This window comes from Aethalodelphis obliquidens, unplaced genomic scaffold (genome assembly GCF_003676395.1).
Source record: "Aethalodelphis obliquidens isolate GAN/ISIS:26980383/991018 unplaced genomic scaffold, ASM367639v1 scaffold30, whole genome shotgun sequence".
Lineage (NCBI taxonomy): Eukaryota > Metazoa > Chordata > Mammalia > Artiodactyla > Delphinidae > Aethalodelphis > Aethalodelphis obliquidens.
In genome coordinates this window covers 21256453-21380819 of record NW_020837974.1, presented here as the reverse complement: position 1 = coordinate 21380819, position 124367 = coordinate 21256453, and the positions used below count along the sequence as shown (strand labels likewise).

The window sequence follows — 124367 nt, the reverse complement described above, 5'->3', positions numbered from 1 at the left end:
TTTTTTGCTGTACGCGGGCCTCTCACTGTTGTGGCCTCTCCCGTTGCAGAGCACAGGCTCCGGACGCACAGGCTCAGCGGCCATGGCTCACGGGCCCAGCTGCTCCGCGATATGTGGGATCTTCCCGGACCGGGGCACGAACCCGTGTGCCCTGTATCGGCAGGCGGACTCTCAACCACTGCGCCACCAGGGAAGCCCTTATTTTTAGTTTTTTAAGGAACCTCCGTACTGTTCTCCATAGTGGCTGTACCAATTTACATTCCCACCAACAGTGCAGGAGGGTTCCCTTTTCTCCACACCCTCTCCAGCATTCATTGTAGATTTTTTGATGATGGCCATTCTGACTGGTGTGAGGTGATAGCTCACTGTAGTTTTGATTTGCATTTCTCTAATAATGAGTGATGTTAAGCATCTTTTCATGTGCTTTTTGGCCATCTGTATGTCTTCTTTGGAGAAATGTCTATTTAGATCTTCTGCCCATTTTTTGATTGGGTTGTTTGTTTTTTTGATATTGAGCTGCGTGAGCTGTTTTTATATTTTGGAAATTAATCCCTTGTCAGTTGTTTCATTTGCAACTATTTTCTCCCATTCTGTAGGTTGTCTTTTCGTCTTGTTTATGGTTTCCTTTGCTGTGCAAAGGCTTCTAAGTTTAATTAGTTCCCATTTGTTTATTTTTATTTTCATTACTCTAGGAGGTGGATTAAAAAAGATCTTGCTGCAATTTATGTCAGAGAGTGTTCTGCCTATGTTTTCCTCTAAGGGTTTTATAGTATGCGGCCTTACATTTAGGTCTTTAATCTGTTTTGAGTTTATTTTTGTGTATAGTGTTAGGGAATGTTCTAATTTTGAGACAGCAAGTAGGAAGCGGTCCTAGCTTTCTTGGAGACACTAAGCAGAAGCATTATAAACGCAGAAAACAGAGTCATTACTGTGGGCAGCTCAAAGTGAAATAGCCAATCAGGATGGACCATTAAGGCGAATTCATAAACTTTCCATTATGGGTGATGGAGCTATTCCCCTTTGTAGACCCAATGCCAGGCGTCTAAAACATCATCTGATCTCTCTCATCTTAAAAATGTTTCTCTTGGGCTTCCCTGGTGGCGCAGTGGTTGAGAGTCCGCCTGCCGATGCAGGAGACACGGGTTTGTGACCCGGTCCGGGAAGATTCCACGTGCCGCAGAGCGGCTGGGCCCGTGAGCCATGGCCGCTGAGCCTGCGCGTCCGGAGCCTGTGCTCCGCAACGGGAGAGGCCACAACAGTGAGAGGCCCGCGTATCGCCAAAAAAAAAAAAAAATTTCTCTTGACTCCCCATTCCCCCTCCAGCTACTGCTACCATCACTCATCAAATTTCATGATGAGATGTCCACACTTATGTTTCCATTTCTTCTCTTCAACTCACACCAAAATGGCTTTAATTAAGGTCATCAATGACCTTGTCCATAAATCATAAAACCAAAGAATATTTTTCAGTCTTTATTCTGCCAAGTCTCTTCTGCATAGTTGGCTACTCCCTCCTTCTTGCCATAATCTTCTTGACAACAATCTATATGACAACACACCTGTCTTCCACTTGTGTCTCCAGTCCTTCTTTATCTCCTTCACTGGCTTCTTTTCCATTGCATTCCCTTTAGGATGATGGTCCTCAGGACTCCATATTGGTCCCTCTACTTCCTCTGCATGCTCTTCCTGGGCAAGTTCATCCATTCCCATGACCTCAGTCTCCAATGCCTCCCAAATCTGTATCAGTTACTCAGAGTGTTCTCTTGGCCTCCAGACTTCTATGTCCAATCTACTCAACCCCATGTCCTAAATCTCAGACTCAGTGTGGATCAGAGTGAAATCATCTTTTCCACAAACGTCCTCTTCATCCTGTGTTCCCTCCTAGGGAGACGAGAGGCACTGCCAGCCATCCAGTGGCTCAAGCCCAAAACCTGGTCATCGCTTTCGATGTGTTCTTCTTTTTCATGTCTTCGTCATTGAGTTCTGTCAGATCCACCTCCAAAATGTCTCCCTGTGCAACACACTGTCACGACCATGGTACAAGCCACTCTCCTTTGTCCTAGACAACTACAGTAGGCTTTGAATGGAACCTCCTATTCCTACTGCCAGAGGCAACATCCAAAATTGGAACATGCCACCCTCCGGCTTAAAACTTTTCCATGGTTTCGCATGCCCTCAGGGCCAAGTTCAAAGCCTTAACTTGGCATTCATGGCCCTGCTTGCCTAACACTTCAGTCTCATCTCTAGCCATGTCCAGCTGCTCTCTGTCCAGCTGCCCTGAATTACCTTCCCAGCATCTCAGACTCACCAGGCTCTCCTTTGTCTCTAGGATATTCCACATGCTGTTCCCTCTTCCTGGAACTCCCCTCTCCCACATTCACTAGCTAATCTCTCAATTTCAAGTCCAAGCTAAAAGTCACTTGTTCCGTTGTCCCTGGGTCGGCCTCCGCATTCTGCATGACACTCCTCACAGGTCTAATTAAAGAAATTACAGTGGCTGTGAACTCTGTGAGGCCCAAAACATGTCTCCTGTTTTGCTCTGTAGCCTCAGGTTGATCTTGATTTCTGGCACATAGTAGGCCCTTCATAAATGGTTGTTGAATGAGTAAATAAACAAGCAGGAAGTGGATCAATGAAGCTGGGACCTCAAGGCTGATACACCTGGTGGGGGGCAGGGCTCCTGATACCCCAGACCCTCCATAAAGTCACCTGACACAGTTTCTACCAACAGTGATTTATGGAGTCAGCCTGAGCTCTCTGCTGACACAGAGCGGGCCAGAAAGGGACCCTTCCTAACTGACGTCTTGATTAAAATCACCTCCACCTAATCTTTGTCCTTGGGAGGTAAAGGGGCCCACTCCCAGTGGCCTCAGGCCTTGAAGCATTAAATTAAAGGCAGAGACAGACTGTTGAGAGCTTTTCAAGGTATCTCAGGATGCTTTCCCATGGAAATAGGGAGACGTTTTTTTTCCGTTTTTTAAGGTAGCGGGATTGGTGGGTTTGTGTAGTAGGCTAGGGAGTGAGGTAGATTGTCCTGCAGTTTCCTTCTTTTCCCCTCCCTTCCCCATTCCATTAAAAAAAAAAAGGCTGAACTGGAAGAAATAACTTTTACAGGTTGAAATTCCTGTGTAAGGAGAAAGTGAATGAAATGAAGGATCCCTCTGAGGATTTTCTGCTGTGGGGGGAAGAAAAAAAACGTCAGAAGGCAGAAAAAGTGAAGAGTAATTGGGAGAGGATATGGAAGTTAAAGGATGGAAAAGTGAGACCCCTTAAGGTGTGGCAGCGGTGGGATTCGAACCCACGCCATCGAAATGACTGGAGCCTAAATCCAGCGCCTTAGACCACTCGGCCACGCTACCGCCTAGTCGCAGTCTTTTCCGTTCATACTATATTAGTCTAGTGACGCGGCGCCTCATGTTCTCTAAGCCCCACCCTCATCGGTTTACGCATGCCCGATATCAGCCTGACGCTTCACGCGCCAGTTACAGCGTATTAAACCCCGGCTTCCTCCTGGGCTTTGGAGTCAAAGTGCTCTTGTAATCGTTAGTAGTAAGTTCAGTTGGGACGCAGCATTAAAAAGGAAAACGAAGTTCCCAATTGTTAATATTAATATTCACTCGTCATGTATGTTTGCATTTGATTTTCCACGAGCGTGGCATACTGCCTACGGCCACGTGGGGGCAGTGTCTCGCTGCCGCTTGCTCCTGGCTGGGCTGCGGGTCCCGCCGGGTTTGCGCAGAGACGGCCGAGTCCCCATCTTGTTTGGACTCTCTAGCCCTACTTCAGGGAACCCCTGCAGCCTCGGGTGGCCCCATGGCCGGCCCCTGCCACCGCGATGTAAAAATCATGGGTCCAGGAAGGAAAATCATTGAACGTTTTTACAGATCCTTGCCTTATGTAGGCTCCCTCAATCATCACTCGTATCTACTTTTTACAGAGGGGGAAACTGAGGCTCAGACTGGCAAAGTAACTTGTGTTAGCTACCCCCAGGCAGAGCCAGGATTCCCTAGCCTCCCAAAACCCAGTGTTCTTCTATGTAGACTATTTCAGTGTGTTTTAAAATGCAGTAACCCTTTCTGCCTTCGCTGTCTCCGTGGCGCCCGTGAAAAAGTTTGTGGCGAAGGGGAGCAAAATAAAAGCAGGTCCCGAATTTTACCCTTGACTGTACCCACCCTATAGAAGATGGAATCATAGATGCTGCCAATTTTGAACAGTTTCTTCAGGAGAGAATCAAAATGAATGGAAAAGCTGGGAATCTTGGTGGAGTGTTGTAACAACCGAAAGAAGCAAAAACAAGATTACTGTAACCTCTGAGGTGCCTTTTTCCAAAAGGTATTCGAAATACCTCACCAAAAAAATTTGAAGAATAATCTACATGATTGGTTACGCGTAGTTGCTAACAGCAAAGAGAGTTACGAATTGCGTTACTTCCAGATTAATCAAGATGAAGAAGAGGATGAAGATGATTAAAACTCAATTATCTGGAATATGTTGTGTGAGTTCTTGAATAAAACTTGGGAACCAAAATGGTGGTTTTCCTTGTAAAAAAAATAAAATAAAAACAAAATGCAGTAAATTCAGAGCAAATACATATCAATAAATACATAACAAACTTCCATTTTCTGCCACCGAGAATTAATTGTATTCAGCTCTTCTGAGATATCACCCCCTGCGGCCACAAGAAGGAAGCAGAGATCTCTTTGAGTCATCCCCCCACAAATGACTCAAAGCATTCTCCAGTAGTTTGCATCATTTGTTAACAGCAACTATAACAGAGAAGAACAAACCTGACTCCATGCTGAATCTATTCCTTTAGCTCTAACCTTTGTGCTCTGTTGCCTGCGCTTAGTCATGCTGGCTCTGCACCTTTTGTGAAAGATTGTTGCCTGTAGTCTGAAACATACAGGATACCCCCTTCTCAAGGCTCTGACCTTTAAACTTAACACTTTTCCGTTCTTATAGAGAGAAAAAGTTGCAGAACAGAAAAGAACATTTGTCTTGTTGGAGGTTTACAGGAACATGGTGACCTGACCTATGTGGACAGCTGCGAGAACAGAGGATTGCAGCACCAAGAAGTTTACAACAACTAACCACACCCCCTCCCCTTTTAATATAAAAGCCTGAGTTCTAACATGGGGAAGATGGTTCTTTGGGACACCAGTCTACCACCTTCTCACTCTGCTGGCTTTCCAAATAAAGTTGCTATTCCTTGCCCCAATACCTCGTCTCTCAATTTATTGGCCTGTCGTGTGACGAGCAGTACGAGCTTGAACTCTAATGTGACCCTTCCCCTCCCAACTCTCTCTGTTTCTAATAATTTAATTCAAGTAAACATTTATCCAACACCTACTAGGCCAGATCAGGCAAAAATCAGGTCTTTCGGGAGAAGCAGAGCTGCTCAGAACTTGCATGACAAAGGTGCTTCACCAGAACAAAAATCCAGTGGAAGTAAGGCCATGAGCTCGTCTGCTCCAGTGAGCAGGCCTGTCTCCCTGCAGACTTCTGCAGTAGTGCTGACTCGGCTTTCCTGGTGATTTATGCCTTAAGGGTGAGGCTGGGAGGGCAGTTCCTATGCAAAACCTAGGCCCAGGCAGGCAAGGGTGGGGAGGCTACAGAAACCAGGGCAACTAGGCTCTGTTTAGTTTTTGTTCTTTTCTTTTTCTTTTTAAGTAACAGTTAAAAATAACTTTTGCTAAAATAATAAATACATGTTCCTTGTTGAAACTCCAAGCTAAGAAAGAAAAGCACAAATAAGAGAATAAAATCACCTTTAATTTCTCCACCCAGTTAAGCTCTGTCAACACTTTGGTAAAGGAAGGTGCTTCTTTGTCTTTTTAGATTTGAAATATAATGTAATGCCTGCTCATTGTAAATTTTTTTTTCAAATGTCAAACCTTCTGTATAAAGTTAAAGGGAAATTCTCTTCCTCACCACCTTCCTCCTTCACAGCTGAATCCCACAACTCATTATAATGAGTAACAGTTTAGCTGTATCCTTCCAGATCTTTCCCTATGCAGACATAGGGGCAACTAGAGGCCCACACATACCCCACCCTAATCCTGGGGTTTGCCTTGTGCAAGAGAAGGAAGAAAGACACTATCCAAAAGACAGAAGAGTGGTCATTTCATTGCTTCTGTGAGTCTTTCTGTAGCTACAGGTGGGTCATTGAATGGCCCTGTGATGACTTTGTGCCCAGTAGGCCCTGGACCTCCTGAGCCAAGGAGGACTTTCAAGGACTTTTTTTTTTTTTTTTAAACATCTTTATTGCAGTATAATTGCTTTACAATAGTGTGTTAGTTTCTGCTCTATAAAAAAGTGAATCAGCTATACACATACACACGTTCCCATACAAGGACTTCTTTTAAAGCTTCTGCTTAAAAACATCCCACTGTGGTTCCCAGGGATCGAGGGGGATGCAGCGGATGAATAGGTGAAACACAGGATTTTTAGGGTAGTGGGACTGCTGTGTATGTTACTGTAACAGTTGATGTATATTATTATAAGGTCAAACCCACAGAATGTACACCACCAAGAGTGAACTTTTTTTTTTTTTTTTTTGCTGTACACGGGCCTCTCACTGTTGTGGCCTCTCCCGTTGTGGAGCACAGGCTCTGGACGTGCAGGCTCAGCGGTCATGGCTCACGGGCCTAGCCGCTCCGCGGCATGTGGGATCCTCCTGGACCGGGGCACGAACCCGTGTCCACTGTATCGGCAGGCAGACTCTCAACCACTGCGCCACCAGGGAAGCCCAAGAGTGAACTTTAATATAAACTGTGGACTCTAGGTGATTATGATGTGTCAGTGTAGGTTTGTTAATTGTAACACACGCACTACTCTGGTGGGAGATGTTGGTCATGGGGGAGGCTGTTCTTGTGTGGAGGCAGGAAGGATATGGGAAATCGCCAAACCTTCCACTCAACTCTGCTGTGAACCTAAAACTGCCTTAAACTCCCATGGACACGGCTTCCTGTGGACAGGGAATCTGAGCAGGTAGCACTTGAGAAGCATTTCACTCCCATGGCATATGTGTCTGGAGCAGTTCTCCAACCCTCTCTGAGCCCGCGGAAGGATTGCACCCATCCCTTGAAGCTGGGAGCAGCCACATACCTAGACTGGGCTAGAGCACCATTCCTGGCGACCTCTCTTCTGCTGCCACACCCCGAAGCACCGTGAGGATACCAGGAGCCCTCTTCTGAGGGTAACAGCTTTATCGTGATTTAATTCACATACCATACAAGACACCCCTTTAAAGTGTATAGTTCATTGTTTTTTAGTATCTTCACAGAATTGTGCAGCCCTCCTCACAATCAATTTTAGAATATCTTCATCCCCCCAAAAAGGAATACCATACCTTTAGCAGCCACTCTCCATTACCCCCAGACTCCCTTCCTAGCTGTGGGCCACCACTAATCTACTTTCTGTCTCTAAGGATTTCCCTATTCTGGACATTTCATATAAATGAAATCATATAATCTGTTGCCTTTTGTGTCTGGCTCCTTTCACTTAACATACTGTTTTTAAGGTTTATCCATGTTTTAGCATTTATCAGTGCCTCATTCCTTTTTATTGCTGAGTAATATTCCATTGTATGGGTATAACACATTTTAATTATCCATTTATCAGTTGATGGATATTTGGTTTTTTTTCACCTTTTGCCTATTATGAATAATGCTGCTATGAACATTTGTGCATATGTTTTTGTGCAGACATGTTTTCATTTCTCTTGGATATATACCTGGGAGTGGGATTGCTAGGTTGTATGGTAACCCCATGTTTAAGTTTTTGAGAAACCACCAAACTGTTTTCCATTTTCCATTCCTGCTTGCAGTGTATGAGTGTTCCAATTTCTCCACACTCTTGCCAATACTTGTTATTATCTGACTTTTGATCATAGCCATCCTAGTAGTTTTGATTTGCATTTTTCTAATGACTAATAATGTTGAGTATCTTTTCATGTGCTTATTGGCCATTTATATATCTTCTTTGGAGAACTGTCTGTTCAAATCCTTAGCCCATTTTGAAATTGAGTTATCTTTTTATTATTTGAGTTATAAGAGCTCTCTATATTTTGTAAATATTAAAATGGAAAATAATGTGAGAAAGAATATATATATATATCTTTGCTGCACACCCGAAACTAACACAACTGTAACAGAAAGTGCACACAAAGTGATTCAGTTATACATATACATATATATTATTTTTCTGATTCTTTTCCATTATAGGTTATTACAAGGTGCTGAATATAGTTCTGTGTGCTATACAGTAGGTCCTTGCTGTTTATCTATTTTATATATAGTAGTGTGTATCTTTTAATCCCAAATTCCTAATTTTTCCCTTCCCCCCCTTTCCCCTTTGGTAACCTTAAGTTTGTTTTCTATGTCTGTGAGTATATTTCTGTTTTGTAAATAAGTTCATTTCTATCATTTTTTTTTACATTCCATATATAAGTGATATCATATGATGTTTGTCTTTGTCTGACTTCCTTCACTTAGTATTATAATCTCTAGGTCCATCCATATTACTGCAAATGGTGTTATTTCATTATTTTTTATGGCTGAGTAATATTCCATTATATATATATATACACACACACACACACACACACACACACACACACACACATATATGTATACCACATCTTCTTTATCCATTCATCTGCTGATAGACATTTAGGTTGCTTCCAAGAGATTCTCTTTTTAAATGGTTTCTATAAAAGAACCAGATTAGTATCTCATTGGCTTGGCTTTGGTTACATACTCATCCCAGCACCAATGAATGGGGCAAAAGGGATGGAATATGCTGATTGGCCAGGTCTAATCATATGTCCAATCTTAGAGCAGGAAGAGTGTGGAGGGCAGTTTTCATGAACTGAGAATAGGGTGGACTGGCTCCTTGAAGACAAATCAAGATGCTTATGCACGGAAGAGATTAAAGAGGAAAAGAGAAGCTAAATAACTTGCGCAGGGTCACAGAGCTATAAGTAGAACAGTCTTTTTTTTTTTTTTTTTTTGTCTGGCTTTGGGCTTGGACAGACTAGCTCAGACTCTTTGTCCTTGCCCAACTTTCCCACGGTCAAAATTTCAGGTGCAATTTTGTTTTTTGCCAAAAGCCAGAGGAGTTTTCTCAAGGTGACTAAAGGAGCCAATACTTCAAACCAAAATGATTATATCTTCTAGATCTTGTATTGATATTTTCTGAAACTTGTAGTACAGAGGCCAAAAAGTTAAAACACTCAATGATGGGTTTCAGGACTATTTCTTTTTTTCATTCCCCTCACCACCTTATGAGATGCTGCCTGAATGTCACCCACTCCCCAAGTCTCATAAACTTGAACCTTCTCCCTGCAGGGGCCGTTGCAGCTGGTAAGCTGAAGGACTTCACTCTCCCAACGGGATCTGAATTTTTAGGGGCCACAAAAACTGAAGAGGCAAGGCTTATAGACAGGACATTAAAGGGGTCAGTATATACCTAGACCTGGGTCAAATTCTGCAACTTACTACGTAAACTTGGGAGAGTCACTTAACCGGCCTCCTTCTTTCTGTGTATGAAGTGAGGAGAGTAAGAGGGTTGGGATGAGAATTAAAAGAGATAATGTCTGTAAAGCAGTTACCACAGTACCTGACACAAAATAAATGCCCCGTAAATATCAGCTTTTACCACAACCCCAAAAAGGCTCATCAAAGAAGGCATTACAAGTGACAGGTCGCCCTTGACCACAGGGGTGGTCAACATGTTTACAACCTAGTGTTGAGTAGAAAGGAGAAATAGATGAGTCCACTCTTGTTAGGAAAAATGTATGTATTCCCATATGCATACCCAGATAACCGTGTCTGTCTCTGGCCTGCCTGCACACACCTGTTTCTCTGTGTTTGCCTGGGGCTCACCTGGACACTCAGCCCTCCCTCCAGTTCCATGGGAGAACTTGGTCACATACACCATTCCAGTCCAAGGAGGCTTTGACTGAAGAACTCTTTGGGGCAGAGGTAAGTGGTTAGGTCACAAACCCCACCACGAACTATTTAAACAGCCCCCACTAGACATCGCCCTACTGGAAGCCTTTCCTTTCCTCATCCTTCCCACAGGCCCTGGCAGCCCCTGCCTGGCTCCTGCAGTCCTCTCACCTGCGGGGGTCCTTCAAATTCCTCTCCCCTTTTTTACTACACAGAGTGACTCAGCAGACCCCAAACCAGCAGGAGCCCTGTAATATGGATAGATGCCCTTTGCCAAGAGGAAGAAGCCACCTTGTAAATCTTCTGGGCAAGCGTATCTCTATAAGCCTCAGTTTTATGATCTGCGAAGTAGCGGTACTAGCGTTGGTATGAAGATGGAATGCGATAAATAGCTTGATAAATATTACTGTTATTACTTATATCTTTTATTTATTTATTTTTTGGCCACACTGCACTGACTGCCAGGTAAGTCCCTTACTTTTATTTCTAAAATAAGAGTTGTGAAATTTTTAAAATTTCACTAGAAAAAATATCTGGAAGAATATACTATGAACATGTTCACAGTAGTTATCATTAGTTTTATTTCCTTTTCTTCTTTATACCTTCCATATTTAGTCATTCATTTTACAGGTATTTATTAAAGCACTTACTATGTGCCAGGCTGTGCGCTGAGTTAGGAATACAGCAACGTATTACACAAATAAGAATTGCCACAGTCATAAGTGCCTGTTTTCACAAAGCAGAAATCCGGAGGGAAAAAAAAAAGCAATTTCTGATAAAAATATTGCAAGGTTATGCATAGAGACATACAATGAGATCCGATCACTACTGATTTTGGAAAGGACTCGAATACAGGAACTAGGCGGGCATCGGAGGGAGAATGGGAAGGTGCGGTGAGCGAGGGACGGGTTAGCTGCCCCCTTTTAAATTACCCGCTGGGAGGGCTCCCCCTTCGCTGGTAGGTGCCAGGCCGGCCCCACGCGTTAGATCCGGACGCTGTGTATTCAGCCGGCTGGGGAGTCGCAGACGCAGCGCCGGGAGATCCAAGCGGCGGCTGCAGGAGCGGTGATAGTCATTGCCCGCGGCCACGTGAGCGCCGCGCCGGGCTTACGCCCGCCCGCGGCTCCGCCCCTGCCCGCAGTCTCCTGCCCCAGCCACAGCCCCAGCTCGGCGAGTGTCCGGATACGCCGTCCGAACGCCGCGCGCTGCAGCTGCCCCAGGCCAGCCGACGATCGCCGGCGCCCTTGCCCTTGGAACGCGCCCCCAGCGCCCCGGAATCGTTCTAGCGGCTCCGTGCGCCCCTCGCGCCCCGGGATCGTTCCGGCGGCCGCCCCTGCCTCCCCGGAGCGCCAGCCCGCGCTCCCCGCTCGCCGCTCCCCGGCACTCTCGGGGGGCCCGCCCGCCCTGCACCCTGGAGCACCGGGCCTCGAGCCTCTGCCAGCTCCTCTGGATCCTCGCGGCCGTGGGCAGCGGCTGCCGTGCCTCTCCGCCCGAGACAGGTAGGTAGGGCGGCGGTTGGCCTGGGGGGCCGGGATCCGGCGCTGCAAGCCTGTGCTCCCCGGTGCAGCCGGCGCCCGAAGCGCGGAGAGTCTGGGGCTTAAAAGTGGGGCCGCAGGCGGAAGGAGAGCGTGGGGGTTAAGCTCCTCGGGTTTCAGTGTTTGCTTCTGTAAAATGGGGGAGTCGTGGCGAATATCGGCAGTGTCTATTGGTAAAATACTTGGCACGTGACGGTCGGGGAGAGGCAGCTTGGGGCCTCCGCCCGCGGCTCCCGGAGGCCCGCAGAGGGTGGGGGCAGCGCTGCCTTTCTTCCCCTGCAGGGCCGGCATCCCCCACCCCGGCCCCTGAACGAGAGGCCCAAGTTCCGGGAACCTCGAGGACCGTGTAGACGCGCCCTTGCTGCATTGTTGACTGCAGGAGTTCGGGTGTTGGCAGGCTCCGTGGACCTGTGCGCCAAGGGGCCGGGCGTTAATATGCGTGTGGCGGGGCTGGGGCCTACCGGGTGAGTCCCGGCCTAGATTCGCCGCACCCGCCTGGGGGATTGCGGGAAAGCGGCCCAGCTGCGCCCCGCGTGAGACAGATGGGCTGCTGGCAGGGGGGCGCTGCTCCGTCTGCCTTGTGGGGACGCTCTATGGGAGCCTGACTTCTGGGTCCTCGGCCCTGGAAGCTGCCTGCCTTAGGGCAGCTCAGTCAGGAAATTGTCTACCCCTCTGATTTTACAGAGGAGGAGACAGATCCAGAGTGGTCTACCGGCAGATACTAATAAGCAAGATGGACTAAGTTTGGGACTACGGAGCAAGCAGGTGGAGCTGATAATGCCCACTCGGGGGTGGGGGGGGGGGGGGGACGGAGGGTTATTGGAGAAGGCTTCCTGGAGGAGGTGATGGAAAGGATGCCAGTGGTAGGAGGTAGGGTTTAGGAGATAGAGTTTGGCAGGCGTCATCCTTCTCTGTGGCCTCCACAGCGCCTTACGGTCATTGTTTGGTCGATGCATTTATTCAGCAAATACAATAAAGCTGCTTGATGATGGGAAATTAGATGTAACATGGTGGAGATTGCCATCCTCCCTCTCCTGTTCTTAAAGAGGGTGTGTCGGCTGGGATCCCAAGTTCTTATCTTTTGCAGGGGGCGGGGAAGCAGGAAGTCAGGGCCTGACCATCCCTTGAAATAGTTTCAGTTTACATATGATCACTTGTGTATGTTCTGTGATTTGCGGTGGGTGGGTATTGTGTGTGTGTGTGTGTGTGTGTGTGTGCTTTTGGTGACAGAACAGTACTTTCTGGCCGACTACTAAGGATATATCACTGATATGATTTTAAAACATTTTTAATGAATTATGTGGCAGAGATGGCTGTTGGTCACCCATGTCCTCTTCTTCTTGGGGTATCACCTGGATATATTTCCTGGGCTCCCTTACAGTTTGGTGGGCCACATGACTGAGTTTTGGCTGATGGAATGTGAGCAGAGAGAGTGTGTGCCCCCGTCAAGCTTGGACCCTAAAAACCTCCCCACTTTCCTCATTTACCAGCAGAGTTGAGAGGACTCTGAGGGCCTGGAGAAGGGCAGAGCCACAAGCTGGAAGGAGCCTGGGCCTCTGAATGACTGTGGAGCAGAGCCTCTCCTTTCCCCCTCTCTGGTGGTCTGTGGCTGTCCACTGAAGAGTATGGGGCTCCAGGAAGCTCTTCGGAAGGTCTTTGGGTATGAAGGAGGCTGGCTGGCTGTGGCCTTCCCCTCAGGGTGATCTAACTGGGCTGTTCCACAGGCGAAGGGTATCTTTAGGCCTTTTTTCTCACACTGGTCAGATTCCCCAAAGAAGTCTTGTCCAGTCTTTGGCAGGATTGGCATCCAGTTGCCAGGACACTGAGAGCAGCGTGGAAGAAAGCTGAGGGTCACCAGCAGAAACTTGGATTTGTTCAAGCTCATTCTCTAGGATTTACTCTTTCTGGCCCTGTTCCTAAAGCTGATACAGGAAAAGTTGATGATCGGGACTGCATTCAAAGTAATAGTGGCTGGCTGGACTGATTAAAAAATAAACATTTCTGTGTTGGGGAGATCAGTTTTGCTGACCAAGAAACTGCAGACTTAATCCCCGTGAACTGAGAATGTTCTAGAAGAAAGTGGTTATAGTGACCACCACAGGATAAAAGTAGCTTGGATTAAACTCTTGCAGGCAAGGCTGATGGGCACAAGAAGAAGGCTTCAAATGAAGGAAGGAGTGAGTCACTAACAGGCTGATGATGAAGTAGAAGATGACATTCTCTGGGTCCCCAAAGTCCCAGGGCTGTGGAACACCCAGAGAAACATTTCAGAGGGCTGGAAAGTCAGAGGGCGGCCATTGTTCCGTTCTCCAGCTGTGATGCTTTCTGGACCTGGCAAGGACCCCACAGGCTGTGGCTGAAAGGCAGGAGGCTCAGCTGGAGAACGTTCTCTCCGCCATTGGTTCTTGAACTTTAGTGAACATTGGTACCACCTGGAGGGCTTGTTTAACCATGGCTTGCTGGGCCCACCCCCAGAGTTTTCTTTAGCAGGACTGGAGTGAGGCCCCAGAATTTGCACCTGTGACAAGTTTTCAGGTGAGGCTGCTCCTGCTGCTAGTGGTCCAAGGATCACACTTTAAAAGTGGTTTAGCAGGGCTTCCCTGGTGGCGCAGTGGTTGAGAGTCCGCCTGCCGATGCAGGGGACACGGGTTCGTGCCCCGGTCTGGGAGGATCCCACATGTTGCGGAGCGCCTGGGCCCGTGAGCCATGGTTGCTGAGCCTGCGCGTCCGGAGCCTGTGCTCCGCAATGGGAGAGGCCACGGCAGTGAGAGGCCCGCGTACTGCAAAAAAAAAAAAAACCCCAAAAAAAGTGGTTTAGCAAGTGATGGCTGAGTGAAGCCGAGTGAAGCCCTGGATAGACCTGCACTGGCTTCAGACCCACCTCCCCCACCTTCTAGCCATGTGATTTGGGGCAAGTCACTTAACTTCTCTGTTCCTCAGTTTCCTCATCTGTAGGATGGAGCCAGTGGTGTGTACCTCCTGGGGTTCAGGGGAGGCTTCCTGGAGGAGGTGACATCTATCTAACCTGAGACCTGAGGGATGAGCAGAGTTGGCCAGGGGACAGGTAGGGAGAGCAGGCTAGAGCATGTGCCAAGCAGATGGCACAGTGTGGGCGAGCCAAGGGAGGAGGCAACGCTTGTCCTCCAAGGAGCTGAGAGGAGTGATGGAGCAAGAGCTTTATAAGTGGTGCTGAAATGCCATGAATCTGTTCTGGGCTACATGTCTCAGGGCCGGATTGCAGTGGAGGGGAGGCTGACCAGGTCATGGAAAATGGGCCTTGGGGATGGGAGGGCCTGAAAGCAGTGCAGGTTACTTCTGTCCACATCCCATTGGCTCAAATGTAGTCGCATGGCCCCACCTAGATGCAAAAGGATTTGGGCAGGGGAGAACAGATCCATAGTGGACAGTTGGCTTCTGTGCCACAGACCAGTTCTCTCACCTCTTCTTCGCCTTGCTCACTCTGCCCCACTTTGGTGGATGAGTGAATTTTATAGATGAGGAAACTGAGGTTCAGAGAGGTTAGGTAATTTGCCCAACATCACTCAGCTAGTGGCAGAGCCGGGACTTGAACACAGATCTGTTCATCCCAAAAGACTTGTTGGGCCCGATCCTGGTCTTGGCTGCTTTTTGAGGGCCTCCCCATGACCCAGGCTTTCCCACTCGGGATCTCAGCTGCGTCTCTGGGCTAAGTAACCCCCAGATGCCTTGTAATTCTAACCCGATAGTCCCTCCATTCCTCCATGCCTACAATGCTCATTATACCCGCAGAAATTGCCCACTTTTGTTCAGTTATTCATTCACGCAGCCTGCGTTTACAGGGAACCTAGTGTGTGCCAGGCATTGTGCTCTGGGCTGGTAGCTAGAAGGACTAAGACACGGCCCCTTTTGTTCTAGACGCTCACGTGGTCTGGCCACCAAGAGGCTGTATAAACACAGAGTTGCCCTGAGAAGTGAACCACACTGTCTCTCTGATCTGACCCACCAGGAGGACAGAGTATCCTGGGAACATGAGAAGAGTGCAAACGATTAAAACTTAAAATTCAAGCCCTCTTGTGCATTTTGTCAGTTGAAGCTGTAATTATATTATTGTGCTTTGTATTCTAAGATGTATTTTTCTGATTTTTAAAACAGTAAAGTAGCCTTTGCACCTTAACAGCTTTATATGAATGAAGGACAGTGAATGGCAACGATGAGCTTTAGCAGTCAATGTTGACTTGTCTCTCTGGGTCCAGCTGCGGGTTGCTGTTCTCATCAGCGAGTAAGCTAATTCCTCTGTCTCTGGTATGCGTGGGGATGTGTTTTTAAAGAGGAGATGAGGGAGGGTGGATTGGGGGAAGTCTCCTTGGAATCCACCAGAGTCATTCTAGAACAGGGTTTCTCAGCACTATTGACAGTTTGGCTGGACAGTTCTTTGTCGTGGGGTGCTGTGCTGTGCATTGTAGGATGCTGGCAGCATCCCTGGCCTCTACCCACTAGATGCTGGTTGCACTCGCAGAGGTGTGACAACGAACGGTGTCTCCAGACATTGCCAAGTGTCCCCTGAGGGGGCAAAATTACCCCACTGTTCTGGACTCTATTTGTTTCCTACTGCCACTGTAACAAATTACCACAGACTTAGTGGCTTAAAACAACACAAATTTCTTTTCTTATGGTACTGGAGATGAGAAGTTCAAAAGCCAAGGTGTCAGCAGGGCCATGTTCTTTCTGAAGGCTGTAGGGAAAATCTGTTGCCATGCTTTTCCAGTTTCTGTAGGCCACCTGCATTCCTTAGCTCGTGGCCCCTTCCTCCGTCTTCCAGGCCAGCTGCATAGCATCTTCAAAATTTCTCTATGACCCCTGCTTCCATTGTCACATCTCTTCCTCTGACTCTGACCCTCCTGCCTCCTTTTCATAAGGACTCACTGGATAATCCAGGATACTGTCCCATTTCAAGATCCTTAATCACACCTGCAAAGTCGCTTTTGCCACATAAGGGAACATGTTCACAGGCTTTGGGAATTACGATGTGGGCATCTATGGAGCGGCATTATTCTGCCCGTGACATAGACTGTTGGGTCTCTGGGTATGATGGAAATGCTTACGGAGGGCCTGGGAGGAGGGAAGTGACTTAGGAATTGGGGAGTGGGGTATGGTCAGAGCGTAATAGCAGCTGGTGCTTTTGAGGACAGTTCCCTGTCAGGCCTCATGGGTCTGATCTCACTACCAATTCCAGGGGTTAGCTGTCCCCTGTTTTACAGACTGGAAACCACCCAGAGAAGGCTTTCCGGAGGGGGTAAAAATTTGAGCTGGATTTTGAAGGGAACAGAGGGGTTTGGCAGCAGGTGGGAGAGGCATGCCAGAAAGAGTGTCCTTAGGGTGCAGGGGCAGGGAAGTGAGAACTTGGTTGTGAATGGGGACTGGTTCTTGGGTGGGGACATCTGTAAATCGGTCGTTTTTCTCTGACATGAACTGTACTATTTCTTGAAATAGTTTTAATAAATGTTTATTCATGAGCACCCCCACATCCTGGGGGTATATATGTTAATAAGTCACTGACCTGAACTCTTAGCTGGAGGCTTGACTTAGTAACTCCTGATGTCACACCTTGTTACCCTCCCCACCGGCAGCAAATTAATGAAACTCAGCCTGGAAAGGTATCTGATTAGCACTTTATGAGCCCTGCTCAGTGCCAGGCGCCGTGCAGGTAGAGACTCAAGGAAGTCCCAGCCTGCCACATGGAGTCTGTTGTTTCAGGCTCCTAGCTGGGTAGCCAGGATTCAAACTGTCTCAGGCACTACACTGAGCTTTGGTTTTTGTTTCTTTTATTTTCACCAACTTTTTTTTTAATTGATGTGTAACTGATTTACAATATTATAGTAGGTTCAGGTGTACAGCATAGTGATTCAGTGTTTTTACAGATTATACTCTATTAAAAGTTATTACAAATAATGGCTGTAATTCCCTGTTCTATAAATATATCCTTGTTGCTTATTTATTTTATACATAGTAGCGCATATATCTTGACTTGCCCCTCCCTTTATCCCTGTCCACACTACTTTTGGTTTCTGTATCTATGAGTCCCAGGCATGTTTGGATTCAGAATCTCAAATGACGTCATCACTGTTCATTTTTTCTCTTCATCTCTTGTTCTGCTCTTCACCAAAAGTCAGCTTTGTTCTCTGGTGGCCTCAGCCTCTGTCTCAGATTAACAGCCTGCAGGAAAGGACTGACCTTCTCTTCCAGTTGCTCACGCTAAAGCCCCAGGCTTACCTGAGATTAGGCCATAGTGGTTTGACTTGAGTCACATGCCCATCTCTGAGCCAATCACTATGGCCAGGTGCCCAGTGCTGTGATTGGCTTAGTGGGGTCATGTGACACACCCCATTACCTGGGGGTGGATCCCCAACCCCAACCCCAACCCCATGACTGGAGAGTGGGGGAGAAGCAGATCCCCAAACAGAAACAGGTGCGTGACGCGAGGTGGTCCATAAGTCACCCGGTCCATTGTGGTTGCAGTTGAAGACCATTGAGTTCTGCCGTGCTGGCCATATTACTAGTGTGTGTACTGGTGGCCCAGCACAGCCCGTGTTGGCTCTGGGGTGCTGGCTCCCAGGAGTGGTGGGTGGGAGATTCCAGATCATTTCTGCATCAGGAAGGCAGCTCCTGGGGGTGAGAGGAGCCCCAAGGAGGGCCGGTGGTCACTGTGGCTTGGCCCACAGGCCTTGACCTAGGCACTGCAATCATTGTTTCCTGCCCCAGTGGCTGCCAGAGAAGCCCTTTACAGCAAGACGCAGTGAGAGCAGGGGTTCAGTGGCCAGAGCCGAAGACAGCCTGTTCCCTGAGGACCCCTGAAGAAGCTTGGCGTGGCTACTAACCAGGCGTCCAGGTCACCAACCTGGCTGGGACCCAGGATTCAGCCCCCTTTATTGATGGTACTAAAAATGATGATGATAATTATAGTCTTAGTGCTTGTTCTGTGCCAGCACTGTCAGGTTAGTGGGGTGGGTACAACTCTGCATCCCAGGTTATAATGCGGAACCCGAGGCCAAGAGGTAAAGTCACACACCCAGTAAGTGGCAGAGTTGGGGCTTGAACTTGGGTCTGACTCAGAACTCTGCTCAGCTGCCTCTCCATAGAAATATCTTCCCAGGATGTGTCAGGGCCTGGGAGGGGAAGATGCAGATGCCTGAGTGAGGGCAGAGGAGAGCTTCTCGAGAATCCTGATGTCTTGGGAACTGGGGTTCTGCTCCTGGTCTCAGTCTCTCTGCTCACAGAGAGGCCCTCTGTGGGCCGGGCAAAGCCCAGGTTAGATGGAGATTCCTAAGAGGCTGGTATTGGAACAGGCATCATGGGGCTGAGTTATGGGCCAGTGAGGGCTCCTTGCCTGTCTAGGGGAATCCACCATCCTCCAGGTGTCCGGTCTTTATGGGCAGATGTGGAAGCAGCTACAAGTTAGGTCTCTGGATTGAGACCACAGTTTTCCTAGGCTGACGTGCCCAGGCATCAACTTGTCATAAGAGATATGATGTGACTTTTTATGACATGGGAGAGAAGGGGTACTGGACCAGATAGAATTAGCAAGTAGTAGGAAAAAAAGAAAATTATAGTCTATTATGTAAGTTTAGATACCAAACTCTGAAGATTGTGAGTCCAGGATAATTATGGTGCCCCATGATGTAAGATAAGCTGCCCCAGGCTCTCTCTGTTTCATGGCTCTGCCATCCTCAGCACATGGCTTCCTTCTCATGAATAAATTTAGCTGCTTGAGCTCCAGCCATCACACCAGCATTCCAGCCAGCAGGAAGGAGAGAGAGCAGAAGGGTACACTCCCTCTTTTTAAAAACCATTCCCTAGATAAACAAGGTCCTACCGTATAGCACAGGGAACTATATTCAATATCCTGTGATAAGCCATAATGGAAAAGAATATGAAAAAGAATGTATGTATAACTGAATCACTTTGCTGTACAGCAGAAATTAACACAACATTGTAAATCAACTACACTTGAATAAAATAAATTGAAAAAAAAAAAAACCTTCCTAAAGTTGCATAGAACCCTTCTGCTCATATCCCCTTGGCCAGAACTTGGTCACATGGTCACGCCTAATTGCAAAGTAATCTGGGAAACGTAGACCTTATTATGAGTGGCCGCATGCTTAGCTAAAAAGCAGTGGTTCTGTTATTAATAAGGAGAGAATAGCTGTCGGGGGACAGTTAACAGGCGTTGCCACAGCTGCCTTTTCAAAGCAAATGTATGACAACTGAAAAGCCATGAAACAGATCCCCCTCACTCAGTTCTGGAAAACGTATCAAGTGCCTGCCGGGTACAAGGCACTGTGCCAACTAGGGTCACAGCTGCTTGTCTGCAGCTCATTTTGTTTCCCAGGGCCCAGGAAAATGTCAGGTCTGTGGTGGGATGTGGCCAAGGGCTGGGATTCTGGTCCTAATTCCCCTGTGAACTCCTGTGGAGCCTCAGTCAGGCCACTTTCCCGCTCAGCTCCCCTCACAAATGGGGAAGTTGGCGAGATGAACTAATTTAGTCAAGGTCACCAGTAGCACAGCTAGGATTTGCACCCTTTGGCAGCCTGGCTCCTGAGCCCGGGCTCTTAACTGCTGGGCAACACTGCCTGGAGCTCCGTAGCTGAGGCTGTGGCTCCGGCCCCTCTCCTGGCACCAGCGCAGCCCCAGAGGCCAGTAACCTGGCTGGGCTGCTGGCAGCTCCAGGCAACCGTGTCTCTTGGTCAGCAGGGACTCTGGCCAGGGGCTGACCAGGGCAGAGTAGGCATTGGGGCTGGGAGCGGCCGAGAGTGGGGAGAAGTGGGCACAGGGCCCGGGGATGATTTTGGTAACAAGCAAGATCAGGTGGCTTTGGCATCGGATCCAGGCGATGACTGTATTGCCCAGAGGGTCAGAAGCAAACTCGGAGGTTGACACCCAGAGCAGCAATTTTCACACTGAGTTGAATAATCAGTGTGGGTGGTGCATTAAAGATAAAGAGTAAAAAAGAAAGAAAAACAAGTGGAATCAAAAATAGCAGAGGGCATTGTACAAAGTAAGGCTAAGTACAGTTTCCTGAAATTTTCACTTACATTTTGTAGGTGGGTACTGGGTTAGGATATAAATATATTTCTTGCTCTGATGACTGTCAAGAAAGTGCTGAAGCCTCAGGTCTAGAAAACTGCCTCCCGATGGAAACAGCTGTTAAGAATAATTGGAATTAGTTGATTTAAAAATTTTTAAAGTTTTTTCACTTTTAAATTTTTTTTTATATTGAAAGCAACCAGCTTTGTAAAAACTTAAAACAGGGCTTCCCTGGTGGCACAGTGGTTGAGAGTCCGCCTGCCAATGCGGGGGATACGGGTTCGAGCCCTGGTCTGGGAAGATACCGCATGCCGCGGAGCAACTAAGCCCGTGCGCCACAAGTACTGAAGCCCGCGTGCCTAGAGCCTGTGCTCTGCAACAAGAGAGGCCACCGCCATGGGAGGCCCGCGCACCGCAGCGAAGAGTAGCCCCCGCTCGCTGCAACCAGAGAGGGCCAGTGCGCAGCAATGGAGACCCAATGCAGCCAAAAATAAATGAATAAATTAAAAAAAAAACACTTAAAACAGTACAGAAGTGTACAAAATGTTAAAAACTTCCCTCCACCCGCCAGCTCCCAGTCGCACTGCCCATCGCAGTGCTGGCAGCGCTCTTGTGGGCCCTTCAGGGACGTACCTTTTCTTTTAGCACAGATAGGATCACCATAATGTAACTGCTCTTGTGCAACTTGCTTTTTATTTATTTATTTTTTAATTATTATTTTTAATTATTATTATTATTTTTTTTGCTGTACGGGGGCCTCTCACTATTGTGGCCTATCCCACTGCGGAGCACAGGCTCCGGATGCGCAGGCCCAGCGGCCATGGCTCATGGACCCAGCTGCTCCGCAGCATGTGGGATCTTCCCGGACCGGGGCACGAACCCGTGTCCCCTGCATTGGCAGGCGGACTCTCAACCACTGCGCCACCAGGGAAGCCCGAACTTGCTTTTTAAATGTAACGGTTTTTCCTTTTCTTTTCTTTCTTTCTTTTTTTAATTATTATTTTTAATCTTTTTAAAAAACATTTATTTATTTTATTTTTGACTGCATGGGGTCTCTGTTGCTGCCTTCAGGCTTTCTCTAGTTGCAGCGAGCCGGGGCTACTCTTCATTGTGGTGCACGGGCTTCTCATTGTGGTGGCTTCTCTTGTTGCGGAGCACGGGCTCTAGGTGTGCGGGCTTCAGTAGCTGTGGCAGGTGGGCTCAGTAGTTGTGGCTTGTGGGCTCTAGAGCGCAGGTTCAGTAGTTGTGGCACATGGGCTTAGTTGCTCCACCACAGGTGGGATCTTCCCAGACCAGTGATCGAACCCGTGTCCCTTGCATTGTCAGGTGGATTCTTAACCACTGTGCCACCAGGGAAGTCCCATGTCTTTTATTTTTTTAAACATTAGATTATTGAAGTATATTCACAAACCTACCAAACTTATTTAAAGTGGATTTAATATAGTCAGTGGTTTTTTAATGTATTAACAGAGTCATGCAACCAACACAGTCGGTTTTAGAACATTTTCATCTATTCAGAAGAAACCCTTTAGTGATTGTTCCCCATTTCCCCCCGACTCTCCCCTCCCCCATCCCTAGGCAACCACTCACGTACTTTCTTATAGAGTTGCCTTCTCTGGACTTTTCATATAAATGGAATCGTTCAATATATGGTCTTTTTTGAACTGTCTTCTTTCACTTAGCATCAGTACTTCATTCCTTTTTGTGGCTGAAGAGCATTCCGTTGTATATATAGACCACATTTTGCTTATCCATTCATCAGTTAACGGGTGTTTGGATGTTTCCCCTTTTGGCTATTGCGTGTAATACTACTATGAACCATATGTCACAAGTTTTTGTTGTGGACATGTTTGGGTATATACCTAAGAGTATAGTTGCTGGATCATATAGTAATTCTGTGTTTAACTTTTTGAGAAACTGCCAGGCTGTTTTCCAAAGTGACTGCACCATTTTACATTTCCATTAATAGTGTATGAGGGGGCTTCCCTGGTGGCGCAGTGGTGGAGAGTCCGCCTGCTGATGCAGGGGACGCGGGTTCGTGCCCCGGTCCAGGAAGATCCCACATGCCGCAGAGTGGCTGGGCCCGTGAGCCATGGCCGCTGAGCCTGCGAGTCTGGAGCCTGTGCTCCTCAACGTGAGAGGCCACAACAGTGAGAGGCCCGCGTATCGCGCAAAAAAAAAAAAAAAAAAAAAAAAGTGTATGAGGGTTTCCAGTGTCTCCCCATCCTCACCAACACTTGTCATTTTCCACTTTTAAAATTCTATCCTAGTGGGTGTGGCTTTGGTTTGTATTTCCCTAATGTCTAATGATGTTGAGTATCTTTTCATGTGTTTACTGGCCATGTGTATCTTCTTTAGAGAAACGTCTGTCCAAATCCTTTGCCTTTTTTTTTTTTGGCTGTGCTGCATGGCATGTGGGGTGTTAGATCCCTGACCAGGGATGAAACCCGTGCCCCTGCAGTGGAAGCGTGGTGTCTTAACCACTGGACTGCCAGGGAAGTCCCCCTTTGCCCATTTTTTATTTGGGTTATTTGTCTTTTTATTGTTAAGTAGTATGAGTCCGTTACATAGTCCCTTATCAGACATGATTTGCAAAAATTTTCTCCCATTCTGTGAGCTATCTCTCCACTCTCATGGTGGTGTCCTTTGAAGCACAAAAGTTTTTAATTTTGATGATGTCCAGTGTATCTATTCTTTTGTTGCTTGTGTTTTTGGTGTCCTATCTAAGGCTTTGCCTAATTCAGTGTCACAAAGATTTTCTCTTATATTTTCTTCTGAGAGTGTTAGAGTTTTACTCTTATATTTAAACCTTTGATCCATTTTGAGTTAGTTTTTTTGGTCACACTGCGCAGCTTAGTTCCCCAACCAGGGATCAAACCCGTGACCCCTGCAGTGGAAGCTCGGATTCTTAACCACCAGACCTCCAGGGAAGTCCCCATTTTGAGTTAATCTTTGTATATAATGTAGGAAGGTGTTCAGCTTCATCCTTTTGCGTGTGTATATTCACTTGTCCTGGCACCATTTATTGAAAAGAGTATTCTTTCCGCATTGAATTGTCTTGGTACCCCTTTCAGAAGTCAATTGGCTGTAAATGTGAGGGTTCATTTTTGGACTCTCAGTTCTGTGTCTATCCTCATGCCACTATCACCTGTCTTAATTACTTTAGCTTTGTAGTAAGTTTTGAATTCAGGAAGTGTGATTCTTGTAACTTTTACGAGATTCTTTCGGCTATGCTGGGTCCCTTGAATTTCCATGTGAACTTTAGGACCAGTTTGTTAATTTATTCAGTGAAGCCACTGGGATTCTGGTAGTGATTGGGTTGACTCTGTAGATCAGTTTTGGGAGTATTGCCACCTTAGCTATGTTAAATTTTCTGATCTATGAACACGGGATATCTTTACACTTATTTCGGTCTTCTTTCACTTCTTCTGACACGTTTTGTTTCTCGCTGTACAAGTCAAGCACTTCTTTTGTTAGCCAAGATATTTTATTTTATTTTTTTTGGCCGCATGATTTGTGGGATCTTAGTTCTCCGATCAGGGATTGAACCCGTGTCCCCTGCCATGGAGGCGTGGAGTCCTAACCACTGGACCTCCATGGAATTCCCTAGCCAAGTTTTTTTTTTTTTTTTTTTTTTGCGGTACACGGGCCTCTCACCGCTGTGGCCTCTCCCGCTGCAGAGCACAGGCTCTGGACGCGCAGGCCCAGCGGCCATGGCTCACGGACCCAGCCGCTCCGCGACATGTGGGATCCTCCCCGACCGGGGCACGAACCCGTGTCCCCTGCATTGGCAGGCGGACTCTCCACCACTGCGCCACCAGGGAAGCCCCCTAGCCAAGTTTTTTATTCTTTTTGATGCTATTATAGATAAAATTGTTTTCTTAATTTCATTTTTGGATTTTTTTTCATTGATAGTATATGGAAATACTATTGATTTTTGTATCCTACAATGTTGCTGAACTCTTTCTTGACTATCTTTGCATGTCTTTGTGTATCTAGAGCTTCCTTTTTCTTTGTAAGAGTCACACAGTATTTCATGGTGTAGAAAAACTGTAGTTTATATAACAGGCCTCCACTGATGGTCATTGTGGGCTCTTCCCTCTTTTTACTGTTACTGATTGTGCTACAGAGAACGCTCTTCAGGCCACTCATCCATTCCGGGGACGTGTGTTGAGTGCCTGCTCTATGCCAGGCATTCTTAAGGCAACAGGGCTACAGATGATAAAGAAGTTAAATGAGATGATTTTGGCTTGCTTGGGAAAATCTCTTTGAAGAAAATAAAACAGGGTGATGTGCTAGGGAGTGACTGGGTGTGTGTTTGAGAGGGGTTCTTTGAATTGAATCAGAGAAGATTTCTCTGGAGAGGTGACTTTTGAGCTGGGATCCAAATGATGAGAAGGACCCACTGTTGGGAGATTGGGAAGGTTGTTCCAGGCACAGGGAACACAACAAGTACAAAGGCCCCGAGGTGGAAAATGGGCCCCCAGTGTTCACGGAACACAAAGAAAGCCCATGGGCCTGGAGAGCTGCCAAGGCCGGAGGAGAGGGACAGGGGCCAGACTAACACAGGCCTGGTAGCCTTAAAAGGCGTTTGGATTTTGTTAAGAATGTGAAGAGAAGCTGCTGGAGAGTGTCAAGCAGAGAAATGATTTGATCTAATTTATGTTCTAAAAACATCAGCCTTGTGGCTTAAGAAGCATTTATTTTCTGTTTCAAGTGCTGAGTTCTTCAAAGTGGAATTACCGGGTGGAGGGGTTTGTACATTTAAAATGTTCCTAGACACTGCCTGCCAGTGTCTCCCCTAAAGGTGGAAGTAGTTTTCACTCTGAGGGTACCCGCTCCTTCCGTGCCAGGGGCATTCGGGGTGAGGTGCCCTGCAAGCTCTCAGCCCCTGGACCCCAGCACCCATTCTCTTTCTTCCTTGCAGGACCCTCACTGCTGCATTTGCCCAGTAACTCTGGCTGTGCCGCCCAGCCCTTGGGTAAGACGGGCGTCCCGGGAACATGGCAGAGGAAGACCTCATCTTCCGCCTGGAAGGCGTGGATGGCGGCCCGACCTCCCGGGCTGGTGATTCAGATGCAGACAGCGATGGTGAGGAGGGTTACTTCATCTGCCCCATCACTGATGATCCGGGGGCACACCAGAATGTTAATTCCAAGGTTAATAACTACTACAGCAACCTAGCCAAAAGCGAGCGCTACGGCTCCAGCGGGTCCCCGGCCATCTCCTTCCATTTCAAGGTGAGTGGTCCCCCCCTCCCCCCACTCCCCCTGCCCAGCTCACCTGCCATAGGGATGGGAGGTTGGGGTCGCTGGTTGAGGTTGTTTCCAAACTCTTGCCAGTGCGTAAATCCTGGATCTGAGGCTATGCCTATTAACCTGGGAAGATTTGGTTGTTTTAATATAAGTTTCATTACTTTAGAGCAGTGTTTTACGAATAGCTGCTCTGTACCCACTAGTGGGTTGTGGAAACCTTGGCCAGTTTTTTAAGACCCAGAACAGAACTGAATAGATTAGAAAATATTGGAGAGGGAGGTGGGAGGGGGAAAAAATATCAGAGAGCACTGACAGTCGTAAAGATATTTTAGGGACACGTACACACACGTTTACACACTCACATGCAGTGACCAAATTGGTTGTTGGTGACCAGGTTCTCCGACAGAGCGGTTGTGAAGTATTTTTATTTCATCCCTGCATTTATGTGTATGAGGGTCTAGAGAAAGGATGTAAAATGTAGTTTTTCATGTTGGTTGTGGCCAAAAGAGCCACTGCTTAGAGTTGGGCACCCTTCTTCTGGATTGAGGAAGAGGGGACTTATTTTGTTAGGAATTTGTGTTCATACCATGGCAAAGCTGGTATAGAGAAGAGGGAGAAAGGAGAACGTTATTGGACTTTTGTATAATAACTGGTGGTGAAAAAAAGTTTTTAATGCAGTAATGTTATCCTTATTTAAGTTAATCCTCACAAACAGTAAGTATCAGTTTGTACTGTAACGAAAATGCCTATTACCACTTTGGGATTTGAAATTGAAGTCATTCTTCTCTAACTGCAGAATTAATCTGTTTTTAGAAAATTAATAATTCTAGTTCTCAGACAGTTGTATATTTTTCCTTTCAAGTCAGAGTTCTAGCTTAGCTCTCTCGGGCAGGCAGCTCCCAAAATAGGCCTGTGGGTCCCCTCTGAGGTTGGGGGGCCCCTGAAGGGTCAGGTTGTGGCTTGCCCTGCTTTCCTGTCCTAAGGTGGCTTCTGAAACACACACTCTGCCCCTCAGAGGGCAGCGTGGGAAGACAGGGGAGCAGCCTGGCGCTCCTGTCTGTTCCAGTAAGTCAGGAAGGCTCGCGGAAACGTGGATTCCTGCAGCCTCGTGTACCACGTGTGAGGAGATCCAGGTGCCAGAGGGGGCCGGAGGGGTCAGAGCTTGTGAAACACAAACCAACTCATGCTAACTCAAGTGAAAAAAAAAAAGGGAACTTTATTCTAGCAGTCAAGAAGTGTTTCTTGAGACCCACAGGCAGAAACAATGTCTGGCCTCTCAGGGGACAGATGCAGGAAGCTGGAAGGCCACAGGACTGTCTCTCTCTGTCTCATCCCTCAACTCTCTTTGCCTATTCTTTATTCTTCTCTGCACCTCAGTCTACACAGTGGGAAAATGGATCCCCCCAGCCCCAGGGTCCCCTCATTACAGACGGAGGCACATGCAAAGACAGATCTGACCTTCTTCCATCCCAGCTGTAAGAGGAGAAAAATCTAATCTGCTTGGCCCAGCCCGAGTCAGGCATCGTCTGTCTCTGGTCCAGTCAGTCACCTCTGGCCAGGGCACAGCATGGTGGGGCGCCGGGGATCACAGAACGGGGGCTGCTTCCAGAGAAGGAGGATCCTGGAGGCCTCCTAGTGGGGCAGACCCCTTAGAAGGGCTCCACCCACAGCTGCCTGTTCAGAGGAGCCATGAGCCTGGTTTGGCCTTTTGGCAAACACTGAGTGGGTCCAGGAGCTGGAGGGTCTCAGACAGGGAGGGATGGACACAGTCTCTGACCACAAAACTCAGTATGGTAAATCCTTTAAAGGAAACACAGACGGAGTGATCCAGCAAAGGGAAGTTTGTCTATAAGTCTGGCTTAGGACGTGAGCTTCATGAGGGCAGGACCCTGTGGCCTCATCATTCATCCCCCGTGCCGTGCACACAGCAGGTGCTTTATTCGGAATCAGGAGAGGGATGAGTGCTGAGCTCACTTCACTGGGTGCTATCTTGCTAAAGGACAGATAGGGACAGATAGTCGGTATTTACATAAAACAGAAACCACTGTGGACCATTTGACAATAGTTATTAAAGTAAAAAATACTTATACCTCAGAGTTATAATTAACATAGACTTTTACATTAGTTTCAGGTGGGGACAATTCTTTATTTGGTGGGACTGTCCCGTATATTGTAGGACATTAAGCATGTCTGACCCCTGCTCATTAAATGCCATATTCTCCCCTATTCATCATGACAACCCAAAATGTTCCCCACCATATATTTGCAAAGCTCGCATGAGGAGGTACGCCCTCAGTTGAGAACAGTAACAAAACATTTGTACAGGGCTTCCCTGGTGGTGCAGTGGTTGAGAATCTGCCCGCCGATGCAGGGGACACGGGTTCGTGCCCCGGTCCGGGAAGATCCCACATGCCGCGGAGCGGCTGGGCCCGTGAGCCATGGCCGCTGAGCCTGCGCGTCCGGAGCCTGTGCTCCGCAAAAGGAGAGGCCACAGCAGTGAGAGGCCCACGTGCCGCAAAACAAAAAAAAACAGTGCCAAGATATACACAAGATATATTTTTTGTGGAGAGAAAACAAAATCCATGAAAAGCTCTTGGGAAAGTGCTGGTCCATAATAAGGACAAACAAAAATTAGCTATTTTTATTTTTATGTGCTGTGAAGTAAAAAGCAAGTTGAAATATGATCCCACGTGTATCAAAAAACATAGATATACATATATTAGTATTTGCATAGCAAAAACTCATATAATGTTATAAAACAATTTAAAAATTACTAACGAGAAAAAGAAGGAATTTGCATCCAACAGTTAATGGTGATTCTCTCTGGGGGAGAGGGTGGCATTAAGAGGGACTTTGATTATCTACATGGTATATATTTTTAAACATTGGAACTTTTAAAACTACACGTATGTATTACTTCTGTGTGCAAAAGGATGTTTTTAGCAGAAGAAAAATAAAGCAGCACAGCCAGGTAACCGCCCCTCCCCTAAACAAACATTAGTAATTGGCTATCCTTGGGCTTGCCTGGTGGCACAGTGGTTGGGAATCCACCTGCCAATGCAGGGGACACGGGTTCAATCCTTGGTCTGGGACGATCCCACATGCTGTGGAGCAGCTGAGCCCGTGAGCCACAACTACTGAGCCTGTGCTCTAGAGCCCACAAGCCACAACTACTGAGCCCACATGCCTAGAGCCAGTGCTCTGCAACAAGAGAAGGTGCCGCAGTGAGAAGCCCGCGCACTGCAACGAAGACCCAACGCAGCCAAAAATAAACAAATAAATAAATTTATAAAATAATTGGCTGTCTTTAAAACTCATCGATTCTGCAAGAGAAAGTTCAAAATCCTCACTGACGATGGTAGCTTATGGTCCGCAGGGCCCTGCACCTCTCCCTGCTCCTGCAGCAGGCTTCTCTGTTTTTTTCTGCAGTACGTGGACCTCTCACTGCTGTGGCCTCTCCCGTTGCGGAGCACAGGCTCTGGACGCGCAGGCCCAGTGGCCATGGCTCACCGGCCTAGCCGCTCCGCGGCATGTGGGATCTTCCTGGACCGGGGCACAAACCCATGTCCCCTGCATTGGCAGGTGGACTCTCAACCACTGCGCCACCAGGGAAGCCCCAGGCTTCTCTTTTCACGCCTCTTCCTGAAACCTCTTTCAGTTGGGTCTGTTAAAATGATTGTTCAGCCTCCCTAGACGCCCTGCCCTGGCTATCGCCTTGGCATTCCTTGGGGCTCGTAGCAGACCTTTCTGTGCATCTGTCATTCTTGAATGCCATTCTGTTTATGAGTCAGCCCCTGACCTCAAGGCTAGGGGCTGTGTCCCATCGCACTTCATCCCCAGTACTCAGAGGAAGGGTTGTTTAAGGATGAGATGTAGCTCTTGCCTGCCCACCGTCCTAGGTGATCGAAGGGAGGCTCTATGGGGTTCTTGTTGCCAGTGGTGACTTCAGAGGGAGATGGCAGCTCAGTTTTCCAGACCTCACTCTCCCTGGCACCCAACAAACAATGTGTTTTTTCATTTACTGTTGACATGGCAACTGAGTTGTTTAACCAAAATGGCTACCTGGCATTCCTCCAAGGTGGCGTCACCCTGGCAGGTACCAGGCGTGTATTGTGAACTGTTGAGTTTGTCACTGTCAAGGCCAGGGCGTTTTGCCTGAGTTCCCAGGGGGATGGTGGCAGAATCGTTTAGGGGGCCACGCCCTGGGTAGCACGTCAGGCAGCCAACCAGAGGATGTTTATACAGTTTCTCATAACGTGGGAAAGTGCTTCTGTTCTGGAGTTAATTTTAAAGAGCAAAATATAGAGTATGATTTAGCTCTGTAAACACACACACGTGCACACACACACACACACAAAACAAAACCCTAAAAGGAAGTACATCAACACGCCAACAGAGATTGTCTTAGGATAGGATCATTTTTTTTCTACTTCTGTGCCATGTCTACATTTTCTAGAATAAGCATATGTTTTCAAGTTTTTAATAAAGTGGAAAATTTTATTTAAAAGAATTGTTTTCCTGGTCTGAGAATATCTTGGGGATCATTCCAGTTAGCACATATAGATCACCTGTTTTTTAAGTGAATTAAGTTGTATTCCATCACAAGATGTACATGGGTTTATCTAGCCAGTCCCCCTCTTTTTTAAAAAAAAAAAATTATTTGGCTGTACCGAGTCTTAGTTGCAGCACCTGGGATCTTTGTTGCGGCGTGTGGGATCTAGTTCCCTGACCAGGGATCGAACCTGGGCCGCCTGCATTGGGAGCGTGGAGTCTTAACCACTGGACCACCAGGGAAATCCCTAGCCAGTTCCTCCTCTTGAGGGACACTTGGGTTGTTTCCTTTTTTTCCTATTACAAACAGTGCTGTAGTAAATCTATACACATATCTAAACAAACTTTAAAATACATGTATTTTATAATATGTAAATAATATACCTACACGGTAGAAAGAATTCAACCTGTACAAATGGTAAACAGTGAAAAGTAATCCTCCCACCTCTGATCCCTGTTTCCCTGGGGGATGTCCTTCCAGAAATGTTCCTTGTGAGTATAAGCATATGTACGTACGTGACTCTCTTTTCTTTTTCGCAGAAATGTTAGTTGACCGCAAACCTGTTTTGCACTCCTGTGCTGTCTTCCCATATTGGCACATATGAACTGACATCAGCTAGAACTTACATAACCGGCCCTGTGGATCAGGCAGGCCCGCTTTACGTGTTTTACTCATATCAACCCATTGAATCTGCACAGCAGTCCTCTGACGATCGGTGTTTTGACAGATAGTAAAACTGAGGCTCTGAGAGCTTAATTGCTTGATGCTTCCTGAGTGCAGAATTTTGTCCTGCTTATTTGGTTTCGTTTTTCTAATGGCCGAATATCATGGCGTTATCTGGAAGCACTGTAATGTATTTAGCCAGTCCCTCCTGGGTGGGTGTGAACGTCGTTTCCAGTTTTTTGCTACCACAAACCGCTTCCGTAAGCATCTCTTACGTGTGTCTCTTACGTGTGCGTGTGTCCTGGTGCCCACTCGGGGGTGCGCCTGCCAGGTAAATCCCCACAGGTGGAATGGCTGGAGCAAAATGTTTGTGGGTTTAAAACTTGGCTAAGCATTGCCCATTGCCCTTCAAAGAGGTTGCACCGGCATTGGTGCTCCCATGACGCATGGGCATGCCTGCTTCCCACGCCCTTCTTGGTAGACTTTGGTGATTAAACTGATACTTTCAGCCCGCCCAGGGGGGCTCTAACAGCTTGGTCAAAGCACAGCAATCGCCCCAGAATGAAGTGGATGAGCGTCTGATGACTCACTGGGAAAAGAGGCGTCCCTGCCCACCCGAGCCCGCGGAGACCCCAGCCTCGCATCTTTGGGCTTCTGCCCCTGCCCACTGACCACAGGAAACTCTGTGCATACGCAGAGGTGGTGACCATTTTGGTACTTTGCCCAGTGCTCTGGGAATGCAGAGTGGGAAAGAGAAGCTTAGGTGTCCTGGATCCAAAAAGCTTTGGACCTCCAGCAAAATAAGGGCCTGCTGGGCGGATGAAGGAAAAAGATGTTGCATCTGGCATTGGGCAGGAAGCCGTCAGTGACCTGGTGTCTGGAAAACAGGAGGAGACTGAAGAGAGTCAAGCCTGGCTGGAGGGACTCATCTTTATGAAGCACGTGGTCCTTTATGGAATATGCTGGATATTCATTAACAGGGGTTCCCTTTCTTTAATTTTATTTTGTAAATTTTTTAGCAGCTTTATTGAAATATAATTTACATACCATACAATTTAGCCATTTAAAATGTACAATTCAGTAGCTTTTAGTGTATTCATAAAATGATGCATCCGCATCACCACAACCAATTTTAGCTCATTTTCATTACCCTAAAAGAAGCCCATACCTCTTAGCCATCACCCCCAGTATCCCCATCCCACCCAGACCCTAACAGCCACTAACGTTATTTTCAGTCTCTATGGATTTGCCTCCTCCAGACAGTTCATGTAAGTAGAATTATACAATATGTGGCCTTTTGTGTCTGGCTTCTTTCACTTAGCACAGTGTTTTCAAGGCACATCCATGTTGAAGTGTGTGCCAGTACTTCATTCCTTTTTATTTTTTATTTATTTATTTTTTCTCAGTACGCGGGCCTCTCACTGTTGTGGCCTCTCCCGTTGCGGAGCACAGGCTCCGGACGCGCAGGCTCAGTGGCCATGGCTCACGGGCCCAGCCGCCCCACGGCATGTGGGATCTTCCCGGACCGGGGCACGAACCCGTGTCCACTGCATCGGCAGGTGGACTCTCAACCACTGCGCCACCAGGGAAGCCCCATTCCTTTTTACTGATGATGGATGTACCAATTTCGTTTATCCATCAGTTGATGCACATTTGGGTTGTTTCTCCATTTTGGCTGTTTCGAATAATGCTACACAAGTCTTTGTGTGACCATGTTTTCCTTTCTCTTAGGTAGGTACTTGGGAGTGGAATTGCTGGGTCATATGGTAACTCTCTGTTTGGTCCACATTCTTGAGTCCTGGGTCTTCCATTTCATGGTTGCTGTAGATCTGAAGGCAAATCACCTCCTCACTCTCTGAGCCTTGGGTACCTCGTCAGTGGACTAGGAACTATCCTACTTGCTTGTCCGTCCTTGGCAAGGTTACCGTGAGGTGCCGGCCAGGATGCTGTCTGAGGAAAGACTTCCAGGAGACAGGGCGCTTTGTCATCCTAGGGAATGTTATTGCTTTGCTGGTTATTGTTCCCATCCTTCTCTTCCTGTCCTCTCTAGCCGTGACTCTGAATCCCACTGGTCAGGGAAGATGACCTGCAGCTACTGTATTCAACAGAGAGAGATTTCTTGAGAATTTTTAACTTTGTTTCCTTTATAATTATTTTATTGCTTATAGAAGTAATGTATGCTCCTTGCAGAAGACAACCTTGAAAGTGCAGATATAATTGCTGTTAAGGTCTTGGTGTGTATTTCCGTATAAATACAGACACGACTAAATAAACAGGGACTTTTCCTTACAATAACAGGATTTTGCTATATACGTTCTCTAATAACCAGTTTTTCCTCAGCAATCAAGAAATGGTGGGCTTCCCTGGTGGCGCAGTGGTTGAGAGTCCGCCTGCTGATGCAGGGGACATGGGTTCGTGCCCCGGTCCGGGAAGATCCCACATGCCGTGGAGTGGCTGGGCCCATGAGCCATGGCCGCTGAGCCTGCGTGCCCGGAGCCTGTGCTCCGCAGCGGTAGAGGCCACAGCAGTGAGAGGCCCGCGTACCGCAAAAAAAAAAAATAGAAAAAAGAAATGGTGCGTATCTTTCCACATCAGTAAATGTGGATCTAGTCCATCATTTTTTTAGTGGCCCCATGGCAGCCCGTTGTATAGATACGCCACAGTTTCTTTAAGTATTTCCTTTTGTGGGATCCTTAGGAAGTTTCCAGGTTTTTGCTATTATATTCCGTGCTGGGTTCCATGGAAATTGCACGAAACCTCTAAATGCGTGTGGCCCAGAGTGGGGCAGCCACACAGTGGTGCGGCCTCTTTCCATCCCAGAGCATGATGTGCACCTCCACTTCTTTTACTTGTCCTTGGCTGTGGTTTAAGCCCTTTACTGTCGGTCAGGAGGGGTAAGTAGGGCTGACTTAGGGCTGTAGTTCTTAAATTCTACAGAAGTGATGATGGGGAAAACATATTTTATAACATCTGCTTACTGAATGTAACAGTTGATGTTTCAGAAGGAAGCTTCGGGCTTCCTTGGTGGTGCAGGGGTTAAGAATCCGCCTGCCAATGCAGGGGGCACAGGTTCGAGCCCTAGCCCGGGAAGATCCCATGTGCCGCGGAGCAACTAAGCCCGTGTGCCGCAACTACTGAGCCTGTGCTCTAGAGCCCACGTGCCACAGCTGCTGAGCCTGTGTGCCACAACTACTGAAGCCTGCATGCCTAGAGCCCGTGCTCCGCGATGAGAAGCCTGCACACCACAATGAAGAGTAGGCCCCGCTCACTGCAACCAGAGAAAGCCTGCGCGCAGCAACGAAGACCCAACGCAGCCAAAAATAAAAATAAATAAAATAAATAAATTTTAAAAAAGAAGGAAGCTTCAAGGAGCTACTGGATGCTTCATGTAAGATCCAGAGGCTTTGACTGCTGTGATAGTAGTAATAAGAATAGTGATATAAAAACGGCAGCAGTAGCTGATAACATCATGTGTGCCAAAGAGATTGCAAACACATTAGCCACACATCTGGTCTCACTCCTGGCATATTTCAGGAAATTTACTATTATTATTAATTAATTAGTTAGTTAGTTTTATTTTATACTCTCAGGCTCTGAGGAACCAAAGCCATTCTGTTCTCTTCCCAGGATTATGTTTTCCTCTTTGTGAAACCGCCTGTTTTATGTAAGAATAATTAGTCCACTCACCTGAGTTTTAGGCTCTTTGAAGCTAGAGAATGTTAGAGCTGTCAGGGCCTTAAGGTCATCTCACCCAGTGATCTTTGTTTAATAGCGTTGACTTACACATGCAACGCCTGAAGACATTCTCATGGTAAAAAAATGAATGTAGATGAAGATGAAGTCACCCTGATCAGCCTCTTATCTTCTTCTATTCCCAGAGATAACCATTGTGTCAGTTTCGAATAATCACTTTTCAGACCTTTTAAATTTATTTTTATCTTTAATTTTTATTGAAGTATAGCTGATTTACAACATTATATTAGTTTCAGGTGTAGAACATAGTGATTCAGTATTTTCAAGGATTATACTCCATTTAAAATCATTATAGGGGCTTCTCTGGTGGAGCAGTGGTTAGGAATCCTCCTGCAATGCAGGGGACACGGGTTAAAGCCCTGGTCTGGGAAGATCCCACATGCCGCGGAGTAACTAAGCCCAGGTGCCACAACTACTGAGCCTGCACTCTAGAGCCCGCGAGCCACAATTACTGAAGCCCGCACACCTAGAGCCCGTGCTCTGCAACAGGAGAAGCCACCGCAATGAGTAGCCCGCGCACCGCAACGAAGAGTAGCCCCCGCTCTCTGCAACTAGAGAAGGCCTGCGCGCAGCAACAAAGACCCAATGCAGCCAAAAATAAAATAAATAAATAAATTTATTTAAAAAATTAAGTCATTATAAATATTGGCTATATTCCCTGTGCTGTAAAATTTTCAGACCTTTTAAGATGTATTTATATATAAATGTACATTTATGCATATATCTACAGACACACATATCCTTAGAAATCTATGGTATTTTTTTCATATATGTATTTATTGAAGTAGAGTTGATTTACAATGCTGTGCCAATGTCTGCTATACAGGAAAGCGACTCAGTTACACACATATAGACATTCTTTTTATATTCTTTTCCATTATGGTTTATCCCAGGAGATTGGATATAGTTCCCTGTGCTATACAGTAGGACCTTGTTGTTTATCCATTCCAAATGTAATAGTTTGCATCTACCAACCCCAGTCTCCCATTCCACCCATCTACCCCCCCATCCCCCTTGGCAACCACAGGTCTGATCTCTGTCTGTGAGTCTAAGAAATCTATGGTACTGATTTGTGGGTTTCCTCCACCAGTAAATGGTGTCATGCCGTCTGCTTTATTCAGTACCTTGCTTTTTACCCCCAGACAGTAGGCCTTAGAGATTGCCCATATCAGCACCGTCATCTTTTTAACGGCTGCATGCAAGTATGCCAAGTGTACCTAATGATCCCCCTGTGGACTGGCAGGTTGTTTGTAATGCTTGCCTGTTACATAGCGTTACGAGCACCGACCTGAGCACACCTGGGTAGGTGATCAGAATGGCTGGGTCAGAAGTCAGTGAAGAAGGTTCATAACCACTGGCCGACCATCTGGCATAACCAGATGGCCCTCAAAGGTGGCAGTACCTGCTTCCACTCTCCTCACAGTGTCTGAGAGCACTCACTTCCAGGTCCTCCGTAACCACCTATTTTTCCTAACCTGATGGATAAAATAGTACCAGTGATTTAAGTTTAGCTGAGGTTGTTCAACTGTAATGAGCACTGTGTGCTCAGTGAGCCACTGTTTCTAGTGGGAGCATGTCTGCCCCACGGGTGGGGACAGGAAAGAAGTTGACCACCAGTAGTCAAAATATTCTTCATTGTCTTTTGTAAATGAGGAAATAGAGGTTCCCCAAGTTCGTCAGCAGTGGGCCGGAACCAGAGCTGAGGGAACTGCATCTTAGTACAGGACTTTTTTTTTGCGGTACCCGGGCCTCTCACTGTTGTGGCCTCTCCCGTTGCGGAGCACAGGCTCCGGACGCGCAGGCTCAGTGGCCATGGCTCACGGGCCCAGCCGCTCCGTGGCACGTGGGATCTTCCCGGACCGGGGCACAAACCTGCGTCCCTTGCATCGGCAGGCGGACTCTCAACCACTGCGCCACCAGGGAAGCCCAGTACAGGACTTTTTATATTGTGCTTAAAAAAAAAAAGTCACTTGCATTAAACCCACCTGTTGCCAGTAAGGTGTGGCTTGATTTTTTTTCTGGGTTTGTAAATAAAGGTAATTCTGAGCCTGTGAAATAACATGCCCTCTAATTCTGAAATACTTTTTTCCTTGACTGTTTTTTCTGGTTGCTGCCGTAGCATCCAGCCAGCAGGTAATTTCTGTCGATAATCCTCATTGAATGGGGGGCCCTGTCTTTGGTTGCTTAGGGCGCGTCTTAGTCACCGGTTGAGAGAGGTACACTGAGAAAGTCATGTGTCTCAGGCAGAGAACAGGGCGCTTGTACAGACATGCTCAGAAGGGCGGCCTGCTGACTACTCAGAACTCAGCGGGCTCCTTGACAGGTGGGGGTCAGAAGGCCATCCCTGCCATTCGCAGCAGCTGGAATACAAGAGGGGACTGTGGCACTTTTTTAAAGTACAGAAATCCAACAACTGCTTTAGTCGTAAACATGTCTGCTGCAGGGTTATGTGTAACAGGGAAAAGGCAGTGACAAGCTCAGAGTCTCACTGTGGAGAACCACAGGTGAACAGTTAAATCAATAATGATTAACCCATGCAGTGGATTGTTACACAGCTGTTACAGCTAACTTGTAAATTCATGATGTGATGTTTGTGCCAAAAAATTTGAGTGATTTGTTCTTTGCTTCTTGGAGTGTAACCTAGGAGAATCTTTTTGGAGGGGAACTCCAAATTTCTAAACTTTGTGATCCAGTGATTACACTTCCAAGAAGTATGTCCTACTGAGCTCTTGCACAGGTGCACAGAGATTAGATAAGAGGATGGTCCCTTTAGCACTGTTTATACGAGGGATTATTAGAGAGAATCTAAATAACCATCAACTGAGGTCTGAGAAACAGCTTCAGGTACATTTATATAATCGTGTATCGTACAACCATGGAAGGGAAACGAGGTCGATCCAGCCTGTCTGTACGTATGACATGGAAAGGCTGGGTCCAGGATCCTGTGTTAAGTGGAGAAACGTAAGATGCAGAACACAATACCGTCCCAGTGCTCTTAAATTCATGTGTATGTTAACAAATGCATAGGAGGAAACCTGCAGAATATCTAAATCAACTGTCAGCTGAGGTTTTCAGAGGAGTAGAGGTTAGAAAGGACTGCTGCTTTCTAATTCAGAATTCTGTAGTACTTGTACTTTTTTGTAATAAGCAGATCAAACATTTGGAATCAGGGAAAAAAATCAAGATCACTAAATAAAGAACCAAGTCCCATTGACCCACTCTCCTGAAAAACTGTAAGTTATATTTGCAGTGTGATTCCAATTTTATTTAAAAATGCACGTAAGGGATCTGGAAAATAACTAGTCCAAAGCATTGATGATAGTTGCTCTGGTGGACGGCACGTGGCAGATTTGAATTTCTTTGTCTTCTGTATTTTCCAAGTGTTTTCATTAAGCATGAATTACCTCCAAATAGGAAGCAAAAAATTACGGGCTTCATTTTTAGACTTTGCAGAGATTAGAAAGCCCCAGTAAGGGAGCCCTGGGCCGTGTGCGTGCATGTGTGTGTGCGCCTCATCTCCTCTGAGCAGGCTCTCAGTGATGGAGCCTAGGCCGGGGGCATGCGCTGGGAGCTGTCCTGTTTGCACCCAAGTCCGTGGAAGAGCTCCTAAGAGCTGGTCCAGGAGGCTGAGGGATGCCATTGTGGGGTGGGGAGGTCTGGAATCTGCCAGGCCCAGGCAGTGGCCAGCCCACGATCCAGACCCTCCCTGTGGCTCAGGCCTGTGGCCTGGAAGGGAGGTTTGGTCTCACTGATTCCTCTGTAGAGGCTGTCGGGCAAAGGTTCAAGCTCTACAGGAAAAGATGGAGAGGGTATTGCTCCCCAGTGTGAGAGTCGGAGTGTTTGTTTGGAGGGGACAAGAAAGGAGTCCACCTTGGGATTATAAAAACAGTAAAATGAGCTGCTTTTTTTTTTTAATATTTATTTATTTGGCTGTGCGGATCTTTGTTGCGGCACTCGGGATCTTTGTTGTGGCGTGTGAACTCTTAGTTGTGGCATGTGGGATCTAGTTCCCTGACTAGGGATCGAACCTGGGCCTTCTGCATTGGGAGCGTGGAGTCTTAGCCACTGGACCACCAGGGAAGTCCCAAATGAGCTTCTTAAAACAAAAAACTGGGGTCGTACTATGATGCTGTTGAGAATCAGCATGTTCTCTCCATAACGTGCCTTGCTCATCTTTCCCAGTTAGTACCCTTGAAGCCCCGTTCTTAACAGGGTTTGAACGTTTGGGGACATGTTTTCGGGCAGCACAACAATGGAAGGCACTGAGGCACCAAATGGGTGGAAGGCAGGGACGCTGAACCTGCAATGGGCAGAGCAGATCTGCACAAGGAATTGTCCTGCACCCCCAGGACCTTGGAACATCTCATGGGAATCTGTTCATAATTAACTGAGAACTTAGCACTTTGTTAATGTAAAGGCAACATATCTTTTGCATAGTTTGATATACTCTTGAGTTTAAGAAGGTTAAATTGTCTGTGAATTTCATTTAGGGCAGTAAAATGGGGTGTATTTATGATTTATACAATATTTATGAGAAGGTGACATTGGGCCTGATAGAGTCCAGAATTCCCACCATAAGGCGGTTTAGCATTTTAAATGAATAGAGTCAAAGCGTAGTAACCACTCCCCACAGACGTCTGGGATGAATTCATTTTGCACGATCACAGTGATACCTCTTGTACACGTATGTTTGCACACTTATGTTTGTATTTCTAGAGGATACATTCCTAGATGTAGAATTGCTGGGTCAAAATAAAGGAATACAGTTTTTCCATTTTAGTACATTGCCAGATTGCCTTTAGAAGAGGTTTATACCCACTGACAGTACGTGAGAACACCTGTTTCCCCACATCCTGGTCAGACGCGTCATTACCAGCTGTTAAAATGTTTGCCAGTCTGAACAAGGTGGGATGGGGGAATATCATCTTATTTTCATTCTCAACTTTTTGATAACAAGTGAAGCAGTATGTGTTTTCTATACATATTATGTTTCTTCTTCGGTTTTGTAGTTAAGACAGGTCACTTCTGGCGGTGGGAAAGCTGGGCCCATGTGAGCTGGGCCCATGTGAGATCTTTTGGGAACTATATTCCTACAAGGATAATAGATGGGAGTGATTCTCTCTGACTGATGCTGTCTGCCTCCCCAGAGGTCGGAGACACTGGGAAATCACAGGGTGAGAGGAGCTGCCCTGCACTGTCCCAGAAGCCCCTGGTCTGGACCTAACACTCCCCTTTGCTTCTGCAGGAAGCTTGGAAGCATGCAATCGAGAAGGCCAAGCACATGCCTGACCCCTGGGCCGAGTTCCACCTGGAGGACATTGCCACGGAATGCGCCACACGTCACAGGTCAGTACCTCGTCTACAGACACTGTATGACCCCAGTCCACAAGGAGTCCTTGGGGTTTGGGTCCTCCTTCTGCTTAAAATCAGTGAGGCTTAAGTACCCTTGGAGATCAAGGAAAAGGGAATATAATAATAATAATGTCAGCCAGTATTTGAGTATTTACGCATGCTCAAGGCATTGTGCATGATCTCATTTAATCCTTACCGTGTGTATTTAATCCTGTAAAGTGTGTATTCTACAGGCTAGGCTGAGCTATGCTGCAAGTACAAATACCCCAAGGGCTTTATGCAACAGAGGTGCATTTCTTGCTCACACGAAGTTGGGTGAGAGTTGAGTAACTCTTCAGGGCATCTCAGGGATCCAGGCTACTTTTGTCTTGTGGCTCCATCATCTCAACACATGACCCCACAATTGCTATCAAAGGGAAAGAAAGCAGACCAGCCTTTCAGTGCCTTGGCCCCAGGAAGATTCACAAAACAGAGCTGGGAGGGTCTAGATTTCCTATTTGAAAAGGCAGAGGAAGGAAGAGTGTTCTCAGGGGGTTTCAGGAAGAAAAATAAAAACAACAGAACGCTACCAGCAACATAATAAGGAGGACTATGGTGATGATGATGGGGTCCTTGTTTACTGAATGTTCCATCTGCGAGGTACTGTTTACGCACTCTATATGTATTTACTCATTAAATAAAGTCTGCAGTCGTCGTGTCAAACCTTCGGCACTCCTTTGAGGATCTGATGAAGCCATCTCAGAAGGTTGCACACATATGTCTTATTTGACTCATAATTTTAGAAGACTCATGGATCTGCCCTGGGGCCTGTCCTGTGTCCTGTGACCTCTGTAGACCCCCCCAGCTCTGACTCATCCAGGTGAACCCCGTGAGTTCCCTCAGTTGCCCCAGTGGAGAGAGAGGTTTGAACAGGGTCACCCAGGTAGTTAATAAGATAACTTTCTGACTCAGATCAGTGTCTGTGAATTAGTCAGGACTCTTTTTCAAATGCAAGTGACAGAAACCCAGTTCGCAGTGGCTTAAGTATAGAAAGGAACGGTTGACTCGTCTACGTGGGCTTCGCGTATGGCTAGTCCCAGCTGCTCCAAGGATGCTTTTGGCTCTGACCCCAGATAGACTGTCTTACATCAGTGGCACACATGGCTTCTAGGAGCCCCACATTTCATCTCACTCAGTGGGAAAGGATCTTTCTTTCTTGATTTTTTTTACAACAAAAGTCCCACATTTGAATCTCCTTGGCCTGGCCTTGGTTATAGGCCGGTTACTGAACCAGTCATTGTGCCAGGAGCTTTGCTCTCACTGGCCAGGTCTAGATCACATACCACAAGCAAGAAGGGGCTGGGGGATCAGCTTCACCCAGTCCTTATGTTCTGAAAATGGAGGATGGTGGTTTTCCAAAGGAAAATTGGGGTGCTGTTACCAGAAGAAAGGGGAGCAGTTGCTAGGCAGGCAGAAACAGTGGAGCCCTCTCCACCTTTCTGCAATGTGTTCCTGCTCCCACCCTGTGAGGAGATGGGTTAGAACCTAGTGTGCACCTTTCCCCATTTTGGAGGCTGACCTCCTAGTGGGCTCTGGGGTCTGTGCCGGCAGCTGAGGTCAGCATCGTCGGGGCCCCAGAAGGCCAGGTTGTGGACTCTGTTCCTTCCTGCCTGTAAACGCAGCGTGGTGGCTGGTCGGTGACATCTGGCCTCCAGACTGAGGACACCAGGCTACCAGGGAGGCCCTTGGAAAAGCAGGACTCACGTGCTGGGCTGGTTCTGTGTGTCCCTGAGCTCCTTGGGGGCCAGGGACCAGGGGCTGCGCCGAATTGTGTTTATTTCTTAACCATAGTAGCTGATTTCACCTGCCCTGGCTGCCAGCAGAGGGAGGTCAGGCACAGAATGTCCAGAGATTTCTAAATTGGAGGCTTCCACCTCTATTGCTGGTTTTTAAAGAGCTCTGCTGCAAGCCAGCCCTTTACTGGGACAGATTTCCTGTTCACGTGGGTTGTACCCAGGCTGGTTAAGAGCAAGGTTCTGTTTGAAACCAACCTGGGTTTGAATCTTGGCTCTCAGGAAGGTTTTTTCACCTCTCTGAACCTTGGTTTCCCCATCTGGAAAGTGGGCACAATATTTGCACGGATCTCACAGGGCCGAGTGACGGTTGATGGAGGAGTTCCGTGTAAGCACTCAGCATACAGTGAATGCTCAGTGAACTCAGAGCAGCTCTGTCCTCGGTAAGGTTAGTGATTGTGAAGGACAGTTAAGACCCTTCCAGTGTTGCATGTCTCTGCCCTCCCCCAACTTCTGGGCGCCTCTCAGCTTTCAGTCTGTTTGGAAGTGAGGGAAGACGACTTCCTTTACCTTGGCCTCTACATAGTAGTACTAACAATGATTGCTGTTATTTATTGGCACAGAACTGCCACGGGCTGGTGCCAGCAGGTGTGTGGCTCTGACAAGCCTTCCTCCCCACCCTGGGCCTGGGGTGGGTTAACCGCCAGGCCTCTGCTTGTTTCTCAGGCTCTGAAAAGGCTGTTCCCACGAGCTGGGAGGTTCTGGAGTCTGTCGCCCCTGAGGGAGGGCCAGGGAGGCATCTGCTAGAGCTAAGAACACCTCAGCCCTGGGGGAGGTTTAAGATTTTAGGGATTTACTGAGCCAAGGAGCTTCCTACCAGGCAAACCTGTTAAGGCCCAGCCAGGCCTAGGGGCAGATTTGCTCTGGAAAAGAGGATCCCTGGGAAAAGAGAGATGAAAATGTTCTGGAACCCTCTCCATCCCTCTCTGCCTTGGGTGTGTATCCGGCAGCCCCTTTCCTGGTTGGACTCAGAGGCAGGACCCTCCCCCCAGCCCTGCCTGCACTGGGCCTCACACCGGCAAGAACGAGGATGCTGCCACCTCCCATCCTGGGACACGCCATTCATTATCTAGGCCAGTTATAACAAGGATATTTACTTATTCAACTGTTCATCCACCATGCGTTTATTAAGCATCCCCTGTACCAGGTCCTGTTCACTGGCCTGCCTTTGTGGAGTTACAGTCCGGTGGGGGAGCCAGATAGGTAGGGAGCAAGCCCGCCCACTGCACAACTGTAAGCGCTGGGGGACATGGTGGAGAGGGAATAGCTGCCTTTGACGAAGGGGAAGGAGGCCAGTGTGGTGGGGACCTGGGAGGGAGGGGGAGTGTCCACAGACCCAACGCAGGAGGTCAGGTGGGCCTGTGGGTAGAGAGAAGATTTGATCCCGAGGGCATTGGGCAGCCCAGAAAAGTCTTCTGCCTTCAGCTAGTGAGTGACAGGATCAGGTAATGGACGCTGCGCCCTGGGGTGGGTTCTGGTCTCTGCAGGTACAACGCTGTCACCGGGGAGTGGCTGGAGGATGAAGTTCTGATCAAGATGGCGTCTCAGGTGAGCAGAGCCTCGAGCCCAGTGTGATCAGGGATTGCTTCCTCTCCTCCACACCCACTTTATTTTATTTTTTTAACTTTGGGGGATTCTTTATAGTACTGTATATTTATTTTATTTTTTACAACAGCTTTATTGAGATATAATTCACACACCATACCCCATACCCATTTAAAGTGTACAGTTCAGTGGTTTTTAGTATAGTCACAGAGTTATGCAACCATCACCACGATCAGTCCCAGAACATTTTCACCATCTCTAGAAGAAACCCCGTACCTACCCATTAGCAGTCAGTCTCCAATTCCCTTATCTGCCCCAGCCATGGGCAACCACTAATTTATCTTCTGTCTCTGTATATTTACCTATTCTGGGCATTTCATGTATTAATCATATATATCAAAAGATTCTTCTTGACACTCTTATTGAAAATCGGTGAACCGTGAATGTGTATATCCGTTTTCAAAACTTACAGGTCACCACCTATTACTTTTCATCTAACAAGGTGAACTCAGTGGGTTGCAAGAAAAAGGAATCAACTAGAAAATAGAGAACTTCCTGCCTAGTAAGGGGCAGGATCGATCTGTGAAACATTTTGTAGTGTATCACACACTCAGAAAAGTGTGTAGCTTGATGAGTTTCACCAAGTGAACATGTGTATAACCAGCACCCAGATCAAGACACAGAATATCACCGGCACCCCCAGAAGCCCCTCTCAGCCCCACTTACTCCTCCTTTACCCCCAAGGGTAAGCACTACCCTGAATTCTATCACCCGAGATTGGTTTTGCCTTTTTGTACTCCCTATAAGTGGAACCATACCGTATATGTATAGCTCAACATTTTGTCCATCAGGTTTTGTACATGTTTTTTCTAGAACTGTAATTTGTTCATTCTCATTGCTGTATAATATTTTGTCAAGCAAATAGACCTGATTGATCGATCCATTATACTGTCGATGGACATTTGGGTGGTTTTGCTTTTTTTTCTGTTACAGACAGGGCTACAAAAAACATCCTTTGACATGTACTGTCTCTACCCCCACCCCGTCACCCCCATAATATCTTCACCCCCTGAGAGTCTTCTGCTCAGCTAGGCGGGGAATAGGGTGGTCTCATCAGTCCTGCAGCCTCCAGGCTGGAAGTTCTATGAGGGCTTGGTGCTGCAGTAAAGGAAGGAGGGCCCAGGGATTTTAGGGTTGAGATGAGGTCCAGGGCATCGATTTGGTGGGTGACGTCCAAGGGGAAAATCTCCTCCTGGCTCAGGGTAGCCTCTGGGTGGGGTGTGGGGACTGATAACCCGCTGTGTGATGTCTTTCAGCCCTTCGGCCGGGGAGCAATGAGGGAGTGCTTCAGGACGTAAGTGACTCAGCCTGCCTCTCGGGGCCCTGCCCAGACTCCCTCAGGCTCCTGAGAGCAGGGGCACTGTGACATTTCCAGTCAAGAAATGGAGACAGTGGCTTCTCTTCTTGTAGCCCAAGCTCCTCTCCATCTGGTCTCCGTTGGACCACACGTTGGGACCGGCTGTGGGGATGGGCTGGAGGAGAACAGGAAGTATGTCCCTTAAGCCCGATTCGCAGCTCTTTGAAGGATGCTGTGGGGTGGGGAAGCCCCTCCCACCTCTTGCATTTTGTTCCTGGCTCTAGCCAGCCGGGTCAGGCAGGGTCTTCCCATCCTGGGGACTAGGGCTGGGATCCAGAACACCCAGGCGGGCCCCCTGATGCCTCTCCCCTCAGGAAGAAGCTTTCCAACTTCCTGCACACTCAGCAGTGGAAGGGGGCCTCCAACTACGTGGCAAAGCGCTACATCGAGTCCGTGGACAGGGACGTGTACTTTGAGGATGTGCGTCTACAGATGGAAGCCAAGCTCTGGGGAGAGGAGTATAATCGGCACAAGCCCCCTAAGCAGGTGTGTGGCACCCCTGTCTGCCGCCCTCCAACACCAGGACGTATCTGGAGATGAGGACGATGGAGGTGCCTGTCACAGGCTTCCTTTTTCACCATCTTAGCAGCCGCTAATAACAACCATCATGTATTGAGCCTGATATGTCAAGTACTCTACATGCCAAGAGTTATTGATTTCTGAAAACAGGTCTGAGGTTGTTTGAGGTTGGAATGTTTTTATTCCATTTACAGATGGGATCTATTAGTCAGGATTTTTGCTTGCAAATGACAGAAACCCACTCAAACGGACTTAATCCAAAAAGGGAATTTATTGCCTCCTATAACTGAGAAATAGTGCTGGCTACAGGTGTAGCGAGATCCAGGACCAAATTGAAGTTGTTGGGAATCTTCCTCCAGCTCTAGTCTCAGTGTTCTGTGTTGGCATCACTCTCAGGTGGCTTTTCAACTTGTAGTGACATGTTAGTCCCAGTAGCTGCAGGCTCCCTTTCCGTTTCTCGGCAACCTTGATGGAATGACATGTTTTCCCGCAAGTTTCAATGAGTCTCAAAACTGGGTTTCTTTTTTTTTTTTTCTTTTTCTTTTTTTGGCCATACCACACGGCATGTGGGCCTTAGTTCCCCAACCAGGGTTCAAACCCACGTTCCCTTTGTTGGAAGCACGGAGTCTTAACCACTGGACTGTCAGGGAAGTCCCATGGGTTTCATTGGCTTGATTAGGTCAGGTGCCTATCACTGAGCCAATCACGATGGCCAGGGTGTGGGAATATGCAGATTAGGCAGGCCTGAGCCTTGTACCCACCAGCAGTATGGGTTCTTCCACCCAGACTAGGCGGACTGAGATTGGTAGCTCCCAAGGAAAAGCAGGAGAGGGAGTGGGGAATGGATTCCTTCCTTATCTGCCCCTGGGGAACCTAGGGCACAAAGGGGTTAAGTGTCTTGCCCAAATGGGCAGGGATGGAGCCAGGGCTCAAATCCAGGCTTTCCAAGCCCCTGCTCTTGCCTTCTTCACTTGAGCCCCCAGGGTATTGGTGACCTGAAGCCAAGCAGAACTTCCTGTTGCCTGCAGGCATTTGAGGAAATAGCACCCCGGGCCTCTGCCCTGCTTAAATTCACAGCTCAGCTCTCCTACTGTTTGTGCACCTGCTAGCTATAAGGTACCATCTTCTGAGTGCCTAGGAGAGCCACACTTCCAGGTAGCCAGCAGAACTTATTGAGTGCCTACTGTTTGCAGAGCCCTTGATTAAGTGTCCTTGGTGTGGATACAAAAAGCCACACTCCCACCCTCGGGGGTTGTGTCCTCTTTAGTAATTCAGTACACTCAGGCCTGGCCACTTTTTCCTTCCTCCCTAAGCTTGTTTCTGCCTCAGGACCTTTGCACTGACTGTTCCTGCAAGGCTGCATCACTGCATCTCCTCAATCCTGCTCACGGTTCAGGTCTCAGCTCATGTCACCTCCTCAGCTAGGCTGTGCTAGACCGTCCTAAATGAAGTAACCCACCGCTGCACCCTCTGTCATGTCACTTTGTTTTGGTTTCTTTTTTTTCAGAGCAGTTGGCACCGTCTGAAAGGGTCTTATTCATGTAGTTAATATTTCAGTTGCTTCTCTCCCCCGAGGGCAGGAATTTTATCTGTCTTGTTCAACTCTGTCCGAGTGCCTAGGTGCTCAGTGAATAATAACGTGGTTGAATTGATGAAGGGAGAGGAATGTGGTTGTTCGAGGAGGACCTGGCTGTCCCCTTGAGGATGTATCCTTGCCACTGACCCTCACCCAGTTGCCTTCTGCTCAAGCAGGTGGCCCTGCAGCAGGCTTCCTGGTAGAAATGGAGCCAACTTTTGGAACAGGAACCCTCTGGGAACCAGCCGCTCCTTCCCCCCTGTCTGGTTCTCAAGACTGAGGCCACATCTGGGGAGGTTCTCAGCTCTCAGCTCTGGGCCCCTTTGGCCTCTGCAGTTGTTGTCTGCCTGTCTGGTGACTCAGACAAGCAGTTTCCTGGGTGGTCATTTCCTTGGGAAACCCAGGCCTGGCTCCTGTTGTGGGTGGCGTCCAGGGAACAGGGTGCCGTGGCTATGATCTTGTGTAATAGATAACGAGTTAGAGTTTCAGGTTTGCCCTGCTCTACTTTACAAACATACTCAGTACTTACATGTTTTCTTCTGAGTACAAAGTTAAACGTATACTTGGTGCAAAATTTAGCAAGGAGTGTCTGAGTTCCCTGTGAGTCCCCTTTGCAGGGAAAGAACCACTCTTACGGTTTGGTATGTATCACTCTAGAATTGTGTCTGCTGATAATAATGACGTCGGCAAACGTTGACTGCCTCTTCCCTGTGCCAACAGATTTCATCCTCTTACCCGTTCCACAGGTGAAGAAACTCAGGCACAGAATGGTGAAATAACTTGCGCAAATTCACTGTATTAGCATAAGGCACAGGTTGAGTTGCTGAACAGACAGACCCACAGTTGTGTGCTAACTCGAAATGGTTTCCTTTTGTCTCATCTAACAATCCCGCTTTGGTGGGGTCTCCGGGTGGGCTGGTGCTTTACCTGCTCAAGTCATCCAGAGGCCTGGTTCCTTCTGTCTTGTTGCTCTGCCACCTGCCGGGAGTTGCCCTGGACTACATGGTCAGATCTGGCTCACCGGCAGATGTCCACCTGACAGCCTCAGGAAGGCCAGAGGAGGAGAGGGCAGGCTGGAGTTGCATCATCACTGCTGCTTGCTTCCTATGGGCCAGGCTTAGTCACATGGCCACACTTAGCCTCCAAGGGAAGCCAAGCGATGCCATCCCTACCGAATGGCTGTGCATCCTGTTAAAGCTCAGGGATGGGGGGTTGTCTTAGTCCATTTGGGCTGCTGTAACAAAACACCACAGAATGGGTAACTCCAAAACCACGGAAATTTGTTAAGTCCAAGATCAAGGTGCCAGCATGGTCACGTTCTGGTGAGGGCCCTCTTCCTCGTTCATAGCTGGAATCTTCTTGCTGTGTCCTCACATGGTGGACAGAGTGAGGGAGCTCTATGGGGTCTCTCTCTCTCTCTTTTTTTTTTTTTTTGCGGTACGCGGGCCTCTCCCTGTTGTGGCCTCTCCCATTGCGGAGCACAGGCTCCGGACGCGCAGGCTCAGCGGCCATGGCTCACGGGCCCAGCCGCTCCGCGGCACGTGGGATCCTCCCGGACCGGGGCATGAACCCGTGTCCCCTGCAGGCGGACTCTCAACCACTGCGCCACCAGGGAAACCCTATGGGGTCTCTTTTATAAGGGCACTAATCCCATTCATGCTCTCTCATGACCTTATCACCTCCCAAAGGCCCCACCTCCTAATACCATCACCTTTGAGGGTTGAGATTTCAACCTATGAAATTTGGGGGGATACATTGAGGCCGCAGCAGGGGTTTTCATTCTCAAAGGAAAAGGGGAGTGGATTCTGGGGACAGTCAGCAGTTTCAGCCTTTCTGCTCCAGCCTCTTATCAGAGGAGGGTTCCGCCGGGCCCTCCCTCTGACCCCCCTCCCACCTTCCCGCCAGGTGGACATCATGCAGATGTGCATCATAGAGCTGAAGGAAAGGCAGGGCCGGCCTCTCTTCCACCTAGAGCACTACATCGAGGGCAAGTACATCAAGTACAACTCCAACTCAGGCTTCGTCCGCGATGACAACATGCGCCTGACACCGCAGGTGAGGCCCCTGCAGACGCCCGTGCCCCATCTCAGCAGACCTCGGGTCCCTCTGAATTAGGCAGGGCTCCTTCCTTTGTCTTTGCCTCTGTACAACTCCTCCCTGCAGATAAAGGCCCCCAACATGGGCAGAGGTGGGGTGTTGAAACCTCTCAGAGCACTGCCTGCCAGCGTTTGTGCAGCCCACAGCCTGGTCTCTTGTGGTCACCTTTTCTTTCATGTCACCCCACAGGCCTTCAGCCACTTCACCTTTGAGCGTTCCGGCCACCAGCTGATTGTGGTGGACGTCCAGGGTGTGGGTGACCTCTACACCGACCCACAGATCCACACCGAGAGGGGCACTGACTTTGGAGATGGCAACCTAGGTAGGCAGGGAAAGCCAGCGTGTCCACGGAGACCACACTCCCCACAAAATCTCCGGGCTCTTTGTTCACCCAAGAAAGCAGGCCGAGGTGATATATGGGGCGCCCCAAGATTGTGGAGGTGGGAGCCTGGGGCCTCTGGCTCCTGCCAGTTTAGCATGTTTTACACCTGCCCCTGCCGCATTTAGGGTGCTCAGTACCGTCCTGCCCCCACCCCAAAGCAGAGCAGTGCTCCAGAACCCCTGCTCTGTTGTGTCCGCAGGTGTCCGCGGGATGGCTCTCTTCTTCCACTCTCATGCCTGCAACCGGATTTGCAAGAGCATGGGCCTCACTCCTTTCGACCTCTCCCCAAGAGAGAGGGACGCAGTGACTCAGAACATCAAGCTACTGGTGGGTACCCAGCGTGAACCTGCTCGGACTGGCAGGGCCCTTCTGCTGGCAGGACCCGCAAACTGTGTTTTCTGTGTGCTGGTGGCTCAGGCCTTGCAATGCTTAATTCAAGAGTACTGGGGCCGGAAGACTCTTAGTCCTGCCTGTGTCTCTCGTCCCTCTTGAGCCAGTGCACACAGCCCTCCTGAATATCCCCACTAACAGAGGAACTGGGGTCTGCTTGATATAGGCCCATTTTTGCCCAGAGTGAGGGGACCAGGTATGTACAGATAGTGAGTGGGGTGTGTGGAATGTGGTTCGTGTGGTGTGTTGACAAACGGCTGGACTAGACTCGGACCTGGCTCACTGAGTACCTCGCCGTGTCCAGGATGTACCCCCATCCCCACCCCCACTGCATGGACCAGATATAAGACAATATTGTCAAAGAGCAGCTTGGGATTCTGGAATGTATCCCCCAGCTCAGGGCTGTAAAGCGTGGGCAGCGCTTCTGGGAATGCTGGCCCTCTGAGCTCCTGTTCCGGTTGCCCCTTCTTAGAGGCCTTTGGGTTAAGCCCCCACTGATTCGTTTCAGGTTTTCTGCCAGTCCCTTAATAGGCACAGGTGGGTGCTGTGGCTGAAAGGGCCTCAGGTTTTGAGGGAACAATAGGCAACAGGAAGAGCCCCACTTTCCCAGAGGGTGCCTGTGTGACGTGCATGTCCCTGTTAATTCTCCAGCAATCAGCGCAGACCATCTTGAGGGGGACAGAGGAAAAGTGCGGGAGCCCCCGGGTGAGGACCCTCTCGGGGAGCCGGCCCCCACTGCTCCTTCGCCTCTCAGAGAACTCTGGAGATGAGAACATGAGTGACATAACCTTTGACTCTCTCCCTTCCTCGCCATCTTCTGCCACGCCGCACAGCCAGAAACTGGACCACCTTCGTGAGTGATGGTTTGGCCCCTGGGCATTGTGATTGGAGGGGACGAGCACAGGTAAAACAGGGCTAAACTGGCTTTCACTTATGTTAGAAAATCAGACATGCCAACCAAAAAGATTGAGGGCCCAGATGGTTTTACGGGTGAGTTCTTTTTAATAAACTTTCAAGATGCAGTCATCCAAATGCTGTAAAAACAGTCTTTGTTGCAGAAAACAAGGTAACATTTTTCAGAGTGTTTTATGAAATTAGCGAAAACTTTTATACCAAAATTTGACAAAACACCAAAAAAGAGAACCATATCCCAACCTCAGGTATAAATATACAAGGCAGGGCTTCCCTGGTGATGTCGTGGTTGGGAGTCCGCCTGCCAATGCAGGGGACACGGGTTTGAGCCCTGGCCTGGGAAGATCCCACATGCTGTGGAGCAGCCAAGCCCGTGCGCCACAACTACTGAGCCTGCGTTCTAGAGCCCACGAGCCACAACTACTGAGCCTGCGCTCTAGAACCCGCGAGCCCGCACACAGCAACGAGGACCCAATGCACCCAAAAATAAATTTAAAATTTAAAAATAAATAAATAAATAGATATACAAGACAAAAATTCTAAATAAAGTATTAACAAATAAAAACTAGTATATTAGGGAATTCCCTGGCGATCCAGTGGTTAGGACTCCTCACTTCCACTGTAGGGGGCGTGGGTTCAATCCCTGATCAGGGGAAAAAAAAAGACTAGTACCTTACAAGAATAGTCTGTCACAGCCAAATACGGTTTTTGCAGGAATCTGAAAGTTGTTCAGTGTTCAGAAACCAATTAACATCATATGAACAGGTCAAAGGAGAAAAATGGGCATCATTATTTCCGAAGTTGAAGTGACAGAGTTTGCTCGTGATATGGACGCGGGGTCTGCAGGAAAGACGGGAGGCAAGGCTGGCTCCACGGTTTTGATCTGAAGAACTGGCAGGATGATGGGGCCATTTATTCAGCCGGAGGAGGCCCCAGGGAAGCAGGAGAGGAGGATTTTAATGTCAGATATTAAAGAAGCCTGTAAATCACCACTGGAAGGCCTGGGGAATAGTCTGAAGCAAGAGTTGACAAACCTTTTCTTCAGAGGCCAGAGAGTAATAAATATTTTAGACTTTGTAGGCCATGTGGTCTCTGCACTTGCAGCATAAACGCAGCTACTGACAGTACTTAAAACAAATAGATGCGGCTGTGTTCCAGTAAAACTCTATGGACACTGAATTTTAAATTTCATATAATTTTCACATATCACAAAATATTGTTCTCCTTTTGACTTTTTTCAACCATTTAAAAAATGTAAAAAGCATTCTTAAAAACCATATGCGAATAGGAGACAAGCCAGATTTGGCTAGTGGCAGCTTGGGACAGGAGATAAAGACTGGGATGGTTGGTTTTTAAGCCATCTAAGGCTTCTCCCATTTGTAGCTACTCATGGGACCCCAAATATACAAATGGCTTTCCTTCCTTCACAACTGCACCTCACTGAGGTTTGACCGTAGGTCAAGCACATGGTGCTTGTCAATACATGACACAATTGTGTTTACATTATGACAACCCAAGGAGGCACACCTGTTAAGCTGCTCGCTCAGGACCCCACAGCTGGCGAGTAGAGACTCTGGGTAAGTTCTCGAGGAAGAATTGTGTCACCCCAGGTGCTGACCACATACATTCTTCACCCATTTTTGTACTTTATAAATTTAAAATAAAAAAGGCTTGGTGGCAGCTGTAGGCTGTAGGTGGGTCTTGTGAACTGTTCCAGCGATGGAGCTGGTGCCTTCCTCCATTTTCTCCCTGCTCAGCTTGGCCTGTGTTCAGCGACCTCGATAACTTGGCACCCCGAGACCACGACCCTCTGGACAACCACCGGGTGAGTAGAGCGGGTGGAGGACCAGGGTGGGGAGGAGGGGCCTCCCTCCCCCAGGAACTGAGGATGAGACCTCAGATTCAGAGGTGGGTAACCCAGGTCTGCTCCGGACACTGGCAGCAGGATACAGGTGCACAGGGGGGAGGGAATCCCAGGCTCCTGCCCAGGGCAGCATTTTGTCTGGGAAGAACTGGGTCTATTCCAGTTCCTGGAGGTGGTTAAAGCAGAGAGAATCCAAGTCAGCAATAACACAACCTTCCGGTACAGGGGGCTATGTTGGGTCTCCGATGTGTAACTTATAGCAGAGGTAGCTGTGATGCTCACAGCTTGGATAAGCAGAACAGGTTTCCTGCAGCCTCTGCGTGACTAGCAGTAAGAAGCTGCAGATGACATCTTTGCATTCAGACAAACATATATTATGGTGTCAAATTAAAAATTCATTAGAATGTTTTAAACAGACTTCACAGACACATCACACTTGCACAGGCCACAGCATCTTAAGCTGCACTCTCAGCTCCAAAGGTTCAACTTCGCTCCTGACGGCTTTTCAGAGTTCTTGAGTGGGAACAAAAAACAGCAATAGCTGACACATATGGAATCATCACTACGGGCAGACACTGTTTTAAGAGCTTGGTAGATAATTCTCATCTAATCCTCACAACAACTTATGAGATAAGTAGATAATAGTTTTTATTCCTTTTAGAATAGGTTTTATGTTTTACTCTAGAGCTAGGATGAATTTTAGAATTTCAGCGTAGGTTGAAAAGGAAAAGATTCAGAAAATTACAATGTGAAAAGTCTCCCTCCCACCTGTCCCCTCAGCCACCTGCTTATCCCCAGCATTAGCAGCTGCTTAGACAGTGCCCTCATTATCCCTGATTTAGACACGGGGAAACTGAGGCACAGAAAGGTAAGCCACTTGCTCATGGTCACTCAGTGATGGAGCCAGTGTTCAAACCCAGGCCATCTGGCCTCGAACCCACCCTCTGTACTGCTGCCCTTTGCTTCTATTCTCCACCATTTCTCAGATGAGGACACTGAGGTTTGGAGAGGTTAGCTGCCTTGCTCAAGGTCTACCTGGGGAGTGCAGAGCTGGGGTTTCAGTGAGGCTCTCTGTTGCCCGGCTTGGGAGTGGTTCCCAAGGGTGGGACACGGGGCCCAAGGTCATGCAGAGAGTGGGTGCGAGGAGGGGGCTGCCCGGAGCTTTTAGGTATAGCCTGTAATCCAGTTTCAAAAAAAGCCTTTCACTCAGCACACTGAACACTTCAGTTTGGTTGTCTGTAAATTATACCTCAATTTAAAAAATTGAAATAGTTAAGCTATTTGGCTCACACAGAACAAAGACCTGGGAGAGGGCGGTAGGAAGCCTGTGGTGCTTCTAGAAACCAGGGCAGGGGCCTTTTTAGAATAACGCATCTCCTTTGGGTGGAGTGGATCCTGGCCAGACCAGAGGCCAAGGATTCCATTGTGTATGTTCCATGGTGCCCATCTGTCTAGGAGACTGATCCAGGTTTTACATTTATGGTAGTGATACCAAGCTTCTTTTAAAAATATATTGACTTAAGGGCTTCCCTGGTGGCGCAGTGGTTGAGAGTCCACCTGCCGATGCAGGGGACACGGGTTCGTGCCCCGGTCCGGGAAGATCCCACATGCCGCGGAGCAGCTGGACCCGTGAGCCATGGCCGCTGAGCCTGCGCGTCCAGAGCCTGTGCTCCGCAACGGGAGAGGCCACAACAGTGAGAGGCCCGCGTACCGCAAAAAAAAAAAAAAAATATATATATATATATATATATATATATATATATAGTCTTAAGTAAAATAAAGTGGTTTATTTAAAGTCTTAAGTAAAATAAAGTGGTTTATTTAAAGAAAAATAATAAAAGAGAAGTATGAATTCATGAGAAGAGTTTTATCTGGAGGAGGAAGAGAATAGGATGCGGAGGGGACTCATAAGAGGTCTAAATTTTAACAGCAGTGTTTTAACTTTTAGAAATAAAAGATCTAAAGTAACTAAGGCCTAGTGTTAAGAGTTGACAAAACTTGGCAACAGGTGCACAGGAGTTCATTTTAGGATTCTCTGTTCTTATTTGTGTGTTTGAAATGTTTCTCAGTGGAATGAAGGAGGAAAAAAATAGAAGTTTTAGCCGAACAGTGATGCAGGTGACATGTGGATATGGCCAGAGCTCAACGTTGGTAGACAAATGACTGACGTTTTAGAGATTCTAAATTATACCAGGTTCCTTTTCACAACAGAACTCAGATCTAGAAGAATAAAACATATGCCCAGGTGATGTGTGCGGTTTTGGCAGAGGGCTTAGTTGTAGTAAATAATTGTTCCCAGGGCTGCATTTTTTTTTAAACATCTTTATTGGAGTATAATTGCTTTACAATGGTGTGTTAGTTTCTGCTTTATAACAAAGTGAATCAGCTATACATACATATACATATGTCCCCATATCTCCTCCCTCTTGCGTCTCCCTCCCTCCCACCCTCCCTATCCCACTCCTCTAGGTGGTCACAAAGCACTGAGCTGATCTCCCTGTGCTATGCGGCTGCTTCCCACTAGCTATCTATTTTACATTTGGTAGTGTATATATGTCCATGCCACTCTCACACTTTGTCCCAGCATACCCTTCCCCCTCCCCGTGTCCTCAAGTCCATTCTCTAGTAGGTCTGCGTCTCCAATGCTGCATTTTTATCCATGGGTCATATCCTTTAAGCCAGGCTTTGTTTTTCTGCCTGTGAAATGGGTGAGTCACTCTTAACAATGGCACTTACTACGATCCACACTCTGAGTGTGACATCTCATTGCATCCTCACAGCCGCTTGATGTAGGTAGCTATAATGAATCCCCATAGCTAGGGAAACCAAAGCTCAGAGAGGCTGAGCAGCTATCCAGAGTCATAGCTGGTGAGTTACAGAGCTCGGATTTGAGCCTAGGCAGTCTGGCTCCAGAGCCCACATTCTTCGCCACTATTTTTTTACCGCTCCCTTGTCACCCAACCAGCAAGGGTAGGAGGAAGAGAATGTTGTGGGATGATGGGACAAAGGAGAGAAAGCAAATGGCTGGGATTCCAGATATCACCACCACCAGGTACTCAGAGGACCACTGAGACCCTAGGGCCATCTTTTCTCCACAGGACTCTGAGAACAGTGGAGACAGCGGATACCCCAGTGAGAAGCGGAGTGAGCTGGACGACCCAGAGCCCCGAGAACACGTAAGGAACCCCAAGGAAATGAGAACAGAGTCCCCTCTTGCCTAGTTGTCCAGGAGGATAGAGAGCTGGGGCCGAGGGGGGAATGTGAATGGGTGGTAAGAGCATAAATTAAATTAATAAATAAATCATTTCAGATAAAGATAATTGCAGGGCAGAAGATAAAACGGTAATGTGGAGTAGTAAGTTTAGTAAGGGGACAAGCATGGGGGATTAGACACAGGGTTGAATATGGCGGACGCATCTTACTGTGAAGCTGGACCTCTGGTTGCTAAGCAGAGAGGATGCTGGGCAGTGGGCCAGAATGGTGCTGGTAGGTGGGAGGGCCCAGCTCAAAGGCACGGGATTCCAGCAGTCCCTCGGGAAGGCTCCAGAGGATGAAAGATGCCTTACGGTATCTTTTCAGCAGCATCCTGGTGAGGGTGGTCTTAGGCAGTATCAGCCATTGAGAGGTTTTGCCAAGTGCCAAAATGGCGCATGCGCATTACAGGCAGTCCTGCCGGGAGCTTTTGGTCTCGGCTTTGTTACTGCGAATATATAGAGACAGGCGATGGGGGCTTTGGCTAAGCGAAGCACTTGGCTCAGTTTTCTTGGTGCCTGTCTGCTGGGATCCTGTGCCTTTGAGTCGGTTCCGTCCGTGCACATGGTGAGAGCGAGAGGGAGGCTGCGGCTGCCCCGGCACATCAGTCCTGCCTGTTACCCAGCATCCTCTCTGCCTGGCAGACGGAGGTGTCAGCTTCCTGAGGCGCCGAGCCAGTTCCCTGAGGAGGGTCCCCTGGGAGGGCTGGACCAGTTCCCCAGGAGGAGGTTCTTGGGAGGAAGGCTGCTCTTTGGATCACTCTAATCTGTGTCTCCATCAGGGCCACTCAAACGGTAACCGGAGGTATGAGTCGGACGAAGACAGCCTGGGCAGCTCCGGACGGGTAATGTGCCCCCAGGAATCCTCATCGTGGCTGCGTGCTTGCCTTTTTCAGACTCTGTTTCTGTTTCTTCCCCCTCACGTCATGTCACTTCTGCCTGCCCAGGTGCTCCACATGTCTCCTAAAGGACGATTTTGCAAAGGAGCCAATCCCCTCGGCAAATACTTTTTGAGCTCCTGGGTGTGACGCTGCGGGATCAGCGGGGAGAATTAGAGAAGATCAGGACGGCCTGTCCTGGAGGCTTCAGCTCACAGCGCCTTCCAGTATACGTTAATTTACGTCTAGGGAGTTCCCTGGTGGCCTAGTGGTTAGAATTCCGGGCTTTCATTGCCGTGGCCCGGGTTCAATCCCTGGTTGGGGAAGTTCGCACAAGCTGCGTGGTGCAGCCCCCAAAAATTTAATTTTTGCAGCCACCCACTGAGACAGGCTAATGTTATTCATCCTCTTTTGATGTATGAGAAAAAGGGAGTCTTAAGCGACTCTCCCCAGGTTACCCGGCTAATAGTTGGAAGAAGTATCTCAGGTGATTCTCATCAGGCCGGTGTGGGAAAGACCACCCTCCTAAATGCTCTTCTCTAGCTGACTCGGAACCACATTTTGAACCTCTCACCCTCCAGCCTTTGCTAAGGCGAGTCTCTCTCCTGCCTGCAAGGTCCTTCCTCCCCTGTGGTCATACCTCCTCAGACCTGTCTGCTCTCCCAGGCTGGACCCCAGTGGCACCTTCTCCAGGAGGCTTCCCTGATCCCCGGGGCAGGCTTGACTCCTGCTGCTTCCAGAACACAGATTATTCATCACGCAGTATTTCCTTACCACAGGGTATTTCTCAGTCGGGTCAAGGCCACAGCGTGGTGCGGAGGCGGGGTCGTTCGATCCCAGCACCACTGATATTCTGGGCTGGGTCATTCTTTTTTGTGGAGGATGCCCTGTGCATGGTAGGCTGTTTAGTGTGCGTACACACAGACATACACGCACAGCAGCCTGGCTCTGTCCTGCGAGAACTTTGGACAGGGGTGTTTTTAGCTGGGAGACGTGGTGTGTTTTCTAAGCCCGTCTCCTGAAGCACCCTGTGGATGCACAGGGAAAGCACAGTGGATTTGCTGCCAGGTCTGAAGTGAGGCTCTTCTGGTGCCTTGTGTGGGGAGCTGGCAGAGGAGCAGCTCAGGGTTGAAACTCCCCGACCTAAGTCAGATGGATAAGTGAGGAGACACTTCTTTGAACTGCTGCAGTGCAGTGTGCTAGCCTTTGTGTCCTGTTGCTACCTGTTGCTTGTGTCCCTCAGTGCCCACAAGCTGGCATAATTCAAGTGACTGGAAATGGAGCCGGGTTTGTCCAGGAAAACTTGACACCGCACAGGTCCGCGCCCCTTAACTCGCCAGGCCGACTTTCACAGCTGGGAGGGTGCGTCCATCCCCAGCCCCTCGCTTCTCTGGCCTGTAAATGCCCGGTCCTCCCTTCAGGTCTGTGTGGAGAAGTGGAATCTCCTCAACTCCTCCCGTCTCCACCTGTCGAGGCCTTCAGCCGTGGCCCTGGAAGTGCAGAGGCTCAACGCTCTGGACCTTGAGAAGAGAATCGGGAAGTCCATTTTGGGGAAGGTATGGTGATGCCCTCTCTGCATTAACCCGGCGCCTCCCCCAAGAGTCGCTCCCTCCCCCAGGCTGGCTGGGAGGCCCTCGGCCGCGGCTGCGGCCTCCAGGCAGCCAGGCCCACGTGCCGTCTGTGTGGCAGGTCCATCTGGCCATGGTGCGCTACCATGAGGGCGGGCGCTTCTGCAAGAAGGACGAGGAGTGGGACCGGGCGTCGGCGATCTTCCACCTGGAGCAGGCGGCCGACCTCGGCGAGCTGGAGGCCATCGCGGGCCTGGGACTCATGTACTCGCAGCTGCCCCACCACATCCTGGCGGACGTCTCTCTGAAGGTGAGGGGGGGCGGGGGCTCAGGCAACCCATCACCCTTCGCTCCCTGGGTTTACGCCTCAGAAATTTCCCGAGCATCAGTTTGGGACCAGGCACTTCCAAGTTAGTTGACGTTGATAGAATTGGTCTCCGGCCTTGGGGACTGTGGAAGGTGACAGTCACATTCCCAGGCAATTGCGACGTGGTGCGGCGGGAGAAGCAGAAGATGCTACTGCAGATAAATGAGGAAGGGCCGCAGCTGGGGTTTCTTGATTGGCAGTTGCAGCTCTGTCCCTAGTGGCTAGAACAGACCTGGCACACACTAGATAATCAGCATTCGTTTGTGGAACGAATGAATGAAGTGATCCCTAAGGTAGACCTGCGGGCCCAGTGGAGTCAGCCAGGCAGAGTGTGGGAGGGGGAGTGTGGGCAGAGGGGACAGCGCGGGCCCAGGCCCTGGGGAGACAGGAGGCGATCAGTGCGGCTGGAGTGTGGAGCGTGAAGACAAGGTGCAGGAGATGAGGCTGGAGAGGGGCCCGGGCAGGATGGGTGTGATGGGAATCCGTGAGGGTGTCTGCTCCCTCATCACTCCCCTGGTCCGTGGGCACAGTGGACAGGACCTGACGTGGCCTAGGGAGTGTGATCCTTTCCTTAGAGAAGTTGAGAGGCCCCTGGTGTGCACATGCTCCCAGCATAAAAGTCTCCAGCTCTCTGTCACGTGGGCCAGGCTTGCAGCCAGACGAGGCTGGGCTTGGTGTGGGCACAGGGCACCAGCCCTGCTCTGTGAGCCTCACCATGGCCCAGCAGGTTGGGGGGTCTCAGACTGGAAGAGAGTGTGGGAAGGCACCCAAAAGTCCTTGATTTTTTAAAAATAGTTAATACAGTCATGTGACTAAACGTTTTTTTAATGTGAAAAGGTTTACAGTGAAAAATCTCCCTCCCACCTTTTCCTCCACCTTCTCATTCTCCTGCTAACAGGTAACCATCATTATTAGTTTCTCACATGTAATTCCAAGAGGGTATTCATTTCCTAGGGCTGCCATAACTAAGAACCACAAACTGGGGGGCTTAAAACGACAGAAATTCATTCTCACGGTTCTAGAGGCTAGAAGTCCAAAATCAGTGTGTTGACAGGCCATGATCTTCTAGCTTCTAGTGACTGGAGGCAATCTTGGGTGTTCCTTGGTCTGTAGGTACATCACTCCAATCTCTGTTTCCATCTTCACATGGCCTTTTTTCTGTGTGTGTGTCTCTGTGCCTCTGTGTCTCTTTTCTCACGAAGACACCAGTCCTATGGAGTTTAGGGTCCACCCTACTCCAGTCTACCCTCATCTTAACTAGTTACGTCTGTCTGTTTGGAAAGACCCTATTTCTGCAGCGTCCTGCAGACTTTTTCCCTCAGTGCTGTAGAGACAGCTTCCTCATTCTTTCTGACAGCTGAGTAACATTCCATTGTACAGGTACTTTATTTAACCTGTGCCCTGTTGATGGACACTTGGGTTTGTTCCATTCTTATGATATCTCAAAAATTGCTGCAGTGACCAGACTTGGACATATTAAGTTGAACCGTTTTTATAGGTCATGAGGGTAGAATATTGGCAGTTTCATATGGTTCAGTCAGATACATCCTTTGGCGTGCGGTCAGGGATAACTTACAGCCATTTTTATTTCCTGTTTTAGATGGTGAAGGGCAGGCTTGGTTGGGGGAGGGGATTTTGACAGGCAGATGATTTGTTCCTCTTTCTCTCGTCTCTGTGCTCCCTGAGGAGTGGACTGAATATATCTCATTTAGCCGGTGGTGCGCTGATAAATGCTTAACAACTGGCTCTTGCAGGTGGGGAGGGAATGTTTGCACATATATGTATGTACGTTTATTATACATCTACTTGTAAGTTTATTATACATTTACTGATATAAGGAATGTGGAGCATACAGTTTACAGATCATAAAACTATTGTGAATTCTATATAGTCGATAGATCCTCACAGACTTCCGTTGCTAATTTTTGTGGAACTCATGTCTGTAGCCCAGCTTTGGTTGCAGCTGATGGAGGCGTGAAGTTCTGACATTAGATACTGGTTGATACTTTCACTTACTTTAGTGAGTAAGATGAAAGTGAAATAAGCAAGTCCTTTGTCAGAGTTGGAACTTCATTTATTTGCTGCTGATACGAGCAACTTCTTTGCTGAATCAGACGATAGTTTTAAATACTGAAGAATGTTTCTCCAGTTTCTTGTGCTAGTCACAATGTAATGGCTACAGACACGGCACACTTGCAAATTAGTCTGCATTATTAATATTTTTTGCCATCTCGTGGTATAACTGCTTCTACCATGGCCAATGTGCAAGCACTAAGATGACATCGCCGAGCACGGAGTTGGAGGAAATGCACCACAGCACACCGTTTCCACATAGCATTTCCATCATGAAGATTCCACAGACTGGTGGTTCTCCACCAGTCATTTTGCCTCCCCCTTCTCCAGGGGACACTTGGCAGTGTCTGGAGACATCTTTGGTTGTCACAGCTCTGGGAGCGCAACTGGCATCTAGTGGGTAGAGGGCAGGCATGCTGCCAAACATCTACAACGCACAGGACAGTCCCTGCAACACAGAATTATATCATCTAAAATGCCAGTAGTGCCAGGGTTGAGAAGCCCTGCAATAGATATAAATAACCTCAAGAGGACAGACAACAGTAAAACATAGTAAAATAGTTAGGAAGTGATGAGCTTTGGGTATTTGTTACCTTTCATTTAATTGTAAGTTTACGTAATTTAATTTCTAATAATGGCTGTGTTTTACGACTGGCTTGCTTTCACATCGGTTCTCACAAGCCTGCAGAGCCGGCTCCAGCGTACCCACTGCGTTTGGCCTGTTCTCCCAGCATCTGGCACAGAGAGGACACTCAGAAGGGTTTGAGGCCTGAATAAAGGAATGCCAGGGTCCAGGATGAGTGGTTAGGGGCCAGGACTGGGGAGACCACTCTCGCTGAGACTCCCTGGTAACTCTCCCTGTGATCTCAGGCTGTTTACACCAGCTGCACCCGAGCACCTTTGTAAAGGGATGTAGAAGCTATTTCGGTTTTCTCATCTGCAGGTGTCCCAAACTCATTTCCCTCCAGGACAGAATCTGGCAGCAAAGAAAACCATGGCCACATGCCCTGAAAGGCTGCTGGCCCATCTCCCGCTTTCCCCAAAGCCCCCATTCTTAGGACCTTTTCCTGTTGTCTTGCTAAGACATTCGTTTATCCAGCACATGCTTTTTGAGTATCTCCTACACTCTGGGCACCGTCCTAGGTTCTTATTCACAACAGCAAACTTTTCAGGCAGATAAGGTTGTAATACAGATAATAATTAACAAATGAAAATATTTCCAACAGAAGTAAAAATAACTGACCTTTATTGAGCACTGCCTGTGCCAAGCATTGTTCTTAAGTGCTGGGGGGAAATTGTGACAGAGAGTGAGATCAGGAGGGACTGGATACGGGCTTCCCTGGTGGCGCAGGGGTTAAGAGTCTGCCTGCCAGTGCAGGGGACACGGGTTCGAGCCCTGGTCCGGCAAGATCCCACGTGCCATGGAGCAACTAAGCCCCTGTGCCACAACGACTGAGCCTGCGCTCTAGAGCCCGCGAGCCGCAACTGCTAAGCCCGTGCACCACAACTACTGAAGCCCACATGCCTGGAGCCCATGCTCCACGACAAGTGAAGCCACCACAATGAGAAGCCCGCGCACCGCAAGGAAGACCCAACACAGCCAAAAATAAAAACAAATAAATTTAAGAAAAAAGAGTGGATAGGCCTCTTGTTATTAGGACGCTGATTCCAGCTGCAAGAGAGGCTGGGAAATGTAGTTTTTAGCTGGTTAGCCATGTGCCAGCAAAAATATGGCAGAGGAGAACGGATATGGCAGACAACTGGTAGTCCCAGCCACACTTCTTGAATCCTGAAGGTCGAGAAGGGCCTCATAGGCTGATAGGAAGGCTTTGGATTTGTCTCCGAGTGAGATAGGAAGTCTTAGAGCAGCTTTGGTAGAGTAACATGACCTGACCTGGGCTTAAAGCATCTCTCTGGATGGATATCGGAGAAGCAGGATGGAAGCAGGTGGGAATGTAGAGTAGTGCAGCCACTGTGGGAAACAGCTCCTCAAAAGGCTCAACATAGAGTTACCCAGCAATTCTACTCCTAGGTATATATATCCCCCCAAAAGAAAAACATACATCCATACAAAAACTATGACACAGATGTTCATAGCAGCATTATTCATAATAGCCAAACGGTGGAAACAACCCAGATATCCGTCACCTGATGACTGATGAACAGATAAACAAATTGTGAGACATTCACACAATGGAATGTTATTTGGCCATAAAAGAGAATGAAACACTGATAGAAGCTGTATGAATGAACCTTGAAAACTTTATCCCAGGGCTTCCCTGGTGGCACAGTGGTTAAGAATCCGCCTGCCAATGCAGGGGACACGGGTTCGAGCCCTTGTCTGGGAAGATTCTCACATGCCGCAGAGCAACTAAGCCTGTGCGCGACAACTACTGAGCCTGCGCTCTAGAGCCCGCGAGCCACAACTACTGAAGCCCGCGCGCCTAGTAGAGCCCGTGCTCTGCAACAAGAGAAGCCACTGCAATGAGAAGCCCACGAACCACAACAAAGAGTAGCCCCCGCTTGCTGCAACTAGAGGAAGCCCGCGCGCAGCAGCGAAGACCCAATGCAGCCAAAAATAAATAAATTTATTAAAAAAAAATTTACTCCAAGTGAAAAAAGCCAGTCACACTAAACCACATGCTTTTTGTTTTGTTTTGTTTTTTGGCTGAGCCAAGCGGCACGTGAGATCCTAGTTCCCTGACCAGGGATCGGACCTGCGCCCCTTGCAAGGGGAGCGCAGATTCTTAACCACTGAACTGCCAGGGAAGTCCATAGACCACATGTTATATGATTACATTTATATAAAATGTCCAGAGTAGGGAAATCTCTAGAAACAGCATGTAGATTAGTGGTTGCCTAGGGCTGGGTGGGATGGAACAATTGGGAGGTAATGGTAGGGGGTATGGTGTTTTGAATCCTTCTTGGCTTGATGAAAATATTCTGAAATTGATTATGGTGCTGGTTGCACAATCTGTGATTATACTAAGAACTATCGAGTTGTACGCTTTAAATGAGTGAGTTGTATGTTATGTGAATTATATCTCAATAAAGGTGCTAAAAAATGTAAAAAGAATTGGAAGCAGGGAGCCCCTGCTGGAGGCGAGAGATGATGTGGTCTCTGGAGGAATCAGAGCAGATAGAGGAGAGCGAGCGGGAGTGAGCTAAGCTTCCATTTCTCCCTGCCTGATGGGAACCCCCAGGAGCTCTTTGCAGCAGGGGAAGCCCTGTTCTCTTTCTCACGATGCGCAATTCTACAGCAGCCCCAGCCTGGAGCTCTCAAAACAATTCAAGAAACAGGGAAAAGATTGATGAGTGAGATCCTGGCAGCCCCTCCCGTGTAAGCCTCATTTCCTTTTCTCTCCCTGTCTTTGGTTTGTGTTAACAGGAGACAGAAGAGAATAAAACCAAAGGATTTAATTACTTACTGAAGGCAGCTGAAGCTGGCGACAGACAGTCCATGATCTTGGTGGCACGAGCCTTTGACACTGGCCAGAACCTCAGCCCAGACAGGTACTGTGGCCATGGCTCAGGTGACACTGGTGGGAACCTGGGCTGCAGGTGGGAGCTTCCCCTCCGGTGCTAGGACAGACCTGAGTTCCAGATGTGGCTCCCCTGAGTACCAGCCCAGTGACCACGGGCAAGTAGTTTTACCTCCTTGGCCTCAGTTTCTTCACTGTGTAAAATGGAAACGATTATAGAACCTGCATCCTAGGGTGGTTGTGTCTCATTGTATGAGGGTTAAATGAGATGCTGCCTTTAATCCTCACTGTGCCTGGCACATAAAGTAAGAGATAAATGGCATCTTAGCCATTTCATGTAAAGATTTGCCTGAGAAAGAGTTTGAAAGGATATGTAGCATCAGGTCCAGAGTGGTGGTCCTTAGATGGTAGAATTAGGGGTGATTTTAATTGATTCTTCCTACTTTTGTTTTTATTCTTACTATTTTTCACTTCTGAGAGGGAGGGGAGGGAAGGAAGCAAGCTTCAGGGTAGTTCAAGCCTGGTGTGAGTTTTCCAGAGCGGTTTTAAGACTCCTGATGGCTACAGTCCTGCAGGTGTCAACAGCTTTTCGGTTATCCCTCTGGCAGGGGTGCCAGGACTGGACTCTGCGGTGGGAAGAGAGGAGAATGGCAGCTTCATCTCGGCTCTTTGGCTTGGCCAGTGGGAGGTCCCAGAAGTCCAGGAGCAGAGGACGGTTGGGGGAATTGAACTGTTAGCGGGACCCATTGCTCACCCTCTGTGGCTCCCAGTGGATCTCGGCTTCCCCCTGTTGTCCTCAGGCGCAGGGAGCAGGGTGGGCACCTTCATTGTCTAAACCTCCAGGATGGGGGCGGTTTGGCAGTTCCCTCCTCTGTGGGTCAAGTTTTCATGTCCCTCTCACTGGGTTTAGAAGGAAAGTCAGGGCTGTGGGTCTGTCATCTCGAGCTCTCAGGGTCTAAAACGTCCGGATACATGACATCCTGCCTGAATTACATGTCATGCAAACATTTGTCGGCTACCTACTGTGTTGTAACAGTAATGCTCCCCTATATTTGGATGCACTTTCATATCTGTGATTTTATTTCACCGAGAGCTACAATTAGGTCTCCTGCATCTCTTCAGGCCCAGTGCTTAGTGCAGGGCCCGGCTCAGTAGTTGTTTGAATGAATGAACCAACACATCTCTTTGACGCAGACAGGGCAGGCGTTTGGGGGCTTATGTTATGGATGAGTAAACTGTAGCTCTGAGAAGTGAAGGGGCTTGTCCATAGTCAAGTAGCCAGCAAGTAGTGGAGCCACAACGTAGGTCTTTTCACCTCTCCTCCAGCGGACTGTACATTAGCCTGCTTCTTAGGGATCCGGAATTACACTGGCATGAAGGGGAGGTAAACAAAACAGACACGACACAATTGTGTCCGATCAAATGCCAACATCTGTGGTGCCCATTGAGTGCAGTGGGGAAGCACCACCGCATGGGTGTGGGGAGCTGGAGCTGGGCATTGAATATCTGTATCTGAGGCCCTTAAAAAAAATCTTTGCTGTATGTGTTTTCTCTTTATGTCCTCTGTCTACTTTCTCTTTTTAATTTGAGACAATAGGTTTTTTGGTTTTGATTTGTAAGAATTATATATATATATATGTATATATGTTCCCCACCACCACCACCATGTGGCCTGCAGGATCTTAGTTCCCCAACCAGGGATTGAACCCATGCCCCCCTGCAGTGGAAGCATGGAGTCCTAACCACTGGACCACCAGGGAATTACCTGTTAAAAATTTTAATATATTAAGACTGTTAACTCTGGTATATGAGTTGGCTTTTAAAAAATTTTCTGAGATGGCTACCAAAAAAAAAACACGATAGTGTTAAATTTTTAAAAAAAAAGAAAAAAAAAGGCTTCCCTGGTGGTCCTTTGGTTAAGACTCCACGCTTCCACTGCAGGGAGCATGGGTTCAATCCTCGGTGTGGGAAGTTCTGCATGCCGCAAGGTGTGGCCAAAAAAAAAGAGAGCTGGCTATCATAGATTTGGGGGGGCAGGGGATGGCACATGTGCCACACAATGACCATTGTTTGTTGGGTCTGGGGACATGCTGGTTTTTAATATTTTATAGTTAAATCTATCAAGATTTTCTTCTATAGCTTCTGCTGTAGTCTTTTTCTTACTCTTCTTCCTCATTCCAACCAGCTCCAGCCTCTTCCATTCAGGGAGCATTAATTGAGGGTCAGGTATTTGCATTTTAAGGGGTTTTGACCCCCTTAGAAGTTACCATCTAATAGGACAAGGAAAAGTCATTGGAAATTGCAAGGCAGGGTAGACATGCTAATAACCGCTGGGTGCAGAGCTGGGTAGGGGTGGGTGGGGAGAGAGTAGGCCCTTTCCCTCCTTTTACATTTAATGTGTTGGGGGGATTCTGCCTTGCCCTTCAAGACTGGGGAGGGTCAAAGCTGAAAGAAATGAGATCATGTAGTTCAGTGGCTTCCAATCCACTGTTAAAACCCTGGTTTTTTGGGTGTGTCACCAGTAATTTTCAAATAACTTCCCTTTTTTATAAAATAAAATGGAGTCAGGGTTATCTCCTGACACCATCCTAGCCAGACACTTCAACAGACATTTAGAGAGGCTGTGCTGTTTGCCAGGCCCTGGGAATGCAGCAGTGAATAGAACAGACAAGGTCCCTACCTTCTTGGGGCTGATGTTCTAGTCAGGGAAACCATAATAAGCAAGTAAGTAGGTAAACAGGAGATGAACAGATTGAGGTAATTATAAGAAATAGGGTGTTTGGGGACAGCATCTCTGAAGAAGTTGAGCTGAGGTTGGAGAGGTGAGGAGCCAGGTATGGGAAGAGTTGAAGGAAGGACGTTCTAAGCAGAGGGAGCAGCAGGTGCAAAAGCCGACAGGAGCTGGCGCGTTCGGGGAGGAGAATGTGACCCAACGAGCCGGGCACGGGAGGAGGTTGACAGGAGCTAAGACTGGAGGGTAGAGCCAGGTCCATATATATATATATAGCTGTTGCTCCTGGAACGTTTCATGAGGCCCATAGACCTTCTTCTCTGTGTCTCTCTTTACTCCTTCCTGATGCACTCTAATTAGTTACTCACATGTTTGGTAATATGCATTAGTACACCCCAAGGAAAAGAGCCCACGGCCCTGTTTGCTCTTTATTCTGTATTGTTCAGATTCAGCTGGAACTTGAATTCAGCATACGCCCTTGGTGGTTTGGCCATTCATGTGCTGCAGTAGGAGAAAGGGTTGAGGGTAGAGGGCAGAGCCAGAAGAGGGAAGTCAGCTCTTCCGGGTAAACTGCATTTGCTGGAGTAGAGCTAGAGCTGGCCGGAAGAGGCAGAGCAGAAGATGGGGCTGAATGACTGCTGTGAGAAGGTTCTGGAGGCCTCGACAAAGAGTCCCCCACCCACCTTCTCTCCTGTGTGAGTCACAGGGCAAATTGGCTGGGATACCAGCCACTGCTAACGCAAAAATCACCCATACGGTGATTTTTTTTTTTAATTTTTGCCTCACCATGCGGCTTTCAGGACCTTAGTTACACGACCAGAGACTGAACCTGGGCCACGGCAGTGAAAGCGCTGAGTCCTAATCACTGGACCACCAGGGAATTCCCGTAGGGTGATTTTGTACAAATGAGGAAAATGTTCCCCTTCTTCAAGATGCTCTACTTCCATCTGTTGGAAAATTGTTGTACTATCCCAATTTTTTTAGGGAAAACTGCTTGACCGCTATTGTAATAAATATGTAAATCTACAATCATGACACCCTTTAGATGTGGTGGCATTGGGTCCTATGGGTCCTGAGTCAGAGGTGGTGACCCCATAGGGATTCCTGACTTACCCTTCCTGCTGATGGGCCTCCTCCTTCCTGCCTTGCTGCTATGGTAACTTCCCTCTTTTCCTCTGTGTCTCTTGGCAAGGTCCCAAAGCTGGCCAGAAGCTCTACTCTGGTACAACACTGCCCTGGAGACGACTGACTGTGATGAAGGTGGGGAGTATGATGGGATGCACGATGAGCCCCGGTACCTGCTGCTGGCCAGGGAAGCAGAGATGCTGTTCACAGGCGGCTGCGGGCTGGAGAAGAACCCGCAGAGATCAGGTAGGGCCTGGCAGACCTGCCCCTGGGGTGGGACGGTGCTAGACAGTGAGAGACGTAATTCCTGTCTCGCTGGGAGTTACAACAATATGCAAGACTGAGTCTCTTCTTTCAGTTCTGGTTGGGAGAAAGATTTGTACTGGCCCTGTATTTTTGCCAGGCTGGATACCCATATAATGCTGGCTTAGAAGGGGGCTTTATGCAGTTGGTATGCAGACGAACATTTTTATATTTTAATAGTCAAATATTAGGAGTTTGGGAGGTTTGTTTTTAATTCACAAATTGAGCTGACATTTTCATAACATAAAATTCAACATTTTAAAGTGTAAAGTTCAGTGGGTTTTAGTATATTCACAGTATGATGCCATCATCAGCACTACCTAATTCCAGAACATTGCCATTACGCCAGAACGAAACCTGGTACCTGTTAGCAGCGACTTCCTATTTCCCCCTCCCTCCATCCCTGGCAACCACTAACCTACTTTTCATCTTTATAGATTTACTTATTCTGGTCATTTCATATAAATGCGATCGTATAATAGGTGACCTTTTGTGTCTTGGCTTCTTTCAAGGTTCATTCATGTTGTAGCATGTATCAGTACTTTATTCCTTTTTATTGCTGAATAATATTCCATTGTATAGATACTACATTTTGTTTATACATTCATCAGTTGATTCACACTTATATATATATATGAAATATATATATGTGTATTTATTTTTTAATTTTTTTATTTTGGGGCTGCTTTGGGTCTTCGTTGCTGCATGTGGGCTTTCTCTAGTTACGATGAGCGGGGGCTACTCTTCCTTGCAGCGCGTGGGCTTCTCGTTGCGGTGGCTTCTCTTGTTGCAGAGCACAGGCTCTAGGGACGCGGGCTTCAGTAGTTGCAGCACGCGGGCTCAGTAGTTGTGGTGTGCGGGCTCTAGGGTGCGTGGACTTCAGTAGTTGTGGCGTGCAGGCTCAGTAGTTGTGGCTCGCGGACTCTAGAGTGCAGGCTCGGTAGTTGTGCATGGGCTTAGTTGCTCCGCGGCATGTGGGATCTCCCCAGACCAGGGATTGAACCCGTGTCCCCTGCATTGGCAGGTGGATTCTTAACCACTGCACCACCAGGGAAGTCCCTGTATGTATTTTTTTAAATAACATGATAGACATACTGAGCTCCTGATTTCACAGGTATAGGATGAGGCTAAGTTTAAAAGTTATTTTTTAAGGTGGTATAACAAAATCCAGCAAATAATACTGCAACTCTACAATCCTTTATTTGAAACTTCTAAATCCAAAAAGCTCTGAAAACCAAGTGTTTTTATATGTTTTGCACAAATTCATTTGGTGGCAAAACCTGTCCAGAACTGACGTGAGGTTGTTCATAATTTTTATTTCTTATACTTTATCTTTTCTACTTTCATATATTCCCAATTTGCCCCGTAAAAGCCCTCAGCCTGATTCTCATTGGCTCAGTTGGAATCCCCTACCCATCCCTAAACCAATCACTGTGCTTATTGAGATGGCTTACTCTGATTGGCTGTGCCTAAATGTGGACCACTCCCTGTGGCCTGGTGGGGAATGAGAAAGTGCTTTGATTGGCCAGGCTTGAATCACATGCCCACCCAGAGCCCCAACCAGGTTATGTGGAGGGAGAGGCAAGAAAGGGTAACCTCAGGGCGATCTTCTAGAGAGGGGGTCGGGGACACTGGGTGGCAAAAATAACAGGTGCTTCACCCCTTCACTTTCTTTCAGGCGACTTGTACACCAAGGCAGCCGAGGCAGCAATGGAAGCCATGAAGGGCCGGCTGGCCAACCAGTACTACGAGAAAGCCGAGGAGGCCTGGGCACAGATGGAGGAATAGCTTGCTGGAAAAATCACTGCCAGCCAGTCGCAAGCTAAAGGGCTAGGAGTGGGGGAAAGAAAAAGACTTCTTTACTTATTTAGGGTTGTTTTGGGGCTGGAGGAGGCAAATATTTTTAGTGTGTTGTAAATCAACTTTTGTATTTTATTGTTGACTCTTGAAAATGTCTTTGCTACCAGTGGAGACACTGCAGCTGTCCCCTAGGGCAGCATTTTGGGGGAGGGGGATTGAAAAAGCAGCCTAATGAACCAACATATCTCTCTGAGGTTCTTCTTCTGTGTTTTGTTGTTGTTATTGTTGGTTTTTGTCATGAGATGTAAGAAAATGTATCTTTTCTCCCCTGGATGGAAAATACTAAGGCTTTGCTCATCAGCCTTTCCAGGCTGGGCTGAAATCTCAGGACCACAGAGCCTGTGTTTCCTGAGTAAGGATGCAATGGGGTACAGTAGAGCTGCACGTTAACTTTCCATGGGGCATGTAGTGTCGTGACTTAGTGCAAAGCCTTCTTAGAGCATTTGGAAGTGTGCTGGCGTTTTTTGGTGGATGTGAGACTGTACATCACCCAGGCCCCCTTCTACCATGGGGGAAGACCCGCACACTGTTTTATTTTTGGGGGAGGAATCTTAGTTCCCCAATCAGGAATTGAACCCCAGCCCTCAGCAGTGAAAGTGCCGTGTCCTAACCACTGGCCCGCCAGGGAATTCCCATGTTTTCTAATCTTTTAGTTTAATGTCCTTCCTGAAATGCAGCTTATTTTCTGGAATACAGCCAAATTCCATTCTGAAGCATGCTGTCTACAGTGGGCTTTACAAAACAGGTTTGATTTTTCTGTGCACACTTTTACTACCTCTAACTCCTGCATCAGCTACTGTGCACCTTTTTGGGTGCACCTCAGAGCTTTTACATGTAGGGACAGTGGCTTGGAAAGTTGGAGCCTGTTCTCCAAGCGGACATGTACCCTGCATTTCAGTGGCAGCATCCACAATATACTGAAGTACCCTTTGTACCGTATTCCTCCGTATTTTCTTAGCACCTGGTGTTCTTATGAAGAATCCGCTCCCCAACCCCTGTCCTTGGCATTTTCTGCTTGAAGCTTTTGGTGATTTTCTTGTTTTTTTGCAGCAGGATGCTTTCAGCAGTGGTCCCTTGAGATTTGTCTAAGCTGTTGGAGAATGAAAGGTCAAGAACTATAAACACTCATTAATTCCAGTGGTTTCCCCAGGGCCAGGCTATGGCTATCTGTATTTAATGAGCGTTCTCTTTAGAAGGAATTCAGATTTAACACCAGTTTGATTCCAGTTGGTGTTTCAAATAGCAAAGAAAACAGACTGCTTTGATCAACCCCAAGTGCTACTAAAGCAGCCTCTCTTCCTTTGTTTAAAAATGAAAACATAAAAAAAACAGAGCGTAACATACAAACCATTCTTTTTTTTTTTTTGGCCGCACCACTCGGCTTGTGGGAACTTAGTTCCCCGACCAGGGATTGAATCCGGTTCCTCCTGCAGTGGAAGCTCAGGGTCCTAACCACTGGGCCTCCAGGAAATTTCCATACAAACCATTCTTACCTGTTCATTAAGACAGGTGCTTTAGCATGTTAGTGTTAAGTACTGTGAAGTCATGACCCTGTGCATGCATTAGGTTCCAAAGTTCAGAGTGTGCCCTAAAGGAAAAATCAAGCAGAGTCAAAATTACCCTTGAAAAATCCTGTGGAGCACCTGTAAATAACAGTACCCCTGCTTTTGTATTTGGACTCATCACAACCAGTTTCCTTTAGAAGTTGGAACTGATCCCTTTTTCCGTTTGCACAGATCAAGTGGTTGGCTTGCCTTAAGTTGTTTGTGTGTTTTAAACCAGTGCATATAGTTAATTTGCATTTTAGAAGCAACTTTATTTTGACTTATCTCTTCAAAGGTGTCAAGCTTCATAAAATTCATGCTTTTGTTAGTTCAACCAGCCTCCTTGCTCTTTGAGATTTTATTATGCAAATCATTTATGTTCCCTGACTACCTGTCTCATTTCTTAGTTATATGTCAGTGCTTTCCTCTAACGCAGGTATCGGCAACTTTTTTGTAAAGGGCAAGATAGTAAATATTTTAGGCTTTGCGGGCCATATGGTCTCTGTTGCAACTACTTAGCCCCGCTGTTGTAGTGCAGAAACATCGGTGACCGATACCTAAACGAATGAGCATGGCTGGCGTTCCAATAAAACTTTATTGACAAAACAGCCTGCCTGGGCTCTAGTTTGCCAACCCCTGCTCTAATCCTGACTTAAGAGCTACTATATTAAACCCTGAGGGCAAGAGTCATCTCAATTTTTATTTTGGTCTCCAGTGCTTAAAAACAGTGCCTTAGCACAGAGTAGGCACTCAGTAAATTCATGAACAATGGAGAACCAGCCCTAGTCACAGCACTCACTCTTTGTGGCTCTGGTTCCTCCAACCGGTTAATGATTCCTTGTCTGGATTGGCTTGACCGGTCACCCCTGTAATTCCACCCACTCACATGGCCTTAATGTCAGGGCAGTCCCCTTCTGCAGGAGGCTGGGATAGCTAGGCAAATGCTTCTTTAAGGACCATTGAGAGCAAAATGATCTGCAAAATACTGAGATCCTTCTGAGCCAGCAGAACTTACTCCACTTTAAAAATCTAGTTCTGTGCCTTCTGAAGCTGGTTAGGGCATCTTCTTTTTCCACAAATGCTAGGCATGCCAAAAAAAAAAAAAAGCAAAAAAACCCCAGGATATTCCAGCCCAACTGGGGAGCCATCAGAGACTCTTTTCAGGTGCAAGAAACAGGGGAAGGTCCAGGAGATTAGCAGAGTCGGGGATGTAATTTGCATCTTCAATCACAGATAGAGAATCCACGATTCTGAAAGGTAGACTCTTTCCAAGTACCCTGCTGGTTAGAGGCTAAGCTGGAGCTAGGATTTGAGAGCTGCTTTTATTTAGAGGATCCTGGGAATAAAATTTAAAGTTAAACTGCAGTGTAATGTCTCTTTCAGTTTTGCTGTAGGTTTAAAAAGAAAAAGAGCAGCCTTTATGGATGTAAGTAGGAAAAAATCCATAACCCCTGTGCACCTGGATATCCTTATCCCCTCCTCCTCACCTGAGGCCCTGTGGGAATTTGTCATCAAATGCGACCTTGATGAACCAAGCCAGGTAAATTACTGTTGTTGCTGTTTTAGTGACTTCATTTCCTTTCATCCCAGCACATTTGTCTGCAGTACTAGACATGTTTTACAAATCAAAAATGTTTACACGAGTATATGCAGCTTGTGTGGGGGAAAGGAGACAAAATATGCATATTCTCTGCATTTGTGCCTGTTACTCACTTTTCTCATCTCTGAGGTACCCCTTTAACCTAGACAAGGTGGACACTGGGTGGACCCAGAGAAGTGGCTTGCATTATAGATTTATTTTTGCATATATATTGAATTCCATTTTGCCTTTCCAAATAAAGTGGTTTCTTTCTTTCTGGCCTCAAATTCAAATGTCTCCTGGTGGGCTTCCCTGGTGGCGCAGTGGTTGAGAGTCCGCCTGCCGATGCAGGGGACACGGGTTCGTGCCCCGGTCCGGGAAGATCCCACGTGTCGTGGAGCGGCTGGGCCCGTGAGCCATGGCCGCTGAGCCTGCGCGTCTGGAGCCTGTGCTCCGCAACGGGAGAGGCCACAACAGTGAGAGGCTCGCGTACCGCAAAACAAAACAAAACAAATGTCTCCTGGTAACACATGAGTGAAGTAGCTGGGTGGAGGTGGGGTGAATTGGAGGGCTCAGCCCCACCTGAAAGAGGTTGTCCCCATGGGGAGTGTGGGCCCAGTGTTGCCCCATTTTCCAATTTTTCAAGCTGCTGAAAATTGGATTTTTTTATGCAAGGTTTCTTGATTTTTAACATTTCTAATAAATTCTTATAAAAAAAACTTCTAGATTTGGCACGTACGTTTTCTGTTTGCTTTAAATAAAGGATGTGTACCTCTCGTTTTTCTTGGTTTTTCTCATCTATAAAACAATAATCTTTACCATTACATAGTTGTTATCAGTTTCAAAGAAAATGCATGTTAAAGATGCTTTGTGATCTAAAACTTAAGAAAATCTTCGTTACTGGTATGAGAATTTCTTTAAAAATTTTAATAATTTTTAGAAATTTGAACAATATACCGTAACTACATGGTATATTGAACACATATTTAGGTGCATTTGCTCCGAAGTCTCCACTAAAATGACAGGAAAGAGATTTTCTTAATGGCATAAGCCCATGAGGGTGAAAAGGAAGAGTCATCAACAGTAACAAAATTTTGGATGCTGGAAAGCAGATAGACTGTGATTGAGTTAGCAGACCCAAGAAGGCTGGATCCTAGGTCAGCAGTAGGAACATCTAAGAACCCAGTTTTCATCATTGAAGACACCCCCACCCCCGCCAAAGGCTGAAGAATTGGCACAAGGAACCTCTGGAAGGGGGAGTGAAATGGGGCTAAAAATGTAGGTTCAGTTGAAAGACAAAGCATCAGACTTCTAGACCCACTCAGCTCCCCTGTGTAGCCAGCCAGCTGCCCCTCCATCACCCTGCAGAAGCCTAGGACACCAGGCACAGTAGAGAGTGAGGCTACTGTACTGAAAGGAAGGTTGGTGGAAGTTTCTGTATTGGCTGTAGAGTGTCCACCAGCCTTCTTTCCCCCTGTGCTCCCAGACACTGGCAGCTGACTTTGTCCCTTCTGGTGGAAGGCAGACAATTGAAGAAATTTCTTGGGAATCTGACTAGCCTAAAATAAAAGACTTAAGGTACTTCCCCCTAATGAAACAGGCTGGCCAGAGCACCTCACAAAAAAAGCCTCACCCACCAAGTCCCACCCACACCCACAGAAATTCCCAGATAACATATTAGAGCCCTGTTCTTAAACTTGAACAGGCACCCAAAGATCCATATGTAAGGAAGGCATTTCATATAACAGACAAATAGAACCAAGAGCAGACAGCATCTGGGAGGAAACAATATGCCTGGAGAAGAAAACTTCAAGTAATAAAAAACTATCAATATCCTAAGATAAAATAACATGTCCATGAAAAAAGGATCAAGATGCGATTCTAAGAATTCACAGTTTTCCCAGCACCACTTATTGAAGAGGCTGTCTTTTCTCCAGTGTATATTCTTAACTCCTTTATCAAAGATAAGGTGACCATATGTGCATGGGTTCATTTCTGGGCTTTCTATCCTGTTCCATCGATGTGTATTTCTGTTTTTGTGCCAGTACCATACTGTCTTGATTACTGTAGCTTTGTAGTATAGTCTGAAGTCAGGGAGCCTGATTCCTCCAGCTCTGTTTTTCTTTCTCAAGATTGCTTTGGCTATTCGGGGTCTTTTTGTGTTTCCATACAAATTGTAAAATTTTTTGTTCTAGTTCTGTGAAAAATGCCATTGGTAATTTGATAGGGATTGCATTGAATCTGTAGATTGCTTTGGGTAGTAGAGTCATTTTCACAATGTTGATTCTTCCAATCCAAGAACATGGTATATCTCTCCACCTGTTTGTATCGTCTTTAATTTCTTTCATCAGTGTCTTACAGTTTTCTGCATACAGGTCTTGCTAGAGTCTGTCATACAGAGTGAAGTAAGTCAGAAAGAGAAAACAAATACTGTATGCTAATGCACATATATGGAATCTAAAAAAAACGGTTCTGATGAACCTAGAGGCAGGACAAGAATAAAGACACAGACATAGAGAATGGACTTGAGGACATGGGGAGGGGGAAGGGTAAGCTGGGACAAAGTAAGAGAGTGGCATGGACATACACACACTACCAAATGTAAAATAGCTAGTGGGAAGCAGCCACATAGTACAGGGAGATCAGCTTGGTGCTTTGTGTCCCCCTAGAGGGGTGGCTTAGGGATGGTGAGAGGGAGACACAAGAGGGAGGGGATATGGGGATATATATATACGTATAGCTGATTCACTTTGTTATACAGCAGAAACTAACACACCTTTGTAAAGCAATTATAAAGATTTTTTTTTTTTAAATCACACAGCAAAGAGCTCTTGTAAATCGAATATACCCTTACAAAAATGAGTAACTTAATAGAAGGGTTGGAAAATGAAGTTGAGGAAATCTCCCAGGAAGTGGAACAAAAGAACAAAAAAGCTAAAGAATAGGAGAGGAAATTCTAGGAGCTAGAGGAGCACGCACTCTGGGCTGTACAACTGTTCCACGATGGAACCATTATAATTGTTACCATTTTTGCTTTGTGGAGAAATTAGCTAAGAACAGCCTAAGAATATGTATGTGTAGTTTTTAATGGTCTTTCCTTGGCTTTTTAAAATTTAGGACCAGAATTCTACGATCCTAGTTTCAAAGTCAAAATTTTCATATAGCCTTTTACTAGAAATTAAGCGTGCATGTAGATATAGATAACATTTTTACTGAATTATATTTAGCATATAGATTAAAATGTAAAGAAGTGTAACTCAGTCCTACCAGTATGCAAATCATTTAGAAGTAAGCAAATGCTTTCATTGTAATACAATGAAGGTTCCAGAAAGGTTTGCTTTCTTTTCTCCTACCTTGACATACTTATCAGTATTTAAGATCACCAAAAGGAATTCATAAGTCTGCTTACGACTGAGTTTGGTTTTTTTTCCTTTTATGAGCCATTTGAGGTATCCATTTGTTTTTCTTCCTACATATATTTCTTTCTGACTTCATGAACAATTTTAGTTTTTCCAATTATAAAGGAAATTAGTTCCAAAGAATTAGAGCTCTTAATACTAAGTAGTATCTATTGGAAAAAAATAAATGTAGTAGTCTTAATTAAAATAAAAGAAAAAAATGTTTTATAAGTCTAGGAGCCTAACTTAAAACAGAGTTAGAGAAAGTAGAGGGGAGAGAATCTTTTTTTTTTTTTTGCGCAGCATGCAGGGGTCTTAGTTCCCCTAGCAGGGATCAAACCCATGCCCCCTGCAATGGAAATGCAGAGTCTTAACCACTGGACCGCCAGGGAAGTTCCCCAAGAGAGTCTTTAAAAAATGTTGAGAACATTTCTTGGGACTGAAAGGTGTGTGTCTCCAGAACAATAGGGCCCATTAAGTATCTAGCACAACTGATAAAATTAGACCTATGCCAAGATTCATCTTCATGAAATTTCAGAACATTGAGGACAGGGAAAAGATCCCGGAAGCTTTCAGAGGGAAAGAACAAGTTTCATACAAATAACTGAGAATCAGAATAATATCAGACAACTCAACAGTAACACTGGAAGTTGGAAGCTGATGGCTTCTGAATTCTGGGGAAAATACACTTTAACCTAGAATCATATGCCCAAACTATTAATGAAGCGTAAGGGTGAAATAAAGACAATTTCAGACATGTAAATTCTCAAGAAAGTAGCCTCTCAAATACTGTTCCTCTGGAAGCCACTGGAAGAGTTGCTCTATCAAAAGAAGGCCAGTGTTGGGGGAATAACAAGAAATGTGTGAGGTCCAGCATAAAAGTGAGGAAAAGTCAGTGCCCAGGTGAGGGTGAAGGGCCATCTCAACATGGTGGTCTTACCATAAACCTAGAGTCTAGGGCCCCTGTCAGGATGCTGTGGGAGACACGTCTTCAAAAAGTTGAAGCGATAGAACACCTCATGTGTCTGTGTGACAAGGATGGACAGTTTGAAGTTGAATTAGGGATGAATTCATAGAAAGTAGGTACATGTTTTTAAAGGTAATTATTAAGTAAAGAATAAGGTAAAAATATTTTCCAGAAAAGGAAAAATAATCATAGTTGAGTACATAGCTAAGCTCAAACTTAGTGAGTAGCATTTACTAATTATTGTTCAAATGAAATTACAACACAACACTTTTAGGAGGGTTGAGGTGTTTGTGATGGCAGAGGTGGGATGATTAAGGTTAAATTCTTATCTCCCTTAGCAGGAAGTCAATAGGAAAGGCCTAAAGTTGAAAGAGAGAGGGAGAGAGAGGGAGGGAGGGAGGGAGGGAGGAAACAAAAAAAGCAGCAATATGTTGTTTAGACACATGGAGAGAAACACAAGAAGGATCAGCTAAAAGTTGAAAGTGGTTGCCTGGAGTGGAAGGAGTAGGCGTACTGTTTATTTTGATAACAAGCCTTGTAGAATTGATATACACATGAAGCACTTTGATAAAATTATCAAAGTAAGAATTTTATTTATTATTACTTTGTATACACGTTTATTTTTCAGCATTTAATTTTTCACTTGCATATGTCTTAGCTCCTCAGTGAGATGGTAAGCTCCATAACAAGAGGGCCATGTTTTATACTACTTTGAGTCTTACATAGAATCAAGCAAACTGTCTTTCCTTTAGTAGATTTGATGTTTCCTTCATTGCAGCTCATCCCGATGCGAATGGTGTCATGGTCCAATGTTCCGTGAAGGTTTTCACATCATCCGATCCTGCGATATTTTTGGAGTAACACAGCCTCCCGTTACATTTTATGTCTGTTCCTCTTCCTGCCAGGCTCTTAGAAAATTGGTACAATCTCTCAGTTATCTTGACCTCCATCTCATAAAGCCTGATTCCATAGGCTAGCGCCAGCATTCGCTAGGCTTTCAGTGATAGCCTGTGGTGGTTCTAGATGTCAACTTGGCTAAGCTGAACCTCATTTTCAAGAATTCCCTTGCCAGTATGTCCAGCTAGAGAAGAAACCGCAAGAGAAATTTGCAGGGGGCAAATTTGCAGGAAGCTTTGTTTCCTCTCTAGAGATTGATAGCTTGCAGAGCTCAAAGTAAGAATTTTAAATGTTTACTAAGCTAAAAATACTAAATTAAATTTGCTAAGTTAAAAATTCATTTGGTAATTCATAGATTGAGCATCTACTACTATGCTTTGTTGAATCTAAGACACCACAGATGTTAAGATGCACCATTATTTTCTGTATTAATAAGAAAAAAACCACTGAAAATAAACTGTATGCCATCGATCATAAGATGCAGGTCAATTTTAGAGATATTAAAATGTGAAAAAAAATGTCTTAGAAATAATGATATATGGCATGCCAGACATTGGGCTGGACGTACACAGTCACCTTCTAACCCTGCAACAAACCTCAGTATTATTGTGACCATTTTACAGATGAGAAAAATGAGGCTTAAAGGTATCCCATAGCGAAAGTATTTGATAAGAATGTTTTTATTCATCAAGAAGGAAAGGTGGAGGTTTGAAGCTCAAACACCATCATAGTTTCAACATAAATGATGCCAACTGTGGCTGCTGCTGCATTATTCCCATGATCTACCAGCACAGGACACAGGAGTGTGTTTGAACAGCTGAAACTTAAAGGTATCGAAGGAAGGGTGCCAGCGGTAGTGGAGCCTTCAGCTTAACTTGACTCAACACAGGAGATCTCACTCAGGTCTGTCCATTTCTGTGGACTTTTAAGTGGTCAAGGTGTAAGATGACTGCATGTGGTCCACCAGGGAGAGTCCTAGTTCACTCCAGGGTCCCAGTTCTCCTTCTAATTAAGCATTTGTTCCTGACAGAAGTGGCCTGGTCACCTTGTTGAGGGGGTGTGCTCTGCAAAAGCAACTAAACTGTCTCCTCTGCAAAAACAAGGTTCCTTTTGGGGAGCCCTAGGTGATCAGGGGGTTTCCTTGGTTGCAGGTAACAGAAATTAACGCTAGCCAACATCAGCGAAGAAGCAATTTTTTTGAGAAGGAGGTAGTTTATATACTAGAAGGTAAAAGGGAAATAGGCCTCAGAAAGGGCGGTCCCAGGGCAAATGTGGGGATCTAGCAGAAGATAAGAGTCTGGAAGTTTCCTTCCCAGCCCCACCAGTGAGCTAAAAATCCTTGTATCTGGTGTCCAGATTCAGATTTCCAGGATAAAGCCTCCGAGTGGCCTAATTTGGATCTTGTGCCTGCCCACTCTGTACTTAGATTGACAGTTCCTTGAAGACCACAGGGGGGTTGTGGTGGGGTGGGGAGGGATAAACTGGGAGACTGGGATTGACACATACACACTACTATACATAAAATAGATCACTAATAAGAACGTACTGTATAGCACAGGGAACTCTACTCAATACTCTGTAATGACCTATATAGGAAAAGAATCTAAAAAAGAGTGGATATATGTATTTATAACTGATTCACTTTGCTGTACAGCAGAAGCTAACACAACATTGACAACCAGCTATACTCCAATAAAAATTAAAAAAAAAAAAAACGACAGGGAGGAGTGTTTCCTCAAAGGAAAATCAGCATTGGAACCAGAAAAGTGGGGGATGGATTCTGGGAAGACAAAAACAACAGATTCCCACTCAGAGAGTATTCCCTTTGGGGAGGAAGAGGAAAAGGGCCCTGAAGATTAGAGGCAAGTGTTAAGGAAAACTTTTCAAATGGTTTTTTTGCAAGCCTATGCCAAAATTTTATTATAGCCTTCCTGCCAGTTTAACTCCTCACGGAGGCTAGTTCACAGATCCACACTTGGTAGGGACATTTTAAAAAAATTACCTTTTATTACAGTATCACCTACATAGAGTAAACTGTACAATCTCAAGTGTAGAGCTTGCTGAATTTTAGAACATTTGCAGAACTCTAGAAAGCTCCCTCAGCCCCCCTCCCCACCCCCAACAAGGGTGACCATTCTTCTGACCTCTATTTTGGTAGAGACACTTTATAGGACGAGAGAATGATTAAATCATCATTGTTAGATGAGGAAGAGAGAGAGAGAGGGAGAGAGGGAGAGAGAGAGAGAGAGGGAGGGAGGGAGAGAGAGAGAGAGAGGGAGGGAGGGAGAGAGAGAGAGAGAGAGAGGGAGAGAGGGAGAGAGAGAGAGGGAGGGAGGGAGCGTTCCATTAAAGTTCACTACTCTCTTGACTGACAACAGTCAGCTGGTTGATGGGTAGACAACAAGTTTCCCAGTATAAATCTTAATGCTAGTAAATTTCATAAGAAAAATCGTTAAGCATCTGATCAGGAATGTTAATGTCTTTCCAGAAGGAGATTCATGCAGTGCAGTTTGGTCTCAGACCGGGTTTGGGGTGATTTTCCTTTTGCAGGGGCAAGGGAGCGAAGATTGGAGGGGATCCAGGACAGAGCCCCCATGTCCATCCCCACTGCCCACAGCTGAGGGGTTATGATCTGGAGACAGACACCCTTCACCTGACAGCCTCTAGATTGAGGGTGGGTGACAGGGGCAGTGTTTGATCTGTGGTGCTTGTCCTTCCCCCCCTCCACCTCAAGGGACAGAGCAGACATGCCAAGGGACAGTCAGGGTTTCAGCCCTTCCCTCTCTCCTTTTACATAAAGCTGCTGGGAACCAGTGAGTCCAGGAGTTCTGGTGCAACATTCTGCTTCTCCTGCTTATTAGTTTCACATCTGATTTTCATAAGCCAGCTATGTAATGGGACTGCAGGTCTGCAAGAAATGCCCAAAAGGAGGCCCTGGGCTCTGTCTTCCAGGATCAGCCTGCATCCCTGTTAAGCATTCTGGTAGGGACAGACCTGAATTGCTGCAAATGTTCTGGCAGAAATACCTTTAGCTCTGTTTGAGCCCTTACCACGCAAGGATAGTTCATTTGTTACAGCTACCAGGTAACCCTATCTTTAGCAGAAAAGAGGAATTTATTACAATGATAAAGGGATGTCTCCAAGCATGTGAATTCCACTGGGCCCCGGGAAGAGTCTTGAGCTGGGAGCCACAAAACCATCAGAATTTCTCTATGACTTTCTGCTCTTCTTCTCATTTTATCATTATTTTTCTCTACTTCTCCAGTCCATCTCACAGAATATGACCACCCCAAATCCCACGTTCTCCCTAGTTCCAGTCAGTCCATCTCAGAGACTAACTCCAACACTTAACACAGTGAAAATAACAAGCCAGGAACTCACCATGTCTCAGTTCAGATTCTCAAAAGAGAATCTGATTGGTCCAACCTCTGTCCTATGTTTACTATAGAGCCCACTGGCCATGGTTTGGGGATGGTGGCTACCCAGAGGGTGGACCCACCCTCTCGGCTGGTCAGGCAATTCCTAGAAAAGTGGGATTAGGCGGAGATTCCAGCAATTATTTTCCACCATGGGGATATTTCCTTTTGGAAAACCCGCCACATAACTCACAAACACAGTGCCTCTTGGTACTGAAACACTGTGAGTAGATCAGTGCTTCTATTGATCTCAAGAACTATAGATCCCCCAACAATGCCTGGCCTAGAGAGATGGCTGCTTCTGTATTTTTTAAAGATTTCTTTAAAAGTAACAAACTCTCCCAGTACAATGAAGTCTTTGCATATCAATACTTATTTTAAAGGTAGCTGGAGAAAAAAAATGGGTTAAGGAGGAACTGCAGAGGAGGAATATGGAATGCCCAAATATCAAGGTGTCTGCCAACTGGATATTAACCAGAAACTTGAATATAACAACTTAATATAAACAACTTAAATGTCCATATTCATAGTATGGAATAAATTAGATCTAAATGTGTCACAATAAATCAAAAACATAATGTTGGAGGAGAAAAGCAAGTTGCAGAATGATATTGGTACAACGTAGTAAGGTTTATGTAAATGAAAAGCAAAAAAAGAAGATCATACTATGTATTGTTCATGGGTGTATGCACACACACACACACACACACACAAGGATAGATAGCTAGATAGATATGAAAGTATAAGAATGAATTGGAAGGATACACATCAAATTCATAATAGTTATAGCCAAGGGAGATGTTTGGGAAGGGGTTATATTTTCATTTGTAATAGTCTAATTCTTTTTGTTTGTAATTGTCTAATATTTTTAATAGATTTTTAAAAGGACAACGTATTCACACTTTTAATAAAAAGCATATACATAGGAAAAGAATTGGAAGTGAAATGCCACCAATATTAGGTAGTGGGAATATGGATGATTATTTTTTCTTTGTACTTTTTCTGTATTTTTAAATATCTATATATCAACATGAATAGATATTTAAAAAACATAGTCGGGTGAAAAAACAGTTGCAGATAAATACTAACAGCATTATAATATTTATATTTATGTAAAAACCCATAACAATAAAACCAAAACATGTATTTTCTATGGATATATCTGTTATGAATATATCCATATATATCCATATAAATTCACAGTAGAAGATCCAGAAGGATATACAGTATGCTAAGCTGTATAATGGTTACCTCTGCGGACTTACGATAGACGCCAAAGGTAAAAGAACATTCGTATTGTATCTGCAAAGTTTTCATATTTGCAACAATTCACATAGTATTTGTGTAACTAAAAATTAAAACACATAATTTTTTAGAGAAAACTGCCCCACCAGTTCCCGTGGTTTGGCTTCTGAAGCCCCTGGTGCGGGTTGCTGCTGAAATCCATCATTTCTCCCATGTGAGTTAACTTGACGTCTCCGAGTTAAACGTCCTACCCAGAATACAGATTCTTACACTGCTTTTCATTCTAAGACCTGTTCAGAAGTATGGGTCTAAATATTTGAGCAAATATTTTTCTTTTTAGTACCTGGCATGTTCTAAAATAGTTCTATAGGGATAAGGTAAAGCACATATGAAACAAACTCCCACAGAAATGAGCTGCAATTGCATATAAATGTATTAAGTAGTTTCCTAGAAGAGCTTAGCCACAGCTGGGTAGCGTGGCCGAGCGGTCTAAGGCGCTGGATTAAGGCTCCAGTCTCTTCGGGGGCGTGGGTTCGAATCCCACCGCTGCCAAAGTGAGTGTTTTTTTGTTGCTGCTGCCTCCGTGTCTGGTTCTGTATTCATGTCTGTTCCGCGGCTGCAACGACGCCCCCTGCTGCCAGGCGCGGCTGGCTGCCCGCATGAATGGAGCGGCGGAGGGGGCGGGCCCGCGCGCGCCTGGGCGGGGCATTGTGGGTAAAAGGAAGCGCAAAGGCCCTCCCCGCTAGCTCCCCCCACGTGTCCGCCGAGTTTCTCCACCAGCAACATGGCCGCTGCCTGAGAGGAGAGCCGGGCCGCCGCCGCCTGTGTAGCCCGCGGGTACCTGGGCCGTTGCCGCCGCCCGCGCGCGGGCCCGTCGGAGAGGTGAGTGCCGATGTGGCAGCGCCCGCCCAGGCTGGAGCCGGGCCGCACTCTCGAGGTGGACCTGGGCGGGGCTGCCGCGTAGGCCCGGAGGCCCGCGCCACCCGGTGCCAAGGGGCCGGCGGCCTCCCGGGACTCGGGCGGGAAGGACGGGCAGTCTGGCCCAGTAGACCAGGGCTGGCCGCGGGCTCCGACCTCGCCTCGGCCCGGCAGTCGGTGAGGCCGCGGCCGAGGCTGCCGGCGGTGACTCAGGGTCCAGCCACCTTGCCCCGCCCGGCTCAGACGGGCCTCCTACGGGAGCACCTGTCCGAAGGCAGCCGATGTCCTGCCGGCGTGGCGGCTCGTGGCAGTGGCTGCTTGGTGGGCGTGAGAAGGGGGCCTGACCACCCGCGAGGGAGGCGAAACCCATTGGACAGTGTGGCTCGGGGCTGGCGGCCCGCCCTGATGGGCAGGGGAAGGGTGCCCGGGCCCCCTCCTCGCCCCAGATTAGCTTCCGTCCGGCTAGGCCCGGAATTCTTCATTCATTTATTCCGGCCACCATTCAGGGCTAACTGGGAGCCAGCTACGTGCGGCGGATAGGGCCCTGATCATTTGATCAGAGGAGGTGTCAGTAAGCACGTAAACCAGTAAATAAAAAAGGTCGTTCTGTTGTGTTACCTTTAGAATCGTTGGGCTTGGGGGCAGAAAGAGGAGATCTTAGCAGTCGCCACAGTTTCTTTATCTGTGAAGTGGGGATAATAGAATTACCTACCTCATAGGTTTGTGGTGAGGGCCCAGTAGGGTAAGACGGGAGAAGCCCCAGGTTGCAGTTAGTTTCGTGGCTGTGTTTCCTGCCTTTTTATATTGGAAGAAAACATTGGGCCACGTAGTAACAAACCTTCCCATAGGTTATTTATACCACATTCCTCTGAGGTCGGTACTTTTGTTATCCCCATTTTAGGGATGAAAATAGTGAGCAGTACTACTGCTCCGGGTAGGCCACGGGTAGCAAACAGCGGACCTGGGATTTGAACTTGCACAGTTCCGCTCCAGAGTTCAGGCTCTTACCCACTATGCCATCCTGCCTCCTCTTTAAAAAAAGCGTTCAGCATAGTCGTTAAGAATGAGAATAAGGCTCTTTGACATCAGCTAGACTCAGGTTTGTGTCCTAACTCTGCCATTCTCCAGCCCTGTGACCTTGGGTAGGTTACTTACTCTCTGAACTTCAGTTTCCTTCTTTCTTAATTGGGGATGGTACAGCCCTATAAGGGCTATTGAGCAGATTAAATGAGATTGAGTATTAAGTCCTTAGAGAAGGGAGGGTCCGACTCAGTTGAGTTCATTCTTCCTGCCCCTAGGCCATCTCTCCTTTTAACAGGGGTGGAAACTGGGGTGACCCAAAGAGGGAGATGCCTTGTGCCAGGGGCACACAGCCAATAAGAATCCAGACCTTGAGACTATTTGCCCCGGGGCCCTTTCCTCTTAATTCACATTGTATATTGTCCTCACCTTGTCTCTCTCCCTCCAGTAACTGGAGATTATTTGGAGTTGCCTCTGCTTTTCTGATTGGCGGACAGGTTAGATTGCTGGGTGCAGCACTGATGCACCCAGCTGTGGTTTTCAGGCACCTCCTCTGCTCTGGACCCTTCCTTAGATTCACCTGGTGTTCTTGTCCCCTTTCCGTTTGTTGAGCAGCCCCTGGCAGGGGATGTTTTCTGTGCTCAATGGCGTGGAGCCACTACCAGGGAGTACCCTTGTGGCCACAGGACACCCTGTTGAGGCCAAGGTGGTCACTGCTGCTGGGAAAGCTTGTCTTGTGGCCTGAGAGGATAGGCCACACCTCTATCCTCAAGTGTCCACAAGGCCCAAACCATGAGGCCACTCGTCTCTGGATGGGGCTGAGTTAGGCTCACTGGGTAAAACGTATGTAACTGCCTGATTTCATGCACTCATTCACTCCATCATTCTTTGTACTATACTGAGTGTTTACTCCATGCCAGGCATTGTTCAATTTTTTAAAACGATAATAATCCCCATATCAACTTGATGAAGTAAATATAATCATCTCCATTTTATGGTTGAAGCACTGAGAGGCTTTCATGGAGCTTACATTCTAGTGCAGAAGACAGACACACATAAGCAAATAGACTAGGTAGTTCCAGATTGTGATAAGAACCATGAAGGAAATAAAATGGGGATGTGGTAGTGACTGGAAATGGGTGGGGGGCTCTTTAAGGTGGATAGTCCGGGAACCTGTCTGTTCCTGCAGGGGGTGGGGGTGGTGATACTAGTGCAAAGGAGCCAGCCTTGAAAAGACCTGGGGAAAATAGGTGGTGTGCAAAGCTCCTGAGACAGGCTGGGGCTTAGCTTGTTGTAGGCCCAGCAAGATCGTATGGGGCCCTGGGGCCATGGAAAGGAATTTGGATTTTATTCTATGTGACAGTTGAAGGGTTTTGAGCAGGGGAATGATGTGATCTGTTTTTCCGCAAGGATAGCTCTGGGTGTTTCTGGGAGGATTGGAGGTAGGAAAGACTTGTTGAAGCAGTACTTTTCAAATTGCAGATCAAGATTTATTAGTGGGATGTGAAATCAGCTTAGGGGGTTTGTAACCAGTATTTTATTTATTTATTTATTTATTTATTTTTGGCTGTGTTGGGTCTTCGTTTCTGTGCGAGGGCTTTCTCTAGTTGTGGCAAGCAGGGGCCACTCTTCATCGCGGTGCACGGGCCTCTCACTATCGTGGCCTCTCTTGTTGCGGAGCACAGGCTCCAGACGCGCAGGCTCAGTAGTTGTGGCTCACGGGCCTAGTTGCTCCGTGGCATGTGGGATCTTCCCAGACCAGGGCTCGAACCCGTGTCCCCTGCATTGGCAGGCGGACTCTCAACCACTGCGCCAACAGGGAAGCCCTGTAACCAGTATTTTTAATTTTAATGAGTGTGGATAAAAATCATCACTGCATCAGATATAGTAGGGACAATGAATGGTTATGTGAAACCTTGTTTTAGTGAGGTAATTGTATGTATATTCCGGGTCATTTATATGAAATGGATTTCTTACTGTGGGTCTTAGGCTGAAAAACTTGAAAGCCCCTGAGTTGGATGATGTTGCCTGGGAGGATGAAGGGAGGTGATAATCCCTGCATTAACCGAATCATATATTCTATCTGGAGGGAGGAGCACCATCCTTCCTGAGCTCCTCCTTGACTGGGGAGAGGCCAATAGAGAAAGAGCTGAGAAAGGCTGTCTTGGGATCCTCCCAGGCCGTACCCTTTTAGTACCTACGTCGGTTCCCTGGTTCACCCAGAAGTCCCCAATCTCTCAGTTGTCCACAGAGCCAGCTGGAGAGAAGGTAGGTACTTTGCATACGTTTATGATCCTTGGCAGGTGAGGTGGGGTCTCAGGCTCTCCCATGCATTGCCCTCTGTCCGGGCAGTAACAGGCATTTGGGGTTTATGACTTTCTTCTAGTCTTCTAATCCCGAACTGTTGAGGTAGCCTGCTTCCCTCTGCTGTCTTCCTCTGCTGAGTCTTATGGTAGCTCCCTATTAAATGGCATTCCTGTGGTTTACTTATTCAGACAACACGTACGTATTGAGTGCCTGCTGTGTGCTAGGCACTGGGGGCCAGCAAGGGACGAAATAGGTGAAAATCTCTGCCTTCATGTAGTTTACCACTTATTGGCAGTGGGGGTGAGGATGGATAATAAATACAGAGCTATAAACTGTCACATGGTGATACATGCTATGGAGAAAACCAGAGCAGGGAAGGAGCTGGCGGGGCGGGGTGTTGTGATTTTGAATTGGGTGGACGGGGAAAGTCTTAGCTATGAGGTAGAATCTGAGCAAAAACCTGAAAGAGGTGAAGGAGGGAGCCATGAGGTTATGGGGGCTGGTAGAGCAGTTACAAAAGCCCAGAGGGGAGGGATGGGGGAGGGAAGGAGACCTGTGGGAGATGAGGTCTGAAAGGAGAAGGGTCAGGGAGGGAGTTGTCTAGGGCCTCACATGGGATGAAAAAGACTTTGGCTTTTATTTCTGAGTGAGATGGGAAGACTTTGAGGGCGGAGGAGTGATGCGATTGCCGGCTGTGGGGTGGGCTGTGGGGTGAGCAAAGACCGTAGGAGGCAAAGGTGGAAGCAGGGAGACCAGTTAGGAGGCTGCTGCTCTAAGGCGGGCAGGAGATGGAGGTGGCAGTGGGGGTGGGCAGATTCCCGACATACTTAGAAGGCACAGCTGACAGGATTTGCTGGTGTGGGGCGAGAGGAAGAGAAGCACTGAGGATGATGCCATTATTTTGGCCTGAGCACTCTCAGTGTCTGGAATGTATATCTGGAATAAGCGAGCTGACTCCGCTTGGTGGCCGGGGCAGGGGGCTTAGATGCCATTGAATCCCATGGTGAAAATATTTATGTTCTTTTAAGTATTAAACCATTCAAATGTTCGGTAGATAAGACAAGAATCGAGCTGGTTTTACCTAAAAGTAGAGGTCTGGGAACTGCTGAGATTGGAGGGTGCCCAGGTGCCTTTCTAACTGTGCCCATCCCCTCCCTTTGGGAATATGAAGGGTCATCCCAGCTGAATTACAGTCAGCCCTCCACATTCATGGATTCAGCTAACCTCAGAAACTAAATTTGCCCTGCGCCTGGCAACTATTTACATTGTATTAGGTATTACAATTAACCTAGAGATGATTTTAAATATACCATGTGCTCTAATATCATTCTTTTACAGGTAGCTGTCCAGTTTTCCCAGCACCACTTATTGAAGAGGCTGTCTTTTCTCCAGTGTATGTTCTTTCCTCCTTTGTCATAAATTAGGTGACCATATGTGCGTGGCTTTATCTCTGGGCTTTCTGTCCTGTACCATTGATCTATATTTCTGTTTTTGTGCCAGTACCATACTGTCTTGATTACTGTAGCTTTGTAGTATAGTTTAAATTCTGGGAGCCTGATTCCTCCAGCTCTGTTTTTCTTTCTCAAGATTGCTTTGGCTATTCGGGGTCTTTTTGTGTTTCCATACAAATTGTAAAATTTTTTGTTCTAGTTCTGTGAAAAATGCCATTGGTAATTTGATAGGGATTGCACTGAATCTGTAGATTGCTTTGGAATGGCCATCATCAAAAAATCTACAAACAATAAATGCTGGAGAGGGTGTGGAGAAAAGGGAACCCTCTTGCACTGTTGGTGGGAATGTAAATTGATACAGCCACTGTGGAGAACAGTATGGAGGTTGGTTAAAAAACTAAAAATAGAACTACCATATGACCCAGCAATCCCACTACTGGGCATATACCCTGAGAAAACCATAACTCAAAGGACACACGTACCCCAATGTGCATTGCAGCACTATTTACAATAGTCAGGACGTGGAAACAATCTAAACATCCAGCAACAGATGAATGGATACAGAAGATGTGGTACATATATACAATGGAATATTACTCAGCCATAAAAAGGAACGGAATTGGGTCATTTATAGAGATGTGGATGGACCTAGAGACTATCATACAGAGTGAAATAAGTCAGAAAGAGAAAAATAAATATTGTGTATTAATGCACATCTGTGGAATCTAGAAAAGTGGTACAGATGAACTGGTTTGCAAGGCAGAAATAGAGACACAGATGTAGAGAACAAACATATGGACACCAAGGGGGTAACGGGGAGTGGGATGAATTGGGAGATTGGGACTAACATATATACGCTAATATGTATAAAATAGATAACTAATGAGAACTTGCTGTATAGCACAGAGAACTCCACTTCGCTGTACAGTAGAAACTAACACAACATTGTAAAACAACTATACCCCAATTTAAAAAAAAAAAAAGAAAAAGAGGAACGAAATTGGGTCGTTTGTAGAGACGTGGATGGACCTAGAGTCTGTCATACACAGTGAAGTAAGCCAGAAAGAGAAAAACAAATATTGTATATTAACGCATGTATGTGGAATCTAGAAAAATGGTACGGATGAACCTATTTGCAGAGCAGGAATAGAGATGTACAGGTAGAGAACGGACGTGTGGACGTGTGGGGGGGAAGGGGAGGGTGGGACAAATTGGGAGACCAGGATTGACGTATGTACACTACCATGCATAAAATAGATAACTAGCGGGAACATGCTATAAATAAAGCGCAAGAAGCTCAGCTCGGTGCTCTGTGATGACCGAGATGGGTGGGGTGGAGGGTGTGGGGTGGGAGGGAGGTCCAATGGAGAGGGGATATAGGTATACATATAGCTGATTCACCTCATTGTACAGCAGAAACTAACTCAACATTGTAAAGCAATTATACTCCAATAAAAAAAAAATTTTTATTGAAAAAAATAAAGTATATGATGTGCTTAGGTTATATGCAAATACTGTGCCATCTTATGTAAGGGACTTGAACATCCACAGATTTTGGTATCCTTGAGGGTCCTGGAACCAATCCCCCCTTACCCACTGATACTGAGGGACAGTGTACTCACCCTCCACCATGGCGACCTGCCGCCTTCCCTCCTTCAGGTACTTGAAGTGCTTCCTGTTGCCTGGAGTCCCTCTTCCCCTCTGCTATCCTGGCTTGTCCAAATCCTTCTGTCCTTCAAGGCCCAGCCCAAATGCCCCTTACCCCAGCAGGAAGACCCTTCCTTCCTCTGAACTCCCCTACCTGTAACTGCGACCTGAAGTTGGATGGCCTGGCATTGAGGTCCAGTGGGTCCCCTTGCTTCCTGTGTGGCTTTGGGTAAAACACATAAAAGCATCTCTGAGTTCCAGTCTCCTCGTTATAAAATGGGGACAATTAAGAGAAGAGTATGTATGTGAAGAGGGTCATTTTTAGACGTGCGCACACACACACACACAAAAACCACAGAAAGGAGGTCATCTCACTTGGGGTTGGGTTTAAAGTCAGCTTGAAAATCAAATATCAGAGATGGAGTCACCCTGGAATCCAAGTCTTGGGACTGTCTGCTCTTCCTGCTGTGCATCAGGCTCTCTAAAGATTCCCCATGGCCCCCGATTACTTCTCGAGTGTTTTCATCATGGCTGTGGACCAGCCAGCCTCCATCCTCCTGCCTGGTGGTGAATTCTTTGTGAGTGGTCAGAAAACTCCTAAAACTGGTCATTTATTCCTTCCCATGGGTGTAGCTGACATGTGGTGACTTGGGTCCGCCTGTTTACACCCATTGCTTGGTGGTTTCTGCCTGCTTTTTTTTTGTTTTTTGGCCGATGGGGTGTATGATGGGCTGTCCATTTTTGACTCTACGATAGATGTAGAAATAAGATCAGTTTCTGTTTGCTTCAGGCTCCTCCCTCCCAGAGCAGGGCTGCTTGCAGAATTCAACCAACCCATGCTGGTTGAATAACTGACTCACGGTCCAGGCCTCTTGCTCTCCTTGCAGATCGAGTCCAAGGACCGCGCGGCTGGCTCCCCCCTAGTATGGCCAATGAAGAGGATGACCCAGTCATACAAGAGGTAACTGCTGTTCCCCACCCTCTGCCGGGACGGGGTCCCTTCCATCCATCCTCAGGCCAGCCTGGGACCTGGTGGCATCCTCTCTTCCTCAAACCTGCCTGGCCGACCCCTCACTTCTTTCAGGTGTCTGATCCAGCATCACCTTGTCAGAGAGGATTCCCTGACCCTCCTGCCTCACGTGACGTTCTCCTGCACACCCTCCCTAGCCCCTTACCTTGGCCATACCTCGCGTTTGGCCACACCACCTCTCAGCCCCTACACATAAGTTTCCTTCCACTAAAGTGTAAGCCTCATGAGGGCAGGGATTTTGTCCTGTTCACTGCTGTGTCTGCAAAGCCAAGTCCAGTGCCTGGCAATTAATAGATACTCAGTGACTATTTGTTGGATGAATGAATGGGTTTGACAGCTCCCTCTTCTTCACGCTCTTATGCAGATTTGGTCATTCAGCAGTTGTTCACTGAATCCATGATGTGCTGGGGGCTGTGACAGCAGGGAGCCAGGCAGTGTTCTGCCCTTGGGAAGCTTAGGATCTGTGAGGCGAGACTGACAAGGAAGGGGTCTCAAAGATGCAGACGGTGGTTCCAGAGTCAGCCCAGACCAAGACATATCCTAGAGGCTCTGAGCCTTTGCACATGCTGTTTCCGTCACATATGCCTCCCCTGTGCCTGATGAGCCTGCATTCATCCTTAAGGCCTGGAGGTGGGAGAGAACATGGTTCATAGGAAGAGCTAGGAAGCAGGAAGGTAAACTGCAAGGTGGGGCAGGGGCAGGGGCGGTGAGGGTTGAGAAGAAAGAGCCAGGTCACACCACCTGAAGACAGGCCAATCCAGGACTGGTGATGGAGGGCGCAGGGAGGAAGTCTTCCCCTGCCCCATCCTCATCAGAAAAGCGTTTAATCGGGCCCTCTGGGATGCATCCTGATCTGGGCAGCCTCGGAATATGTTTTTATTGGGTTATGGTGGACCTGGGCAGGGGGCTCTGGACATACCCAGGTTGGAGATTTGGTTCTCTTTATTTTTAGCATCAGCTGAGCTATTTCGTCTTCCCCAAATGGCCTCAGAGCCATTATCCCTGAAATTTGAGGAGCATGCTTGTGCCCGGGGCAGGTTGGGAATTGGGTTCTGTCTCCTGGTTAAGTCTTCTTCCCTTGTTCCCAGATCGACGTGTACTTGGCCAAAAGTCTGGCAGAGAAGCTCTATCTGTTTCAGGTAATTATAGGAAATAAAGGTAAAGGGGGAAAAAAAGCAAATGTGGTGGGTGGTGGAGACACAGTAAGTAGTAGGCCAGGAACAATTTGAAACCTCCACGTTGCTTAGAATTCTTGGCAACAGAGGGTGTTTTGTAAGACAGTTTCTTTGCTTTTATGGGCAGGTCAATAGTAATCTCTCATTTTGAAGATGGGAAAACCAAGGCAACCCTAAGAGGCAGAACAGTGTAGTGGATAAAGCTTGGGCCCTGGGGACAGTCTCCTGGCCTTGAGGCTTGGCTGTGAGTCCTTGGGCAAGTTCCTTTAAAAAAAAAAAAAAATCTCTCTGTGCCTCAGTTTCTTTATTTGCAAAGTGGTGATAGTAATAATATCTGCCTGATAGGGTCCCCACGGGGATTAGGTGAGTCCATATTAAAGTGCTTAGAACACCACCTGCCTGGTGCAGTTAGCGCCAAGAGTGATCACCGCTGTAACTGAGACTCGGGGAGCAGCTTTCTGGGGCAGCTCCCGCCAGCAGTGGTGCGCCTCTGTCCTGCTAGCTGTGAGTCCCCCCAGTTGCTATTCCTGCCCCCTCCCCTCTTAGCTGGGCTGGTAGTTTAATCATAGTCACTCACAGGTGTTAACCCTAGACTGTCTGCAGGCACCATTCAAAGCATTTTACATATGTTAACTCATCTCCTCCCACAACATCCCTGTGGTGGTTACTATTGTAATTTTATAACAGCTTTATTGAGATCTAATTCACACCCATGCAGCTTCCCTGTTTAAGTGTAAATGCAGTGGATTTTAGTCTGTCCACAGGGTTGTGCAGCCAGCGGCCCAGTCTATTTTAGGAAGTGTTTGCTGCTGCTCTGCCCTCGCTCCCTGCAGTCCTAGGCAACCGTTAACCTATTTTCTGTCCATGGATTTGCCTGTTCTGGACATTTCATACAAATGGAGTCATGTAATATGTGGCCTTTTGTGTCTGGCTCTTTTGTTTAACGTGGTGTTTCCAAGGCTTTTCCATGTTATAGCATGTATCAGTACCTCATTTCTTTATATGGATGAATATACTTCACTGTATGGACCTATATGCCACATTTTATTTCTCCATGCATCAGTTGATGGGTATTTGGGTTGTTGCCATGTTTTGGCTATTATGCACAATGTTGCTATGAACATTCCCGTCCAAGTGTTTGTGTGGAGAGTTTTTCATTGCTCTTGAGTATATACCTGGGAGTGGAATCGCTGGGTCCTATAGAAACTATGTTTAATATTTTGAGGAAATGACAGACTGTCTTGAACCACTTTACATTCCTAGCAGTAAGGTTGTTAAGTATTTTTGTCCCCACGTTGCATATAAGAAAAAGAGGCCCAGGGAGGCTAGTAACTTGCACAAGGGGCCTGGAACAGGGTGGCAGCACCCTCCAAGCACGTGCTGGGAAGAGGCCCGGTGTTGGGCCCCTGGCATCTGCCTTTACAGGCCGTGGCACTGAGGGCTGTTGTCTGCACCTGCTTCCTTGACTGACTGCAGAGGGATGGAACGGATGGTGGTGACAGTGACCCACGTGTGTTCATAGTGTGCCAGGCCCAGTGCCGGGTGTCAGCTCCACCTGCCTCATTCCCTGCTGCGAATGGTCTGGGAGGCGAGGAGCTTGCCTGAGTACACAGGGAGCAAGTGGCAGAGTTAGGACCGTCTGATTCTAGAACTGGCACCCTTCCCCACCATGCTTCCCGGCCATCAGGAGATCACAGAGCTGCCTGGACCTTGGCAGACCTAAGTTCCAAGTTCCTGCCCCAAGCTTCAGCCCAGGAAGCAGGGAGGAGTCATTGTATTGCTATTTAAGTGAGCTTTTAGGAAACAGCCATTTCCTTGGGCTAGAATGCAGCTGATCTCAAACGGCCTCCAAAGGAGGGTTACTTTATGCACTGCCACACCTCCACCAGGCTCATTCATAGCGATGGTCACGGCCTTTTGCAAGTGAGTCCAAACCATGACTCATCCATCCACCCAGTGGCATATGTAAAGCACGGGAGAAAGAAAGGAAGAGTGCGTCTGTGGGGAAGGATGTCTCTACATCCTTCTTTGTTCAGAGAAAAGAAGCGATTTCAGAGCAGTATGCTCAGATGTGACATAACTTCACACCTGATGACACTGGGGCCCAGAGGGAGCTCTGAGCAGGTCACTGGCAGACCAGCTCCCTTCTCTGTCATCAACTTTTTATTATGGAAAAGTCCACACATCAGCAAAAGGAGAGAGAATGGGATAGTGATTCCCATAGATCTGTCGGCTGAAAAAAAAAAAAGCACAAACTAACAGTTGAGAATTATGTTTTATTCGGCAGTCGTTCTGAGGACTTAAGTCCGGGAGATAGCCTCTCAGGTAGCCCTGAGGAGCTATTCTGAAGAGGTAAGAGAGGAGTCGGGACTTCCAGGAGTTTTTGCAAAACAACAACAAAACCCCAGGGAGTCAGAACATCGGATTACTGTTTGTTAAAGAAAACCAGACTCTCTGAGTTAATGAATTTAGCACTTTTCTATGTATGGGAAGTGGCAAGAGTCTGGGCTAATTGAAATCATTCCTTTGTTATGCACCTTAACTATCTAGGGCCAGTCTCCTGTTTTCTCCATCCTGAGTCCCCTTAGGGTGCACTGTAGGGGGAGTGGCTGCAAGGCAGAGGGTTTGAAGGCCACAACATCCTTTGTGGCAGGTGATATCCTTTGTCCACAGATCCATCGTCAGGCTTTAGCAGTGAGCAGTGTTCGCCAGTTTTGTTTTCCCTCTTTGCTTCCTGTGGTCTCATTTCCCTTGTCCTTCTCCACCTGGTTGGCCTGTAAACTAGCAGTTAGACTTCGGACCCTTCCTCTTGACTCCCATGGCGGTGCGCTTGACTTCCTAGGGCCCATGGGGCTATGCATGCTGGGGCCTGTCTGATGCTTAGGCATGTCCCTTGGACATATGAAAATTGCTCTTTGGAAGGAAACCAGGTGGAGCCAGTGAGAATGGGATGCAGGGATGCAGGCAGAGACCAGCGAGGGCCTCTGGTCTGGGGTGGGCGTGGAGGGTGGCTATTGATTCTTGGCCAGCGCCTCTGAAGCTCAGCTCTCACTGGGGCTGGGCAGGGTGGACTGACGGCTCCCTTCCCTTCCCCAGTACCCTGTGCGTCCAGTCTCGATGACCTATGATGACATTCCGCACCTCTCAGCCAGGATCAAGCCCAAGCAGCAGAAGGTGGGGCTACCCTCTTGGGTGGAGGTGGAGGGAGGGGAGGGGTGGTAGGGTGGGAGCTGAAAGAATCCAGGAGACAGGCCTTTTGGGGGTGGAAGCGCAGAGGAGTGATTGGAGAGTTAGGAAGAAAACCAGCAGCTTGCAGGGCCTTGAAAGCTGCAGGAGGAAAAACTTCCAGAAAGAAGGGGGGTGGGCAGCTCCAGAGAGGCCAGGGAGGAGTGAGGCTTGAGATGAACTAGAACATGGGGTGGGTGGACCCACGTTCACAGGACAGGGCAGGGCCAATGCGAAGAGGGCACGGTATGGGGAATCTAGTGCCTCTCAGGGCTAGGGTGATGGAACAGGAGTCATGCCTTTCCTTGGGCACCTGCAGCTCCAGGCCCTGTTGCCATGTAAAAAGCTGTTCCAGTATTGCCAATTCTGCTGACTTTTCAAAAGAAGTTGGAAATAAGGATAAAAGAGAAAAGCTCTTGATTTTTAAATGTTGGCACCTAATTTAGATTTGGGGGAGTGGAATTGTGGGTGCGGGCAAGCAAAACTACATGACCCCCCTCCCAAAGAAAGCACTCTGGCTCTTCTATTGGAGTTTGGCTTTGTGGCTTTTGTGTGGACTGAAGCCTAGGGGCCCTCGGAGAGGGATGGTGTCAGTCCTGCTTCTGGGCAGGGACTGGGGTTAGGGAGGTAGGCATGGTGGGTTTGAGGGGATCCCCTGAGGGCTGTGCCTTGGGGTCCTCATAGCTGCTGGGGGTGTTTGGTGCCTCCAGGTGGAGCTTGAGATGGCCATCGACACGCTGAATCCCAACTATTGCCGCAGCAAAGGGGAGCAGATCGCGCTGAACGTGGATGGGGCCTGCGCTGACGAGACCAGCACATACTCCTCGTGAGTTCCCCAAGGCCTCCGAGCTTCACGTTTTTCAAATACGAGCCTTCCAGAGCCCTCAGAGATACCTAGGCCTTGTGCTCTACAGCTAAGCTTCCCACCAGCGTCCTGTCTTTGCATGGCTGGGCCTGGCGCAGACTCGTCCCCATGGGAAACGTCTTCCCTCCCGAGATGGCTCCTCTGACCAAGTTCTTCCTGGGCTGAGAGGCAAGCTGGCCCCTCAACGGGAGAGGGAGCTCCCACCCACTGCTTGTTTCTTGGGCTGCACATGAGGTTTCCTCATCCCCAGCTCCCTTCCTGTGGCACCTGTGGCCTGTCCTGTGGCCTTGGTCTCTGGCAGTTGGATTTTAGGTGTCTGGGGTGGAGGGGGCTCCGCCTACAGGCCCAGGCCTGGAGCTTCCTTCCCCTTGACGTCTGTCCTCCCTGTGCTTGTAGGAAGCTGATGGACAAGCAGACGTTCTGCTCTTCCCAGACCACCAGTAACACGTCCCGTTATGCTGCCGCGCTCTACAGGCAAGGTACCCGCGCTGGACATCCCTGACTGCCATGGCTTGTGAGGGCTGAGTGGGTGGGAGGGAAGCAGAATGGGGGCTGGGACAGGAAGAGGACACCCCGAATGCTAGATACCCGCAGAGGCCAGACAGGTTGTAGAAATGACAGATTGTCAGGGGAATGGAATTTGGCACCTCAAGGGACTTTTAGTTTGACACTACCATACCCGATGGGGTGGAGGTCAAAGGTCATTGTCCTCCTGGGACACAGACACACACAGCATAACCTTTTGGATGGGGTAGAATTTTGTCTTAAATACAAGGTACTTAGGACCCAGTAATTCCATTCCTAGAAACCATCTACGCAAGAGAAATGAAAACACGTCTCCACACAAAAACTTGTATGTAGGTGTTCATAGCAGCATTATTCATGGTAGTGAAAAGTGGAAATGATCCAGATTCCATGAGCTGATGCACGGATAACAAAATATGGTATAGCCACACGTTAGAATATTATTTAGCCATAATAAGGAAAGAAGTACTGATAAGCACTCCAGCATGGGTGAGCCTTGAAAACATTAGGCTAAATGAGAGAAGCCAGGCGCAGAGGACCACGTGTTACGTGATTCCATTCATATGAAATGTCCAGAATAGGCGAACCCGTAGAGGCAGAAAGTAGCTTATTGGTTTCAGAGGCTGGGAGGAGAGTAGATGGGGAGCGACTGCTGCTGATGGGTACAGGGTTTCTTTCTGGGGTGATGAAAATGTTCTAAAGTTGATTGTGGTGCTGGTTTACTAGTTTGTGAATATGTTAAAATACATTGAATTGTATGCTTGAAATGGGTAAATTATATGGTATGTGAATTATATCTCAGTAAAGCTATTAAAAAGTACAAGGTTTCTATAAGTATTTAGAGTTTATAAAGCAATAAATGAAATTTGAGCACTTAGGAAATAAACTGTGATAGAATAAAAGTAATGTCAAATAACTATACTCTTCTATTTTGAACCCCAGTCTCAAGGATATAGTTCTTTAAAGCCACATTCCTTGCAGCCAGGCCTAGTCACTTACTTACTTCTCGTCTCAAGCATTCTGCTTCCTCTGGAGTCCCAGAGAGCTTCCACAGAGCCTTAGTGTCTGTCTGATTTCTTTTCTTTCAAGGCTGCATTGGCTTGATTGAAATTGATTACCTTTGCACTGCCTCCCAGTGCACAGGTCTGATTCACAAGAGAAAGTCACGATCTTTGCCAGAGACGGCGTAGACACTCCTCCACCGGGCTCCGCCAGGCCTCCTCTCCAGCCCCGTTTGCACTAGCCAACTTCTTAACAGGACGGGTGGGATTTTGACAGGAAGAGGTGGGAGGATGAGGAGGAGAGGTCTGGGCGTGTGTGGGGTTAGGGAGGTGCTGAGGGTGGTCTGGCAGAGGCCTGGCGGGGGAAAGAGCAGGGCATGTTTGGTGTGGATGAGTGGCCCGGCGTGGCTGGAACAAGCGAGTGTGGGAGGGCAGGGACCGGGGTTGGGAGGCCCTTGAATGCTGGAGCAGGAGGCTTTGCAGGCAAGCCTTAAGGAAGTGACATTGGGTGGAAGAGTCTGCGTTCATGTCTTCATCTGGTTTGTGTACTTCCTGTGTCCGGCACAGCCAGATCGGGTTGGGAATGGCCATCGGCCTGGTGGTCCCAAGGCTCTAGGACTGGGGGCTAGAGCAGAGGTGGGAGGCGGTTTGGCAGTGAGCCGAGGCCTTTAGGGGAGCCTGGGGCCCTTGGTAGCTCCCTTGAGCCAAGCTGTATGGGTCAGCCTCAGCTCCTAGAGTCAGGTCCAAGCCCTTCTTCCTCTGCCAGGTGAGCTCCACCTGACACCTTTACATGGCATCCTGCAGCTGCGGCCCAGCTTCTCCTACCTGGATAAGGCAGATGCCAAGCACCGTGAGAGGGAAGCAGCCAATGAGGGTGAGCTCTGGAGCCCCAGCCCTGCTGTCTGTCTGTCTGTATATGTTAGCAGGATAGGTTGGTCATGGCAAGAAGTATTAAAGGGATGGATTATAGGATCCTTAGCAGCATCCCTGGCTGCTACCCACTGGATGCCAATAGCACCCACCCCCACAATTACGACAACCAAAAATGTCTCTGAATTTCCACATGTCTCCTGGGGGGCAAAATTGCCCCTAATTGAAAACCACTGACTTAGGCAGCTACGTCGGTCCAGAAGGAGAATCCACAGGCTTCGCTGCTTGAGACCTGCCTGGTGGGTGGGGTGCAGAGCCTCCAACAGAGGCTGCAAGCAAGGCCTTTTCTTTTGCAGCGGGAGACTCTTCACAGGACGAGGCAGAAGAAGATGTGAAGCAGATCACGGTGAGCTCTGGCCCCGAGAGAGAGTGCAGCCTGGGAGGCAGCAGGGCCAGCTTTGTAGCTCAGCTTCCTGGAAGCGGCAAGGGGTGGGAGGGTCTGCAGAGAACATGGGCTCTGGGGTGAAACATACAGAAACAGAGTCCATGCCTTAGAGCCTCCTTGCTGGGCTACCTGGAGGGATAATCTACCCTCTGCCCAGCCTGAATTGGGTGGCAGTGGGAAATGCCCCAGATGTGAGGTTCTCTGGCCTCCTGGTGGGTGCTGGGGCAGCAGCCTGGAAACGCCCCAGGCCTGAGGTTGTGGACCCGCCCCCCAACCAGGTGCGGTTCTCCCGGCCTGAGTCGGAGCAGGCCCGCCAGCGCCGCGTGCAGTCCTACGAGTTCCTGCAGAAGAAGCATGCTGAGGAGCCCTGGGTCCACCTGCACTACTATGGCCTGAGGGTGAGCTGGGGTCCCTGGGCGGTGCTGACACTGGCCAGGGTGGGGTCCTGGGAGAAAAGCCCCAGTGCCTGGGAAGTGTTACCTGGTGGCCTCATTGTCTCACATTTAACTTCTTTCAGATTCAGTCGTAGCCACTTGGTAGTGCCACAGGGAGAGAGGTTAAGCCCTGTGAGCAGTTTGTCCTCCCTTCCCACCTACTGTGTGCCCCAAGGGAGTGAGTCTGCCACGTCACTGGTGGGGGTTGTGGCCCCCCGGACACTCCCTGAGTGTGAGCATCTTGCGGGCTCAGCGAGGCTGTTTGGTTGCGTACTTTTTTTTTTTTTTGGCGGTACGCGGGCCTCTCACTGTTGTGGCCTCTCCCGTCGCGGCATGTGGGATCTTCCCGGACCGGGGCACGAATCCGCGTCCCCTGCATCGGCAGGTGGACTCTCAACCACTGCGCCACCAGGGAAGCCCTGGTTACGTACTTTTACGTATCGTGGGCCCTGAATGAAGGCTAGACGCTTCATCGGCTGCTCTGAGTTCACTGTGCACCTGCCAGGGTGATTTTTACTGTACTTAGAGCACAGTCCTCGAAACTGTGTTGAGTAAGGGAAGCAATTGAATATTAGCTCACATAGACACCATAGACAAGGGCTCCCCAGCGTTTTTCTGGGGGAGGAGCAACCCCTGATTATTCTGAAACCTTCCTGAAAGAGATTTGTGTTGACAGAGCCTTACGCTTTGGGTCAGTCAGACTTCCAGAAGCTCTGCTATTTCCTAGTGTGTAACCTTAGGCAAATTACTTAATCTCTCTGAGGCTCAGTTTCCTTATCTGTAAAATGGGAATAATAATAAGAGTACCTAATTTCATAGTTATTTTGGGGATGAGATGAGTTAGAGTATGTATACAGCCATTGGAACAGGGCCTGGCACATAGTAGATGCTCAGTGAATGTTAGTTGTTATTTTTATCATTGCTTTCAGTGTTCCTGTATCAGACAGGGCACTGAGGCGCAGGTGCTGGGGCTGTGTAGTCATAAAGGCAGGAGGGTAGTTGGTTGAGGCCACATCGCAGAGGCCTTGAGTGCCATGCTCAGGAGGTTGGATTGATCCTGTGGTTGGCCTTAGAGCAGGACAGTGGGTGGCTGGAGCAGAAGGTGATGCAGAGGTGAGAACTGGATCACAGAGGGAGGCCTGGAATGTTGGCTGAGGTTCCTCTCACACCCTATTCCCCCCCGACAGGACAGCCGCTCTGAGCATGAGCGCCAGTACCTGCTGTGCCAGGGCTCCAGTGGGGTTGAGAACACAGAGCTTGTCAAGTCACCCAGGTGAGATTGGCCAGCCCAGGGCTGCTAAGGGCTACTGAGCCTGACACTGGCCCCAGGAGGGTCCCTGTGTTATGGGTCCTCCCTTGGGACTGTGGCCCCTTCTGTAACATGGGGGAAGGATGTGGAGTAGCCCATTGTCCTCTGGAGAGGGCCAGGAGGGGGTGTGGGAGTTTGTGGGGGGCTTGGATACAGCCTGGTTGGGGTCTGGGTGGGCCAAGGTCAGAGCCCTGGGAGCTGCTGACCCCGTTCTCTCCTGCCACAGTGAGTACCTCATGATGCTGATGCCTCCCAGCCAGGAGGAGGAGAAGTGAGTAGAGGGGCTGAACGCCTTCACCCCCCTTCCCCTTCCCACCCCCTAACGCGCCCCGGCCCCCTAACCTTTGCCTTTGTTTTCAACAGAGACAAACCCGTGGCCCCCAGCAATGTCCTGTCCATGGCTCAGCTGCGCACCCTGCCCCTAGCTGATCAGATCAAGATCCTGATGAAGAATGGTGGGTGGGCAGCCCTTCCCTGCCTTCTGGGGGGGCCCCAGCCCTGCCACCTCCTGGGGAAGTGGAGTTAGGAAAGACTTAAGGACCAAGGGGCGGGACCTGAGGCCCCACTACCCAGAGCCCGCCCAGCTTTACAGCTCTGACCTTGTCTGGAAGGCGCACTAGAGCTGGTGGCAGGCTACCTCAGATGGGCTGCGGGTCCCTTCCGCCTTTGCCACTCACCTGCTGTGTGAGCCTGGGCAGCCCACGGGCCTTCCTGAGCCTTAGATTGTTCATCTATAAAAAGGAACTAAGACAGCTCCTGGGGCTGAGGGGAGGCCTCAGAGGTGAGGCCCCTAAAGGGGCTGTACAGAGCCTTGCATGTGAACGTGAGCTGCGTTCATTTTCACAACGAAGTGCGTTCACTTGCACTACTTTGTGGCGCCCTCGCCAGGCTCTGCACCGTGGGGATGCTGAAGGCCAGAACCTTTAGAGTGGACGTGAGCCTTGAACCTCAGAGCGGAGTCCCAGGCCCTGGGCTCTTCTGAGATGCCAGCACCAGGGGCTCCGGGGTCTGAGTGGAGAGGGGTGCTCCCGGGGGGAGCCAGGCCGCTGGCCTTGCTGCAGAAGACACGGGGCCTCCCCAGGCCCTGCCCCTTCTCACTTGGGCTAGGGGCTCGTGTGGGGGAGAGCAGAGCACGGTGATGAAGTGCATGAACTTTGGACCCAGATGGCCTGGGTTCAAGTCCTGGCTGTGCCACTTACTAGCCAAGTGATCATGGGTGAATTTTGAAACCTTCCTGGGCTGAGTCTTCCTCATGAGGCACGCCTCGGTCTTCCAGTGGGTGTTTCCTCCAGGGCTCAGTGAGAGGCGGGTGCCTGCCCAGAGTAAGCAGCCAGTGAATGCCAGCTGTTACTGTTAGCACTGTCATGCTGGGATTGTTATGTGAGCCCAGGCCCCTCTTGCCTTGTCTGATGTCTCCTGTGCCCTCCTCAGTGAAGGTCATGCCTTTTGCCAACTTGATGAGCCTCCTGGGCCCCTCCATCGACTCTGTGGCTGTTCTGCGTGGCATCCAGAAGGTGGCGATGTTAGTCCAAGGAAACTGGGTGGTGAAGAGGTAAGTTCATTTTAGTCCCTTAGTTGGGAGCGCTTAACCCATTTAAATTGAATGTTAAGCACTGATGTTTTGGGTTTAAGTCTACCTTAGTGCTTTTTATTTGTCCAGCTTACATTGCATTTTATATTCATTTTTACTTTCTTTTCTTGTTATTCCGTTTCCCTCGCTAACTTGGAAGTTATCCTTTCTTGACTTAGTGATTACCCTGCAGATTTCACAGTTTAATATTAGTTGCCGCTTTTTACCCTCATCCATGACGATTCAACGACCTTTAGAATATTTTATATTTATCTTCCTCTCAGCTCATGTGTCATTGTATTTATATATTTTAATTCTGTTTTAAACCCCATAAGACATTATACTGTCCAGTCAATATTTTTGAGATCTACTGACGTATTTGCCTTTTTATTTTGCTCATCATTCCTTTCTGCATCTCTGAGTTCCTAACTGTGATAATTTCCTTCTGCTAAAGTGAAGGTCTTCAGGTGATGAATTTCTTTGGTTTTTTTAATCTGGAAATGTCGATTTCACCTTTGTTCTTGAAGGATACTTTTGTTTGTTTTTAATTTTATTGAAGTATGGCTGATTTACAATATTGTGTTAAGGGTATTTTTTACTGAGTATAGAATTCTAGGTTATTTTCTTTCCACACACTGATGTAATTTCATTGCAGTTTGACTTCCATTGTTTTTGTTGTCTGTCTAATACATGTTCCTTCGTTTCCCTCTGGCTGCATTTAAGATTTTCTCTTGCTTTGGCTTCCCAGGGCTCATTAAGATGGGCCTAAGTGGGAATTTCTTTTTATGTATCCTGTTGGGGTTCATAGGTCCTGAATCTGTGGCTTGCTGTCCTTCAGTAGTTTCTCTCCTGTGATTCCTCCTCTAGACCCTGCCTCCTCCCTAGACTGTCAGGGGTAGGGACTGTCTGTTTTGACTCTCCCTTTATCCCTGGTAGTCAGTATAATGCCTGGCAAATGGTAGACCCTTGGTAAATACGGTGTGGCTATGTTTTACGCACACTTGAATTATATTACTTCTAAATTGTATAATATAAAATGCTGAATACTCACTTTTTAGAAAGTGTGATGTAAAGTGAACAATCTGTCAAAATGTAAATTGTTCCAAATTTTTAAAAAAGTTATTCATTGCAAAAAGTCCGTCATTTCACAGTTGGTTGGCCAGGTAAACTGCAAAGTCATGTCACTGCCACGTGGTGACGGCCTTTCCCTGGGAAACGATGCCCAACATGCCTTGTGGGTCCTTGCAGCTATTGTCTTATGTGACACAAGTGTTTAAGTACGAGGACCTTCGTGATGGCACATCACTTGTTAAATGGGACACTTATGTGTATTTATGCTGCGGATGGATGAAATCCAGGAGGGACCATCCCATTAGCCCCCTGAGGATGCTCGCCCAGAGGAGGCACGGAGACTTGCCAAATGTCTGGCAGCCGGGCAGCCACAGAGCTGGGGTTTGAGCTCCGCCAGCACCGCGCATGCCCTGGTGCTGCTGCCGCATTCAGCTTATGGTCTGCCTGTCCCTGTGACTTGAAGGTAGGCCCTCCTGGGCCCTGTGTGTTCTGCCACACCTGTGGGCAGTGGTCCTTCCATGCCCCATCCCTCCGTGTTCCTGTGAGGAGGTGATGCAGGATGCTCCCATCTGTTGAGTAAATGTGTCTGGACGGCTTGTTCTGTGCCCTGCACTGTGCTCTCATTCAGTGCTGTCCCTGTCCTCAGGAAAGTGTGCCGGGGGGATGGGTGGGGTAGGCACCGTTACAGCCCAGTGCACGGACCACACTGTGTACTTAGTGGGTACCCCCTCTCCGCGTGGCAGAGGTGGGGCCAGGGCCCTGTCCTGTAGAGCTTTACAGGAAGGGTGGACACAGAGCTCAACCTTGAAGGAAAGTAGTAGTTGGCTGCCAGGTGGGATTGAGGAGGCGAGTGGGGCGGGGAGAGCAAAGGTGCCCCGGGCACGGATGGCCGGGGACGTGTGTGTTTTCCTGGGGGACGGGGTCTGCGTCTGGACTTGGGGTCAGGAGACGCCTTTAAGCCGTGGTGCCTGCTCGTTTGCCCTTGAAGGTCCCTGAGCCTTGAGTGCGGGTCCCATTCTCTCCAAAGGCTTCAGCCTCGCCCGTGCTTGGGGTCTGTCTGGACCCCAGTCCCTGACCCCTCCTGCCTCAGCTCACACTGCTCCCCCCTCCCTTTCAACCAGTGGTAAGGCCTTGTGTGTTGCTTTCCAGGTGGGACTTGCTGTCTGCCAGAGTCCTGGGCTCACCTTGTCTGTCTCTGAGCCCCTGGCCCCTCCAACTATGTCAGGGTCCTTGGGGCTGGGCCAGTGTGTGAGGGGGGCATTGGGAAAGGGGTAGGGGGAAGAACTCTTGGAGCCAGGCTCCCAGGGAAAAGGGGAGGGTCTGAGGGGAGCGGTTGGGGCCCAGGCCGGCCCTCGCCCGTGTTGTAAAGAGGCCTGAGCTTCCACTCGGAGCCTGAGGGAGTGGGGGGCAGAGGGGCTGAGGACAGGGACTGACCTGCCACCCTGTCTCATTGGCAGTGACATCCTGTACCCCAAGGACTCTTCTAGCCCTCACAGCGGCGTGCCTGCTGAGGTGCTCTGCAGGGGCCGAGACTTTGTTGTAAGTGCCCAGGCTCTCTGGCCTTCCGGGTTGGGGCATTATGGGCGGAGGACTGGGGCAGCACAGAGTGTCCAGGCAGCGGGCAAAGGGCAGGTATGTGTGGCCAGGGTGGGGCTGGGGGAGTGGAGGGCTCTGGACTCTGTGCCTTTCTTCTCCTTCCTCTCAGACCCTGGAGTCTTCAGCTTCATAAGAACCTCTGAGTTCCTAGCCTGGAGGTTGCACACTGGAGTCCCATAGGTAGATTCTGGCCAAGGAGCCGTTTGACCTGAGTGGTGTTTTTAAAATGTTGACTTAGTTGTCTATTTTTACAAATCACAGTCATGATTCAAACTAGATTTCTGTCTTGTCATGAATAATTGGACAGTCTGGTACCACTGGACCCGCACCCCCAAACAGCACCCTCTTTGAGTGGGGCTCACGCTCCCCAGTTCACAACCGCTTTCCTCGTGCGTGTTTCCTGCACTGTTGCTGTGGGCTTTTTGCAGCTCCTGAGCTGGCTCATGCCTCCACCCCGCCACCCTATCTGCCCCCCAGCCCTTATCCAGAGCTTAAGTCCCAGCCAAGGCATCCCTCCCAAATGCCTGACCCCTGAGCTGCTGGGACCTGTGCTGCCTCCCTTGACCTTGGCAGTGTGCTTTGAGTTTGCTGCAGTCTGTCTCCTTGGAGCTGTCCGTGGTGACCTTGGTGAGCTCACGCGCAGACCTAATCACACCAGGCAGCCCGTAAGCTGTTTCAGAGAGTGCCTCCGTTTTTCCTTTTCCCAGCTGGGTGTCCCAGCTCCTGTGGGTACTTAGCGTCTAGATGCCTGTGTGGTTTATTTTCGTCTCTGGGGGTCAGGGTGCAGTGGCTTCGACTCCCAGGCTCGCCTTCCACATGTGTGCCACTCACCCTCAGCTGCCCGTCAGCCCTCCTCTGTTCGCGCAGACACCGTCACATCTGGGGGTCTGGGAGAGGCTCTGGTCAAATCTGAGTTGTTGTAGGTGACATACGGGCAAGGTATCCCCCATCCCAGGGAGCTTGTGTGGTGTGGAGTGGGTCCAGCTGCCCTCCTGGAAGAGGTGGCCCAGGAGGTCCCTTACAGAGGAGGAGAAGGAGGCTCAGAGTTGAAGTGACTGCCCTCAGCCAGGCCCCAGGCCCAGTCTGCCTGACACCCAGGCCGGCTCAGAGCCGCCACTTTGTGCCCTCATCCCAGGCTCCCAGGACAAGAGCAGGGGTTTGGGGGACAATCCTGGTAGGATCCCCGCCTCCTAGAAACAGGCTCTTTTTCTCCCTTAGATGTGGAAGTTCACGCAGAGCCGGTGGGTGGTAAGGAAAGAGGTGGCAGCGGTGACTAAAGTAAGTGAAGTTCTTCTTGACCCGAGAGGCCCAGCGCCACTGCTGGAGGAGTGGGGGCTGGGCGTGCCTCACCTTTGCCCCCCTCTCCCCAGCTCTGCGCGGAAGACGTGAAGGACTTTCTAGAGCACATGGCCGTAGTGAGGATCAACAAGGGCTGGGAGTTCATCCTGCCGTATGACGGGGAGTTCATCAAGAAACATCCAGATGTGGTCCAGCGGCAGCACATGCTGTGGACGGGCATCCAGGCCAAGTAAGAGCTTGCTGGGCGGGATGAGGGGGAGCCAGGCAGAGGAACAGCAGGTTGTCCCCAGCCACCTGCTTCCAGCGGGGAGCACAGCCTGGCTGCATCTGGGGCGGGAATGCAAATGTGGGGCTGTGTGCACCCCTCCCCCACTCAGGTGGACTTTGCTGCTCGGTCCCAGAATCCCCCCGGCAGAGACCTGGCACAGACACGCCTGCTGATCCGAGCTGACTCGAACTGACCCGCGTCTGTTCTGAGGGGTCGGGAAGGAGGGGGAAGCACTCAGCAGCAGGAGCGGGGGCTTGTGTGGCCCCAGGCAGGCTGGCGGGAGAGCAGCTGGGGAAGGGAGGGCGGGCCAGCGCTCCCCGCCCCCGCTGTGGGGCTCCGAGCCGCGGGGAGAGACCTTGGAAGCTCCAGGCGTGCGGCGTCTTCAGGGACTAGGATGTCCAGGGGGTATTTCTTAATACCTTAAGAAAGGTATTAAGGGGGTATTGCTTAAGGGGGTATTTCTGCTGGGAGGCAGGTGACGTGAGGGGACACGGTGTAAAGTTAAGAGGGTTCACTCTTCTTTTCAGATTAGAAAAAGTTTATAATCTTGTGAAGGAAACCATGCCAAAGAAGCCGGATGGACAATCAGGTGTGGAGGGGTGTCGGCTGGGTGGGCCCCTAACCCTGACACTGGCTCCAGAAGGGCTACTTTTCTGGAACTTGTCAGGGCTCAGCCTGTGGGGGGAAATGAGGGGGCGTGGCTCATTGTTGGCTGCCCTTCTGTGCCCTCTTCCCTCAGCTGGAGGCTTGTCCAGTGGCAGAGCCTTGGCCTCAGGGACTGAGGCTTCTGGGTTCCAGGGCTGTGTCTGGGTTCCAGGCCTCTGAGATTTCTCGCCCGCTTGGGTTGGCAAGGATGCTGGTGGCAGGGACTCAGCAGTAACCCACCCTGGCTTGGGTCTCTGCATGTGGGAATCTGCTTTTCCTGGTTCTGTTTCTTCCCTCATTGTTGGGGTAGCCACATTCCTTCTGGATGAGGTGGGGGCGAAAGGCAAGCTGGGCCACTGGCTTCTGTGCCAGCTGGCTTGCATTTTCCCTGTCCCCTTCCTCTGGTCAGCAGGGTGTCCCCATCAGGATGGAAGGGAATGTCTGTGGGGCAGAGGGACCGGGGCCCTTCATCTCAGGCCCTTCCCTGCACGGTCCCTACTGTCCTGAGCAGCCCTGTGTCTCTCCGCAGGGCCTGTCGGGCTGGTCTCTGGGGACCAGCGGGTCCAAGTCGCCAAAAGACAGGCCCAGCAGAACCATGCGCTGCTGGAGCGGGAGCTGCAGCGGAGGAAGGAGCAGCTGCGGGCGTCCTCGGTCCTGCCCGCTGTGCGGATCAAGGAGGAGCCCGTGAGTGAGGAGGGGGAGGAAGAGGAAGAGCGGGGGGCAGAGGATGAGCAGCCCATGGACACCTCGCCTGGCGGTGGCCTCCACAGCAGGCTGGCCAACGGGCTGCCTGCTGCGCGGGCGGCAGGCGGGGACAGCTTCAACGGGCACCCGCCCTCAGGCTCTGCCGGTACCCCCGTGGCCCGGGAACTGAGGGCCTTCGTGGAAGCCACCTTTCAGAGACAGTTTGTGCTCACGCTGAGCGAACTCAAGCGCCTCTTCAACCTGCACTTGGCCAGCCTGCCCCCCGGCCACATGCTCTTCAGCGGCATCTCGGACCGCATGCTGCAGGACACGGTGCTGGCCGCCGGCTGCAAGCAGATACTGGTGCCTGTAAGTAGCGCCTGCTGGGTGGGCAGCACCAGTCCCCTCGGAGGGCTCCTGGGTCGGCAGCATCTTTCCTGGCTGAAAGTGGCTGTGGAGAGAACCTGGTACCGGAGTGGCCTGAGCCCTGCCGGCTTTGGGGAAACAGCTGTTTGTAGGGTGCACGGGGCAGGGGCACTCGGGAGACTGTTGGCCTCGGTGTGAATCTCGGCTCCCACGTGGTTGCCGGGTTTACCGCGGGCCGGTCAGCCTCTCGGCTCTGCACCCTCATCTCAAGTGGGTGAATGTTAGTTTTTGTGTCACGGGGCTTTGGTGAGGGCTGAGTGGGAGCCTGAGGCCGTCACCTGTTGGCTTGGCACACAGCAGGGCCTTCCTTGGTCACGCCGGCTCCCCGTCCCAGGGTCTAGCCCCCTCCTGTGCCGGCACCTCCCTCATTCCTGTCAGCTTTGCCGTTTTTCAAGATGATTTCACTTCTAGTATCATTTGATCTTCTTGCAACGGTAGATGAAGAAACCCAAGTTTCAAAGAAGTAGAATGAACTTGTTTAAAGGTCACGTACCCAGGAAGTGATAGAGCTGGAAGTTGAACCTCTACAGTGGCTCCAAGTCTTAAATCCTTTTGCTTCAGCTGAGATGAGCTGGCCCTCTCACCAGAGCCCCCAGCTATGCCTGGGCTCCTGCCGGTGGGCCTCCCTGCCCTGGAGGCTGGCTGACTAGCGTGGCTCTGTGGCCTTTCCATTAGCATTTCTGGTGCCAAGCCTGCAGGTGCAGGGGCGGGCCACCCCCCCTCCCCCCAGGCTTTTGGGCTTCTCATCCTGTCATTGGAAGGGGCCCTAGAGGGGTGGAAGTGCAAGAGCAGAGGGACCCTTGGAGACCATCTCCCTGCGCTGAGGGTGAAGCGTGCCAGGCTGTGGTCCCAGGGAGGCTGTGCTCGTCATTCTCTCTCCCAGGCTCTGTCCAGACCTGGCAGCACGTGGGGTGAGGTGGGGCTGTGTCTGCCTCTTAACAAGGGAGCGCTGACGTCTGCAGTCTAAGGTCAGAGGCACCTGCAGCCTTGGGTGATGTGAGGCAAAGGCCCATCCCTGTGTACGTGAGGAGCAGAAACTAGGACAAGAGGCCCTGGGTCCCAGGCTGGCTGGGGTGTCCCGGGGGATCTGGCCCTCGTGGCAAGGAGCCTCCTTGGGTGAGCTCTCTACAGAAGGTACTGGGGTTTGGGGGCCCTGCCCTGTTTGGAGCCACCCTTGTCCATGTAGCAAACGGGTCCGGTTATCTGCAGACTCGCCTTTTGCTGACTGACTGAGCGAGGCAAGGGAGAGGCACCTGCCTGATGTTAGCCAGGCCATCTTGTGCTGTTGGAGTGGATAGAGGGCGAGGGGCATGGAGTGGGCCACCCTCGGGACCCGTGATCCTGTATCATAGTCATGTCCAAGGTGGAATGTTCCTAGACCTGTCCAGCCTTGTTTTTCTTTACGTAAGGGAGCTGAGGCCCAGGGAGAGCAAGTACACTCGCAAAGACTTGAGTTTAACTCCTGGTTCTGCCACCTATTAGCTGTGTGACCACAGACATTGAGTGAACTCTCCGAACCGGGCTTTTCTCATGGAGAGTGGAGGCAGCAACACCTCGCTTCCTCTGTGGTAGCAAATGAGACTGTATATTTAGAGCCCCACCTGGGACTTTACATGGTAGGAACTGTTACTATTGCTTGTGTTGCGGTGCCACTCCACCAGGCGCCCCTTCCTCCGTCCCCCTTCTCCAGGAACCAGGAGCCCGGGCCACCCTTTCCTCGGCCCACCTTCGGACGCTGCTGAGCTGCGAGGCACGGGCCGCTTAGGGTCGGGCAGCCCCTCTAACCCGCACGAGCACGGCCCTCGTGGGAGGGATTGAAAGGAATCCCCAGGATATTCCTAAGGAGTTACAGGGGCAGGAGTGCTTCTCAGGACACGTTGGAGGGTTGATATTTAGGGTGGGAGGACACAGGATGTTAAAGCAGAGAGGAGAGCTAATGCCAGGCTGATAGGAAAACAGGAGCAGCCTCCTCCCCGCCTTACCGAGCACGGCCGCGGGCCAGTGCATCCGGCTCCTCACAGGAGCCTCTCTGCGCGGGGACTGGCTGGCGAGGAGAAGGACGCAGAGACAGGTGTGCCACGGCCCACAGCTGGTGGGAGGCAGGAGCTGGGACTGGAACTCTGTTCCCGGAAATGGGCCGGTGCAGACTGACGGCCCCGGGGGAGGGAGGGTCCAGGTGGTGAACACGAGATCAGCCAGCTCACACCTGGGCCTTGGTCAGTTTCCCCCACAGACGGCTGCTTCCCCGGATGAGCAGAAGGTGTTCGCCCTCTGGGAGTCTGGAGACATGAGTGACCAGGTGAGGTGACCTTTGCTGCCATCCTCCCAGGAGCAGGTCGGTGTTCTGCAGAGGGTTAGACCTTCGGGGAGACCCAAAGTGCGGTTGTGTCCACTTCAGATTTTCCAGCCGCTCCCAATTTTAAATATTCTGGCTCTGTGTCTCTGTGTACTTCAGACATGCTGGATGTGCTGGTAGTGTGGGCCAAAACCAGTGGTTTCCAAATGCCAGTCTGAACCATCGGCATCAAAATCGCCTTTTAAAAAATACAGAGATTCCCAGGACTGACCTCAGAGATTCAGTTCAGTTCCATAGGAATGGGGTAGGGTCCTAGGTATTTAAGTTTCTGCAAAGCTTTCTAGATGATTCTGATGCCCCAGCAGGCTTGTGAACCTGTGACAGACCACATTTTTCAGGTGGCTGATGGCGGTAGGAATTAAAAGGATTCCTTATCAGATCTCAGGTGCTGGATCAGATCTCAGGTTAGAGAAATTGGTCGTCTTGCCTCTAGTCACACCCAGACAGGAAGGGTCATGGGTGTCCAGTGAACAGAATATGAATGCAGCCAGCAGCACCTGAGGTCCAGAAGTTTTCCTTAAATCATGAGCTTGCCTGAGTTTTAAAGATTAAGATTTAATTGCTAAACTCCAATTGATCTGTCCTTTTCCAGGTCCTGTCCCTCAGGGGTGGGGAGAAGGGGAGTGAGCAAAGGCCCCCACTGAGTTCTCTGTCCCCTTTTGCCTCTTGGAAGGGGACTGACAGGCAGGCTGAGAATACCAAAGGGGCAGGGCCTTCTGTGATGGTGCCGTAGATGGAGAGCAAACTGGAACAGTCTCTGTGTGCTTTTGGCCAGAATAGGTGGCATCTGGATTTCCTACTCCTGAAGTACTCCAATAATTAAAAGGAAAAAAGTATAAGCGCATGTTCTTAAAAATAAGTAACACTGAAGCTATATGGGAGACCATCTCCTGCCCTGCCTGACCTGATTCCCACTCTTCAGAGGCAGTCACTTTTTAACTACGAGATACCACCAAAAGAGTTCCTCCATTATTAAAAATTATTATATATATGCAAAATGTGCTTATACTGCTCTCTGATGTCTCAACTTGATGTTATCAGTGGGCTTCCTGTTGCGGTGGATGAGGATTTAGTTCTCAGCTATGGGAGAATGTAGACAGGTGTGGGATGTGTTATGACAATTTTTTTGTTAAATCATATATCAATGCTTATAGCATCATGACTGGAAATTTGTTCATTGTAGAGCCAAATGCCAGTAGTATCTACGATTATATTCTTTTTTTTTTCACTTTTTTCCAGCTTTATTGAAATATAATTGACATCATTTCTTCTTTATACTACTTCCTGTTCTCACTTACATGGTTTTCTGAACACATAGATACCAAGAGTAGTACCGTTCTTGAGTCTGATTCCCCGGATGCCTCTCCAGCAGAACCAGCTCCATAGCTCTTGCTGGCTTGCGATCTTTTGTCTTCCTTCTTGCTTAATTTTAGCTTCTAAGGGCACAGAGGAGTTGTCTGCATTCTTCCATGTCTTAAAATGGCTTTCTTTTGTCCTCCGGTTTTATTATTTGTCTGGGACTAGGATTTTGGAGGGCAAATCATTTTCCTCTGAATTTAAGATCATTTTCCATTGTATTCAAGCTTTCAGAGTTGTCGTGCACTGACACTCTGTTCCTTGGTCTTTTCAGTTTGATCCACACCCTTCCCCTAAACCAAACTACGGTTTTCCTCACTCCACATACAGCACATCAGTGCAACTCCAGAGGCACCCTGGTGTGGATTATTACTGTACTGGACAGTTGAGTCATTCTTACGAAGTTCTGTGATAGATTGGTAATTTCCTGTACCTGTTTTTTTCTGTTCTTCCGGAATTCTTAGGTCATATGTTGGAACTAGAGGATCAAATCTTTTTCCTCTCATTTAACACCTTTTGTACTTTGCAGGGGGTGGGGATTTTGACTATCTTCTATCCTCCCTGTTTAGTTTTTCTTTGGGATGTAATGCTTTTCATGGCATCCTGTCTTGTTTGTTTGCCAGGACTTTAAGCCACTCACTCCTCATCCTGTTCTGTCTTCACGCAGTTTAGATGGTGGCTTCACCTGCCTACTGAATCAGTTACCACTCCTGTTTTTTTTTTTTTTTCCCCCCCGTACGCAGGCCTCTCACTGCTGTGGCCTCTCCCGTCGCGGAGCACAGGCTCTGGACGCGCAGGCTCAGCGGCCATGGCTCACGGGCCCAGCTGCTCTGCAGCATGTGGGATCTTCCCGGACCGGGGCACGAACCCATGTTCCCTGCATCGGCAGGCGGACTCTCAACCACTGCGCCACCAGGGAAGCCCACCACTCGTTTTTTAATCACGAAAAACTATGTCTGAATCACTCATCCTCTGCCGATGCTTCACTGGGTTTTTGTTCTTGTGGGCATATACCTTTATTTCTTCATTTTATTGGGGTCTTAAGAGGTGACAAATTGGCCAAACGTGTTTGTCTTTAACCAGAAGTCCTGAGCAAGGACGTTGCTCAAAGACTGCAGCATGGAGTTAGGTCCAAAGCCTTTGGGTTTCTTGTTTGGGGATGTTTCTCTTTCAGGTGATTATTTCCCATAATAACATGTTTTTGCTACTAAAGCATCGACAGGTTTTGCTTGAAATTTTTTCCAAAAATTACCGGGTACGCCGGAACATGATCCAGTCTCGGCTGACTCAAGAGTGTGGAGAAGATCTGAGTAAACAGGAGGTGGATAAAGTGCTAAAGGTACATCCATTTTGTGTATAATAATATCTGGAGGCTCCAGGCTTTTGCTGACTGAGCTTAAGACCAGGGCGCCCACAGCTGGCTCCTCCCTGTCTTAGATAGAGGCTGACAGTGTGTGGAAAGGGACCTAGTCTCGTGCCTTTCCTACTGCTGTGTTTATGAATCAGGCTTCCTCTGGACTCCTTCCCAGCCGCTCAGGTCTTCAGCAACAGATAATTGGCATCGGTGTGGTTGGTATATGCAAAAGGACTAAATTGAGTAAGACGTAAGCTCCATCTTAAAAAAATACAGTCATCCTTTCCAGTGCCAGGGCCTAGGTTAGAATCCTTACCCCGCTCGTTTGAATCGTGTACCACTTTCATGGTTTTTGCCATAGCCACATACTCACTCTTGTGCTACTTGCTTTTAATAGAACAATTTTTAAATAAAATTTAGTTTAAAAAGGAATATATCATTTGTCTAGTATATGAAAATACTTAATTCCTGTTAAGCATTACCTATAATGCCTTTATGGATTGACTGTGGTACAAATATCATACTTGCAGAAGCATTGGAACACTGAAAGCTGATGACAAATCCCCTATATTCTAGTATTCTTATATTCCAGGTCCATAGATGCTGATGCTATTTGTGAAGCACTTTTGTTCGGGTCAGGTTATTCAGTTCTTGTATTTTGTGTTTATAGAGCACATTCATTTATAGTCCCTCACTCTTAAGATAACCCCTGAGGAGAGGAGGGGCTTGAGGCCCACACGTGGAGGAGGCTGGGCGGTGACCACAGTGATGTGGTCAGGCAGATTTTGGTCTCCCATTTGTGTTCTCTCCATTAATCATAAATCAAGTTTTGATATTCTGCACAGAATGTAAGTAGCTCCTTTTCCTGCTAAAGTCTGCCCTTGACATGTTTCTCTATTCATAGGACTGCTGTGTAAGCTATGGTGGCATGTGGTACCTTAAAGGGACAGTACAGTCTTGACAATAGTTGCAAACCACTAACCCAGTGAATTCAAGCCCAAGGAAGGACGGCAGAGCCAGCAGAGGTGGAAGTAGAGTCTCGACTGCTTCAGAAGACTTGGAGCAAGAGGAACTGACCAACTCGTGGCCTGTGGCATTGCACTGTCCAGAGGACAGAGGGGATCATACTCGGCCAGTGGCAGGGTCAGCTTAAGTTCGACCGCTCCCAGAAGAGAGCAGCTGGGACCTTCTCTGCAGTACAGTTTGAAATTCCTGATGTATTTTGTTTATTATTTGGTTTCATTCTCATAATAAAGAGAGTGTATACTGACATGGGCAGGATGATGAAAATCATGGTTTAATATTTTACTTTCAAACTTCATGCCAACAAGGTCTAGGTTATGTTTACAAGAAAACCTCAAGGTTTTTAATATTTTAAATGCCTAGAAGCCAATATTAAGTCTTCAATTATCTATCTGCTAAGACTTCTGCCAATTTCGTTAAACAATCCAAATTGAATTGTTTTACTGTTGGGTTCCTGTGGCCATTTTACCTTTTAAAACAACCTACTTTATGTAGCAGTCTCAACTGTTTACATGAACCATAGCAAAAAATCAGAATCAAATCCATTTATTCTTAATGTTTGCATAAGGATGCAAGCAAAACCAGGTAAGTATGGAACAATGTATAAGTGAGGTCATCACACTTTGATGTAAAGAATTTATATTTTGTGTATTTTTAAAATAAATGCTAACACTAACGTGGCATCATGGTGCTGTTGTCTTCAAATGGTTACGAGAAGGCAATGCTCTCTGTGGTTTCAAAGCCTTGTATGTACACCAGAGGGAAGAGAGCCAGCAGCACTGCACGGTAGTGCTGTGCAGTCACATATGTAATTGTAAAATTTTCTGGTAGACACATTAAGATAGTAAAAAGAAACTGGTTAAGTTTTAATATATTTGATTTAGCCTAATATAACTAAAACATCAACTTGTAATAAAAAATATTAATATTTTCTTGGTACAAAGTTTTCAAGATCTGGTATCTTATAACACGCACAATTGGACTAGCTACAGTTTAAGTACTTGGCACATGTGGCTCATAGTGACTGCTGGACAGTGCAGCCCTTAGAGGATTATGAAAAAATAAGGGTAAGCCGGATTGGGCTAGATGTGAAATTTTGCTACAGTTAAGACGTTTGCCCTGGTCTATTTTGGGCAATAGAGCCACTACTATCTGAAGGTTTAGATGATGGTCTATGTGTACGTACACAGCCCCCCCAACCACCAAAAAAAAAAAAAAGGAACATCTATTATTTGGGAATGTAGTTTAGCAGGCTGATTGTATATTATGTTCTTGGTTCTAACTGTTAACATATATGAGTCTGAAAAGAGTAAAAAATCTTCCAAAATTTTTCTGGAGTGTGTCCAGCTATCATATAATACTTCCAAGGGGAGGCCCCTTGTGGTACAGCAGAGACTGAGCAGAGCAGAACTGGCAGGGGTTGGGGGAGTCAGGCTCAGTAGGGAGTCAAAGCCTTGAACACTAATAAAGAGAGATGAGTTAAACACTGAATTCCAATAGCTAGGAAAATGATAACATAGGAAATGCTGAAAAACAAAATGAGGTAAAAAATGAATATAAAGTAAGATATCTCAATAGTTACCAGTGAAGGAAAATGGCACAAGCTTGTATAGATAGTGAGATGGGAAAAGTTAGAGGAATTAGATGATTTATAAGGAAAATATAAATTACTAAAAGTGGTTGGAAAGAAATTGCAGTAGAGCAATTATTAGAGAAGAAAAGGGCCAGGGATTATCATAGTTGAATTATATCACATCTTTATGAGGTAACACAAGGGTTAAACTTCAGCATGTAATAGGCCCCCAAATTCTTATCAAAGGGTTAATTTAAAAACCTGACAAAGATAGCATGATATGAATAAAAATCCTAAGTAGTGGATTCCAATGGCATGTTAAAGAAGTAAGTCAGTCAGTCAACCATAAAACGTCTATACAAGGGTGATATCCGGGCATTTCCTCTAAGATCAGGCACGAGGCAAGGATGCCTACCATAACTACTTCTGTTTAACATAGTGTTGGAAGTCCTAGCAAGACCAACTAGGCAAGAAGAAGAAAAAAATTGGAAATGAAGAAGTAAAATTATGTTTGCAGATGGTATGATCTTATACGTAGAAAACTATTAAAGATTTCACAAAAAGTCTGTTCCGATGAGTTCAGCAAAGTAGCAGGAAACAAAGTCAACACAAAAATCAGTTGCATTTCGACACACTAACAAGGAACAATCTAGAAAGGAAATTACAAAAACAATTCCATTTACAATGGCATAAAAAAAATAAAATATTTAGTAATTGACCAAGGAGGTAGAAGATTTGTATAATGAGAACTACAAAACATTGCTGGAAGAAATTAAGACAAACGGAAACACGTTCATGGATTGGAAGAGTCAATATTGTTAAAATGTCAACAGATTCAATGCAATCCCTATCAAAATCCCAATGATGTTTTTTGCAGGAATAGAAAAACCCATCCTAATAGCCATATGGAATCTCAAGGGACACCAGATAGTCAAAACAATCTTGAAAAAGAACAAAACTGGAGGACTCACACTTCTGATTTCAAAACTTACTGCAAAGCTACAGTGATCATAAAGGCAAATAGACCAATGGAATAGAGAGCCCTGAAATAAACCTTCATATATATTGTCAAATGGGAAAGGGCAGTCTTCAACAAACGGTGCTGGGAAAACTAGACATCCACATGCTAAAGAGTAAGTTTGGACCCTGACCTAACATCATAGGAAAAGGTGACTCAAAATGGATCAAGGACCTTGATGGAAGATCTAAAACAAAACTGTTAGAAGAAAACAACTAAAGCATTACTACACCGGATTTGGCAGTCGTTTCTTGCTATGACACCAAAGCCACAGGTAACAAAAAATAGACAAATTGGACTTGGTGAAAATTTAAAACTTCTATGCATCGTAAGATTCAACAGAGTAAAAAGGCAACCCGCAGAATGGGAGGAAATACTTGCAAATGATATCATCTAATGAGATTAATATCCAGATTATATAGAGAACTAAAACTCCACAAGATAACCCAATTCAAAAATGGGTAAAGGACTGGAGCAGACATTTATTCAAAGCCTGGTACGAGCCGGGGGTGCCCTGAGGTGGTCCTGGCGGGCCAGCCAGAGCACTAGGTGGTCTTCAATCTGTAGCCTCCACGCTGGGACTGGGAGCAAGCAAGTGTGCGTACTGTTCAAGAGCAGAATCCTGGTTACTTACAGCCGTCTGGTGAGACCCACCGGTTTTCAAGCCAGCTAATGGGGCTCATCTCAGTGTCAGACCCCAGGGCTGGGGTGCCTAATATGTGGCTTGAGCACCTTGCTCCCCAGGGCGGATCCCTGAGCCTGCCCTGTGACGTCCCCTCTTCTGGGTCACCCGCTATGGGTGCAGGCCTGGACTACATCACTTCTCCCTGTCAGACTCTGTGTGGTTCTGTTTTTACAGCCCTGGTTGTAGGAGAGCCACACTGCTAGTCTTCAGATGGCTCAACGAGAACTCTATGTGGTTGTAGTTTTGATGTGTTTGTGGGGGGAGGCGAGCCCAGGGTCCTACTCCACCATCTTGATCCCGCCTCCCAGAGTTAGTGTTTAATGGGTATAGTTTCAGTTTTAAAGAGGAAGTGTTATGGGGATGGACGGTGGTGGTGATGGTTGCACAACAACATGAATGTACTTAATACCTCTGAACTGTACACTTAAAAATGGTCCAGATGGTAATTGTGTATTTCTACCACGATAAAAACAAAAACAAAAAACTTGAAGTTCAGATGCCCCAAACAATCGTCAAGCACAAAAAGAAAAGTGTTTAAAGATTAATATAACTACATAAAAGTATTGCTTGGCAAAATGCCAGTAACAAGGTAAAAATTAAGATAAATAGAATATTTGTAATTTCTCATTGCAAAAGTGAATTTCCTAAATACTAGAGCTCTTAAATAAGAAAAGTAGGAGGCAAAGGACAATACGAAAATGGCTTTTAACAGATTAAAATCTATTCAACCTTATTAATAAAAAATACAAAATTAAAAGGAAACACCATTTTTTCTTCTATTAGTTTGACAAGGGTCATAAAGTTTATTGGCATGGCAACAGGCACATGAAAAGATGCTCAGCATTGGTAATTACTAGAGAAATGCACATCAAAACTACACTGAGGTACCACCTCACACCAGTCAGAACGGCCGTAATTAAAAAGCCTACAAATAAATGCTGGAAAGGGTGTGGAGAAAAGGGAACCCTCCTATACTCCTGGTGGGAAAGTAAAGTGGTGCAGTCACTATGGAGAACAGTATGGAGGTTCCTCAAAAAACTAAAAATAGAGTTGCCGTATGATCCAGCAGTCCCATTCCTGGGCATGTATCTGGAGCAAACTAATTCAAAAAGATACATGTACCCCTGTGTTCACAGCAGCACTATGTACGATAGCCAAGACGTGGAAACAACCTAAATGTCCATCAAGAAATGAATGGGTAAAGAAGGTGTGGTATATATATATAATAGAATACTACCCAGCCATAAAAAAGAATGAGATCGTACCATTTGCAGCAACATGGATGGACCCAGAGATTATCATACTAAATGAAGTTAAGTCACAAAAAAACAAATAGCATTTGATATCACTTATATTGGAATTTAAAATATGACACAAATGAACTTATCTACGAAACAGATTCACAGACATAGAGAACAGACTTGTGGTTGCCAAGGAGGAAGGGGGTGGGGGAGAATGGATTGGGAGTTTGGGATTAGCAGATGCAAACTATTATATACAGAATGGATAAACAACAAAGTCCTATTGTATAGCACAGGGAACTATATTCAATATCCTGTGATAAACCATAATGGAAAAGAATATGAAAAATATAGGTACAACGGAAATCACTTTGCTGTACACCAGAAGCTAACACAACATTGTAAATTAACTATACTTTAATAAAATGTTTTAAAAAATACATGGTTCAAAAAAAAAGATACATGGTTCAGTAAAAATGGAAGATATAGTATACTCCTATTTTAAAATATGGGGTGGGACTTACCTGGTGGCACGGTGGTTAAGAATCCGCCTGCCGATACATCTACATGTGGAACAACTCCTACGGAGCACCTACTGAACGCTGGCAGAAGACCTCAGACCTCCCAAAAGGCAAGGAACCCCCCACGTACCTGGTTAGGGCAAAAGAAAAAAATAAACAGAGACAAAAGGATAGGGACGGGTTCTGTACCAGCGGGAGAGAGCTGTGAAGGAGGAAAAGTGTCTACACACTAGGAAGCCCCTTCGCGGGCGGAGACTTCGGGTGGCGGAGTAGGGGAGCTTGGGAGCCGCGGGAGGAGAGCACAGCAACAGGGGTGCGGAGGGCAAAGCGGACAGATTCCAGCGCAGAGGATCAGGGCTGACCGCACTCACCAGCCGAGAGGCTTGTCTGCTCGCCTGCCGGGGCGGGTGGGGCTGGGAGCTGAGGCTCCGGCTTCTGTCGGAGCGCCGGGAGAGGACTGAGGTTGGCGGCGTGAACACAGCCTGCAGGGCGTTAATGCGCCGCGGCTGGCCGGGAGGGAGTCCGGGGAAAAGTCTGGACCTGCCGAAGAGGCAAGAGACTTTTTCTTCCCTCTTTGTTTCCTGGTGCACGAGGAGAGGGGATTAAGAACGCTGCTTAAGAGAGCTCCAGAGACGGGCGCGAGCCGCGGCTAAAAGTGCGGAGCCCAGAGACAGACATGAGACGCTAAGGCCGCTGCTGCCGCCACCAAGAAGCCTGTGTGCGAACACAGGTCACTATCCACACCCCCTTCCGGGGAGCCTGTGCAGCCCGCCACTGCAAGGGTCCCGGGATCCAGGGACAACTGCCCCGGGAGAACGCACGGCGCGCCTCAGGCTAGCAACATCACGCCCCACGCTCCGTGCCCCCCCCCCCCGCCCCCGCCTCCCCCCACACCACCCCCCGGCATGAGTGAGCCAGAGCCTCCGAATCAGCGGCTCCTTTAACCCCGTCCTGTCTGAGCAAAGAACAGACGCCCTCCGGCGACCTACACGCACAGGCGGGGCCAAATCCAAAGATGAGCCCCTGGGAGCTGTGAGAACAAAGAAGAGAAAGGGAAATCTCTCCCAGCAGCCTCAGAAGCAGCGGATTAAAGCTCCACAATCAACTTGATGTACCCTGCATCTGTGGCATACCTGAATAGACAATGTATCATCCCAAATTAAGGAGCCCTGTGGATGAAAGGCTCTTGGTGCTGCAGCCAGGAGTCAGTGCTGTGCCTCTGAGCTGGGAGAGCCAACTTCAGGACACTGGTCCACAAGAGGCCTCCCAGCTGCACATAATATCAAACAGCGAAAATCTCCCAGAGATCTCCATCTCAATGCCAGCACCCAGCTTCACTCAACGACCAGCAAGCTACAGTGCTGGACATCCTATGCCAAACAGCTAGCAAGACAGGAACACAACCCCACCCAGTAGCAGAGAGGCTGCCCAAAATCATAATAAGTCTACAGACACCCCAAAACACACCACCAGACGTGGACCTGCCCACCAGAAAGACAAGATCCAGCCTCATCCACCAGAACACAGGCACTAGTACCCTCCACCAGGAAGCCTACAGAACCCACTGAACCAACCTTAGCCACTGGGTACAGACACAAAAAACAACAGGAACTACGAACCTTCAGCCTGCAAAAAGGAGACCCCAAACACAGTAAGATAAGCAAAATGAAAAGACAGAAAAACACACAGCAGATGGAGCAAGATAAAAACCCACCAGACCTAACAAATGAAGAGGAAATAGGCAGTATACCTGAAAAAGAATTCAGAATAATGATAGTAAAGATGATCCAAAATCTTGGAAATAGAATAGACAAAATGCAAGGATCAGTTAACAAGGACCTAGAAGAACTAAAGATGAAACAAACAATGATGAACAACACAATAAATGAAATGAAAAATACTCTAGATGGGATCAATAGCAGAATAACTGAGGCAGAAGAACGGATAAGTGACCTGGAAGATAAAATAGTGGAAATAACTACTGCAGAGCACAATAAAGAAAAACGAATGAAAAGAACTGAGGACAGTCTCAGAGACCTCTGGGACAACATTAAACGCACCAACATTCGAATTATAGGGGTTCCAGAAGAAGAAGAGAAAAAGAAAGGGACTGAGAAAATATTTGAAGAGATTATAGTTGAAAACTTCCCTAATATGGGAAAGGAAATAGTTAATCAAGTCCAGGAAGCACAGAGAGTCCCATACAGGATAAATCCAAGGAGAAATACGCCAAGACACATATTAATCAAACTGTCAAAAATTAAATACAAAGAAAACATATTAAAAGCAGCAAGGGAAAAACAACAAATAACACACAAGGGAATCCCCATAAGGTTAACAGCTGATCTTTCAGCAGAAACTCTGCAAGCCAGAAGGGAGTGGCAGGACATATTGAAAGTGTTGAAGGAGAAAAACCTGCAACCAAGATTACTCTACCCAGCAAGGATCTCATTCAGATTTGATGGAGAAATTAAAACCTTTACAGACAAGCAAAAGCTGAGAGAGTTCAGCACCACCAAACCAGCTCTACAACAACTGCTAAAGGCACTTCTCTAGGCAAGAAACACAAAAGAAGGAAAAGACCTACAATAACGAACCCAAAACAATTAAGAAAATGGGAATGGGAACACACATATCGATAATTACCTTAAATGTAAATGGACTAAATGCTCCCACCAAAAGACACAGATTGGCTGAATGGATACAAAAACAAGACGCATATATTTGCTGTCTACAAGAGACCCACTTCAGACCTAGAGACACATACAGACTGAAAGTAAGGGGATGGAAAAAGGTGTTTCATGCAAATGGAAACCAAAAGACAGCTGGAGTAGCAATTCTCATATCAGACAAAATAGACTTTAAAACAAAGACTATTAGAAGAGACAAAGAAGGACACTACATAATGATCAAGGGATCGATCCAAGAAGAAGATATAACAATTGTAAATATTTATGCACCCAACATAGGAGCACCTCAATACATAAGGCAAATACTGACAGCCATAAAAGGGGAAATCGACAGTAACACATTCATAGTAGGGGACTTTAACACCCCACTTTCACCAATGGACAGATCATCCAAAATGAAAATAAATAAGGAAACACAAGCTTTAAATGATACATTAAACGAGATAGAGTTAATTGATATTTATAGGACATTCCATCCAAAAACAACAGAATACACATTTTTCTCAAGTGCTCATGGAACATTCTCCAGGATAGATCATATCTTGGGTCACAAATCAAGCCTTGGTAAATTTAAGAAAATTGAAATTGTATCAAGTATCTTTTCCGACCACAACGCTATGAGACTAGATATCAATTACAGGAAAAGATCTGTAAAAAATACAAACACACGGAGGCTAAACAATACACTACTTAATAACGAAGTGATCACTGAAGAAATCAAAGAGGAAATCAAAAAATACCTAGAAACAAATGACAATGGAGACACGACGACTCAAAATCTATGGGATGCAGCAAAAGCAGTTCTAAGAGGGAAGTTTATAGCAATACAATCCTACCTTAAGAAACAGGAAACATCTCGAATAAACAACCTAACCTTGCACCTAAAGCAATTAGAGAAAGAAGAACAAAAAAACCCCGAAGTTAGCAGAAGGAAAGAAATCATAAAAATCAGATCAGAAATAAATGAAAAAGAAATGAAGGAAACGATAGCAAAGATCAATAAAACTAAAAGCTGGTTCTTTGAAAGGATAAACAAAATTGATAAACCATTAGCCAGACTCATCAAGAAAAAAAGGGAGAAGACTCAAATCAATAGAATTAGAAATGAAAAAGGAGAAGTAACAACTGACACTGCAGAAATACAAAAGATCATGAGAGATTACTACAAGCAACTCTATGCCAATAAAATGGACAACCTGGAAGAAATGGACAAATTCTTAGAAAGGCACAACCTGCCAAGACTGAATCAGGAAGAAATAGAAAATATGAACAGACCAATCACAAGCACTGAAATTGAAACTGTGATTAAAAATCTTCCAACAAACAAAAGCCCAGGACCAGATGGCTTCACAGGCGAATGCTATCAAACATTTAGAGAAGAGCTAACACCTATGCTTCTCAAACTCTTCCAAAATATAGCAGAGGGAG

General features: G+C 47.8%; 2 protein-coding genes, 2 non-coding genes and 1 pseudogene across 6 annotated transcripts; 4 read left to right on the top strand and 1 right to left on the bottom strand.

Moving 5' to 3' along the window:
• Nucleotides 1-3277: 3277 nt before the first annotated feature.
• Nucleotides 3278-3359, bottom strand: TRNAL-UAG (transfer RNA leucine (anticodon UAG)). Its single transcript has one exon. It is a non-coding gene; the product is annotated as a tRNA-Leu (tRNA).
• A 454-nt stretch (nt 3360-3813) lies between these two features.
• On the top strand, nt 3814-4899 carry LOC113630325 (60S ribosomal protein L22 pseudogene; annotated as a pseudogene).
• A 6190-nt stretch (nt 4900-11089) lies between these two features.
• Nucleotides 11090-73699, top strand: EEF2K (eukaryotic elongation factor 2 kinase). Of its 2 annotated transcripts, XM_027126675.1 has the most exons (18): nt 11090-11452; nt 25476-25788; nt 40017-40117; nt 43443-43503; nt 44817-44854; nt 45232-45403; nt 48918-49067; nt 49299-49431; nt 49691-49818; nt 50533-50734; nt 52551-52618; nt 55756-55833; nt 56691-56753; nt 58208-58342; nt 58476-58664; nt 64183-64307; nt 68200-68378; nt 70114-73699. In XM_027126675.1, exons 2-18 carry the CDS (start codon nt 25552-25554, stop codon nt 70221-70223), a joined length of 2169 nt encoding a protein of 722 aa, XP_026982476.1. In that variant the 5' UTR covers nt 11090-11452; nt 25476-25551; the 3' UTR covers nt 70224-73699. The 2 variants fall into 2 exon arrangements, with proteins under 2 accessions (XP_026982476.1, XP_026982477.1); XM_027126676.1 differs by lacking the exons at nt 64183-64307; nt 70114-73699 and having other exon boundaries at nt 11339-11452; nt 68200-68372.
• Nucleotides 73700-83811: 10112 nt separating this feature from the next.
• Nucleotides 83812-83893, top strand: TRNAL-AAG (transfer RNA leucine (anticodon AAG)). Its single transcript has one exon. It is a non-coding gene; the product is annotated as a tRNA-Leu (tRNA).
• A 169-nt stretch (nt 83894-84062) lies between these two features.
• POLR3E (RNA polymerase III subunit E) lies at nt 84063-115892 on the top strand. Of its 2 annotated transcripts, XM_027126673.1 has the most exons (21): nt 84063-84223; nt 91572-91645; nt 92803-92853; nt 95986-96063; nt 96825-96940; nt 97376-97458; nt 99272-99379; nt 99732-99781; nt 100099-100218; nt 101442-101527; nt 101790-101834; nt 101927-102018; nt 102995-103115; nt 105662-105743; nt 107019-107078; nt 107171-107328; nt 107895-107956; nt 108542-109065; nt 111344-111421; nt 114048-114173; nt 115093-115892. In XM_027126673.1, the coding sequence occupies exons 2-21, from the start codon at nt 91610-91612 to the stop codon at nt 115147-115149; spliced, it is 2133 nt and encodes a 710-aa protein (XP_026982474.1). In that variant the 5' UTR covers nt 84063-84223; nt 91572-91609; the 3' UTR covers nt 115150-115892. The 2 variants fall into 2 exon arrangements, with proteins under 2 accessions (XP_026982474.1, XP_026982475.1); XM_027126674.1 differs by lacking the exons at nt 84063-84223; nt 91572-91645; nt 92803-92853; nt 95986-96063 and having other exon boundaries at nt 96827-96940; nt 99310-99379.
• The last annotated feature ends 8475 nt before the right edge of the window (nt 115893-124367 follow it).

Excerpts from the sequence above, each read along its gene's own strand:
- EEF2K (XM_027126675.1), top strand. The coding sequence starts at position 25,552 with ATGGCAGAGGAAGACCTCATCTTCCGCCTGGAAGGCGTGGATGGCGGC. Across the intron at positions 25,789-40,016 it reads CCATCTCCTTCCATTTCAAG|GAAGCTTGGAAGCATGCAAT; the intron begins GTGAGTGGTCCC and ends TTGCTTCTGCAG. Across the intron at positions 43,504-44,816 it reads TGATCAAGATGGCGTCTCAG|CCCTTCGGCCGGGGAGCAAT; the intron begins GTGAGCAGAGCC and ends GATGTCTTTCAG.
- POLR3E (XM_027126673.1), top strand. The coding sequence starts at position 91,610 with ATGGCCAATGAAGAGGATGACCCAGTCATACAAGAG. Across the intron at positions 107,079-107,170 it reads AGGTGGCAGCGGTGACTAAA|CTCTGCGCGGAAGACGTGAA; the intron begins GTAAGTGAAGTT and ends CCCTCTCCCCAG. Across the intron at positions 111,422-114,047 it reads CTGGAGACATGAGTGACCAG|CATCGACAGGTTTTGCTTGA; the intron begins GTGAGGTGACCT and ends TTGCTACTAAAG.